The sequence below is a fragment of the Balaenoptera musculus genome, chromosome 6 (assembly GCF_009873245.2).
Source record: "Balaenoptera musculus isolate JJ_BM4_2016_0621 chromosome 6, mBalMus1.pri.v3, whole genome shotgun sequence".
NCBI classification, from domain to species: domain Eukaryota; kingdom Metazoa; phylum Chordata; class Mammalia; order Artiodactyla; family Balaenopteridae; genus Balaenoptera; species Balaenoptera musculus.
In genome coordinates, this window is record NC_045790.1 from 35533149 (window position 1) to 35677327 (window position 144179).

Here is a 144179-nt window from a genome sequence, read left to right on the forward strand (position 1 = left end):
GGGACAAGAATGATCCTCCAGGCCCAGGCCAAGCCCCTCCAGGGCTTTGCCGATGAAGGTTGGGTCCTCAGCTCAGTGGTCCTGGCCTTGGGAAGAGCCCCTAACTCCCTGTCCAGCCTGCTGCTCTCCCACTCAGGGCCTCCGAGGGACAGACACACACAGGCAGCACCTCGGTCTGGCTGGTCTCATTGTCCCTCCCTCAGATGAGGTCTTGCAGCCCAGGAAGAGGTGGGAGAAGCCATCTCGGGCTGGACCTTGGTGTTGGCACCCTCAGAGGGAGAAGGCTGTGGCCACTTAGAGCCATGCAGCCTGAGCTTGGCTCTGCATCCACCCCTGTGCTTAACCCAGAGTGGGAATAGGTGTGACGCCACCCTCCCATGTGCTGCAGGGCTCATAACCGTGGCACCTAAGAGCACAGACAATGAGGCCAGCCCGCCGGGATCCAAATACCCGCTCTGCCACTCACTAGCTGTATGACCTTAGGCAGGACAGAAGAATAATAGCTCCCACCTCCCAGGGCTGCTGGGATGATGAAATGAGTTATGCCTGGCACATGGGGAGGGTGCGTACTGTTATCACTCTACACCGTCTCGTGGTCCTCATGTCACCACGCCCACCTGACACCCAAGGAATCTGGGAGCTGGGGAGGCTGGCTCAGTAAGGGGTACAGAGTAGGGATTCCAGTCCTTTGTTGATACGATCTCTGCCGGGTTTTGTTTGGTCTTTAGATTGTGAAATATATTCTGTAAACGTATGTATAAAACATACAGGTACAGTTAAAATAACAGGAAAACATTAAAAAACAAAAACAAAATCTCTAAATAAACAAAAGAGCCCAAACACTCAAGTGCCCCCTACCGAGCTCTGGCAGGTTATTGAACCTCTCTGGGCCTCAGTTTCCTCATCTGCAAAATGGGGGTCACGTGGCCCAGAGGAATGAGGTGCTTCAGGTTTCAGTTTTGCCATCAGCATTCCACTATGATGGAACAAGTTTACCAGAGTTCGTGGTCTCCCCTTGGGTCTGTGTTCAGGAGCCAAGGTGGTGGGGGGAGGTGCTGGAGGGTGTGTGCAGGGGATGCTCTGGGCTCAGTTGGGGGCCCGAGTGAGTGATGGAGCTCAGAGGCTGAGAGATGAGACACACGGTTCAGAGCCAGGTACGCCCAGGAACACAGATGAGGTCATAAATCTAGGGCTGAGCCTTTGAGTCCTCCAGGGACCCAACAGAACCCTTGTTGGCTGATAAAGAGGATTCCTCAGATGAGGGTTCCAACAGGCCCCTGGAACAGCCCTGCCAGGCCAGCAAGAGTGTGTTCCTGTCCTCACTGCCCCGCCACATTCTTCCACCTTTGCCCTGGCCTCTGGCCCCAGGTCAGGGGACGTTAGACTGAAGATAAATTCCTAACGGAGGTCCAGTGCCAGGGCAGGGGAGACTGGATGGGGGAGACTGGTTGGAGACACCGGAGACAGTCTAGAGGTTGGATGTGCTGAATTAGAGGGACTTGTGGGACATCGTGGGAGAGGCATGGGCCTGGGCTAGAGAAAGAGCTTTGAAGCCCAGGGTGGCAGCTGAAGGCTTGCAGTTGGATGAGGTGCCCAGGGAGAAACGATGGAGCCCTGGGGAGCACCCATGTTTTAGAGACGGCTAAAGAGGAGGAAGCAGCCAAGGCCCATGATCTCCCCGGGCCCTGGGAGCCCAAACACTCTGGGGCCTTAACTGACCTGTACCTTGGGGCCGGTTCCTTCCCTCAGGTGGTTCAGACGGTCAGGACAAGTGAGGGAAGCTCATGCCCTCCTGGGCAACGTGGAAAAAAGCCCTAGAGACCCTCACTCCACAGCACTTCCCCGTATCACTGAGTCCTGCAGTTCAGGCCCCAGCTCTGGCTCTGGCAATTTCTGATTCCTGCCCTGTCCTCAGCTCCCTGCCCTCTGGATGACAGAGTGCCCAGGGCAAAATCCTTGGACCTCTTCTCTTTCACCCTCCCTCCCAAAATGATTTCACCAGCCTTTAAATACCATTATATGCCAACAGCTCCCCAAATGAGATCTCCAGCTCAATCCTGTCTCCAGGCTTCAGACTCCCACAGACAACGCCTACTGGACAGATTTTCGTCCTGCAAGCCTGCTCCTCCCACTCTTTCCTTATCCCAGTAAATGGCAAATTCAATCTTCCCGTTGCTCAGGCCCAAAACTTTGAAGTTGTTTCTGCTCCTCTCACACGCCACATCCCAGCCGTCAGCAAATCCTATAGGTGTATCTGCAAATCGCACCTAGAATCCAACCACCTCTCAGGATTACAGCAGTGGTCTTCTGGACTGCTCTCCCAGCCTCTCCGCTTGCTCTGACTCAGCCCTACAGTCTAGTCTCAGTACAGCAGCTGGGATGATCCTTTCCAAAAATGAGCCAGATCTGAGCATTCACTCCTCTGCCCGAAGCCCTCCAATGACCTCAAGGCCTCTGCTGCTCTCTCCTTTATTCACCCCCTTCTGGCCTGGTGGCTTTGCTGTTCCTTGAAGGTGCACGGCATGTTTCTACCACTGAGCCTTCACCACTGCTGCTCCCTCTGCCTGGGATGTTTTCCTCCTGTTCCTATACTGTGTCTATCAATAAGCAGAGAAAAAACAGTATTAAAAAAAGAGATGAAAAGGTGAGAAACTTAAAAGATACTGGTTATAAACTCATCTAAAAAGTTTTGAAGAGTGTTTTCCTGAGGCAAAGTGTAAGTACTTCCCTCGCCCCATGCCCAGGCTCCTGGTTTGGGGATACACACTGCCCCCACGAGGGGGCAGTCTCATCTTCTGGGGGTCTTCTCTACACTGGGACATGGTATAGGCTTCCCTCCCACTTGTCCTGACCTGCTGGGCCACGCAGTCTTAGTGACTCCAGGATGAGCTGCGTGAGCTGCCACTGCTCTGCCCAGGGAGTGGGGAGGACACAGGTCTTGGGGTCAGACCTGGTTACAATTTCAGATCCCCAACTCACTGAGTGGTCTTGGGCAAGTGATCTAACTTCTCCAACCTTCGGTTTCCTCATCGGGAAAATAAGGGTACATACTTTATGGGGCTTTGAGGAGTAAAAGAGATGAGCACAGTGCTTGGTGTATCAAAAGTGCTCAAAAGCTATTAGAAGCTATTCTTCTATTAGAAATTCTTGGGAAAGTGTGGGTAGGTGAAGACCCCTCCTCCCTCACCATGTGGCAGGCTTGGGGTAGGCGGGGGGTCGGGTGGGGGTAAGGGTGGAGGTGACTGAATGCCCCAGCCCTTGCCAGAGCAGCTTCACGACTGCTCTGTTCCTTCCCTCCCTACGCCCTGAGAGACAGTCCTGGGACAGGCTCCGGAGGCTTGACCATGCTGAGATGCCACATGACACTGGAGACCCTCCCTACCCACTATCCTCCCAAGGCTCGCGGCAGGAGGCAGGAAATATCACCCAGCTGGACAGGTGGGAAAATCAATGCCCGGACACCGGAAGCAAACTGCTCAGGCACAGGGCAAGTTGAGGCAACCAATCGGGGGTCCGGCAGTTCAGCCGGGTTCTCTGCAGCAGGGTCTCCCAAGAGGCTGTGTGCATGAACCTGGGGCTGAGGGCAGCCTAAGGCACTGGGAAAGGACTCCAAGGGAACTGTTGTGGGGAAGACAGCTCCCCCTTCCTCACTGAGGACGCACCGCCACCTCCTGGCCTAGGTTGGGAAACCCAAGGGCCTGGATTCTAAGTTTCTGGCCTGACACACAGCCCTTAGAGCCCTGTCCCTTCTGCGAGGCCCTTTCTAGGACTGGGGTTGGTCTGCTTAGAGACTGCCCTGTGGATCTGTGAGCTCTCAAAGGCCACTGGAGACGGTATGGGGACACCTGTGCTGAGGGCCACGTGGGGAGTTTGGGTGGTAGAACTTTCCCGATGGCTGTGGCAGGTGTGTGAGTGCGGGGACTGATGAAGAAGGCAGGTCTGTGAAGGGGAAGGAGCTCTGGCTTGGCCTGGCCTGGCCATCCCTCCCCAGTTCTGGAAGAGGAGGCACACCGGCAGGTTTTCCTTAGAGAACAAGATCTCCAGGCTCTTAGGCGTGAAGCAAGGCCGGCACCACATGGCAAGGACTCCCCCAGACCTAAACCACAGGACCCACTGTTTGAGACTCTGCACCTCCCCCACAAGACTGACATTCCTTCTTCCCCTCCCCTGGCCTCTTCCCCGGCCTGGCCAGGCCCTGTCCAGGACAGGATCCAGAGCGGCTTCACACAGACCCTGAAATTAGGAGGGCTGCACACAACCTCCCACCACACGCCAGACTGTACCACTGTTGAGAGGAGCCAGCCCTGCTAGACAAGCCAGAGGGAATTCCAGAGTTAAGAACTTGGCCTCTGGAAAGCTCTGGCCCCATGAAGAAACTCCTGTTGGAGGAGACTGTGGGGCTGGAGGGGTAGGAAGATACCACCAGATTCTTAGGGAGCAAAAGTGGGGTCCTGATGCCCACTGGCTCCCTCCACGGAAGGGGTGGAGGTGTCTTTTCCTTTAGCCCACACTAAATGTAATTTACTTTGATGTGTAAAATTTTGTCTAAGGCCACTGCTTAGTGAAGAATCCACCAAACACATGAGAAACAGCTTCCCTTTGCTGAGGGGTCTGAGGTCCCTTTGGTGATTCAAGGGGGGCTAGCTCCCTGCTGAACCCTGGCAGCCTATCCTACCTCCTGGATCTCCTGAACCTCTTCCCTCTTTGCAGCACCAACTCCCACCACCCTCTTCCTCTCACTTGGATCACTCTGGCAGCTCTTGGCTGGGTCTCTTGCCTCAAAGTTAGCCCTCCAATCGTTTTACACACTCTGCCTGAGTAACAGCTCTAGGAACAGGGTGGGCAAACTAAGGTCACGGCCAAATCTAGCCTGTTTTTGAACAACCCACAAGCTAAGAATGTTTTTTTTTTTTAATTTCTAAAAGGTTGGAAAAAAATAAAATTATTTTGGGACATGTAAAAGTTCAATGAAATTCTGATTTGGTGTCTATAAAGGGTTATCACAACAGTCATGCTCATCCCCTCAGGTACTGTCTGGGGCTGTGTGCACACGACAGTGGCAGAGTTGGGTGGCCACAACACAAAGTCTAAAGTATCTGGCCCTTTACAGAAAACCTTTGCCAACTCCTGTCCTAGGTCATCAATCCAGCCATGCTGCTCTCTGCTTAGGATCCTTCAGTGGCTCCCTGTGGCTCTCTACAAACTGACCCCTGTCCACCTCTCCAGCTTAACAACCGTCTCTCCAGTTGTCTGCCCACTCTGGACAACTAATCCTTCCTCAAACCTCCCACAAACCACAGCCCCGGGCTTCATGCCTTTTACCTTTACTCAGCATGCCTCTCTCCTCCAAATGGCAGTCTACCATCTCAAGACTCAGCTCAAATGCTTCCTTCTGTTTTTGTTCCCCTCAGCTCAAATGCTTCCTTCTGCTTTTGTTCCCCATCCAGGGGTCCTTCCCCTAAGCATGAGGGCTAATCCGTTCCTAGCATGCCACAAAAAACTCCTGGTACAGCCCTTCAGCTTTTAATAAACAGACTAATGACCTATTTGTGCCAGTCCAAACCATTTCATTTTATTTGTTCAGGTATGTGTCCCCCACTGGATTACTAACTGTAAAAGAACAGGCCATGTCTGTTTCCCACAGCCCTAGCACATGCTGGCACGGGTAGGGACGCAACCATTCACCAGAAGTGCCCTGCTTAGCATTCTGATTTTTCACTTGGCTGGTATTATGGAGAAAGAAGATGCCTATATATTTTCCAGCTACTATAAACTTTCAGCACCTATAACAGACCAGGCACCTCCATGTACGTTATCTCATTTAATCCTCACAACCCTGGTGAGTTAGGTGATATCGCCACTCCACCAAGCAGCCGCAAGCTGTTACGTGGCAGAGCTGAAATGTGAGATCAGGTCTCCTGCTTCCTGCTGATTTTGAGATGCTCTCAATGTACAGTTCACCCACTGAACTCACTGCTTGAAAGAAGTAACAGATGCTCATGAGCTTCCTGTTGGGTGTGGTGCCACTGACCCTCTGCTAAACGGGCTCAGTTAGAGGTGGTTTTGTAGCTCTCCATCTCTTCCCTCCAGTCACCTGTTCCCATTGCTGTACATCATGCCCTTCAAGGCAGATCATCTGGGTCAGGACCAAAGGGCAGCCCTGCTCTTCCTAGTAAAATTAAGTGCCAGGTTTGTGATGTCACTTCTCAATTCTCCTTCTGTTGCTCTGGGGCTTGTGGCTTGTTCTGGAGCAGAAGGAAGTTGTTGGAAGTCTGGCCTCCATGCTGGAGAGGTGCCAATGCAAAGAGAGCCAAACGAATGTAACTGCTGATGTACCTGCCTTAAAAGGAGCCTGAAGAATGCCTCCAGTGGGCTGCTGGCATAAGCCCTGGACTGTCCACATGGTGTTTTGAATATTCAAACAGAGGTCCAGAGCTCAGAGACAGGGAAAGCCAATACGGCTGCTGCAGGCCTGGGAGAAAGCAACAGAGGAAAGGTAAGTGTCCCAGAGACTCTTTCTCAACCAGAGAGGAGGAGTTCGGGCTGCACTGGTCAGTACGCAGAGGCTGCAGTGTGAACCCGCTGGAAGGAGGAGCTCGCTCTATGTCCTCCACCACCATGGACAGGCTAACCTGTCTGTCACCACACAGGCTCAGCGATGTGCTATGAGAGGCCCTCCCCCGGACTCCAGAAGACGGAATTCTGTAAAGTCTCCCGACCCCTCTCCTAGGTCTGGAACTGATGGTACTGAGGACCACTAAAACAAGTTCAGCTCGGTAGACCTACGAGAATTTTGGACAAAAGACGCAGCTAAGACAGCTGGGTTTCACCACATGTGTGATTCCAGCTGTGGTGTACCAATTCAATGTTTGGTATTTTGGATTGAGAAGTTAGCCTATGTCTTTCCAAAGATAGTGATCACTTTGGATTAAAAAAACGAGGTGCACCTGATGCTGCAGGCATTTTCAGGAGGAGGATGGATAACCGGGACAACTGAGACCATGACTAAGGGACATTTTCAGGCTAAAATTCTGGTTTGACTGAATCAAGCCCAATGTTCCCCCAACCATCAGAGCGATCACGGTGGTGGTGTGAGGAGCCTCTGCAAATACGACTGAATCACTAGTGACCGTCTAGTTAGAGACATACTGAAACACTTTATACAGACAGAAGAGAGGACAAGGGGATTTCTGACACACTCATGCTTTGGATGTATCAGTTCAAGACAGTATGTGAGCTCTGAGTCCACCAGGCAGTTGGGAACAAGCATGATTTATCTGCTGGCAAAAGAGTCTCCACCCCACCTAATCATTCTTTTTTCTAAGTGCATCTTGATCGCCTCAGTCCTGGACATCAAAGTAGTCAATTACTGGCTCCTTGGCTATCTTCTGTAAATTACTGCTCCCAGGATTCCTGAAAAGCAAACACAGAATGATCAATCTTTTCTTGCTTGGGGGAAACAGATTCAGGTCTTGGAAAGTTCAGGATCAGCTGATTTACCATGTGTGAAGCTTTGATAAGACAGTGGGGTCCACATGAGCTGGTAACTGTTGAAATTTGGTGATGGGCACACAGGGGTTTACATTAATATATTATATTAATACCATTCTCTCTACTCTAAAAATTTTCCACAATTAAGTCTTGTAAAAAAAAATACAGCAAGCAAAGGAAAAAAAAAGATAGCATGTGATAAGCAGGCCAGTAACTTTACGTCCTCCAGGTGGTACTGGACACAGCTGTGGAGTAACGTGAGGAAACGCAGCCTGTGCTGCTGGGAGTCCAGGCCGCCTGCTTCCAGGGCTAGAGCGGGGCTGGTGCTGGGGAGCTACACGGCCCCAGGTGCTCCTGGCTGAGGCTGTGCCCAGTGGGCAACACCTAGTTGTCCCGTCCAGTTCCAGGGGAACACAGATGGCTAGGACGCTCATGGTGACCTTGCAAACTTCCCTACCCAGAGGTTCTGTGTAGGAGGTACTGCTAGGAGAGACCCCACTGTGTTTCCCAGCAACTTCCAGCAGTGTGGCCTTGTCACAGCAGGGCAGCCGGCCCCCTCCTGGGAAGGGAGAGGAAAGGAAGGAAGGATGAAGACCCCTCTCTGCTCCTGTCTGAGAAAACACCTGCCAGATTTGCTGCTTGCCAATGTGGTTTTCTTTTCTCTTTAAATCACGAACATATGTTTTTGTTGTAAAAATGCTTCAAACCATATATAAGCAGACAGAGCAAAACATGAAAGTTCCCCCCTTCACTGTCAACCGCCCCCTAGAATCCCACTTCCATCCCCAGAGTAACTGCTGTGGACCACATGAGGTTCCTAAATCGTCTGGTGCGACAGACTGAATCCATTTCCCAGTGTCACCACCTACACCGTGGAAATTACGGCCAGTGACTGTGCCCCCTGGAGGGGAAGTGGGCGTTACAGACATCAAACTTGGGACCCCTCTGGAATGAACGTTATGTGTCCGACATCTCAGTCAAACCTTATATATCTGAACACAGCACCCCAAAGCCAGGCCCAAGGAGGCCGCCCATGGCTGGTGCAGCCCAGGGCAGTTCAGCCCCTGCTGGCTTCTCTGCACAGACAGGGCTCTTTGGAAAGCAGCTGAAGAATCCTTACTTGTCTGTCTGATGTCTGTGATGAGGAATCGGTGGTGGAGGCCGTGACTGTATCTCCTTTTCAAGTACACCTGTCAGCGTGGTAGGAGGACAAATAGACTTCCCTCTGATAAAAGTAAGAACACAATGTATTGAAAAGTTAGAACTGTCTGCGGAGAGAGGCGGACAGCTGGAAATGCAGTCCGAGACTTTCACTGTGACGCTGCGTAGCACTCTCTGATATGACCCGTCTCCTCTCAGGCATGGTCAACTTTGTTTAACCCTTGTCCCTTTCACCCACCTCTGCTGGGCCTGCTACCTGCTTCCTCTCATCTCACACTTGAGTTTTCTTTGTTGGGAGGTTCTTCCGACTCCCCCTGGTTCTGACAGTGACCTTAGGTCCTACTGTCCCCTCCTGGCCCACACTACTGCCTTGGTTTCCTCTAATGGCAAACACTGTTTACAGAGGATGCCTTGAGTCACAGGTCAGCATTCTTTCTGTTTCCATCACGCCAGGAGGATACAAGGGAAAAAGGGACAGATGTGATGGGCAGGTACCCACTCCAGGCCCTCAGGGTCTGACGTGGATTGTATCCTTTAGGTGTGTCTGGCCTGAGGACTGAGGCATGGGCTTTACTTTCTGGTTTGGACCTTTAGATCAGTCAGAATGGCTGGCCCAGAGGCAGACCTTCCACTTCATCTTCCAAGGAAGGAAGTAAGGAAAGCAAATATTGACCAGCCCTGTTTCCCAGGTCCAGCTTGCTCCACCGAGCAGTTCCTTCTGTAATGGCAAGATTCACCCACCTGACCGCAGTGACCACGACGTTGCGCTTCGGTTCACTGTCATAGCTCACGCTCTCCAGGCCGTACACTTGGGCCAGGTCGTGGATGATCCGGCGGTGGTCTCTGTTCATGGGAGGGAAGCAGTGGCTCTTCTTACTATTCTTCCCCTGTATTGAGGGAAAAGATGACTGATTGATAAAAATCATCTTGAAAACGGGATATGTCCACAGAGGTCCTTCCCACCATCCCAGAACAGCCTGGGTCAATACAGAGACAGCTGAGTTTTGAAGGCCCACAGCACACAGCATTTCACTGACTGCTAAGCAAGCCGAGGGTGTGGGAGGATGAGGGCTGATGCATTTCCTTCATCTCCTCTGTGGGCCACGTGGTAGCAGTTGGCCGGGGTTAGAGGAACAGAAGGCAAGTAAACTGAGACTTACACGGACAGAGCAATGGTTCCTCCTGCGGGGCCCGTAACTGGGGAGTGAGTGATGTTCCCAAGAAATGACTAAATAAATTGAAGACTTATAAACAAGAAAATCTCACTTCCTATGAAAAGTACATTCACGCTAAAAATCATGAGTGTACAGATACAGACACGCAAGCACAGAAATACATTTGCTCAGGCTTCCTAATCAGGAGGGGAACAATGATTCCATTTTCTCCTTTGTGTTAGTATCCCGCTGGGAAGTGGGAACAGAAGGGAGGGGGATGAGGAGATGGCGGGCAGGAAACCCATCTTCACAAGATGCGGAGCTGCAGTAGCCACCTCACCCTCACCCACAGGCCCCTGAATGAAGAGGGAGCCACCAAGGGGCTGGCTGCCTGCAGGACAGCTTCCCTCTCTTGAAGGGGTCTGTGCCACTGCCCATTCAACGTTTTATCCTCGCCCAACGGTCTCTCTCCTGCCTCTGGGGTACTAAGAACCAGTGTGTCCCATTATACAACAGCCCTTCAGAGATCTGAGGACCGAGCATGTCTTCCTAAGTATCCCTACTGAATCCCCATCATCCAGAGTTTCTTCACCCATTCTTAGGCACGGAGCTAGGATTTTTATTTACATGTAATATTATTGCAGTATCTTTTCTGAACCAGGACAGGGTTTCCATGGATGTTATAATGTATGGACTTTTGGGAGAGATAAGGATCCTCAAGGCAGCTGTGACTTTTTCCTGTAACTACTTTATACCGACAGTGTTTCCGGGACTTGACTTTTTTATCAAGCTGGCCTTAGAGACATGTACAACTGGATGTTTTGACTTCAACCTTATTCACGGCCTCCACAAGGGCTTCCATTTCCTTCTCAATGTCGCTGACAAACTTTAAGTCCTTCCTGAAATGAGAAATAACCACAGTTAATTTCATTTGTTTCTGATCTTCTGAGAATCCCTTCTACCCACCCTCTGCCTGTAAAGTGCAGGCAGTGGACAATGTGGGCAGAAAACCTGCAGAGGTCAGGAACTGTCAGATAACAGAAGGTTGAATGTGATGGAACAAAGGAAGAGCAAGTAAGAAAACAAATATGAGAAAAGGGAAGATGGAAGGAGAACTAGCCACCAGAGGGCCAGGAGACTGGAGGAAAATAAGACTTTTTACCACCCAAGTGAGGACCACCCATGTGATTAAGACCTGGGCAGACAGAGGTGGAATGCAGCCAGAGCTCCTTCAATTCAGGCTAGTCCAGCCCTTGGGGGGGTCCCGACTCCTACCACAGGGCCCAAACACACACACACACACACTCTTTCTCCCCAAGTTCAATTCTTCAATGGGACAGTTTTGAGACACCAAGAGAAGGATTTTTATTAAACATCGTATAATCCCTTATAGATACATAAACTGGCTCAATCACAGAGGACTGCATATTAGTTACTACATCTTAAAAGATCAAACACTCTGGTAAGTCACAATTAAGAAAGTAGGTAACAACTTACATACCTAGCATCTTCTTTCAAACTGTCACTGAATTTTGACCCTGAAGAACGTACGTTGAAAGGATCAGAATCATCACTGATATGAAATGCCTCTGCTAATCGCCTGAAAGTGAGAGAGAAGTAAGTAAATGAAAGGAAAGGAGGGGGAGGAAAACTATCTCATAGTAACAGAGTGCCCACCAGGTCCTAAATTCTTTATACGTTAATGATCTCATTTCAATAAACCTAATTATTAAGGAGAATAAGAACAACTTGGGACAAGATATTGAATTGTCTTCAAAGAACAAAAAAAATAAGACAGATCTAGATGGTTCTGAGCAAGCTGTAGGCTGATACTGGGGACTTAGATTGTTAGGTGAAGAGAAGGCTGAGGGAGGGAAAGCACTGGGGATGGTCAGTGCGGAATGACTTCCTCTGAGGTTTCACCTAAACATCAGATACATAGACAGATAATATTAAAATTAATATCACTTTAGAAAATAAAGAATTGCATTTACAACACAAGCTCTGCATTATTTTTAATGTATTTCCTTTCAGATTTTTCCTCTGTAATTTTAAGTAGTTGCAATCAGTGTATATAAAACTTTGAATCTTTTTTCACCTTATTATTATGTGATTAGCATTTCTCATATTACTATTTGATTTTCACACTCCCTGTATTAATAGCTGCATAATCTTCTAATTATATACATCCCACATTTTACTTAAACAGTCCCCATTTAGGTTTCTTTTATTTGTTTTTTCTTGTTTTGTTCTTTTTCTTTTTTCGTTTTTTAAAATTTATTAAAAAAATTTTTTTATATCCCATTTAGGTTTCTTCAACAGTTCTCCAGTTTCTCAATATTATAAGTAACACAATATCTCTGAACAAAAAGCTTTTGAGATTATTTTTCTGGAAAATGTTTCCAAGGCGTGGGATAACTAGGTTAAATGGTATGGACATCAGACCCTTGATCATCATGGTCTAAGGGCTCCACAGTGCTGCTTCTGTTTTGACCAGCAGTATGTGAGCTTCGTGTCACCTCACCAACATCCAGGTATGTATGTCATTTTTTTGTTTGTTTGTTTGTTTTTAAAGATAGATAAAATTCAGCTTAGCACTTAGTACAATTTTCTTTTACACAGAGATAGGGTTCTCTTACATGCTTCATGCCCATAAGAATTTGGTTTACTGTTGCTAGATTTTCTAATTTTTTAATAGAGGTTTAATTCAAATTTTTAAGAGAATTCCTAGGGGGGAGATATTTCGATGTTTTGATTAGTTGGACACTAATTCAGACACAAACACCAATAAAACATCAGTCTGTGGGATGAATATGGCCAGCCAGTTTTTCATTTTTGCAATGGAGCATATATTTGCAACTTTATTTTTTATTTATCTATTTTTTATTTTGGCTGTGCTGGGTCTTCGTTGCTGGATTCTCTCTGGTTGCAGTGCGCAGGCTCCAAAGCACACGGGCTCAGTAGTTGCAGTGCGTGGGCTTCTCTCTAGCTGCGGCATGCGGGTTTAGTTGCCCCACGGCGTGTGCGAATCTTAGTTCCCCGACCAGGGATTGAACCCATGTTCCCTGGATTGGAAGGCGGATTCTTAACCACAGGACTACCAGGGAGGTCCCTATTTGCAAGTTTAGATGGCATTTTCCCTTTCAAATTCACATTTCTTTCTTTTTTTCTTAGGTCTGTGAGTATTTAAGAAAGAATCCTTACATAAAGGGTCATTATGTGATCATTCAAAGATCGAGGAGAAATTCAAAAGGCTTTCAGAAATAGCTAGTTCTAATCAATAACTGACATTTGCCGAGCATCTACTATGGTTTAGGCTTGTGCCAAGAGTTTTATGTATATCTTCTTCAATTTTAATGTATAATCCTCATAACAACTCAGGGAGGTAGGTACTATTATTGTCACCATTTCCCCAAATATTTAAGAAAATTAAGGCTTGGAGAGATAATGTGATTTGCCCATGGTCACATTGCTAATTGATTTGTGAAGCTAGGATTCAAATCTGGGCAATCTAAGCTAGAGCTCTGGCTGGCTCTAACTACCATGCAATAGTGTCTCAACTACACAAAGGTGCATTTCCATGTTTTTGAGACCTTCTGTGTATTCATCACAGCATTTCTGAATATTCAGGACTCTTAGTTCACATTTTGGAGTGGAGAACAACGTTACAGTTCTTAAGGGACAAGAGTTTTGAATAGCAGTTATTACAAAGTTACCATAAGGGTCAAACCAAGGGAAATTTGGGCAGTGCTATTAATCATCATTTTACCTTCTATACATTTAGCCACCTAAAGAGGTATTGTTAACAACTGTTGAAAGTCAAACTTCTAGGTAAAACAAAACTGCACTTTGACTGCATCTGTCTGTTTCTGCTTCACTTTTTATCTTGAAAAATTTTCAAAGAAAGATAAGTTACAAGAATATTACAATGAACTCCTACATGCTCTTCAGCTAAATTCTCCAAATGTTAACATTTTCACAGAGCTATACCTTTAATCTTTGTTGGAACCAGAAAGTTTGCCAGTCATTGAATAAATGCCCCTTAATCTGATAAGGAGTATACTCAAATAACTTACAGCAAACATCATACATAGTGGTGAAATACTTAAAACTTTCCCTATGAGACTGGAGATAAGTTAGAAATACCTATTATCACCACCCTTCATTCAACACTGTACTGGAGGACTGCCATGGTGGCACAGTGGTTAAGAATCCGCCTGCCAATGCAGGGAACACGGGTTCGAGCCCTGGTCCGGGAAGATCCCACATGCCACGGAGCAACTAAGCCCGTACGCCGCAACTACTGAGCCTGCGCTCTAGAGCCCCTGAGCCACAAGTACTGAGCCCCCATGCCACAAGTACTGAAGCCCACACGCCTAGAGCCTGTGCTCCACAAGAGAAGCCACCACAATGAGAAGCCCGTGTACCGCAATGAAGGGTAGCCCCCGCTCGCTGCAACTAGAGAAAGCCTGCGCGCAGCAATGAAGACCCAATGCAGCCAAAAAAAATAAAAATAAAATTAATTAACAAACAAACAAACAAAAAAAACACTGTACTGGAGGCCTAGCCAGTGTAATAAGGCAAGAAAAAGATAAAAGTTAAGAATTAGAAAGAAATTAGAAGAGGACATGATTGTGTACATGCAAAATCTAAAAGAAGCTAAAGATAAGCTATTAGAAATAAGTAATTTAGCAAGGTTGTGAATACAGGTCAACAAATATCCACTGTATTCCTATATGCCAGCAACAAGCAATTAGAGAATTAAATTTTAAAAGTGATACAAGAAAAAATACCAGTTATAAGAGCATCAAAATACATCAAATAGCAAGGAACAAAATCTACTGAAAGATGTACAAAATCTATATAAAGAAAACTATAAAATATCATTGAGAGAAAACATGACTAAATAGAAGGATATGCTTTGCTCATGGACTAGAGGCCTCAATATTATAAAGATGTCAAATCTCTCCAAACTGATCTATAAATTAAATACCAGCTCAATCAAAATCCCAGTAGTTTTTTTTTTTTTTTTGCAAATATTGATAAGCTATTTCTAAAATTTAAATGGACATGCAAATGGCCAAGAACAGCCAAGACAATCTTGGAGAAAGACCATGTTTGAAGAGATATGCTACCAGTTATAAAGGTACAGTAATTAAGATAATGTGATACTAGCGCAACGGAATAGAATGAGTTCAGAAATAACCCATACACAATATGAATACTTGATTTAAGACAAAGGTGGCACTGCAGAGCACTGGGAAAAGGATTTCTTGATAAATGATGTTCGTCAAATGAATATTTGTATGGAAAAAAATGGAATCATCAACCCTCCTTATACCGTGCTTAGAAAAAAAAACAAAAAAATTGGTCCAGGTCAACTGTAGATCTAAACGTGCAAGGTAAAATAAGGCTCCTAGATAATAACACAGAATATCATCATGACCTCAGGATAGGCAAATATTTCTTAAACGACATAAAAAGTACTATTCACTAAGGAAAAGACTGATAAACCGGACTACATTAAAATTAGAAACTTCCGTTTATCAAGACACCAGTTAGAGAGTGAAAAGTGAAGGCACGGAGTGTGAGGAAAACAATATATAAAACAAAGGACTCATATCCAAAATATATACAGAATTCCTAGTAATCAATATGAAAAAGACAGATGATACAATTCAAAAAATAAGCAAAGACTTGAATAGGTACTTCACAAAAGAGGATATCCAAATGGCCAACAAACATATGAGGAGGTGCTCAACCTCACCAGTCATCAGGCAAATATAAATTAGAAGCTCAATGACATCCAGTTATACATCTACAAAAATGGATTAAAATGAAAAAGACTGACAATTCCAAGGGCTGACACAAACAGAGAGCAACAGAGAGCAACGGAAAATATGACCCTGCTCGTGGGAGCGTAACTGGTACAACCATTTTGAACACTGGTCGGCAGAATCAATTAAAGCTGAAAATATGCATACCCTATTAATCAGCAATTCTACTCCTGAGCTTATATCCAACAGAGATGAGTACATATATACAGCCAGGCAAGTATAAGGATATTCTTAAAAGAGCATTATTTGTAATAGCCCAACACTGATAACAACACATATATCTATAAGCTATAGAATAAATGATGATAAATTAATATAATAAAATATCATGCAGAAATGAAAATTAACAAAATGCTGCTACATGTAGCAACAGGAATGAACGTCACAAATGTAATGAAAGAAACCAGACAAAAGTAATACAACAATATGATTTCATCATTTACATAAAGTCCAAAAGCAGACAAAAATAATCTAAACTGTTAGAAGTCAGGATAGAGGCTGTATCTCGGTGGAGTGTAAGAGTGGGTTCTCGTAGTTTTCTATCTCTTGACCTTGGTGCTGATTACACCACTGTATTCCCTTTGTGATGACTATACATCAGTATAGAACTATACATCAGTATAGTTCTGATCTATATGAAGTATATTATACTTCAACATAAAAGTTCATTAAAAGAATTTTAAGCCTCTTGTCTCCATTGGAATCAGGAAGTCCGCCAGTCCCTGAATTAGTACGCTTTGGAGCATGTGATGTTTACACTTGCCTGAAACCACACAAGCTCATGTTTCAGAAATATGCTGAAATCACCTAACTGGTTTATCCTCAGACACTTCGATTCTTGATGATTGAATTTCTCCTGCTCCCCAATAGCAGCAAAAGACTCAGAGCAGGTGCTGAATGAATGCTTGAAGGGTTGCTCCCTCCCACTAATTTCACAGAGCTCAAGGACAATTAGATAAACAGCAGTTGAAACTACTTACTTTCTCCTTTCCAAGGCTGAACACTCCTCATCACACTCCAGCCTTGAGAAGCAAATGAAAAAAAAATTAAGTCAGGGTACAAGTTTCACAGCTCCTACTCAGCAATAAGTTCTTAGATGGTCAACCTGGAGACAGAACAGACTGGCCAAAACAATGGCTGAATGAGGTCCTTCTCAAGGACAGGTGCACAGGCCTCTGAGTTACGGGAGACTAGGAGTCCTCAGAAGGGCTTCAGAGTGTCCCCTGGCTGCTCAGCCCCCAAAATGTTCCTGGCGCCCCCGCGACAGCCCACCTCCTCTCTCGACACAGCAAACCACTCTGTTCTCTGTTCTCCTGTGGGCTGGAATGGACACGTCAAGGTCTCTGCTTCCTCTGGCTACTGTCTGCAGTGAGGCCCAGAAAAGCCTCCTCTGGTCTTAGCTGTATCCCGAGTAGGACTCACTGCATTGGAGTGGGTGGGGTCTCTTAATATCAGATGTCTGTTGAACACCTACTGTGTGTGTAAGGCTTTCCTGTTGCAGACTGACACAAATGAATGGCTCCTGCCCTTTGGAAATTAAGTCTAATGGGAGAAAGAAGGCACAGCTACACATTTAAAAAATTACCTGGCTTGGTGAATTTCCTTCTTAGTAATTAACTTGCTGATCTCCACTGAATCTCCAAGCTGCATGTCTGTTATTTTGGAGGCCATGGAAATAGCAGCTATTCTGAAGTATAAAAAAGAAAGGGAAGAAAGGCGCTGCAGTTTCACAAGAACCTCCCCATACCAGGCACACAGAACACTTCTTTCAAGGCAAATCTACCACTCGACAATCTGTGAAGCCCATCTATTATGAACTATCCACACGTTTATGTGGTATCTCCTCGATTAGACGCTAAGCAGCTCCATAGGAAATGAGGTAATCCATTCCTCAGTACCCCCTTGAGCATCCGGGCCAATGCCAGGCACTCAGTGTGCATTCAAACACAGTCAATCTGATGTCTGCATACTCCTAGAGTCCCATCTCCATGGTGCATCTCTGCATCTATTCATCCATCCATCCCTAAACACCTCCACTTCTGTACGGTGTGACCACACAGGTCCCAAGATTTCAGGAGGCTGCAAAGACAACTCACAGAACAGTCAGAACCCCCCAGACCACAGCCGGAGCGCAGGACCTGGTCCTGGCTGTGCCCCAAGCGGTGGGACGCTGAAGCAATGCACGCAACTTCAGGACATCTTCCCTTCTGATCTCATGGTGTCACAAGACCAAAAGGGAGAGAGAGAGAGGAAGGAGGAGGAGAGAAACAAAAAGGTTATTTTACAAATTAAAGTTAGGGAAGGTAAGGTACATAAAGCAGTACTTTTTCTTTTAACCAGAAAAACTAGACTCAAGAAAATTTATTTAAAAAACCTTCCTTAAAAGTTGCAAAGATCCTACAATAAACTCCTGTATACCCTTTACCTAGACCCATCAATTGTTAACATTTAAGTAGCACTAACCTTTGATAAGTACTGGATGCTTCAGAGCAAATCATGATTTCTTTTCTTCGTCCACATTCACACTGCAGCTCTATCTGAAATAAGATTAACATGTAGCAACTTTCAGCCCATGGTAAATATGTGAATGGGCAGGTTTCACTTTTAAAGCCTCTCTCAAACCAAACCACGGCAGAGAATAGACAGTGAGTGGCTACCTTCCAAGACGGAGGAGCTAACCACACATGCAAAGTGACAACGTGGTGGCTGACATGCTAGGAGAGAAGTGTCCAGTCGACAGCGCCCCTTATCGGGAATGACTTCTGTCCTTAATCCTGCCTGAAGGGGCAGGCCTAGAATGAAGTTTTTACCACTGAACCAGAGGTAGACACTTGACCCAGGACCAGCCAAGGTCTAATCGACTCCACTTCATCCCTCTGCTTTCACCTCCTCGGGGGGGAGACCTTGCTTAATCCCTCAGACCAGCTAAGTCCCTCACTCACATGTTCTTGTGGCACCCCCTACAAGGGGGTAACTACTCCTTCACAACATTACCAAAGTCACAATTAATTATCTGAGTAATTAATTAGTATCTGTCCCTCTAATTAAGGGAACCACGTGTCCTCTGTTCACTGGTGGAGCCCCAGCACCTACCACAGCTTTAAATCTTATACAAAATAGACACTTATGTATTTGTTGAATAAATGGAGTGGACAATCAGAGGCTCTCTTGAGAATTTGATCGAAGGGAGACAGAAACTGGTCAGGCGGCAGTGGGTACTTTCTGAATTAAAAGACCATCTCAAGCTTGGCAGATAGAAGTCTGTACAATTTACTCCACCTTTCTCTTGTTAACTTAACTTGCAGTTCCTTGCAACCAAAGACCCCTGGTAAGGATGTGTGCCCAGGTGCCACTGTAGGCAGTTCTGGACTCATCAGCAGCCCCAGAACCACAGTCAGTGCCCCACCAGGAGCCAGGATTACTCACCTTGGCTTTGCAAGCAGTCACAGGGCAGGGTGAGCTGAGGTGGCAAGGTGCCATACATGGGTGGCCACAGTCAGCTCTGGAGATGGTGCAGGGCTGCTTGCAGACTTCATCCACAAGACACTCTCCTTTGTGACAGAGTCTCTGACACCTGTGCATCCCACACGGTAGCGTGGCACCGCAGGGTAATCCGCAAGAGATATCAACCAGGTGACAGGGGATGTTGCTTCGTAACTAGGAGAGACAGAAGTCGCCAGATTCTCATCTCCATGCAGGATTTGGGGTGGATTTTAACTTCCTACTTAAACATTTCTGAACTTTCAAAAAGAGCATGTTTTAAAAAAAGTTATTATTATTATTTTTTTTTATATTTTTATCTGAAACAAAAATCAGGCTGTTTTTCAAAGTCTAAAAGGTTAGTTTGAAAAGAAAACAAACCTGAACCTTATTTAATAATGCTTGTTATGGGACTTCCCTGGTGGCACACTGGTTAAGAATCTGCCTGCCAATGCAGGGAATATGGGTTTGATCCCTGGTCCGGGAAGATCCCACATGCCGTGGAGCAACTAAGCCCGTGCGCCACAACTACTGAGCCTGCGCTCTAGAGCCCCTGAGCCACAACTACTGAACCCACGTGCCACAACTACTGAAGCCCGCGCACCTAGAGCCCGTGCTCCGCAACAAGAGAAGCCACCGCAGTGAGAAGCCCGCGCACCACAACGAAGAGTAGCCCCTGCTCGACACAACTAGAGAAAGCCTGCGAGCAGCAACAAAGACCCAATGCAGCCAAACATAAAAAAAATTTTAAAAAAATGCTTGTTATGATCTAAAAGGATTTGTTTTAGCAACCGAGTGTGACTTGCAACATAAACTTCCCAAGATGGGTAACAAGCATGTGAAACCAGATAACTAGGGAGTTTCTGAAAATTTTATGACTAACTGGGAGGATCAGGTGATCTTTTCCCTCTGCAAACAGCTAGGGCACTGAGTTCACAGAAACCCTGGGGGTGGGGGCACCCTTGGCTCATGGTTTCAAGACTGCTTGCAGGGCTGTTTTATGTAATTAATTACTCAACTCTCCTCACGTCTCCCAACCCATGATCTCCATAGTTTTAGACAGCTCTGTCATTAAAAAAAATTAAGAGGCAACAGACCGTGGACCAACCAAATCATTTTTTTTTTCTTGAGAAATTGCCTCCATTCAGGATTCTTCACTCCAGGAAAAAGATGCTGGAATTTTATTCCTGTGGAACCAAAGGTTACTTTTAACGTATTCACTCAAATTCTTTTAAGAACCCTCAAAATGAGGAATATACTTCGACTCTGGTGACACATAACTTGTACTCTTGAAGAGGCCCCCAAAGTCTAGGACGTACATGCTTTGGAATCAGTATTTTGGTAGAATGTAGTTCCCAGTCGTTAAACACTCACCTACTCCACCACTGGGATAATTTGTGCACATGCTATGCCCTCTGTTGTCCCCTCCCTACATTACTTGCCTATCTTCTCACTGTCCTTTAGGATGTTACTTATGCTACTTCCTCCAGAAACACCTTCCCTGGGTAAGGGCCCCTTCTATCCCCTTCAGTACTCTGTACTTCCCACATTACTGTACTTTTTTTTTTTTTAGTATTTATTTATTTATTTGGCTGTGCCAGGTCTTAGTTGCGGCATGCAGGATCTTTTAGTTGTAGCATGCAGGATCTAGCTCCCCGACCAGGGATTGAACCCGAGCCCCCTGCATTGGGAGCACAAAGTCTTAACCACTGGACCACCAGGGAAGTCCCACACACTACTGTACTTACAATCGACTGTTTACACGTCTGCTTCCTGCCCCAGAGTGAAGGCTCCACAAGGGCAGGGGCGGCACCTGTCTTGTTCATTTCTGAATCACCCAAACCTAGCCTGTTACCTAGTACATAGCAGGTATGCAGTAAGTATTTGTTGACTGAAGTCCATCAACACAAAGATGACACATGGATGTCTTAGAATGGTTACTCTCAGAGGAAGTGAGATTTTTAGACGAAGAATAAATACCAAGGATTATGACTTGAGAACCACTGACAGGAAATAAGTGGAGGAAAATGTGTCCATCAAGATAAGAATACTGAAAGCATATTGTCATAGTTTGTCAAGAGTTTCAAGAAATGCTGGCCAACATGTTACAAGTAAAAAAAGCAGGTTACAAAACAGTATAAATCTTCATAGAGTAGGGGAAAGAGTGTATCATCATGCCTGGAAGTCTATAACACCAGGATGTTAAAGTATTTTCTTTCTGCATAGCAAACTGTACTATCTTAACTGTCTACAATGAATATGCATTTTTAAGATAAACAAATCTTTTTAAAGTGTTTCAAAGTGTCTATAGTCAGCGGTGCAAATATAGCTTAGACACTAAGAATAAGGATGAAAGTCCTTCATGGTAATGGCCATGCGCAAGGAGGGGTAAGGTTGCCTGGAGCAAGTGTACGGCCGATCACTCAGGATGGAAAGCTGCGTAGGAGGAGAGAGAAGGAACGGTGGCAACTGGTGAGAGAGCCCACTCTCACTCTTGGGATGTTCTCACTGTAACAACCTTTCCCCAGACTAGCAACCCCTCCCCATGCTGGCTAACCTAGAAGTTGTCTCTGAACACGGCTCATGCTCTTCAAGGCCAACTGCTGAGTTTCATTTGATTGTAACCAGATTAAAATGAGAGCAGGGACTTCCTGGTGGCACAGTGGTTAAGAATCCGCCTGCCATGCAGGGGACACCGCGGGTTTAAGCCCGGTCCAGGAAGATCCCACATGCTGCAGAGCAACTAAGCCTATGTGCCACAACCTACTGAGCCTGCACTCTACAGCCCATGAGCCACAACCACTGAGCCGTGCGCCACAACTACTGAGCCCGCGTGCCTAGAGCCCGTGCTCCCGCAACAAGAAAGATGCCACCCAATGAGAAGCCCGCGCACCGCAATGAATAGTAGCCCCCGCTCGCTGCAACTAGAGAAAGCCCCGCGTGCAGCAACGAAGCAGCCAAATAAATAAATAAATTTATTAAAAAATAAACAAATAAAATAAAAATGAGAGCAGAATAGACTCAGAATGCTACCTACTGTATGATTCCATTTATGTGATAATTCTGAAAAGGCAAAACTACAGGGGCAGACAACAGATCATTGGTTGCCAGGGCCTGGGGGAAAGGGGAGAGTAAACTATGAAGTGGCCCAAAGGAATGTCCTGGGGGTGAATGAATGTTCCACATCTTGACTGTGGTGGTGGTTACATGACTGTACGAATGCTTTTGTCAAAACTCATAGACTTGTACACTCAAAAGGGTACTTACTTACTCTCAGAGGAAGTATAAACTATACCTTAATGAAAGGTATAAGGTATAGTACAAACTATACCTTAATGAAAAGAAAAAGAAAAGAAAAAAAGTGGCAACAGCAAATCTCTGCTCCTTGCAGTATATTTATTTTGAGAAACAATGAGGCTAACCCTCTTAATGAAATCCAATCATAAATCTCTGGTTGGAACAATGAACACTTGAGAGAGAAAACTTACCTCATGTTTGCCCCATGCACCCATTCTGAGTTAGAAAAGTAACAAGGGGGACACTTGTCCTCACTATGACAAGAATGATACACTGTAGAAAGAGAAAGATAAAAATTAGGAGTAATGTTTAAAATTAGGAATAATGTTTAAACATAGACTATTACCACATATTATATGGGCATATGACATGGAACTTTAAATTTCAGAGCTGAGTACTTTTTTAAAAATGGTCACTGGAAAGTAAAAGTAGTTGGCTTTATATTAAAGTGTTGAAAGATGAGCATGAGTGAGAAAAAGAAACCCAACATGAGGGCGAGAGACACAGAAGCAGAGAAGGAGGCAGTTTTTCTACTCCGTCTCCTGTGGCACTGCCACAGTGGTCTGTCCACATTACTCAGCCATTCTTTTGGGTCCTACCTTACACAGCAACTGCTCCCTTTTGTTGAGACATCTTTGTTATCTCATCTAACATGCTTCCTCTGACTCCTTTCAATTTCCTTACTGCCTGGAAGAGGCAGTTCATTCAACTCACCTCCTACAACAAAGCCTTCCTTGGCTGACCACACCCTGCCTGAGCGCTCTTGCTCTCCCTGACGTCTTAGTTCTTACACCGATGGCTTGCTGCCATGCTATCTGGCCCCTTCTTCATGTATTGCTGGTTGTGTCAAATGTATTCAACTACCGTCTTCTTCCTCTCAGAAACAACAGAAACAACTCAAGGTCATGAGGTTATTTTGACCTTCCTTCCTCTGACCCTCCCTCTATGTCTGACACCATGCTGGATATACAAGAAACACTCAAGAAAAGTTAAGTGAATGCTGAACGAAAGCAGGCTAAAACAAAACAACTCACAAATAGTTAAGTTCTCACTATGACATCAATCAGCAGGATTTGGACTTCCTTTGTAAACATCTGCAAGTGACTACAAAGGAAGTGAGTACAAGTGAGTGGGTGAGTATCTGCTTGGACATTAACTTCATGCTTGTGTGAACACCACAGCAAGGCTTGCAAACTAAGCTGGGAGGGCCTCTTAAGGTCTCCAGGAAAGGAGGGACTTTTCCACTTCATGATGTAATTTACTTAATTCTTTTTCACTCTATTAACTTAAAAAATTGAGAAATGCTTATCTATTTGTCAGACTAATCATACGGCCAGATTTATTGTAAGTATCAAATCCAGTGACTTAAATTATATCAGGTTTGCCTCTGGGACTTGGTAAAATGAAATGATAGGGCCAATATGGTCCTAGAGAAGGAAGCCAGTGACTAGACTGGACAGAAAATGGGTGAGTCAAGTAGCTATTTAATCTGTGTCTACAGCAGCCTATCACAGAAAACTGGAAACAAATGTCCAGCAACATGAAACTGACTGAATCAGTTATGGCCCATCCATGTAACAGGACGCTCCACTACCATCTAGAAAATATTCACTGATAAGGAGATAGATTAAAATTACAATAATAAAAGGGAAAAAATCCAGTTAAATAAATTCATTAGGATCCCACTTTATTTTAGGAAAAAGAATGCAAATATGTATTTTTGCCCATGGAAAAAAGGCCCTGAAAAATACACACTAGGGCGTATAATTCCTAAAAGGTAACATAAGAGATGATTTAATTTCAATCTTTTGACTTTATCTCTATTTTCTTTCTTTCTCTCTTCCTTTTTATGTAATAAACATATATTGCGTCTACAACAACAACAAAACCGAATTACTTTTAACTTTACAAAAAGATGCTTAACTTTGAAATATGCACCAGAAGTGGAGGCCACAAAGAAAGAAGACAAGACCAGCTGGGGATTCTCCCAACCCTTTGGGTGTGTTTGACATCCACAGAGTAAAGCAATGGAAGGCACTGTGATTCCCAGCTGTGGCCCAGATCTCAGACCCATCTTTACAGAAGCAGCCCCTGAGCACAGGGAACAAGGAGGGGCTAACCACAGTGTTCATCTCAAAGCAGTGAAGACCATCATGCAACATCCTACATGACACAGTGTGAGCAGGCTGCGAGGTGTGGAGGCAAGGAGACAGGACCCACCTGGATGGTCACATTCATGGACTCTGGCACAGGTCTGGGTACACTCAGGGGGCCTGGTACCACAGGGAACTGGAGGGTAGATCACTGACGCGCCACAGTGGCAGGTTAATTCATCAAAACCTGGTGAAACAACAGGTAAACAAAACACCCTTCATGAATTTGAGATGCGCACAAGATAATTACACACACACACTTTTTTTTTTTGGCTTGTATTTTTAGAGGAGAATTTTTTGGGGGGCTGCTCTTTTAAAAAAGGTTTTTATTCATTAAGTTGAGCTGCCGGCGGCAAAGTGTTTCAATTTTACTTGCAACAAACTTTAAGTCCATAAGTATTCCAAGACATTTTTACATGTATTTTATAAACAGAAGATCTACAGACCATCTCTTTTGACAGAACAGGAGACTTCCACTAAAGAAACAGATTCTTTTTTTTTTTAACTTTTTAGTTAGGAAAATGGATAGAGACTATAAAAGTCACAGGTAGTTAACAAACACAGAAAAATATGCTTTTGAATATAAACCTCAGAGAGCCACTGAAGCCATTAAAAAAAAAATTCTTATAAGTATAACCGACATCTATCATGATAAAAATATGAAGTTGAGATGAAGCCAAGAGCTACATCTGAGTTCACTAGGCACAGTTCACAAGCCCAATCAAAATGAGAACTCACATGGGGCCTCCAACAAGCGGTCCACTTTGTCAAGAGCTCTCCTAACCCTCAGACCCAAAGGGGAGCTAGTTCTTCAATCCTGGTCCTCGGTAGAGGCTGGGTCTTTGGCCGTGGTTCTCAACTAGGGACCAAGAGTCAGAAAGCCCAGGCCCTCCAGGATTCCTCTACCCACTGCTCTTCTCCAGTCAGCACTCTCCAGAAAACTCTTCAGAGGCTACACAACGTGGTGGAAAGAGCCCTGTAAATATAGTAGGAGACTTAGGCTTCTAGTCCTGGACCTACTTCCCACTTGTGCGGTGACTGTGGGCAGGTAACTTAACGACTCTGAGATTGCTTCCTTTTGGCCAAATGGGGATACCAAACTTTGACCTGTCCACTCAAAAGTTTACTGTGGGGGTGGGCTAATATATGTGAAACAGCTGGGTAAAGAGTAAGAGGCTACATAACTTGTTTCTACGGAACTCCATGTGTGTGATTATACAAAGCACTTACTACTCCGTTTTGAAATATGGTAGGCCTAGTATTCCACAGAAGGTATGTTGGGAAACCCTGATCTAGGCTAATCTTTTAATGTAGCAGTTCTCAAAGAGTGCTCAGTTGACCCCTAGGACTCCCTGATCCTTTCAGGGAGTCCACAAGGTCAAAATTATTTTCATAATAATATTTAGACACTATTTGCTTTTTTCACTATGTTGACATTTGCACTGATGGTGAAAAAGCAACAGCTGGTAATACTGCCAGGGCATTAGCGCAAATAAGGCAGTAGTGCCAAACTGTAACTGTTGTATTTTTCACTGCCACGTACTTAGAGTAGATAAAAAACGACAATTTAACTTAAGAAAGTCCTTGATGAAGAAGTAAAAAAAAAAAATCTTGACCCTTAAATACATGTCTTTCTAATATTCTGTGGAACAAAATAGGGTATCTGCTTCAAGCACTTTTGTTGCACACAAAAATACAGTTGTCCCTCAGTATCCTGGCGGGAAGGGATTGGTTCCGGGACCCCCATGGGTACCAAAATCCAAGAATGCTCAAGTCCCTTATATAATATGCTGTAGTATTTGCATACAACCTATGCACATCCTCCTGTATACTTTACATCATCTCCAGGTTACTTATAATACCCAATGCAATGTAAATGCTATATAAATAGTTGCCAGCACAAAACAAATTCAAGTTTTGCTTTTGGAACTTTCTAGAATTTTTCCCCTTGAACGTTTTCAACCCACGGTTGGTCGAATCTATGGATGTGGAATCCATGGATGTGGAACCCTCAGATATGGACGGCTGTCTGACCTCTGGTCATTTTAAAGAACTGCATTTTTCTGAGTCGTCAGCTGAATTGCTGAATTAACTTCTTTTTTCATAACACACCATTTTCCTTGAAAAAGTGACCGACAAACTATGATTATTCAGACTTGGGTATTTTGGCAGACATTGTATCAAAAATTAGCAGTGAGCCCATCACTTTAAGAAAACTGAATTTGCTGCCAATGATAACATTCAAGCTTTCAAGTGAAAAGAGAATTTTGGAAAATACGCGTTTATCACTATGAGCTAGACAACTTCCTAATACTTTTCCCCAGAGTTTTCTGATGGGATTGGTAGTGTTATAATGAATGTGAGTTTTTAATATTATAACACAAGCAGACCCCATCTTAGGATCACTGCTTACATCCCAAGTTTCATACATTCAGGGACAACAGAGGAATAACTTCTTTAAAAGTCTCAATAGCTTTTCTGCTGTGAACGCTGCCGAGTAAGCATCATTGAAGTCTCCCCCCTCTACTGCTGTCGTGTCTAAGTCAGTCTCCCAAAGAGCCCGGAGAGCTGCGGAAGCTCTTCATCAGATGTTTGAGCTTTGAAACAACTGATGAGTCTGAGGAGCCAGTCTGAGCAATGGGGAACGCTCACAGACTGTACGGTAACGAGGGACCCAAACACCAGACGCTCCAGAGGTTTCGGGTTTGTCACGTATGCCGCTGCGGAGGAGGTGGATGCGGCCACGGATGCAGGGCCACACGAGGCGGATGGAAGAGTCGGGGAACCAAAGAGGCCGTCTCACGAGAAGATTCTCAAAGACCTGGCGCCCACTTAACCGTGAAAAAGATTTTTGTTGCTGGCATTAAAGAAGACACTGAAGAACATCACCTAAGAGATTATTTTGAACAGTGTGGGAAAACTGAAGTGATTGAAATCATGACTGAGGCAGTGGCAAAAACAGAGGCTTTGCTTTCATAACCTTTGATGACCATGACTCCGCAGACAAGACTGTCATTCAGAAATACCACACTGTGAATGGCCACAACTGTGAAGTAAGGAAAGCCCTACCTAAGCAACAGATGGCTAGTGCTTCATCCAGCCGAAGAGGAGGAAGTGGTTCTGGAAACTTTGGTGGTGGTCGTGGAGGTGGTTTTGGTGGGAATGACAACTCTGGTGGTGGAAGAAACTTCAGTGGTCGAGATGCCTTTGGTGGCAGCCGTGGTGGTGGGGGATATGGTGGCAGTGGGGATGGCAATAATGGATTTGGTAATGACGAAAGCCATTCTGGAGGTGGCGGAAGCTACAATGATTTCGGCAATTACAACAATCAATCTTCAAATTTTGGACCCATGAAAGGAGGAAACTTCGGAGGCAGAAGTTCTGGCTCCTATGGTGGTGGAGGCCAATACTTTGCCAAACCACGAAACCACGGTGGCTACGGTTCCAGCAGCAGCAGTAGCTATGGCGGTGGCAGAAGGTTTTAATTACTGCCAGGAAACAAAGCTTAGCAGGAAAGGAGAGCCAGAGAAGTGACAGGGAAGCTACAGGTTACAACAAACTTGTGAACTCGGCCAAGCACAGCGCTGGCAGGGCCTAGCTGCTACAAAGAAGACATGTTTTTGACAATACTCATGTGTATGGGCAAAAAAACTCGAGGACTGTATTTGTGACTAATTGTGTAACAAGTTATTTTAGTTTCTGTTCTGTAGAAAGTGTAAAGCATTCCAACAAAGGGTTTTAATGTAGATTTTTTTTTTGCACCCATGCCGTTGATTGCTAAATGTAACAGTCCACTCATGAAGCTGAATAAATGTGTCTTTTTAAAATTGTGCTGTGTAAAGTTAGTCTACTCTGAAGTCATTTTGGTAAACTTCACCCCAACAATGTGAAGTTAGAATTCCTTCAGGGTGATGCCAGGGCCCATTCGAAATTTATTTACAACCCGCTTGGGTGGAGAAGCCATTGTCTTCAGCTGAACTGACAGTTACTGTGTTGTGACCTGGAGTTCACCGTTAAAAGGGTCACCCAAGCAAAGTTATGGAGTTTTCTGGTTATTAATATGATTGTTGGCACATCCTATGCAATATATCTAAACTGAATTATGGTACCAGATAAAGTTATAGATGGGAATGAGGCTTGTGTATCATCCATTATTACGTGTAATCAATAAATGATTTAATACCCTCTTTTTAAAAAAGTCTCAATATATCTGAAATACTAAGGCTTATTAATTCAGTAATCCATACCAACCTAAGAAAATCAATCACTCAGAATATATCATTCCTGACTTTCTAGAAAACTCTATATAATAAAGTATACAGTGAAGACACTCACTAGCTTGCCAGCATGTCTGGCAGTTCCCACGATGACAAGGTTCTTCACATCTATGAAGGCCACAGCGGAGTTTCCTCCCACAAATCAAAGGACACTTGTGCTCCTTATCCTAGGAGGAGAGATATTGATTGATTGATTGATTGCATGCAGGATCTTAGTTCCCCGACCAGGCATCGAACCTGTGCCTCCGGCAGTGGAAGCACAGAATCCTAACCACTGGACTGCCAGGGAATTCCTGAGAGATTTATATATGTTTACAAAATTATCTCCATTTTATATTTTCCACAAACAAGATTAATAAAGAAGCTCTCCACAATTACAGATCGCATGATATCTGGAATTAGCTTCAAAATAATCAAAGGAGGGGGAGTAGGTGGGGATGTGAATGAAACAGGATTAGTTATGACCTGATCACTACTGAAGCTACATGTTGGGCATATGGGACTCATACTTGTATCTCTGCTTTTACATATGTTTGAAATATTCAGTAATAAGAGGAAGTCTTTAAACTTTCAAACACAGGTTTATAAATAAGTCTTGATACACAGAACAATTTCATCACTCTTCACACTGTCAACATAAATGCTAAAAATAACAATTGTGTATTATATATGTGTGTGTATATATGTACTACTTTACTATTGGTACTGTGTTACCTTGTTTACACACACACACACACGATAACACAGTACCCACTGCCAGGTAGTGCTTCCTTTACTTAGTTCCACAGAAGTGAATACTTCAGATAACTGAAACTTGTTCTTTAAAAAATGCCACACTCGGGACTTCCCTGGTGGTCCAGTGGTAAAGAATCCTCCTTCCAATGCAGGGGACGCGGGTTCGATCCCTGGTCGGGGAAATAAGATCCCACATGCCGCGGGGCAACTAAGCCCATGTGCCACAACTACTGAGCTCGTGCACCTCAACTAGAGAGGCCGTGTGCTGCAAACTACAGAGCCCACAAGCTCTGGAACCTGTGCGCCACAACTAGAGAGAGAAAACCTGCATGCCACGACTAGAGAGAAGCCCGCGCGCCGCAACAAAAAGATCCCGCATGCCTCAACAAAGAACCCATGTGCCACAACTAAAACCCGACGCAGCCAAAAAAAAAGAAAAGCATATCCAAGAATGGAGGCCCCTCTTCTGGAAAAAAAAAAAGCCACACTCATTTTGCCTACTGATCTGACCCATGGAATATATGAAACTTGAAGCCTGAGTTGCTAAGGCCAAGCCAGTCTGTGTGCTGGGACAGCATACAGTCTCCTGCAGATGACTACATGCTCATCCAGTGGTCTTGAGCTCTGGGGCCTGAGGCCTTCTGTCTTTCTTCTTTCCCTTCCTCCATGTTGCCATCAGCTGACTTCTTGACCTGGCTGAGGCCTAAAAAGGCCCAGTCTGTCTCTCTGGGTAGCATTCTGACTGCTGCTCAGGGGCCTCTCCCAGTGATTTCCAAATCTGGGCTGCGTTCTAGATGGCTGAGGCTTCCAGAAGCCCAGCCCCTAGATGAATGCAATCTGATAGTGCTTAATGATAGGTCCACTTACCACACAGCATATCTCGTTACATTTATGCCGTCCACATAACCGTTTCTTGTTACACCTCTTGTCACACATAAATGTAGCATCTGCTATGAACAATTAAGAAGGAAAACAAGTCAGAGGATATGAACATTCATTCAACAAATATTTGTGTGACTACAGGCTGAAGAAATACAAACGTAATAATGTAAATAAATTAGTTATGGTGAAAATGCATACTACTTAAATATCACTTTTCACTTGCCAGTCAAAAAATAGAAAATAGGAAGACTACCCAAGTGCCCACTGATAGATGAATGGATAAAGAAGATGTGGAATATATACAATGGAATATTACTCAGCCATTAAAAAAAGGAAAGAAATCTTGCCATTTGTGACAACATGGATGGGCCTAGAGGATATTACGCTAAGAGAAATAAGACAGACAGAGAATGACAAATACAGTATGATTTCACTTATATGTGGAATCTAAGAAACAAAACAAATGAACAAACATAACAAAACAGAAACAGTGTAGATACAGAGAACAAACAGGTGGTTGCCAGAGGAGAGGGGGGTGGGGGAAAAAAGAAACAGGTGAGAGGTACAAACTTCCAGTTGCAAAACCAATGATTCATGGGTATGAAATGCACAGTGTGGGGAATATAGTCAATAACTAAATAATATCTTTGTATGGCGACATAATGTAACTAGACTTATTGTGGTGATCATTTTGAAATGTATAGAAAAAAACACTATGCTGTGTAATAGGAACTAACATAGTGTTGTAGGTCAACTATACTTCAAAAACAAACAAACTCATAAAAAAGACATCATATTTGTGGTTATCAGAGGCGGGGGGTGGGGAGAGGGGGAACTGGAGGAGGGCAGTCAAAGGCACAAACTTCCAGTTACAAGATAAATAAGTATTAGGGATGTAATGTACAACATGATAAATATAATTAACATTGCTGTGTGTTATATATGAAAGTTGTTAAGAGAGTGAAGTAAGAGTTCTCATCACAGACAAAAATTTTTTTTCTATTTCTTTCATTTTCCATGTATATGAGATGATGAATGTTCACTAAACTTACTGTAATAATCATTTCATGATGTATGTAAGTCAAATTATTATGCTGGGACAGGAATAAAGACGCAGACATAGAGAATGGACTTGAGGACACGGGGAGGGGGAAGGGTAAGCTGGGACGAAGTGAGAGAGAGGCATGGACATATATACACTACCAAATGTAAAACAGATAGCTAGTGGGAAGCAGCTGCATAGCACAGGGAGATCAGCTCAGTGTTTTGTGACCACCTAGAGGGGTGGGATAGGGAGGATGGAAGGGAGACACAAGAAGGAGGAGATATGGGGATATATGTATATGTATAGCTGATTCACTTTATTATAAACCAGAAACTAACAAACCATGGTAAAGCAATTATACCCCAATAAAGATGTTAAAAACAAACAAAAAATTATTATGCTGTACACTTTAAGCTTATATAGTGCTATATGTCAATTATATCTCAATAAAACTGGAAGAAGAGGGGGTTTCCCTGGTGGCGCAGGGGTTAAGAACCCGCATGCCAATGCAGGGGACACGGTTTCGAGCCCTGGTCCGGGAAGATCCCACATGCTGTGAAGCGACTAACCCCGTGCACCACAACTACTGAGCCTGTGTGCCACAACTACTGAAGCCCACGCGCCTAGAACCCGTGCTCCGCAACAAGAGAAGCCACCGCAATGAGAAGACCGCGCACTGCAACGAAGAGTAGCCCCCGCTCACCTCAACTAGAGAAGGCCCGCGCATAGCAACAAAGACCCAACGCAGCCAAAAAAAAAAAAAAAAAAAAAAAAACCACTGGAAGAAGAAAAGGAAATAGGAAGACTGATTAATGTATGGAACAGGTTAAGGTGTGGAGAAAAAGGCACACACACTTAGTGAACGGGAGAATAAACTTTTGGAGTACATATGTATCTATCAAAAATTTAAGTGGTAATTCCATTTTAAGTAATGCTTCCTACAGATACACTTTCAAAAGTAGCTAGGACACCAAAAGCACAAGCAACAAAAGAAAAATAAATTAAATTTGATCAAAATTAAAAGCTTTTGTGCATCAAAGGACACCATCAAGAAAAGGCAACAACATAATGGGAGAAAATATTTGCAGATCAGTTATCTCATAAGTGTCTAGGATCCAAAATTTATAAAGAACTCTTTCAACTCAGTAACAAAACGACAACCCAATTAAAAAATGGTAAAGGAATAGACTTTTCCAAAGAAGATATACAAATGCCCAAGTACATGAAAAAATGCCCAACATCATTAGTTATTAGGGAATGCAAATCAAAACCACAATGATTTATCATTTCATACCCACTGAGGATGGCAATAACAGTAATAATAATAATAGTAGTGATAAAAAACAGAAAATAACAAGTGTTGGAGAGGATGTGGAGAAAATGAAACCCTCATACATTACTGGTGGGACTGTAAAATAGTGTAGCTACTGTATAAAACAATGTGGCAGTTCTTTTAAAAAACTTCTACCTAGGGCTTCCCTGGTGGTGCAGTGGTTGAGAATCTGCCTGCCAATGCAGGGGACACGAGTTCGAGCCCTGGTCTGGGAAGATCCCACATGCCGCAGAGCAGCTGGGCCCGTGAGCCACAATTACTGAGCCTGTGCGTCTGGAGCCTGTGCTCCGCAACAAGAGAGGCTGCGATAGTGAGAGGCCCGCGCACCACGATGAAGAGTGGCCTCCACTTGCCGCAACTTAGAGAAAGCCCTCGCACAGAAACGAAGACCCAACACAGCCATAAATAAATAATTAATTAATAAAAATTAAAAAAAAAAAATTCTACCTATAACCAACATATAATCCAGCAATTCCATTTCTAGGTACATAACCAAAAGAATTTACAACAGGTTCTCAGATAAAAGATTGTGTACAAATGTTCATAGCAGCACTGGTTGCAACAGTCAAAAGAAGGAGACAAACCAAATGTCCATCAACAGATGAATGGATAAACAAACTGTGGTATATATATACAACAGAATATTATTCAGTCATAAAGAGGAATGAAGTACTGATGCGTGCTACAAGGTGGATGAACCTTAAAAACATGCTAAATGAAAGAAGCCAGAGACAAAAGGTTACATATTATATGATTTCATTTATATGAAATACTCAGAATAATTAAATCTACAGAGACAGGAAGCAGATTAGTGGTTGCCAGGGCTGGTGGGGAAGGGCGAGTGGGGAGTGAAAACTTAGTAAACAAAGGGTTTCCTTTTGGGATGATGAACCCATTTTACAATTGATAGAGGTGATGGTTTTACAACACTGTGAAGGTACTAAATGCCACTGAATTGTACACTTTAAAATGTTTCACTGGGGACTTCCCTGATGGTGCAGTGGTTGGGAATCCACCGGCCAATGCAGGGGACACGGGTTCGAGCTCTGGTCTGGGAAGATTCCACATGCCACCGAGCAACTAAGCCTGTGCGCCAGAACTACTGAGCCTGTGCTCTGGAGCCCGCGAGCCACAACTACTGAGCCTGCATGCCACAACTACTGCAGCCTGTGTGCCTAGAGCCTGTGCTCTGCAACAAAGAGAGGCCACCACAATGAGAAGCCCGCACACCGCAACAAAGAGTAGCCCCCGCTCGCCGCAACTAGAGAAAGCCCGTGCACAGCAACAAAGACACAACGCAGCCAAAAAGTAAATAAATTTATTAAAAAAAAGAAAAAACAAAACAAAACAAAAAAATGTTTCATTGTATGTTCTGTGAATATTATCTCAATAAAGGTGCTGAAGGCGCTGAAGTGTTTACCGGTGAAATAACGTTTGGGATTTGTTTTCAAAGTACTTCAGTGAAAATTAAAAATAGGAAAAAGAGGGATGGATGAAGAAAGAAGATGGGCAAAATGCTGATAACTGTTGATGACTGGTGATAGGTACACAGAGATTCACTATACTAGTCTCTCTACTTTCACATATGATTGAAAATTTTCATCGTAAGCTAAAAAATTAACAAGATGGTTACAGCGTTATCTGTAATGGGGAAAAATTGGAGACAACCTAAACGACCAACAAAAGAGCAATGGTGAACTATACTATGGCATATCCACATAAAGAATGTTCTCAAGAGGGAGAGCTATACACACTGACATGGAAAAATGTCTTTGATATATTACTGAGGGGAAAAAAACAAGTTCCAGAAAGTATGTTTAGTAAGAACCTAAGTTTAGCGGAAAAACAAAACCATACTAGCACATGTATACACCTGTATGAATATAGAAAAAGATCTGGACCCATACCCAACAAACTAATGATGTGGTTTTATCAGGGGAATGGAACTAGGAGGGGAAAATGGGGTGAGGGTGTATTTCTACTTTTTACGTTATATTATTTTATCAATTTTTTAATTATTAAAAATTATGTACTAATATAGTAAGTTTTCCAAATTATATTTTTTAATTACCAAAATTTTGACTGTGGTTTCGAGGAAGATATTTCTGGTTATGTCAAATATTCAGATATTTGAGGCAGATACTCAGCCATTCTCCACCTTCCTCAGGCTAACAGAGCCTTAATTTTGTTCAGAATCTGGGCACCCACGTGTTCCTCCATTACCGGAGTGAATGCTGAATAGTGTAGCCTGTCATGGTAATTCCATTCCCCTTGTTAGTGAAGGGTTTGGGCAGGAACATGTGATAAAAAGCATACTGAGGGTCTTTCAGAACTGTCTTCCTTGTTCTCAAGAAGGAGGAGAAGAATCGCTCCTTCTTTTCTTTAGATGTTGCTGGGAGATGACTCAATGCATGAAATTGCTGTAGCTAACTAATACCCAGGAGGGGAAAACCAAGAAAATCACAGGAAGCTGGACTGGAGTCCTAGAATCACTGGGTTTGTAATTAACCAACCCTGGACTTGTTCTGCCTCCAGATTTCCTGTTACGAGAGACAGTAAACCTCCTTAGAGCTAAAGTCATTTTTCCTTGGGTTTTTTGATACCTGTAGCCAGAAGCACCTTAACCAATACAGCTTTCTTTCTGACCAGAATAAGAGCTTTTATTTTGTTTAAGTTTATCTTCTATCACTTTTCCAAAACAGTTTTAAGGTGGTTTAAACAAAGACTATGTGACGGTTGGTAAAACAAGGACAGAACCATAATAAAGTGGAGTATCAGGATCAAGGACAAAGGAAGAAACAATATTCTAGGCCTAAACGTTAAGAAGGCTGCTGGCTGAGTCCCCCTGTTCTAGGTATCCAACAGTCCTATCAAGCCATAAGGGGATCAAGCATCAGAGTCAGTTTTTACAAAGTTTGCTTCATTAGATATTATTTTCCTTCCCTTCCCATACCAACATTTTATTATGAAAAATTTCAAACATATAAAAAAGTTGAAACAAGTTTATAGTGAACACCTATATATGCCCACTACCTAGACTCTACCAGTAGTTGCTTTTACTCATAACTCTCTATTCTTCCATCCAACTATCAGTTTATCTTAATTTTGGATGCTTTTCAAAGTAAGCTGCATACATGAATACACTTCCCCTGTATTTTACAGCATTTCATTAACTAGAATTCAATTTATGGTTCTTTTTTTTTCTTTTGAGGTAAAAGTTACATACAGTTAAATGCACAAAGTACCTTCACTGAATTCTGACATATAACCCATCCCCCTGTCAAGATGTAAAAAATTACCTTCACCCCAGAAAGTTACCTCATGCCCCTTCCCAGTCATACCTTCGCTTTTGAGACTGGTACATGGAAGCTCCTATGGAGAAAGAAAAGGGAATAGTAACTACTTTAGGAATAAATGAAACAACACAACTGCAGCATAATGCTAAATGTAACATGCATATCCCAAATACCCAGTACTTCTCTGGCAGTCGCTTATTCACCAACTTCACCTATCGGGGGCTACGTTTGCCCAGTCCCTGTAAGCTTTACTCCCAACAGGGCCCCAGGTCTAATGACTTTTCATGCAAATATAACATTCTTTGTGGTCTGACCTCTAAACTCACAGCAGATTACGTATTATAAAACCTGAATGAAAGAAGGACTGACTGCTAAAGGTATGCAAAGCAAAGAGAAATAACTGTCTGGCAAGGGTACAGACAGAAAAAGCCATAAAAAGCAGATATAAGAATTGAAAATATGTAACAATCAGTACCATCTGATGCAGGGACAAACAGCTCTACATACTCAAGAGTATCCCTGGCAATGCAGCTGAACTGTAGCAGAGTGGAATACAGAAGTCCTTTGCCATTCAAAGTTTTGCTACCCTGGTTTCAATCATGTGTGAATGGCCTCAAAGGTCTATCACATGTAATTCTGCTGATACATGTTCCTGAGTAACATGCGTGGGGAGGCTGCTGTGTGAAGGGCCAGTCACTTGGGAGAGAGTGAGCCTGGATGGCTGCCCAGCATCTACATCTGAATTTGGCTTTGATGTCATGGACATGCTATGTACTCAGAAATAAGCAAAATGATAAAAACATTTCTTCTCAGTGAAAATGACCCTGAAAAAGGGGGGCAGCTGCTGGAGTTGATAACAGACGTGAAGATGTCTAAGAAATTGAAGCTTCTTGGCTAGAAAAATGTTTTCGGTAAATCAATGAATTGGCTCGGTTCTATGACATGAAAAAATTCCCCATATGCTCTCTAGAGATACAAAGCAAAAGTGACTCATGAAATTGCTTGAGTGAGTGCTCCAGTTAATACAAACACTGGATTGTACACAGGAAATGCTGGGAGTTTGGGGGTTTTGAGCACAAGCCACCATTCTCCTTGCTTGGCCCTACGATAAACCTTTCTCTGCTCCAAACCCTGAAGTTTTATTCGTTTGGCCTCACTGTGCGTCAGGCGCATGAACTTGTGTTCGGTAACAATTTTGGCGAAGCCAGCCCAGGGGTCTGTGCTCGTGCCGGGTCGACCCTGGCCAGAGGCAGCCCCTTCCCTGAGTGCCCAGCAGCTAGCTGCCGGAGAGCATTCATTCCAGGGAACTGGAAGGGACTCTCCCTGACAGGCGCCAGCCACCCCACAACATGAGGCTGTTTGGAGTTGAGAAAAAAAAAAGAAGAAGAAAAAGAAAAAGAAATGACATGCTGGAGTGGTATGTACACCTGCAGGGAAAGACGGAACTCCCATAAATCCCTATACTAAATATGAATTACCAATAAAAACTTAAATACAGGGTTCTTTGTTAATAGGTAGTAAGATACAGCAAACATTTCTCAGACTCCTACCAAAGTGATTAAAAGAGAAGAACTTCTGAAGCTTTAAGAAATAAGTTTCTATTTATCTAGAAAACTCACTTCCATGGAAAAGCCCATTCCATTACAAAAGATATTTCAGGAAAAATCTGGCTGAAAAATGAGGTAGTTATCAGTGTTTCAAAGAGATCTTTCACTTTGTCAAATTGTTTAACAGAATTCATATTGATAGTGAGCTCCTCCAGCAATTTTAGAATAAGATTTTATTTGCAAAAAAAATTCAATTTACAAATAGCTTTTCAAGAATACACTCACTGCCATGGGATCCACTATTAGGGGGAGTGAGGACAGAGAGTGAATGAGACGCAAAAAAGCACAGAGACAGAGAAAGGGATTGTTGGGGAGAAAGAAGCAAACTGACAGTTGTGTATCCCAACCCTGTTTGTAATTCTTGGGCACAAAGAGCACCTCCAGGCATTACTAAATTTATGATTACTAAATCAGAGTATCTCACAGTCTTCAAGCTGGTATTTACAAAGCATAAAATGGTCCTGTACCTGACATTCAAAATACCTTTACTGTCCTATGTATTCTGTGATTTCATTCAGAAAAAATCCCCACACATCCTCATACAACTTTTGTCACATGTAAATTGCACTACTTTGACAATTTTTTCTTTAATTCTGAAGCTTACTTATTAAGCTAGCTCCCAATTTATGGACAATATCCTCAGAATCATTTGCAAGTCAGCTGCTACCCAGACCTTGGGCTGTACTTAACAAATAGAATCAACTACTCAGAATTCTGTCTCTACCCAGGCCTGTGTTCTGCTGGGACAGGTGCCGATATGCACTGAAATGACCAGAAGTACATCAGAGAGCAGGACAGATCAACATTCAGTATGTTCCCCAAGTTGGATTACCTACAGACTTCAGAGGAAAGCTTCTTGCCTCTTCTGGTTACAGACATAGAAATGGGCACTAATTCCAAAATGGTAAGATGACTTTTTATAATATATAGTCCAATGAAGTTTGTCCCAGGCAGAAAGCAGAGGTTGACAAAACAGTTGTATAGTGAAAAATTAACACTATCTGAAGAGAGGTCTGGCTTTTGCCATTGGCTTCTGGGAGATAATCTTGGAATATCATGCCTAATGGGAGTGTCATTGTTTCCCTGGAGCCTTGGGTCACCAGAGAGTCTAACATGATTTAGGGTGCAGGCTGGCCACACCGAAAGACCAATGATGTGATTTAGGGCATGGGCTTTGGGTCACACAGTGTTAGTAGACTTCGGAGGGACTGGAGGCTGAGATCAGCTACATGGGCAGTCAACCACGCCTACATGATGCAGCCCCAATAAAAACTGACCACCCACTCTCCGGTGGGTGAGCTTCCTTGGTTGGCAATACTCCACGCATACAATCACACACTGGTGCTAAGAAAGTAACGCTGTTCCAACTCCATGGGGAGAGGACAACTGGAAGCTTCGTATTTGGTACTTTCTTGCATTCTGCCCTACATGCTTCTTCCTTTGGTTGATTTTAACCTGTATCCTTTCCCTGTAGTAAATTGTAATCAAGAGTATAACAGTTTTCAATGAGTTCTGTGAGTTCTTCTGGCGAATAATCAAATCTTGAGGGTAGCCTTGGGGACCACTGGATTGCAGTTGGTATCAGAGGTGAGGGCGGTCATGTGGACTGTTCTAATTCAGCAATTGTCTGAACTCCTGCAGTGGGTGTCAGAAGTGAGGGCGACCTTGTGGACTGTGTTCCCTCTAACTTAGTGAGCTAACTGCTTGCAACGGTGCTATTGTTCTTCTCTTCTGGCATCTAGCATTATCACACTTGTATTTGGTCAAGCTACTTGTATATGTGCCCTAAGCCTATTATTGGCCTCTGAGCCTTGTGTGCCATACCCCTTCATACCTATCCTACAACTGGTCCATAGTAGATATCGGTATACATTGGCTGGATTGGATGAATCATACACAGTATTAACAGAAATAAGCCTGAGGTTATTTTGATTCCTTCCCTCCCACAATCACCAATTTAAAAGGCATTGGGTGCTTCCCCAGTGGCGCAGTGGTTAAGAATCCACCTGCCAATACAGGGGACACAGGTTCGAGCCCTGGTCAGGGAAGATCCTGCATGCCGTGGAGCAACTAAGCCCATGTGCCGCAACTACTGAGCCTGAGCTCTAGAGCCCGCTGGCCACAACTACTGAGCCTGCTCGCCACAACTACTGAAGCCTACATGCCTAGAGCCCATGCTCTGCAACAAGAGAAGCCACTGCAACGAGAAGCCCGTGCACCGCAGTGAAGAGTAGCCCCCGCTCGCCGCAACTAGAGAAAGCCCACACACAGCAAAGAAGACCCAATGCAGCCATAAGTAAACAAACAAACAAACAAACAAATAAGTAAAAGGCATTGGTGGCAACAACTCTAGCATTCTGTAGGATTTACCTTTGTTCTGAAAGAGCATCTGCAGGAAATAACTGATGTGCGAGAGCATGGTCCACAGTCTCCTTCATGGCAGCGCTTTTCACAAGTATGAATGAAATCTTTAATAAAAATGAAAAGAGCTGGGAATGAAAATTGCAACTACTCATTTTCAGACTCCCAAATTAACTAGCCACAACGGTCTTCCACCTCTGTTCCCTGCAACTCCATCACCAGAGTTGAGGGAAGAAGGATGCTATCAATGCCTCTTCCCCTATCTTCCCTTCACCTGGCAGGCTGAGCCTTTTCCAGCAAGGACAGGCCCCAGCATTAGTCACAGCAAGATGCTCTGGAGCACAAGATGCTCTGCCTAAGTCAAGGAACAGATCTTCTGACTCTTTATTTAGACCTCAAGTCTCCAGGTTAGACTCGGATCTCCTTAAAATTGTAGCCATGGGTGACTTGCTGAAGTACTCTTGACTCCGAAAATCACCTGGGGATCATAAGTAATCAGAAACCATCATCCATAATCTCACTAAGCTCTATGAACGTTTGGTGATAGGTGGCCTGCTAGTCATTCTGCTAAGCCAGATTTTAGGACAAGTCCTGTTTCAAGGACCCCATCAGGGATCATCCATAGTCTTTCTCAATGGCTGCTGTTTACATGATGTATTTTTTCCATCCTTTTACTTTCAGCCTAACTGTACCTTTGACTCTAAAGTCTGTTTCCCAAAGATGGCATATAGTTGGATCTTTTTAAAAAATTCATTTTGACAATCTCTGGTTTTTGTTTAATTCACTGACGGTAATGTTAGTATTGATATAGTTGGATTTATGTCTGCCATTTTACTTTTAGTTTTCTTTACATCTTATGTCTTTTTTGTTAACTTAATTCTCCTTCATTGCTTTCTTTTGCGTTAAGTGAATATTTTCCAGTGTAACATTTTTTCCTGGTAATGGCATGTTCCATTATGTTTTGAGTTATCTTCCTAATGGCTGCTCTAGGGCTTATCATATGCATCTTATTAGAATCTACTTCAGATTTGTACCAACCTAATTCCAGTGAGATACAGAAGCCTTACACCCATATAGCTCTATTTTCTCTTCTCTTTTGTGCTTTTATTGTTATACATATTACATTTATATGTGTTATAAATTCAACAGTACAATGTTAAAATTATTGCTTTATGTTATGCCTATTAAAAAAGTTGACAAAAGAAAGGAGAGCAAGTATGCATTTATAACTTGTTATGTTTATCTTATTTACCATTACTGGTTTTCTTCATTTGTTGCTACAGATCTGAGTTACCATCTGGTATCATTTCCTTACTCCAGTACAACTTTGATCCCACCCACTTCCTTTGTGCTGTTACTGTCAGATACATTTCTGTATACTGTAGGCCTAACAATACAATTATATGCATATTTTATACAATCACTTTTTAAATCAGTTGGAAGAAGAAGAAATATGCACTTATACTTTCTTTTATAATTATGTAATTACCTTTACTCTTTGCTTTTTCTTGTGGATTTAAATTTACGTGTGGGTTTACTTGGTATCAGCCTGAAGACCTCCCTTTGGTATTTACTGTAAAGTACATCTGCTAGCAGAGAACTCTGTTTTTCTCTTTTTCAAAAGACTTTTCCTGGATATAAGATTCTTGGTTGGTAATTTTTTTCTTTCAGCACTTTGAATAGGTCATCCCACTGCCTTCCTGTTGCGATGCAGTGTTCTCCACTGTTTCTGATGAGGAGTCAGCTGTGAATCTTACAGTGGTTCCCTAGTATGTAATGTATCATTTTTCTCTTGCTGCTTTCAAGATTTTCTCCTTGTCTTTGGCTTTCAGCATTTTTACTATGTGCCTAGGCGTGGATCTCTTTGAATTTATCCTACTGGAATTTGCTGAGTTTCTTGGATGTGTAGATTAATGTCTTTCAATAAATCTGAAGTTTCCCACCATTATTTCTTTGAATATTTGTCTGCTCCTTTCTCCTCTCCTGGTGTTCCCATTACACGTTTGTGTGCTTAAAGGTGTCCCACATTTCTCTTGAGGTGCTGTTCACTTTTATTCACTTCATTTTCACTATGTTCTTTGAATTATATAATCTCTATAGATCTATCTTCACATTTATTGATCCTTTCTTCTGCCAGCTCAAACTTACTGTTGAGTCCCTTTAATGAATTTAAAATTTTAATTACTGGAAAACTCCAGATTTTCCATTTGGTTCTTTTTTAAAATTTCTCTCTCTTTACTGATATTCTCTATTTGATGAAACACTGCCTTTACACCTTCCTTCCTTTACCTCTTCAGGCATGGTTTCCTTTAGTTCTTTGAATATATTCATAACGGCTACCTTGAAGTCTCTGTTAAATTTGACATTGGTCACTCTCACAGAAAACTGAAACAGAAAGTTTCTGTTACCTGTGGGGTTTTTTTTTTGTTTGCATACTTTGTAGTTTTTTGTTGGAAACTGAACATTTTTGGTAATACGTTGTTTGCAGCAACTCTGGATACTGCTTCCTCTTTCCACAGCTTGTTTTTTGTTGTTGTTGTCTACTTGTTTATTTGTTTTGTGACTTGGCTAAGCTATTTTAGTGAAGTCTATTTCTATTACAGTATGAAGCCACTGGTGTTGTTCTTTAGATGGCACAGCCTTGGGCATGCGCATGGTCGCCCTGGGATGACAGTGGTTTTAGCAGGGCTCTCTCTGACTGTCTCTTTCCCTGACCTCTCTGTTAAGCTGTCTGCCTCATTTGGTATTACACTCAGTCCTGAGGCTCCACTAATTGCTGGCTGATTGCTCTATTATTTTCAACAATGTCCTGGGGCATAAACTGCTCAGCAGTCTGATCCAATAAAATCTGGGCAGAGGTAGTCTTTGAGGCAAATCTGTGAGGTTTGTTCTGACCCCAGGATGGTTCCTCTTAGTTATCTCCTTCCCTGGGTCTCTCTGGTGAACCAGTTGGCCTATAGTTTAGCTGTTGCTCTTAATTAAGAGGAGCTATTGCTTTCTAAAGGGCCCTTAGGCCTGAACTTCCCCACACTCTCTTTCAAATTAAAGTCAGTTCCTTTGGGGAATATTTTGGAACTCTTTCCTTATGGACTGCTTCTCCCCCCACCCCGTCACTCAGTCACTACTGTGGGTGCTGGGTGAGATAGCAGCCTCTAGTTTTCTTAGCTTTCTTCTCTCACTGTGAAACCTCTCTCCTACAAGTGAGCTGGGGTGAGGGTGACTGATGCCCCAGTACTCCTGCCTGCTGTGACTAGACTAGAGCCTCCAATCTATGGGTGGGCTGTGCGGAGGAAGGGAGTCCCCAGCCTGTCAGCTCTGCTTACCAGAAATTTAGCCTTTTCAACTTGGAGTTGGCGGGGTTGGGGGGAGGGGGGGTGAGAAAAGCTGGTGGTCCACTCCTCCTAGCAAGTAACCCTTGACTGGGAGCTGAGGGTAGATGAAGCCCCAATTTCTTGGGCACACCAATCCTGAGTGGAGCTTCTGTTGAGCTGAGCTGGGAAGGGGTGGGGAAGTAGAAAGTAGGTTGTGATTCAAATGACACACACTCTTGCTGTTCTTACTCAGTTTTAGTAGATTTTCTTCAATAAAAATTTCTTCATTTGATGTATGCCCACAGGACAATTTCCAGAGACTTTAAATGGTTGCTTTTTTATAGTTTTCCCCAGCTTTGCTTGTTTTGCTCCTCATGCCACCATCCTGAAAGCAGAACTCCACCTAGTCTTTTGTACTAAAGCTATGTGTCTAGGACAGAAATTTCCTACTGGGTGAGATACTAAGACCTAACAAGCTTTCTATAGATAAGCCAGGTCTGAATAAACATGAGAGCCACTGTTACCACTAGCCATAGGCTTTTCTTTGAGATTCTCAATCCAACTCACCTTAGTTCCTTAAAAGTGTTCCATGATTAAAACTCTGCTGAGGTATAGCAGTTACTCTTGAGTCCCTTGAGCTGGTCTTGTCCCACCCCCAGGTCTGTTCATACTGACAGTTACTGTCCTTCTCTTGCTCAAGTCCCTTTGTATTAACTATTCCACATTTCCTCTTTCTGTCAATGCCAACAAGCTATCTTAGCCTCTGCGTAGGATTTCTGGTCATTATATATGAAATTCTTACAAAACTGACGCATGTGCTTTCTGAAAAGGGAAGACCTTTACCACCCTTCTTGATTTGGAAGTCATCTGATCTCTATTTCACAGGGCTTATCTGAAGATACATTTTCACAGTGGACACAGAGAAGCAACAGACAACTGATTTTCCTGATGAGGTTGAAATGTATTAAAATATGAGAAGAGGGCATTTCTTCTCTACACATAATTTTAAAGTCAGATTGAGAAAAGGAATTAGGTAGGGTGCTCCTACTGGTACTTGGAAGAAATGTGAAATCTCTCTTTTTGGAAAAATGCAAACCAAACCTAAAGATTTTATCTTTATCACAGTTAGTTATAGGAACACATCTCTTATTCAGACTCACTTACCCAATTTCATTTTTCTAAACACACAGCCTTTGAACACTCACTCAGGAGAGAAGTTGCCAAGTCACTACAAAACTGTACACATCCATATCCCAAGGACTGCCTCAAAAAGTCTCTGCCAGAAGTTCAGACTATTACTTTATAGCTAATCCCAACAAACGTCTTCTGGTTTCTATATCCAAGTAATCAGAAGCCACAACTCAGAAGAAAGGGAGAGTCACTAAAGGCAGGCACATAGGCATACTGAAAGCATTCATAAGAAAATAAACAACCAAAAGCTTTAACAAATAAATAAAACAATTCAAACTGTACACTGCTATGGGGAAATCGCCTGAGAAACCTCAGCAAGCCCAGAGGGAATCAGTGTATTCAGCATAATACAATAACGGAGGTTCAGGGAAATGATGACTCTGGGTCAAATAAGGGGAAAGAAATTATCTTCAGTATCCTCTGTTTAAAGAAAGAAGGGAATGTGAATTTTAGAAAAATGTCCCTCCAAAATGATGCTCAGGAGGTGTTATCCTCAGCTATATGGGAAACCCAGCTGTAGAGAAAGACATTTCTTGAGTGGTTCAAATGAATGAAGTTTAAGTGTACTTAAAATTTCAGTTCTTAAACACCTCACCCAGTTATTTTAAGATGTTTCTATTATATGAAAATGCTTCTAAACACTTGTTGAACCCTAAATTAGTAAAACGATACCTGGCATTCATACTAGTGTAGGCTGCTAAGAGAAATCATAAACACCCCAATGCCCACTCCCCCACAAAATAGTATCTAACCACAACTGTCCTGAGTCGGCAATAAAATACCCGAATTAGAAAGAGAGATCGTTTGGGCAAATGTGAGTTTTCAGAAGTATAATCTGAGGAGGAAAGAAAAAGTACCCACACAAACTTGATCATAATATTTAGAAAAACCTCTGATATTGTAACTGGAATTATGTACTATTTTGTTTAAGTAGCCATTGCTGCCAAATATTTACATTCATATTTTTAAAGACAACTTTATGCCTACTAATTACCTAAGGAACCACAAGGCAGAGGCTTGCCGCACACTTTTCCACATGAAGGGACAGGATCCATGCATGTTTTCCGACCGCTACTTCCAAGTTCTAGCAATTGGCTGAGAGGGGTTTGCCCACAAGGGCAACAGCGCACCAGCTGGGGGAGACGTGGGCATGGCTGGCAGGGCTGAGGGTGGCACACCTGTGAACACGTGTGGTTCCCACATTTCAAGTCCCTGTTAAGAAAAACAACAGACTATTACATAATTGTTGCATAAAATACAGCTTTATTCTAACTGAGAAAAACATCAAACCTTACTTGCCACATATCTTTAAGCAGCCAAAGTCCCCAAATCCATCAGACTTTCCTATGTCTGTTCCACATAACACGTCTCGGGAGGTGCTGCCACAGTAGCATACTTGAGGACATAATTTCAGAAACAAAAGATTAGTAATCTGTACAGGTGCTTAAAATATTCTAAACAATCTATAAGAAAACACAAAATGCTATTCACTAGTGTTGATTAGACCTGATGCAGAAATAAATGTGGCTTATACAGCAGCTCTAAGCCCCACTTAAGAGCTTCACCACAGGAAAAGAATTAAAAAAGGCCTTAATTAGACTCTGTCCATATCTCATGGTGCCCCTGCAGCACACCTCAACATGAGCATTAAAGTGAAGCAATCCTTTAAAGTAAAAGACTACTCTCTGGTCCATAAGGCCATGGTTGAAAACCATGGATTGTGAGGCTTTCTGGGGTCCTGCGGAGATGTTGCAGGAGATGGAAGTTAAACTGGTGGTAGTTACGGAGGAGTTGATAACTGGATTCCATCCTCACTTCAACCAAGCAGCATAGATTTAATACTTCATATCCTGGGGTTCACATAAAATGCTTGCAAAAAGTCTCTGATGCTAAAAAGAAATTTAAAAATAGGCACAATATAAAATCCTTATTAATTTGTATTCTACTATTGTTAAATTTGAAGTAATCATGTTTGAGTACTGACAATGAGTAAAAAAAGTGTTTCAAATAACTTGAGACTTTTATTTACTGCATAGAGAACCCAGTCTAATATCTATAGATTTTTCTATGGGTTGAAGAAATAATGGGTTACTTTATTTCTTGAGATCAGCAATAAGTATGTGTTATGTTTAAGGAGTTAGTTTCTAAAGCAAACTAAAAAAAAAAAAAAGTTTCTGACTAGTATGTAACAAAGTCTGGTAAGGACTAATTTTCATCAACTTAGATAATTGGTGGAATCAACAAATTGGTAAACAAACCCTAGCAACTGAGAGCTTCTGCAAGCAGGCTTTTCTTTGCTAAGTTTCTGCTCAAATAGAACAGAGGCTTTTTTTCAGAGACATAAGAGAGCTGTGAACCAAAGAATCAAGGGTCAGAAAACTGTGACAATAACATTCTTTTCAAGTACACATGGAACATTCTCTAGGATTGACCACATACTAAGGCACAAAACAAACCTCAACAAATTTAAGAGTACAGAAACTATTTCAAGCATCTTCTCTGACCACAATGGCATGAAACTAGAAATCAACCAAGGGAAAACAAATGAGAAAAAAAATGACTACATGAAGACTAAACAACATGCTACTAAAAAACCAATGGGTCAACGAGGAAATCAAAAAGCAAACTAAAAAACAGCAAACTAAAAAATACCTCGAGGCAAAAAGTCTGCAAGTAACAAATGCTGGAGAGGGTGTGGAGAAAAGGGAGCTCTCTTATACTGTTGGTGGGAATGTAAATTGGTACAGCCACTATGGAAAACAGTATGGAGGTTCCTCAGAAACCTAAAAATAGAATTACCATATGATCCAGCAATCCCATTCCTGGGCAAATATCTGGACAAAACTATAATTCAAGAAGATACACGCCCCCCTATGTTCACAGTAGCACTATTCAAAATAGCTAAGACATGGAAACAAACTAAATGTCCATCCACAAATGAATGGATAAAGATGTGGCACATATATACAATGGAATACTACTCAGCCATAAAAAAGAACAAAATAATGTCATTTGCAGCAACGTGGATGCAGCTAGAGATTATCATACTAAGTGAAATCAGAAACAGAAAGACAAATACCATATGATATCACTTATATGTGGAATCTAAAATGTGACACAGGGCTTCTCTGGTGGCGCAGTGGTTAAGAATCCACCTGCCAATGCAGGAGAAACGGGTTCAAGCCCTTGTCCGGGAAGATCCCATATGCCACGGAGCAACTAAGCCTGTGTGCCACAACTACTGAGCCTGCACTCTAGAGCCTGCGAGCCACAACTACTGTAGCCCCCGTGCCTAGAGCCCGAGCGCCGCAACGAAGAGTAGCCCCCGCTCGCCGCAACTAGAGAAAGCCCGCACGTAGCAATGAAGACCCAACGCCGCCAAAAATAAAATAAAATAAAATTAAATTAAATTAAAATAAATAAAATATGACACAAATGAACTTATCTATAAAACAGAAACAGACTCACAGACATAGAGAACAGACTTGTGGTTGCCAAGAAAGGGGGGGTGGGGGAGGGATGGACTGGGAGTTTGGGGTTAGTAGATGCTAACTATTACATATAGAATGGATGGACAAAAGGTCCTACTATATAGCACAGGGAACTATATTCAATGTCCTGGGATAAACCATAATGGAAAATATGAAAAAGAATGTATATATTATGTAAAACTGAGTTACTTTGCTGTACAGCAGAAATTAACACAACATTGTAAATCAACTATACTTTAATTAAAAAAATTTAAGCATGTAGATCTCAAAAAAAAAAGAAAGAAAAGAAAAGAAAATTGTGACAATAAAAACAAAAGTAGAGCCCCTGATCAATCAGGAAATAATCTGAGTACAACACTAAAAACTCTACTATGCTTAGGCACAAGAGACAGAAATATGAGCTGATGACAGAAGAGTTGGGTGGAGTCACTGCTGGTTAAAGAGTATTAAGGAACAAAAGACAGTCTGCAGAAAGGTCTCTGTTGCCAGCCTGAACCTGTTCAGCATTTTTACCAACACGTGAATGAAGACCCGGAAGGAATGCTTATTAAATCTCCAGAAAAGGCTGAAAGTGATCTTCGGAGAATTACAATTCAAGAAGATAAATAAACTACACTGATGGCCAAAATGCTTTGCTAGATATTTAATATGGATAAACAAAAAGTCTTCAACTGGGTCTGAAAAATCAGCTACGTACACAAAAACAGAAAGGAAGAGACTGGGATCCATACAAATCTGACAAAAAAGTGTGATTCAGCCCAATATGTATCAAGAGCTAAAAATGGTCCAAATCAAAGGGACTCTCCCACACTACAATCTACACTGCTAAAACCAAACTGCCAATATATACTTAACTCCTGCCTTATCTCAAAATGGATTTGAGGCAGCATATAAGGATACATGAGATATATCTAGAGAACGTGAATTAAAAGATGTGAAAAGAAAAAGAAAAACAATGGTAAGGATAGAGAATGAATCACAGCTAAAAAGTACACACTATAAAGACGAACATTAGGTCAGTTATACCAGCTTCCTAAGATATAGTCTTTGAGGAAAAACAACTTCTTGGAACTAAGACCAGACAAGACTTTCTTCCAAGAGGATCCATAAACAGAATACTGAATAGTATATGGCACAATTCCCTACATAAAATCCTTATAGTGCACAGCACAAAACATTTCATAGGGTTATTTCTTATTGTAAGTGCAAGCACAGATCAATAGCATCACACCAAAGTAAAATCTAATAAAATAAAACTATATAACCAATACACAGCAGCTCAGGATCCCTGAAGACTAGAGGCAGTCATAAAAACAGAGGAACTACACAATATGTGGTCCTTTGAGACTCACTTCTTTCACTTAGTATAATGTTTTGGAGGTTCATTCACTTCATAGCATGTATCAATCCTTCATTCCTTTTCATGGCTGTATAATATTCCTTTTTATGGCCATATCACATTTATTCCATTCATCATTTGATAGAAATCTGTATTGCTCACACATTTTGACTATTACGAAAAATGCTGCTATGAACATATATTCACAAGTTCTGTATGGACATATATTTTCATTTTTCTTGGGTATATGCCAAGGAGTTGAATTGCTGGGTCACATGGTAATTCTATGTTTAACCTTTAAAGGAACTACTGGACAGTTTTCTTTTTCTTTTTTGGCCACACCACACGGCTTGTGGGATCTCAATTCTCCGACCAGGGATTTAACCTGAGCCATGGCAGTGAAAGCCCAGAATCCTAACCATGAGGCCACCAGGGAACTCCCCTGGACTGTTTTCTAAAGTGGTTATACTATTCTGCCCTTATTGTGGTTTTAATTTACATTTTCCTAGTGTTTAAAGGTGTTAAGCACCTTTCATGTGTTTATTGACCATTAACATATTTTCTTTTGTGAAGTAGCTGTTCAAAGTCTTTTGCTCACTGTGTGAGTTGTTTGTCTTTTTTTGGTTGATTTGTAGGAGTACTTTATCTTTTTCTTTTTTCTTTGGTAGGAGTACTTTAAATATTCTGAATACAATCTGTGATTTATCAATTCATTTTCTTAATGTGATAAAGTTCAATTTATCAATTATTTTCTTTTATGGTTAGTATTTTTGTTGCTCTATGAAGTCTCCGCCTGATCCCAAAGTCATGAAAATATTCTCTTATAGTTTCGTCTGGAAACTATGTTTCTGGGTTTTACATTTAAGCCCATGACCCATATAGTATTAATTTTTGTGTAAAGAGTGAGACAGGGGTTGAGGGTCACTTTTTTTTCCCATATATACATCCAGCTGTTCTAGGACCATTTGTAAAAAGACTCCTTTTTCTACCGAATTAACTTAATATCTTGGTTGAAAATCAACTGACTGTATATATTGAGGTCTATTTCTGGACTCTATTGTCTTCCATTGATCTACTAGTCTACCTTTACACCAATAACCACAATGTCACAATTACTGTAACTTTGTAAGTCTTAAAATCAGGTCTTTCAACTGTTCCTTTTCAAGATTACTTTGGCCTTTCTGGGTCTTTTTCAAGTAATTACTGCAAAAAAATTTCACAAGCAGTTACTTTTAAACAGCATTAAAAAAATCTACCGTCCAAATTCTATAGGACAATGACCTATACTGGTATTATGCAACCAAAATAATGAAAACCATCTAGGGAGTTCCCTGGAGGTCCAGTGGTTAAAGACTCTGTGCTTCCACTGCAGGGGGCGTGGATTCGATCCCTGGTAGGGGAACTAAGATCCCACATGATGCAAGGTGTGGCAGAAAAACCGCCCAAAAACAAAAAACCGTCTAATCATTCATGTATCTCCAGTTCTCTCTACCCAAGGTACCAAACCTAATAGAATCTTTGTGACTACAGGCTTGAGACAAATCCAAGTCATCAAGACAACCATAAATAAGGTTCCAGAAAAGTACCCAAGTACTGCTGGCTGGTGTGCTCACCACTTACCTTGGTTTAATATGATCCGACAAGGCTGGCATGGACCCCCATGGCACAGCTCAGCACAGTGGTGCCGACCACAATTCAAAACATTCTCACAAGGGTTAGAACAGTGGACTGAGATGGCCTGACCACAGCGAACTGTGTGCCTGTAAAAATAGATGTAAAGACAGCATTAGTCTAATGTTGGATATTGAGGTTCTATTTGACAGCTAAACTAACCTTCCCCCAAAACCTACTAAACCTTTTCTCTTTGCCCAGTTTCCCCTACTTTTTCTCTTTCCCTCTTCCAATCATTTCCTCAATTCCTCTTCCCTTCTCCACTCTTTCTTCTTTTTCCTCCTTTGCTTTCCTTATTTCCTATTCTGCCTTTTTTCTCTCCCCTATTTTCTGGCCAGTGAGGAACTGAGGGCCTAAGTATTTGTTACAATGTGATTTCTTCTCTGAGTTGAAACAGCACGCAGGAGGGGAAAGAGCCTGGAGCTCCCATAGTATCTTACAGAGGTGGGTAGGGAGGTTGGGAGGTGTAGTTGTAATGAACATTCTTGGAATGAAAGCACAATGGCATTCTCCTGGGACCTGGCACTCTGGCATTTTAGGCAGTTATGATACTTAAGAACATGCTGTATGTGACTTCGATTCAGGATGGGGAGATCATTCTGGCTTTGTTCTAATAAACATCCCGATTTTGCCGACTTGTCCGCTAGAGAAGGATATGAGGCCGCTGCTCTTAGACAATCATCTTCAGGTTTCTTTCCAGGGTAATGGTTTAGACCTTGGAGTCTACTCTCCCACAAGAAGTTTTATTCTATCCCCCTACTCCCACTTCAACTACATATTTTGTTTTAAGAAGTCACTGTTACATACACAGATGATCAGTTTCCAGTGCTCAGCGTCACAGCTAACATCAACCCCTTGAGGAAGACACTATTATTTCTACCATACGATAAGAAAAATGAGGCTCACCAAGAAGAAGCAACTTGCCCAGGTCAACAACTAGTTAGTGGCAGAGCCCAAATCTGACCTGGGCTTTCTGACCCATAGCCCCTTGCATGTGACTCTCTGTAAGGCCACACTGCTACCCTTGTAAGTTCAGTAAACATTTAAAAAATGCTTATCACTGAAAATCTGCACTATCCCATCTCGTCTTGTAGTTCAGAAATCATTTTGCGGTCTTAACTGGGCCTCCGCAGCTATCAGTGATCCTTGCACTGATAAAGCAGGAGAACTTGCATTGTAAAGAAAAGAGAGCGGGCTCTGGGGCTACTTATTCTTTCATTCAACAATATTCACTGAAAACCTAGACACCAGATACTATGCTAGGCACAGATAAGTGGCCCTTGCCTCCTGGACCTTAGCAGGCCTGGGTTCAATTCCTGGTTCTTTCACCCACTAGAGAGGTTAAGAAAAAAGTCCCTGTCACCTTGGCATTGCATCTGAAATGGGTAATCTCACTATTTTATAACTTCTTAATCACCTATAAGATTGCAGGATTAAGGCAGCACAGGAAATTACTATTTACGGAAAAGTACTATTTACACCTACCACTTATTAATGGTAGTAAATAAATACTATTTGCACCTACCTACTAATCTTTTATTTTAGAAATTCATACATAAACCATTAATGTGGAAACTGAAGTCTTCTTCGGAGTACAATTCTAACTTTACCTGGTCCGTCCACATTCACATGGTTTAGTCATAAATGCAGGGCAGGGTGGGCAAGGTCCAGGATGGCAGAGGCTGAAAAAGAAAGGCTGTAATGAATAAATCATACCCATGTATCCAAACTTAAACAAAGCTGCCCCAGCTGGGCCCTACTATGAATATGGCAACAAATAAACTTCCTACAAAATGTTTTAGTGTTTGTCTAAAGTTGATTAAACTATTTAAACAAAGATACCAACAAAGTTTTTATATAGAAAGAATCGATAGCAGTATCATCTTAGAATATTTAACGAGAAAAGTAAAGCCCAAGTCAAATTACTGGTTTTATTTGGGTCTGATAGTCAAAGATAACATTTCTAAATATGGTCTTGGCCCACTTAGTACAGTGAGTAGGGATAAAAAGAGTCTGCCACTCAGGATGGCCAATGGGGTCCTTTAGAGGATCAGAACCTGAACAAAGTAACAGAGCTTAAATCTGCTAGATCCATGAGAAGTACAGACATTTTCTCATCAGCTGGTAAAGTGATAACCAGGTGATAGGCTAACAATGGGAACATTGAAAAGAAGGTTGCTTGGGGTGAGGGGAGGCATGTTGGTAAGTAACAAAGGGGAAAGGGACGCATGGAAAAAAACCGTGCCTAATTTTTGCTATAGGTCAGAATTAGGCCTCTGAATAGTATGCTTTTTATAGGAGCTATGCTATAAAGAGACCAAAGAAAAAATGAACAAAATGGAAATAAATTCCAATTCAAATAAATACTGCCCTCTTCAAAGTAGACACCCCTGGTAAATTACACACCTGTACAGAAATATCACTACTTAAAATATTTTGGGAACTTTGGGGAGGGGCAGGGGGGACACCTATGTGATGGCAAATCACAATCCTTTGGGAATTAAAAGCCAATCAGAGGGGACTTCCCTGGTGGCGCAGCAGTTAAGAACCCGCCTGCAAATGCAGGGGACACGGGTTTGAGCCCTGGTCCAGGAAGATCTCACATGCCGTGGAGCAACTAAGCCCGTGCGCCACAACTACTGAGCCTGCACTCTAGAGCTGGCGAGCCGCAACTACTGAGCCCATGTGCCACAACTACTGAAGCCTGCACGCCTAGAGCCTGTGCTCTGCAACAAAGACAAGCCACAGCAATGAGAAGCCCGCGCACCGCAATGAAGAATAGCAACCGCTCTCCGCAACTAGAGAAAGCCCGCACGCAGCAATGAAGACCCAACGCAGCCAAAACTAATAAAATAAAATAAATTTTAAAAAATAGCCAATCAGAGCCAAGTGTAATTAATCAAGTGGGTAACAGAATTTGCTATAAAAATCAGGTGTGCCTATAAAGTGGTCTGGTTGGATTTTTTATGTGACTACTAAATCAGTTATAATAATTCTTAAATGAGCTTTAACACTGAAAACAATCCAGGAACATGTGCCCAGTCTCCTAAGATGATCCATTTTTTTTTTTTTTTTTTTAAGATGATCCATTTTGACAGACAGAACCCACAGGAGACATAAGATTAAGCATGCTTCTTTAAGGATGAGTATCATTATTCAACAGTTACATTTCACATGATATACCTCAACCCTTTCAGGTGAAATAATTTTCATGGCTAGACATTTAAATAACTTTATTTTTTTAAATAAATTTATTTATTTTATTTATTTATTTTTGGTTGCATTGGGTCTTCGTTGCTGCATGTGGGCTTTCTCTAGTTGCCATGAGCGGGGGCTACTCTTCACTGTGGTGCGTGGGCTTCTCATTGAGGTGGCTTCTCTTGTAGAGCACAGGCTCTAAGTGCACAGGCTTCAGTAGTTGTGGCACACAGGCTCAGTAGTTGTGGCTCACAGGCTCTAGAAGGCAGGCTCAGTAGTTGTGGCACATGGGCTTAGCTGCTCCACGGCATGTGGGATCTTCCCAGACCAGGGCTCGAACCCATGTCCCCTGCATTGGCAGGCAGATTCTTAACCACTGTGCCACCAGGGAAGCCCTTAAATAACTTTAGACTGATAGACAAACTGCTGGTCAAGTGTGGATGATTCCAGGTTATTTCAAATATCCCTGAGGCCTGGACTTAATCCCAGGTTCTCATAACCTTCAAAGCAGTGGTTCAGAACACTGCCTACATATTAGAATCACCTGGAAGAAAACTACAATGCTTAGACCCACCCCAGGAGATTCTGATTCAATTGCTCTGAGGCAGAGACTGGGCACTGGTGTTTTAAAGTGTTCCTTAAATGACTGACCACCTGATCTGTATCACAGTGGTGTTCTCTGACAGTCATGACAGGGCCCCATTTCTGCTGAAGGCTTTCTAAAGATAATTCATGTGGAGGATTAATGTCTTGTTACTGAATTTACTAAAATGGCAACTAAGGGAAGGAATAGATGAGTCCCTGAGTTCTGACCTATGGAAGCAGTCAAAGGAAGAGGAAGGGCTGATTGTCCAGCAGATGGCAGACCATGCTGTTTAGCTCAGTCTGAATAGCTCTCCCCACAACGATATTCCCCAGCACCATCCCTACATCTTGATCACAAGACCTCTGATCCAACCCCTGCTCCATACAATAGAAGCGAGGTACCAGTGGAAGCAAGTATAACACTCTGATGTCTGTTTTCTCTTAGATTTGGGCAATAAAAGCAAGTGTTACCATTTCTTGACCACTTACCATGTGCCAGGCTCTGTACCAAGTCTCTTTAGTGTGTTAATTAATTTAATATTCATAGAACTCTGAAACTATTTTTGATCTATCATTATTATCTTACAGGTCCAGAAACTGAGGCTCAGAGAAGTAATTTGTCCAACATCACATAACTGTTAAGAGACAAACCCAGGAATTAAACCTTTGTCTGAAGCCAAAGCCCATAGAAATTTATTTGTAACTGATCAACTGTTTATTATTGTGCATTTCTCTCCTCATCTGTAAAATGGAGATGATAAATATCTATACATCACTGGGCTGTTGTAAGGATTCAACGAGTCAGCTTTTGCAGAGTACCTGGCACAAAGCAAGTGCTCAGTAAATGATACCACACTGTCCCTCACCCAGTCCTGTTACGTGGTAACCAGATATGTGTACTGAGAGCCGCAAGCAAAGCGTGTTCACCAGGAATCCCCAGGAGTCTAGTGTTCCAACTTACAGGTTACAGGAATGTGGGCAGTCCTGGCCAGGCTGTTTCTTTCTACACACCTCACCACAACTATGTGGAATTTCATTTCTGCTCCATTCAGGATTCTTTACCTTGCCTAAAACATATCAAATAGGAGAGTCAATGGTATAAACTTCAACTGCATCGTAGACTTTGATGAAATAATACAATATAGCCAGACAGCATGAAACATCAGGATGGTGTTCATTAGTTCAATAAACACATTGTCCTAAAATAAGAAGGTGAACGTAATGCTACTCATCAAAAGCTTCACTGAGTATGATAAATTCTGGATTACCTGGAAAAGACAAATAGTCATTTTTACTGATGAAAATGCCACTTAGATTAATGGACATTTAATCTAAGATTTAAACAAAACCTACAAGATAAGCTTTCTGTAAATGGGTCTTTGAATTGATATGGGAATATCTACTGTAAGGATCAGAAAGAGGGAATAAGGGAAGACAGCAATGCGGGGAGGGGAGAGGCAGTAAGAAATGGAAAGGACATAAGTCCCCCAGTAAGGGAGGAACTCACCTATTCTAAAATTAAAATATAGGCATAAAAGGGTTATAATTTTTAACATCTTTATTGGAGTATAACTGCTTTACAATGGTGTGTTAGTTTCTGCTTTATAACAAAGTGAATCAGTTATACATATACATATGTTCCCATATCTCTCCCCTCTTGCATCTCCCTCCCTCCCACCCTCCCTATCCCACCCCTCTAGGTGGTCACAAAGCACCAAGCTGATCTCCCTGTGCTATGCGGCTGCTTCCCACTAGCTATCTATTTTACGTTTGGTAGTGTTTATATGTCCATGCCACTCTCTCACTTTGTCACAGCTTACCCTTCCCCCTCCCCATATCCTCAAGTCCATTCTCTAGTAGGTCTGTGTCTTTATTCCTGCCTTACCACTAGGTTCTTCATGACTTTTTTTTTTTCCTTAGATTCCACATATGTGTTAATATACTGTATTTGTTTTTCTCTTTCTGACTTACTTCACTCTATATGACAGACTCTAACTCCATCCACCTCACTACAATTAACTCAATTTCGTTTCTTTTTCTGGCTGAGTAATATTCCATTGTATCTATGTGCTACATCTTCTTTATCCATTCATCCGATGATGGACACTTAGGTTGCTTCCATGTCCTGGCTATTGTAAATAAAGCTGCAATGAACATTTTGGTACATGACGCTTTTTTTTTTTTATGACGCTTTTTGAATTATGGTTTTCTCAGGGTATATGCCCAGTAGTGGGATTGCTGGGTCATATGGTAGTTCTATTTTTAGTTTTTTAAGGAACCTCCATACTGTTCTCCATAGTGGCTGTATCAATTTACATTCCCACCAACAGTGCAAGAGGATTCCCTTTTCTCCACACCCTCTCCAGCATTTATTGTTTGTAGGTTTTTTGATGATGGCCATTCTGACCTGTGTGAGATGATATCTCATTGTAGTTTTGATTTGCATTTCTCTAATGATTAATGATGTTGAGCATTCTTTCATGTGTTTGTTGGCAATCTGTATAACTTCTTTGGAGAAATGTCTATTTAGGTCTTCTGCTCATTTTTGGATTGGGTTGTTTGTTTTTTTGATATTGAGCTGCTTGTAAATTTTAGAGATTAATCCTTTGTCAGTTGCTTCATTTGCAAATATTTTCTCCCATTCTGAGGGTTGTCTTTTCGTCTTGTTTGTTTTCCTTTGCTGTGCAAAAGCTTTTAAGTTTCATTAGGTCCCATTTGTTTATTTTTGTTTTTATTTCCATTTCTCTAGGAGGTGGGTTAAAAAGGATCTTGCTGTGATTTATGTTATAGAGTGTTCTGCCTATGTTTTCCTCTAAGAGTTTGATAGTGTCTGGCCTTACATCTAGGTCTTTAATCCACTTTGAGTTTATTTTTGTGTATGGTGTTAGGGAGTGTTCTAATTTCATACTTTTACATGTACCTGTCCAGTTTTCCCAGCAGCACTTATCGAAGAGGCTGTCTTTTCTCCACTGTATATTCTTGCCTCCTTTATCAAAGATAAGGTGACCATATGTGCGTGGGTTTATCTCTGGGCTTTCTATCCTGTTCCACTGATCTATATTTCTGTTTTTGTGCCAGTACCATAGTCCTGATTACTGTAGCTTTGTAGTATAGTCTGAAGTCAGGGAGCCTGATTCCTCCAGCTCCATTTTTCTTTCTCAAGATTGCTTTGGCTATTCGGGGTCTTTTGTGTTTCCATACAAATTGTGACATTTTTTGTTCTAGTTCTGTGAAAAATGCCAGTGGTAGTTTGATAGGGATTGCATTGAATCTGTAGATTGCTTTCAGTAGTAGAGTCATTTTCACAATGTTGATTCTTCCAATCCAAAAACATGGTATATCTCTCCATCTATTTGTATCATCTTTAATGTCTTTCATCAGTGTCTTATAATTTTCTGCATACAGGTCTTTTGTCTCCTTAGGTATGTTTATTCCTAGATATTTTATTCTTTTTGTTGCAATGGTAAATGGGAGTGTTTTCTTAATTTCACTTTCAGATTTTTCATCATTAGTGTATAGGAATGCAAGAGATTTCTGAGCATTAATTTTGTATCCTGCTACTTTACCAAATTCATTGATTAGCTCTAGCAGTTTTCTGGTAGCATCTTTAGGATTCTCTATGTATAGTATCATGTCATCTGCAAACAGTGACAGCTTTACTTCTTCTTTTCTGATTTGGATTCCTTTTATTTCTTTTTCTTCTCTGATTGCTGTAGGTAAAACTTCCAAAACTATGTTGAATAATAGTGGTGAGAGTGGGCAACCTTGTCTTTTTCCTGATCTTAGTGGAAATGGTTTCAGTTTTTCACCACTAAGGATGATGCTAGCTGTGGGTTTGCCATATATGGCCTTTATTATGTTGAGGAAAGTTCCCTCTAGGGTTATAATTTTATAATCAACGTCACTCCACAAATTTTAGTAAGCCTATTCCATGAACTTAGTGCAGGGGCAGGATGAGTAAAACTGAGGCACGGGACTCCTCCTTGCCCTTGAGCTATTCATCCTCACTTGGGCAATTTACACCCTAAATGAAGCCTGTTCCCAGCCCTTGGCCTCTGCTTTTCTCTCTTGTCTGTCTCTTTCAGAAATCTTATTCATGCTGTGCGGTTCAATACATCTAAAGGCTGATGAGTCCCAAATCTACATCTTCTGCATTGCCCTGAATCCTCAGTTTCAGTCCTACATGTCCAACCATCTGCTGAACATCTGGGCTTGGGGTTTCACAGTCACTTCAAATTGCCTATGTATCTACAGTCAAAGTTAGCATCTTCCCTCTTAGATCCCGCCCTCTCCAGGGTTCCCTATCTGTTAGTGACACCATCACTGTCAGAGTCACACAAACTCAAAAACTAGAGAAATCCTAGTTTCTTTTTCTTTCTATATTCTATTTAGTCACCAAATCTTGTCAATTTTCCTACATAGTGTATCTCACACCTCACCTCCCCCTCTACTCCTGCTGTCCCTCTCTACTGGCCAGAACCTCATCTCTAGACTATTAGAAAAGCTCCTCTGCCTCTGTGCTTTCTTGCTCCAATATGGTGCCCAGGTTTTCTCCTACCATCTCTCAATGGCCCAACCTCTTTTCCCTGACTCTCAATGATGTTTTTTTCCCTTCATCTGCCAGGGTTCTGCATTAGACTCCTTTTCACCCATTACCCTTTCACCTACTAGAATCTCATCTATTGCTCTCACCTGTGACTATCGCCCCTAATTCCTGATCTTTCTTCAAACATTCCTAACTCCCTGGAGAACATCTTCCACTGGACGTCTTACTCCTCCAACTCAACACTTTAACTCCAACTGAACTCATTGTCCCCACCAAACCTGGTTCACTTGCCCTGCCCTTTTCTGTTCTTGGTATCACCATTTCCAAAAGCATGAAACTTTGGAGCCACATTTGGGTTCCTTCCTTTCCCACTGCTGTTAATTCCTGTTTACCTTTGAAATCTTATATCCCTTCCTTTCTGTCCCACTCTAAAACTCATTGCAGACTTTTACTATTCTTCATCTGGGTTACTGTAAGTCCTCAAACTGTCTAGGTCCCAAAATACTCTACTCACTGCCACCAGACTAATCTTCATAAAGAATCAGGGAATTCCCTGGCAGTCCAGTGGTTAGGACTCTGCATTTCCACTGGAAGGGGCCCAGGTTTGATCCCTGGTTGGGGAACTAAGATCCCACATGCCTCGGCACGGCCAAAAAAAAAGAAAAAAAAACACACACACACTGATGCCCTCAGTGTGGCTTCCCACCACCTGACAAATGAAGTCCCAATATCTAGGCCTGGCACGAAGAAGTCAGCCCTACCTTTCCAGTCATCTCGCACTCCTCTATCTTCATAGATCCTGGGCTCCATAACTGGATGACTTCCTCTTCTCCCAGCAGATCCTAAGCCTTCCTGGTGTTAAACCTAGTTTTCAAGCCTGGTTCAATTCTACCTCCTTCAGGAAGGCTCTTAATCCTCTAGCCAGAAGTCAAACTCACCCCAAAGATCTCCCACAGACTTTGTAGTAGAACAGCAAGTTAATTGTGTCTTAAATTTTAGATTGTAAGCTCTGGGAAGTCAGTAAATAGTCTCATTCTTCTCTGTTTCTTCATGGTACCTGTTACATTAATAAGTTCTCAATAAAGTATATTAAACCAATGGTCTCCTTTTTTTATTCGGCTGCATTGCATGGCTTGCAGAATGTGGGATCTTAGTTCCCCAACCAGGGATTGAACCCAGGCCCTTGGCAGTGAAAGCACAGAGTTGTAACCACTGGACTGCCAGGGAATTCCCGACCAATGGTCTCCTTGAAGAGCAGAGTGGGGCAAAGTCCTCAGGTAAAATCAGGCCATTATTTGCCTTCCCACACCATTCCACCTCACTCAGATCATCGTGACCTTCATCCCCACATTCTTCTGCCTTCTTAGGGTCTCATATCCAATTTGTCAGTGAAGGCTTCAACAAGATTTTAAATTTCATTATGATGCTTCATGTTTAAAAATCCTTTAAAAATAAGGTAATTAAGCCTGGGTATTGGTCTTATTTGTCCAATTTTCGATTGATCTCTTGCATCCAGTTTCATGCTGCCTTTCCAGTAGTACATTCAAGAATATTCATTCCTTCAGCTAATACTAATTCAGTATCTACTAAGGCTCAGATTTTGGCAACAGAACATACAGGACCAACAGATTCTGGATAAGAGTGGTCAAAGTGGGAGAGGAGATAAGAAAGGGGAAGCTTCCTTTGGAAGTGGACAGTTGGGGTCAGATCTTAAATGACACAGTGGATGAGATTTAAAGAAAAGAAGGGGAAGAACACTGTAGATAGTTGAGTTCACAAAGTGATTGAGTCTAGAAGTGTTGATGGTCAGTGACTGACTCTTGGTGAAAGCTGGCAGTTAAGTAACAGGAAAGGAGAAATATGAGCAAATTAGTTAGAAAAATAAGGAGAGCAGGTAGAAAAGAAACAGAAAGAGCTAGTCATTTCAAGAAGTGAATGGTCAAAAGCATTAAGGGCTGCTGTGTGGACAAAAAGGTTAAGAATTTATAAATCAGCCCTGGATTTGGTCAGGAAAGGGTCATTGATGATTTCTGAATAAGTTTCAGTGAGGTAATGAGGACAGAAGTAAAAATGCAATGGTTCAAGGAGGGAGACAAATGGTTAAGAAATAAAATCTGAAAAATCGACAGCCAGATGGTAAAGGTTACCCATTAAAAGACAGGCAGGAAAGAGGGAAAAAAAAAAAAAAAAGACACGCAGGAAATAGGTTAGCAACAGATATGAGCATGTAGATCATGAAAAGTTTTTTTCCTAACACATGGAAGAACTGAGCTATTCAAAACCAGGAAGAAGTATTCCATAAAGAGGGAGGGCACAAGGATAGTTTGCAATGCTGGTTTACAGAAAATCTCTCTTTATTATAAAGAACAATGACTGATTTCTTGGATTAAAATAAAGTATGCTTCACCAATACTCTTTACTCATGTTGCTCAAATCCAGAATTTCAAAGCTGTTACCGTTAGAGATGAGAAGAAGCCCATGTTTGTACCCACCTCTGCCATCTGGTCAGCTCTGATCTAAACTAAGATCAAGGAGACCTGGTGGGCATGATGAGAAGGCCCATCTCCAGAACAGTCTGCCAAGAACACAAAGGCCTGTGACTCTAGCTGTGTGACAGACCACACGCATGTGATGTCTTACAAACTCCTGTAGCTCTGAAGTCTTATTAGTGACTTCTAAAACATGCCCAGCACACCGCCTCTCCTGGGCTGGGAACTGAGGTACAATAAGCAAAGTGGAAGAGACTCCAGTGTATGCAAAAAAACTCACCACAGAAACAAGTATAGTTATTAGGAACATGTGCAGAAACATTCTGACATGCAGGGCACCTCCAACCACTCTGGCCATCTGTCAAGAAAAATGAGAGGAAATCAAAATAATTTCCTTACAAAAGCACATGTAATTTAAGAATTTTTAAATCTATGGAAAGCCATAATATTGAAGCAGTAGTAGTAATTTCCATGTTAAGGATATCAGACATTTAAGAAACAAATTCACAATACTGAATTCTTTGCTTAAATATTGCATTTAGGCTTATATTTATAAGGACCTCAGATATCGCGAATACAGTGGGTATCCATTTCATTCCATTTTTTAAAATTGACATATAATTAACATATAACATTGTGTAAGTTTAAGGTGCACATGTTGATTTGATACATTTATATATTACAATATGATTATTACCATAGTCTTAGTTAACACCTCCATCACTTCATAAAATTAACATTTCATTTTGTGGGACAGTGTTCTATTATTTTTAGTATCAAAGTAAACATCTGAATCTTGGTTTGAAAAAAAAAGTAGGATAAAATACTTGAGTACATGCAGGAAAACTCAAATGTCTTAAATTAGAAGAGCCAAAGTTCAGAAAGCATATTTTTAATAACATTTGCATTATCCCTAAATACTAGTGTACTTTGGGAAAAGCCCACAAAATACTAGGGAGAAGATCTGTTAAAGGCAAAGCAACTTCAAAATCCTAAGGGTAAATTAAACATCGTTTTCTATAAATTTTCTAAAGCAAACTATACAAGAAATGTTTTCTAATGAATAAGCTACAAGGATGTATAGTACAACAGGAAATATAGCTAATATTTTATAATAACTATAAATGGAATATAACCTTTAAAAATGGTGAATCACTATGTTGTACACCCGAAACTGACATAATATTGTACATCAACTATACCCCAATTAAAAAAAAATCGTTCTTTATAGTTGCTACTTGGATAAAAGCTACCATTTTCAGTAAAAGTGACTGATTTTGTTGTACCCTAAGTATATTTTAATTTGTTATGCTTAGCTGGTTTAAGATTTATAGCTTAATAATGGTCATCCAAAATATGTGATCAGGGCAACATACTCTCCCTGCAGATAAAACACTCAAGAGGAATTAAGTAGTATTTTTAAAGCTAAGTTTAAAACCTGAACATATCAAATGGGTGAGAATAACTACTCAGAAAAGAGAAATGACTGACCTGCTTGAGACGCTGGAGACCTTGCCCATTTCTTTATGCAGTTCAAATGAAACACATGGTAACAGCTCTGACAACTCCACACTGGGGCTGTGACACGAACCAATTCACAGCACACCATGCACTCATATTTTTCTGCGGTTAGCTGTTCAATTAAAGAACCTGTTTAAAAAACAAAACAGATAAACTCAAACACAGAAAAACATTCCTTAGTCAACCAAGGATCAGCAAGGCATTTGAGAGGAGAATTCAAATGTAGAGATTTTAAGGGATGTCTGATTCTGAGCAAGGTGACTGTTCAGAGTCTGAGGCCAGGAAGGGGCAGGAATATGCTGAGGTAGAGCACTTAGGAAGCAGACATTCAGGTAGGGATTCCCACAGTTGAGGAAACATTCCCAAGAAACTGCCCAGGATCCTAGCAGAATAGCCAAACGCCCCTCGTAACACATGGCTTGAGCATTCACAGGAGAAACATGCTATAGCACCTTGCCTTGCCCTCTCAATCTGGAAGGCTCTGCATCTACCACATTCATGGATTCAGGTTAGGGAGGGGCTCATGAAGCCACAGTGGTCAGGTGCAAGAAACCTAAGCCTAGACAGGTTCCAGCAACCCATGGTGGAGAGATGGTTCTAGTAGATGCCCTCAAAGTCTTTAGTTATTCACTCAAGAAAGACAGGCTTGACTCCTACCACAAGCCCCATGGTAGGATTGCTAGACTGAGGGAGACACAGTCTCTGGCTCCAGAAGCTCAGCATCTATGAGAGAGACCAGCGTATAACATCCTAAGAATCCTCCCAGATTTATTCTTCAATACCTTCACCCACTTCCAGACTTTTCCTTCAAATACGATCTCAGCAAAATCTTTCTAAATCCCAAGTGTACCCAGACCTGAGAGTATGTGTGTGTGTATGTTTTTCTTTTTTGAATCCATATTTTTAGCATTTATTTCACAATACTATTTTATTTGTTATCAGGTGCAAGTAAGTTATAAGAATAAGACAACTAACCTTAAATACATCATGCCAAGTGTTGTGCTAAAGCACTTTACACGTATTTAATTCTCTTAACAAGGATATAATAGAGATACCATTTTATAGATGAAGAAACTGAGGCTCAAAGTAGTTAAAGCACTTACCTAAGATCATATAACCAGAAATTTAAAAATCAAAATTCAAACTCATTGCCATCTGACTCAAAAGCTCACATTTTAGTCATTCCATAATATTAGCTCCCTAAGATTACTTTCTGTTTGTACAGTTCAAAGTCAAAAGAAATACACAACATCAAGACTGTAAGCTCTGGGAGGCAGGACCAAGGCCTCGTCTGCCTTGCTCACTGTAGTATATCCAATGCCTGGCATATACCAAACGCTCAGTAATATTTATTGAATGAATGGATGAAAGAATAAATGAGTATCATCTAGTCTGCTCCATAACCTCTCTCCTTTGAAAGTTTTAGGCTTTAGTAAAGTTTCTGGGATAGCTCTTTCCCTCTGGAGAAAGCCTGGAATAAAGATACTGTGAGTGACTGATTAAAGGGAAATCTAGCTGCTTTAGATACAGATGAACACATAATAAAATTGAATTCTATTATAAAAGCCGAGGAATCAGACTTAGATTCTTTCTTAAAAGGTAGGATACCCTACCCTGCATAAGTTAACATTTCTGAATAACAGAGTCAATTATATTTCCTACCAGTTACCATGCTACATGTGGAAGATTCTGGAGTGGTAAGTTAGGTAAGAGAGAGCTCATTAGAGAGTGAGATTAAGTTTGAGCCATCTATGTATGAGGCTGATTGGGGCAGAGGAATAGTCTGTGAGAATTACACTTGTGGTGAATTTTATAGAAAATGCCTATTGACCATTCCAGAATAGGACTGAGTTAGAATTAAAGGACACAGAAAGGTAAGTGAAGAACGGAACACACCTGAGAACACCAGAATTTTTACCCTGAAGACTGTCTTTTTATTTTACTGTTTCTCTTATTCATTAGCTTATTGCTTGTTAACTATTGTGATGTTTCTAAGTCCAGTCACAGTGAAATTTGACCACTAGGATGCACATACATTTAGTTATGTGGTGACAGTTGTCAACTTTGAACAGCCTACAAATTACTGCTTTTACAAAGCTGTCAACTTTGAATAGCCTACAAATTGCAGCCTTTCCGAAGGCTGTCTCTTTCATCCCATGTTCAGTATGTCTGCAAACCCTGCTGGCTCTACCTTCAAAATATATCCAGAATCCAACCTCTGCAGCTAACACTCTGGTCTAAGCCACTATCCACTCACCTGGATTATTACAATGGCCTCCTAACTAGTCTTCCTACTTCAGTCTATTCTCACCACAGCAGCCAGAGGGAGCCCGTCAAAATGCAAATTATTAATAGATGATACACTCCTCTGCTCAGAACTTGCCAATGGTTCCTACATCACATGCCTGTAAAAGCCAAAGTCCTTACAATGGCCTTCATTGCCTCCCGGTCCTCATCTGTGATTCCTCTTTCCCTAGGCCACCACTCTGAGACGACACTGACTCCTTCCCAGCCCTAAACTAGGAGGCAGATTCCTGGGGGAAGGTCTTTACAACTTGCTATTCCCTCTGCCTAGAATACTGTCCCCCAGACATTTGCACAGCTCAGTCCCTCACCCGCTTCAGGTGTTTACTCAAAATGTGGTCTTCTCAATAAGGCAGTCTCTGGCCACACTTTAAAAACTGGAACCCCCCCCCAAAAAAAACAAAAAAAATACTACTTAATTTTTAAAAAAAAAATAACCCACTCCCTCAGCATTCCCTATCTCTTATCTTTCTTCACACCACTTAAGTCTATCTATCATATATTTTACTTATTTTACCTTGTTTATTTCCTAACTCTACACATAGAAGGTACTCAATAATACCTGTTGTATGAATGAATGAAAATAATAAATAAAATAATAGTAAAAGGTTCTAGAAACATACTAGAAAGAGAAACAGTATAATTCTTTCACCAACATTTCAGTTTTATCTAAGCGTGTAACATATGTAAAACACGGTACTATTCTGGAATAGTTCTCTGCTAGTGAATTATCACATTTCAGGTGCAAGACTCTTGTCCATGCTGGATGCAGCCCTATCCTGACCACTGGCTCTTCTTCAATCCTAGGCCCTCTCCCACTAGGGCTTCTCCATCATTCCCCAGTCATGACTGTATCTTCTCTATACTTTTACTTTGATAGTATGTCAGTAAAGAGAGTGACAACCCACTTAAATAACCAGAAGAACAGAGACCTGTCTGGAGAATGGACTACAAACTTTTCAGATACACCAATAAATAACTGTCTCTAAAAAAACAAAACAAAACCTAAAACAATCCTGATTTGAAAAATCCAAGTGTAAAAAGACATTTTTGAGGCAAACAGGGAAATTCAACTGTGGACCAGGTATTAGATGATTTCAAGGAATTATCGCTAATTTTGTTAAGCACAATAATGGCACTGTGATTATATAAGAAAACGGCCATATTTTTTAAATAGATGTAACCTAAAAGTATATGAAGGTGAAATAACCTGATATCTGGAATTTACTTTAAAATATATCAGCAAAAGAAAAGGGAGGAGGTAGAGATTGTTTAAATATTAATGCATATCTATTTATGGCATATTATATATTAATTTAAAATAAGGTTTACAAAGATCTCTTAATGAGTGGAAAAATATTACATTATAATAAGCAAAAAAGAATAAAGATTATTTTTATTATATGATTTCAACTATGTAAAACTGAGCACTGAAAAATTCTTTAAGGAAACAGAATAAAAGGTTAAAGCTGATGGTGGGAATAAAGGTAAATTAACCTATCAACTTTAGTAAGCTACCTTATTTAAGGTAAGGCAGCTGTTTTTAAAAAGCTAATACAACGTAAGCATGATCAACATGTTCAAGATGGTCTTGCTGAGTCTGAAGCATATGTCAGACATCACTTTTATTTATGTGAGTCTAAGGCCTATGGCAGAGCTTAGGGGCTGGAGGTAAAGGTTTAGAAATCAGGACAGCCCAGAGGCAGTGGTTTGAAAGTACAGAACTGGTTGTAATCTCCCAATGAAGCCTTATCAAGTAAGAAGAGAGGGCTGAGATAAAGCCCTAGGAAACACCAACATTTAGGAAAGAGGTGGAGGAAGAGAAGCGTGAAGGACATAAACAAGAACAGTCAAGGAGAACAAGGAGGACCAGAAGTGTGTGGTATCAAAGGAGTCAAGGAAGTTACATTTCAGAAAAGACTCCTTTGTGTCCAACTCAAAGGGAAGTCCAGGATAATAGTAAGGACTGAGTCATTCGTGACCTTACCAGTAGCTCTGAGTCAAGTGGTGATGATGCCAGAGGACTGAGACATGAGTCAGAATAGGGAAAAGGACACAGAGTAGATGACTCTTGATGAGACTGAATGGAAGGAAAGAAACACTCCTGGGAGGTCCCGTATGGGGGAAGTTTTTCTTTTAGAGGGCAGGACAGACTCAGGAAGAGCTTCAGGTTGAGAACTTGTAGTAGTAGATGTGGAAAGGTTGATGAAAGGAAATAAAAGAGATCTCAGAATGAAAGAAAAGGAGTAACAGGCACAGATGTCTCTGAGTTTGCTTAGAGAAAGCAAAAAGTTGAGAAAATTATGCCCTTTCTCAGTGATGACCTCCCCTTTCTCAGTGAAGTAGGAGGCAAGGAGGCCCACTAAGGTTGAGAGATCAATGTTAGGAAGGTTTGAATAAGTGTGGAAAAGGTTTGTAGTAGTCTTAGATGAAAATGGGAGGGACAGCTGCCCAAGGTCATATAAGGGGAAAAGGGCAGTGCTGAAAGCCAGCTGAGTTGGAGACCACTATTCAAAAGTATTTACTGGGAACCGACCATGTACCAGACACTCTTTAGACACTAAGGATATACAGTGAACAAAACAGACAGAAATCTTCTGCCCTTATGAAGTTTACTATCTCGTGGTGGAAGGTAGCCAATAAACAAATAAATAATGAAAATAAGTAGTATCATCAAATAGTGATAAGTGCTATGGAAAAAAATAAGCCAGGAAAAGAGGTTAGTGAGGGTCGGCAGTGGGGGAAGTATTATAGTTTTAAACAGGGTGATCAGGAAGGCTTTCCTCAGAGGGCGAATGAATTTGCAGCAGTGCCAAATCTATACTGTTATACGATTTTCTGAAATGGCATTCTGTTATCCAGATAGGGTAGAAAAGCTAGACTGCAGCATCCATCCAGGGCTGGGATCCTGCCAAATGTCTTGGCAGAAGGATAATACTTCAAATGACCTTCAATAAGGCCTAGCCTGAAGAGGGGATGAAGAAGGATGGAGACTGAACTGATAATGGGTGGAAGAGACTGGGAGAGCCAAAAGGACAGGAGGTTATGGTCAGAAAGCAGAACATAGGACTTCAGGATTTCAGAGACGGGGCATCCCCAGGGTCATTTCCTTGGTAGTGGGTGCGGAGGTGGAATGGATATGAAGGTCACTGCAGGTGACAAGATCAAAGAACCTGAGGATGATATAACCCACATGATCACTGAAGTCACCCAGAACAACAGCAGGATTTATGGTAAATCAGTAGTTCTCAAACTTGAATGTGCATGAGAATCACCTGGAGACTTGTTAAAAGAAGAGACTGCTGGGCCCCACACCCAGAATTTCTGTTGACTAACTCTGATGTGAGGCCCAAGAATGTGCATTTCTAACAAGTTCCCAGTTGTTGCCGACAGCTGCTGATCTGGGACTATACCTTGAGAATCACTGGGGCAGAAAAAAGATACAGGCTAGATGCATTAATAAATGAGGCTGGGGCTGGGAGATTTGGAGGCTAATAGATGACATAGGTAAGGAGACATGGAAGGGGATGGAGAGAAGAGGTCATGCAGCATTAGCTTCAAAGGAGCAGGGATTCTGATACAAAGGTAGAAGAATAATAGTTTAGAAATGACACTGGGGAAGGAGTGTGCTCTCCCCATCTTCCAGAAACTAAGGTAAGTGGGATAAGGGAAAACAGCAGGCTCTGAGAGGCTGTAAAGGAAGTGGTGACCCGAGAGAAGGCCATAGGTCAATTAAGAGCAGGAGCAGAGCCAAAACAAATTAAGGATATAGGGGGTTTTGTTACTGCAGAATGAGGGATCCAGGCAGTCTGGGAGGACTGGGCAGTGTTAGATTCTCTCAGTACAGAGTGAGAGCAAGCAAAGCCCACTCTCAAACAGCCACGGACACTTATATTTGGGGTAAGCCTCTCTTTCTATTCCAATCAAGCTTTCATCTCCACTACTCCACTAAAACTGCTCTTAGCAAGACCAGTAACCTTGAGGAAACTTGCTCAAGCTTCTTAGATAGCCTCACCCACCAGAGGACAGAAAGCAGAAACTAGAAGAACTACAATCCTGCAGCCTGTGGAACAAAAACCACATTCACAGAAAGACAGACAAGATGAAAAGGCAGAGGGCTATGTACCAGATGAAGGAACAAGATAAAACCCCAGAAAAACAACTAAATGAAGTGGAGATAGGCAACCTTCCAGAAAAAGAATTCAGAATAATGATAGTGAAGATGATCCAGGACCTTGGAAAAAGAATGGAGGCAAAGATCAAGAAGATGCAAGAATGTTTAACAAAGACCTAGAAGAATTAAAGAACAAACAAACAGAGATGAACAATACAATAACTGAAATGAAAAATACACTAGAAGGAATCAACAGCGGAATAACTGAGGCAGAAAATGGATAAGTGCCCTGGAAGTCAGAATGGTGGAATTCACTGCTGCTGAACAGAATAAAGAAAAAAGAATGAAAAGAAATGAAGACAGCGTAAGAGACCTCAGGGACAACATTAAATGAAACAACATTCACATTATAGGGGTCCCAGAAGGAGAAGAGAGACAGAAAGGACCCGAAAAAATATTTGAAGAGACAACAGTCGAAAACTTCCCTAACATGGGAAAGGAAAGAGCTACCCAAGTCCAGGAAGCGCAGAGAGCCCCATACAGGATAAACCCAAGGAGAAACACGCCGAGACGCATAGTAATCAAATTGGCAAAAATTAAAGACAAAGAAAAATTATTGAAAGCAGCAAGGGAAAAACGACAAATAACATACAAGGGAACTCCCATAAGGTTAACAGCTGATTTCTCAGCAGAAACTTACAGGTCAGAAGGGAGTGGCATGACATACTTAAAGTGATGAAACGGAAGAACCTACAACCAACATTACTCTACCCAGCAAGGATCTCATTCAGATTTGATGGAGAAATTAAAACCTTTACAGACAAGCAAAAGCTAAGAGAATTCAGCACCACCAAACCACGTTTACAACAAATGCTAAAGGAACTTCTGTAAGTGGGAAACACAAGAGAAGAAAAGCACCTACAAAAACAAACCCCAAACAATTAAGAAAAAGGTCATAGGAACATACATATCTATAATTACCTTAAACGTGAATGGATTAAATGATCCAACCAAAAGACACAGGCTTGCTGAATAGATACAAAAACAAGACCCATATATATGCTGTCCACAAGAGACCCACTTCAGAGCTAGGGACACATACGGACTGAAAGTGAGGAGATGGAAAATGATATTGCATGCAAATGGAAATCAAAAGAAAGCTGGAGTAGCAATACTCATATCAGATAAAGTAGACTTTAAAATAAAGAATGTTACAAGAGACAAGGAAGGACACTACATAATGATCAAGGAATCAATCCAAGAAGAAGGTATCACAATTATAAATATATATGCAGCCAACACAGGAGCACCTCAATACATAAGGCAACTGCAAACAGCTATAAAAGAGGAAGCGGCAGTAACACAATAATAGTGGGGAACTTTAACACCTCACTTACACCAATGGACAAGTCATCCAAACAGAAAACAAATAAGGAAACACAAGCTTTAAATGACACAATAGACCAGATAGATTTAATTGATATTTATAGGACATTCCATCTGAAAACAGCAGATTACACTTTCTTCTCAAGTGACCACGGCACATTCTCCAGGATAGATCACATCTTGGGTCACAAATCAAGCCACAGTAAATTTAAGAAAATTGAAATCATATCAAGCATCTTTTCTGACCACAATGCTATGAGATTAGAAATGAATTACAGGGAAAAAACCGTAAAAAACACAAACAAATGGAGGCTAAACAATACACTACTAAATAACCAAGAGATCACTGAAGAAATCAGAGGAAATCAAAAAGTACCTAGAGACAAATGACAATGAAAACATGATGATCCAAAACCTATGGGATGCAGCAAAAGCAGTTCTAAGAGGGAAGTTTATAGCAATACAATCCTACCTCAAGAAACAAGAAAAATCTCAAATAAGCAATCTAACCTTAAACCTAAAGGAACTAGAGAAAGAAGAACAAACAAAACCCAAAGTTAGCAGAAGGAAAGAAATCATAAAGATCAGAGCAGAAATAAATGAAAGAGAAACAAAGAAAACAATAGTAAAGATCAATAAAACTAAAAGCTGGTTCTTTGAGAAAATAAACAAAATTGATAAACCATTAGCCAGACTCATCAAGAAAAAGAGGGCAAGGACTCAAATCAATAGAATTAGAAATGAAAAAGGAGAAGTTACAACAGACACCGCAGAAATACAAAGCACCCTAAGAGACTACTACAAGCAACTCTATGCCAGTAACATGGACAACCTGGAAGAAATGGACAAATTCTTAGAAAGGTATAACCTTCTAAGACTGAACCAGGAAGAAACAGAAAACGGGAACAGACCAATCACAAGTAATGAAATTGAAACTGTGATTAAAAATCTTCCAACAAACAAAAGTCCAGGACCAGATGGCTTCACAGGTGAATTCTATCAAACATTTAGAGAAGAGCTAACACCCATCCTTCTCAAACTCTTCCAAAAAATTGCAGAGGAAGGAACACTCCCAAACTCATTCTACGAGGTGTCCATCACCCTGATACCAAAACCAGACAAAGATACTACAAAAAAAGAAAATTACAGACCAATATCACTGATGAATATAGATGCAAAAATCCTCAACAAAATACTAGCAAACAGAATCCAACAACACATTAAAAGGATCATACACCATGATCAAGTGGGATTTATCCCAGGGATGCAAGGATTCTTCAATATACGCAAATCAGTCAGTGTGATATACCATATTAACAAACTGAAGAATAAAAACCATATGATCATCTCAATAGATGCAGAAAAAGCTTTTGACAAAATTCAACACGCATTTATGATAAAAACTCTCCAGAAAGTGGGCATAGAGGGAACCTACCTCAACATAATAAAGGCCATATACGACAAACCCACAGCAAACATCATTCTCAATGGTGAAAAACTAAAAGCATTTCCTCTAAGATCAGGAACAAGACAAGGATGTCCACTCTCACCACTATTATTCAACATAGTTTTGGAAGTCCTAGCCACGGTAATCAGAGAAGAAAAAGAAATAAAAGGAATACAAGCTGGAAAAGAATAAGTAAAGCTGTCACTGTTTGCAGATGACATGATGCTATACATAGAGAATCCTAAAGATGCCACCAGAAAACTACTAGAGCTAATCAATGAATTTGGTAAAGTAGCAGGATACAAAATTAATGCACAGAACTCTCTTGCATTCCTATACACTAATGATGAAAAATCTGAAAGAGAAATTAAAGAAACACTCCCATTTACCATTGTAACAAAAAGAATAAAATACCTAGGAATAAACTTACCTAGGGAGACAAAAGACCTGTATGCAGAAAACTATAAGACATTAATGAAAGAAATTAACGATGATACAAACAGATGGAGAGAGATACCATGTTCTTGGATTGGAAGAAACAATATTGTGAAAATGACTATACTACTCAAAGCAATCTACAGATTCAGTGCAATCCCTATCAAATTACCAATGGCATTTTTTACAGAACTAGAACAAAAAATCTTAAAATTTGTATGGAGACACAGAAGACCCCGAATAGCCAAAGCAGTCTTGAGGGAAAAAAACCGAGCTGGAGGAATCAGACTCCCTGACTTCAGACTATACTGCAAAGCTACAGTAATCAAGACAATATGGTACTGGCACAAAAACAGAAATATAGATCAATGGAACAGGATAGAAAGCCCAGAGATAAACCCACACACCTATGGTCAACTAATCTATGACAAAGGAGACAAGGATATACAATGGAGAAAAGACAGTTTCTTCAATAAGTGGTGCTGGGAAAACTGGAGAGCTACATGTAAAAGAATGAAATTAGAACACTCCCTATCACCATACACAAAAATAAACTCAAAATGGATTAGAAACTTAAATGTAAGACCGGATACTATAAAACTCTTAGAGGAAAACATAGGAAGAACACTCTTTGACATAAACCACAGCAAGATCTTTTTTGATCCACTTCCTAGAGTAATGGAAATAAAAACAAAAATAAACAAACGGGACCTAATGAAACTTAAAAGCTTTTGCAAAGCAAAGGAAACTACAAACAGGACAAACAGACAACTCTCAGAATGGGAGAAAATACTTGCAAACGAATCAACAGACAAAGGATTAATCTCCAAAATATATAAACAGCTCATGCAGCTCAATATTAAGAAAACAAACAACCCAATCCAAAATTGGACAGAAGACCTAAACAGACATTTCTCCAAAGAAGACATACAGATGGCCAAGAGGCACATGAAAAGCTGCTCAACACCTCTAATTATTAGAGAAATGCAAGTCAAAACTACAATGAGGTATCACCTCACACCAGCTAGAATGGGCATCATCAGAAAATCTGCAAACAACAAATGCTGGAGAGGGTGTGGAGAAAAGGGAACCCCCTTGCACTGTTGGTGGGAACGTAAATTGAAACAGCCACTATGGGGAACAGCATGAAGGTTCCTTAAAAAACTAAAAATAGAACTACCATATGACCCAGCAATCCCACTACTGGGCATATACCCAGAGAAAACCATAATTCAAAAAGACACATGCAACCCAATGTTCACTGCAGCACTATTTACAATAACCAGGTAATGGAAGCAACCTAAATGCCCATCGACAAACGAATGGATGAAGAAGATGTGGTACATATATACAATGGAATATTACTCAGCCATAAAAAGGAACGAAATTGGGTCATTTGTAGAGACGTGAATGAATCTAGAGACTGTCATACAGAGTGAAATAAGTCAGAAAGAGAAAAACAAATATCGTATATTAACACATATATGTGGAACCTAGAAAAACGGTACAGATGAACCGGTTTGCAGGGCAGAAATTGAGACACAGATGTAGGGAACAAACGTATGGACACCAAGTGGGGAAAGCGGCGAGGTGGGGGGGTGGTGGTGGTGCAATGAATTGGGAGATTGGGATTGACATATATACACTAATACGTATAAAATCGATAACTAATAAGAACCTGCTGTATAAAAAATAAATAAAATAAAATTCAAAAAAAAAAAAAGACCAGTAGCCTTCACATTGCCAAATCCAACAGTCAATGTGCAGTTATCCTTCTGTACTGATCAACAGCATTTAGCACAATTATCAGTCCCTCCTCCTTGAATTTCTTTACTTGGTGTTTAGAACATTTCACATCCTAGTTGTTTAATCTTTCTCCGTTTCCTTTATTGGATGCTCATTTTCCAGCCAAGCCTAGGTAGGCTCCATCCTCACTCTTATTTTGTCTAACTACACTCACAACTTAGGTGACCTCCTCTAGTCCACTAAACACCATCTCTACACTGACAATGCCCCAATTTAAACCTCTAGTCCAGATCTCTTCCGTGAATTTTATATCCAACTCTCTACTTAACATATCCATATGGTAGTCTAGTAGACAACTCAAATCTAATAAATTTAACCAAATTCTTTATCTTTCCTGAAGAAGGAGGAGACAAAGCAAAACATAACACAAAAACACGTTTTCCAACAAGGAAAGGCTAAGGAATTGTCACAGATTGGAGGAGAATAAGGACACATGCTGATTAAATGCAATGTGGTATCCTGGATTGGACCCTGGAGCAGAAAAAGGGTATTAGTGGGAAAACTGGTGAAATCCAACTAAAGTCCGGGGGAATTCCCTGGCGGTCCAGTGGTTAGGACTCTGCGCTTTCACTGCCAAGGGCACGAGTTCAATCCCTGGTCAAAAAACTAAGATCCCACAAGCCTCGCTGGAAGCCTCGCAGCGTGGCCAAAAAAAAAAAAAAAAAAAAAGTCTGAGGTTTAGTCAGTACCATGGTACCAGTGTTAATTTCTTAGTTTTGACAAAGATGTTAACATTACAGGGAGCTGGGTGAAGGGTGTATGGGAATTCTCTGTTCCATCTTTGCAAACTTTCTATAAATCTAAAATTATTCCAAAGTGAAAAGTTTAAAAAACGAACACTGTTTTCCCCTCCCATGCGCTACCACTGCACTGTGCGGCAGTTCTCGCCTTCCGCGTTGCTCAGGGACAACACCCTGGCTGCATCCTGGACTCCTCTCATGCTCCCGCATCCAACATCCAGTCTATCTGCAAATTCTGTCAGCTTTACCTCCCAAATACACCCAGAGTCTAACCAATTCTTACCTCTTCCACCACTGATACCTTCATCCAAGTCTCCATCAAGTACCTGAATTACCACAACAGCCTCCTAACTCATCCCTTGCTTCCTTAGGGCCCATTCCTCACACAGCTGACTGAGTGATCATTTTAGAATGCTTGTAAGATCATGCCATCCCGTCTCCAAAAACCTCCCAGCTGCTTCTCATCTTCTTACTCAGAACCAAATCTAAGAGTCTCACGTGACCCAGCCCCTGTGATTCCTCTGACCTCCCCTACTGCCCACCTCTTCATTGCTTACAACGCCCCCCTCCCACCCCAATCTACACTTGCTTCTCTCTCTGCCTGAAATGCCCTTCTCCAGGGAGCCACGTGGTGCACTTCTGCACTTCCTTCTGGTCTATGTTCAAATGTCTCCTTATCAAAGAGACCAACCTATGTAAACTGGCGCCCCTGTTACCCTGTCCTCTTAAACTGCTTTATGGGACCTCCCTGGTGCCGCAGTGGTTAAGAATCCACCTGCCAATGCAAGGGATACGGATTCGAGCCCTGGTCCGGGAAGATCCCACATGCCGTGGAGCAACTAAGCCCCTGTGCGCCACAACTACTGAGCCTGCACTCTAGAGCTCATGAGCCACAACTACTGAGCCCGTGTGCCACAACTACTGAAGCCCACGCGCCTAGAGCCCGCTCTCCACAAGAGAAGCCACCGCAATGAGAAGCCTGCACACCGCAACAAAGAGTAGTCCCCGCTCGCCACAACTAGAGAAAGTCCACACGCAGCAATGAAGACCCAATGCAGCCAAAAATAAATTTTTTAAAAACCCTGCTTTATATTTTAGCTCTTATCATCACCTGACATATTAAATATTTAAGTGCTTTCTACCTGTCTTCCCTACCAGAACGTAAATCTCATTAGTGCTGTATTCCCAGTACCTAGAACAGTGCTTGGCACATGGCATCTACTCAATAAATATGAATAAAGAGGTCTCAAGAAAATGTTGGGATGTGAAGCCAGAGAGATTTGTTAGGCAGAACTCTAAGATGGCCTCCAAGATTCCCAGCTCCTTGTGCGCATGCCCTGGATAATCTCCCCTCAAGTATGGGTGGACTTGATCTAATCAAGTGAGCCCTTTTAAAAGAGTCTAGTGATCAGAGACAGAAGTCAGAGAGATGTAAAGAATCTGTAGCAGATTCTTTCCTGTAGGCTCTGAAGAAGCAAACTACCATGCTGTGAAGAGGGCCATGTGGTAAGGAATTGCGGGTGGCCCCTGAGAGCTGAGAGTGATCCCCAGCCAGCAAGAAAATGGGGACCTCAATCCTACACCCATTAGGAACTAAATCCTCTGAACAACCAGTGAGCATCAAGAAGGACCCCACACATCAGATGAGACTGCATCCCTGGCCAGATTTCAGTCCTGTGAGACCCTGAGTAGAAAGCTCAGCTAACCTGTACCCAGACACCTGACCCACAGAAACCATGACACAGTAAAGCTGTGTTCTCTTAAGCCACTACATTTGTGGTAATTTGTTATGAATCAATAGGAAACTATTAACCAGCCTTGAGAATTCAAGAACAACTCTGGTATAACATTGCCTTTGTTCACACACAAGTCGAGATCCCAAGAAGGACTGCCTGGTGAAGCAAATGAGAACTAGAACTATAGGCCTGTGTAAAAACAGGCCTGGGCAGGTGGTGGCTCCCTGTGTTAGGCTGTATGTCACATTAAACTGGAGGGAGACCAGAATGGTGAAGGTCCATGACAAAAAGCTGGCGGAATGAAGCTATTTAGCCTGGATAAAATATATACTCAGGGTAAAATGAGAAGTGTCTTCCAATACTGCAAAGAGCTGATGTGCAATGAGTGGGAAGGAAGCTGTGAGGAGAGAGACTAGTTGCTGTGTAGTTCCAGAGGACAGAATTTGAACTAGGAGACAGGAAATATTTACAGGAAAGAAGTTTTCAGTTTAATGTAAGAAAGAACTTTCCAACAGTCAGAGCTGAGTACCTACTGTGTTCTAAGAGCTGTGTTAGGCAATAGAGATACTGAAAGGAAAAATATGGTCTCTGCTTTCAAGGAGCATATAAACTAGTGGAGGGCACTGACACATAAACAAATGATGGTTTCCAGTGGTAAGTGCTATAAAGAAGCATGTGTATGTAAGGGAAGGACATATCACAGAGCTGGAAAAGATTAATGCCATCTGTGGAGGTGACAAAAGGTTTTCTGGACATGTGACTAAACTATAGCTTTTGAAGAATGAGTAAGAATTCACCAGTGAGCTGAGTAGTAGACAGTGTAGACAGAAGGAGCCACATATGCAACAGCACGGAAAGATGACAGTATAGAGTCCAGGGAGTAAAATGTGGTGGAGACTGAGGCAGCAGAAGATGAGGCTGTTGGGTAAGGCAGAAGGCAGAATCTGTAGGTGACGAGAAAAAGTGAACAGAATTAAGCAGGGGATACGTGCTTCAATACGTGTTTTAGAAAGATCACTTTCTGAGGCTGACGTAAGAGGTGAACTCAAAGAGAAAAACTGGAGATGGCAAGATTAGTTAGGAACTGTTGCAGATAAGCAGACAAGAGATGATGCAGGCTGGAACCAGGAGAGGCAGTGGAGATGTTACCACCCCCTACTTGTGCTTTCAGAATTCAAAACAAATCTTGTAACCAAACATCTATACCACCCATACCTGCAATTTTTAAATTTCTTATTTGTTAAGAAAAACGTTCCTTACCTGTATTTGCTTATGATATATAAAAACTAAGTAAGTGGTTACCTATTGGGGAGGGAAGCAGGTGGTGGCAGGACCGAAGGAGATGATGAACAAGGACAGAAAGAGACTTTTACTATGTACCTTTTTATATTTTCTGGTTTCTAAATTGTATGAATATATTACCTATTCAGAAATTTTTTTAAAAAAAGAGAGAGAGAGAAAACATTTCCACCCATTCAGGTAGGTTTACCTGTATGTGTTTCCACATTCTTTAGCATGTGGTTCTGTTTGCCTCGGGGGAAAGATGCTACCTGAGGATCCTGCCTCCTTACAGCACATTTCTCTGGGTCAACCCTTCTCGAAGACTTGCTGGCAACTGCCAAGTTCCCATTGTCACAGGCAGATTTTGCTGGTCTTTCATTGAGATTTTCCTTTGGAACGGAGGCCACGTTGCTTCTGGATCCTGCGTTTGTTTGCCGTTGGCCCTCCTGTTTCGGTGGATTCCTGCCTGGTCGTGGCCTGGCCCCCTCCACTTCCCAGGGAGGCCTCTTCTGTGGGTATCTTCTCTGCTCGCTGCGCCTGGCCCCATACCCATCCGCTACTCCTTTTCTAGAGGATGCATCTGAAGAATCAGGGTGGATAACCCCCACAGGTTTGGTGTTTTCAGGTCCCGCCTCCTCAGGTTTGGGAGTCATTCTGTGACCCCACTCACTTTTGAGTTTCCCCTTGACTTTTGGTCCTCTACCATAGTTGTATACAAATTGGGTTGCCTTTTTGGGTTTTGCTCCCCTGGGATCTGCACCGACAATTTCCTTCTCACTCTCAGAAGGGCTGTGCTCTCTGAGGTCTGTCCCACTCTCTGACTTGGTCACACTTTCTAAGCCAGCTGCATCTGAGGTCTGGTCAGTGAGACCCTGTGCTCTCTTGACTCTGATATGCTGCTTTTCACTCCTCAATTTCTGCCAAGGTTGATTTGGAAGGCCATGGCTCTTGAGTGATTTATTAGTAGCATAGGATTGGAAAGAAGTCTGTTGACTCTTAGGCTTGCTTCCTGAAGGATAACTGCGATGAACAGCAGAGATGTCATCATAAGGGACTTGCCTGGAAAGGTGACAGGGAGGTGGTGAACTATAATTTCTTCTACCAATTTTATTAGAATCTAGTCTCCTTTGACTCCCACAGTTTAGACCAGAATTTTTTCTCTCCTGAGGAATGAACTCAGCAGCGTCCGTATTGAATTTAAAAGTACCTAGGACATAAGAAACAGACATGCAAGTAAAGAAATTAATTGGTCACTCATGAAGCCCGAAGACTGTAAGCCATATCTAAAAGTTACTTTCCTAGGGACTTTGTATAAAACAGTCTCTATACAAGGTCTATGTTTCCTGTGAAGGTGGTAGGTTCAAGGTGCTTGTGGAAGACTGATCATCTCATATCCAGCAGCCTCACCAACAGATACTGCTGAATTGCTAAGTAAAACTGCTCACCTGGGCTATCGGGTATTATTTATAAACGCGTTTATGTTTAGCGACAAATGTAAGGTCAGCAAACAGTTCAGGGGTGAGACATCAATCAGCAGGTTCATTGTGGTCTTTCAAAACTCTAAGGTAGCATTAAGTAAACAGGCTTTGGAGTCAGCCAAAATCAGTTTAAAGTCTGGCCCTCCAACTTATAGTATGAGCTTAGGGATACCACCTGATTGCTTTTAGCCTTAGTTTCCTCATACATGACAAAAGTTGATAATACTATTCCAAAGGGTCATTGTGGAATTTAAGTAAGACTTCACACAGACAGTACTTAGCAGGATGAGTACATCTCATCTCTTCCCCCCAGGAATATATTTTAGGTTTTCCATATATAATCTCTGTAATATGGTTCAGAATTCCAGAGTCTCAAAAATTAAGCATATGTCCCTTCAACCTACTCATTTTTTCCCCTAACATGCTTCTTTATAGTCAACTCAGTCCCTGAAGTCCAAAGATGAAATGATTTGCCTAAGGATACAAAACCAGTTAGTAGCAAAGTCAGAACTATGTGTAGCATACAGAATATTCTATGAATCAACAGGGCCTGGAATTTGCGTTTAAATCCCTGCCCATCACTTGTGTCTTTATGCAAATTACTTAATCTCAATAATGGAATAGTAAGAATCCCTACTTCAGAGAGTTGCTATGAAGATTAAAGCAAGGTTAGTAACATGCATAAAGTGGTTAAAATAGTGCTTTATTATTGTCGTTAGGACTACAAACTACCTGAAACACAGACTTGACCATAGATGGGTGCAGTGCACAGCCTGCCGGTTTCAGGTTTAATAATAAGCCCTAACATTTATTAGGTACTTAACATGGGTCAGGCACTATTCTAAGCACTTTGCATATGTTAACTCATTTAATCCTTACATTCCTGATGAGAAAACTGAGACACTGTAGAGAGTAAGTAACTTGCCCAAGGCCACAGAGGTATTCCAAAGCAGATTCAGGATCCCACCCCAGGCTATGTGACCCTAGAGATCACACTCTTATACTACACTCTAATGTGAGAGGTTAGGCGGCCCCGTATCACAGAAACATATACTTAAGAATTGAGCGAGATCATAAAGGTCACAGGGTAACCTCTCTCTCAATCCAGGATTTGTCCTTAAAGCTTTCAATGGGCAGAATTCTGGGGGTGGGGTGGAGGGCTTTACAAAACGGCAAGAGGATTAGACAAATTCAGAAGGTGGCAGAGAAGGTGTTCCAGAAATATAAGAGATAACTTAAAGGGAGAAATGGGTAGATTAGACCAAGTGGGTATTGTGTAGTTTTCTTCTGCTTGAAGAAGCAAGGCTGTAAGAGGGGCAGAAAAACGTCAGTAAACTTGTCCAGAATAGCCTGGTAAAGGATGGGAAGAGGGTGTTTTCATGTTAAGCAGCAAAGAGTTGATGTAACTTGAGAATCTAGACAGGGCAGCACCTATTCATATAAAGTATGTGTTCCACCAGACATGAGGCAGTGGGCAAAGCCCTCCAAAAGATCCTTGAGAGACATGAGGAAGGGGAAAAGGGCACAGGAAACTGAACGCAAAGATCTGAGACACCTTTATTTTTTCACTATTTTGAGCAGCTGGAAGTTAATAAATAGGCTGTATCCCCAAGGCTTGGTTATAGTACAAGTGGTACCCAAGATAAGATAAGATCAAGATAACATAAGGTAAGATCCAAGATAATACCATGGTAGGTGACCAACAGGTGGGTGGAGCAGAGTAAGGGAAAATCCAACTGTAGATTACAGGGTCCAGAGACAAAGTTGGCACTGGAGAGTCTGCCCATGGGCAGAAAGATACCCCTTGGACTGGGCTGGTGTTCCAGGACAATAGCAGGTAAGAGAATTAAACCTTGACTGGGGATGGAGGTGTGGGTTAGAGATGATGCTGAAATAAAAACATGGAATAGGAACTAAGGCAAAAACAAACTAAGGCACAGGAGACAGACTGGGGAGGTCTTTGGACTAGGAGACTTTGCCTCAGTAGGTGGGGCAGAGGTTGTAACCTGGGGCACAACACCATAGCCCCAAACTATGACTCACAACTAGCCCCACTCAATTCTGCTTCAAACATTGAACGGTGTAGAAATGGGCCAGAAGTGAGCCTAAGGATAGGAAGACCAACGGATCCGATTTAGAGGATCTGGGGAAAAAATGGGTGGGAGAAGAACAAAATACCAGCCTAACAAGGTCCCTACACTCCAAGATGAATTAATACCTAAATCAGGACTAGGGTACACCAATGCAGTGTGTTATCCAACTTTTTTGACCAAGACCCACAGTAGTAAATACATTTTACCTGCCACCAAGTACACAAATACATATATACTCTTCTCGGTGCCCCAACAGCTGGTAGGTAGCAGAACGAAGACTCAAATTCATGACTGTTCACAAACCTCATGCTGCAAACTGCTGCCCTGTTTTTCAGAAAGAGTGGGTCATGAAATCAAATCATGCAGTGGGTTGGGACAAGTATTTTTTAAAACGAAATATGTAGTAGAGTGTATTGCATATAGTAAGGAAAACCACTGCTTCCTTAAATTTTTGGTTCGCTTTTATATTTATGTCTGTGTGCACTGAGGTCACCATGTAAAATATTCCTTTTCGGTCACTGTCCAAAGAGTTGGGAAAACAAAGATCTAAGGTACCCTGAAGGAAGTGTTAATGGATGTTTTATTAACAGCCAAATGAGGCTGTCTCTGCACACAAAGGCAACTCCGGGAGAGGAAGTAAGCTAACAATTGTGTAACAGGTACAGCAGCGGCGGGAACTTTCACAGTAATTGACTTATTTACTCCCAATTCACAGATGAGGAAAACGAGACTTCACACTGCGAGTTCGTGGCAGGCTGACACCGGAAACCACGGGTGCTCGGCTCGCGCACGCGCCGCTGCCCCAGGACGCACGAATACATCTTAAGCGCAGCGAGCAAACCCGCCGCGCGTCGAGAGCCCGAAACCGTCACGGGCGGTGACCCGGCCAACGCCCGCCTGTCGGATATCACTGCCCTAGGAAGGCCGGGATGAGCCCTGGAGAGAGCGGGACACCCACATCGACTCAGCGGGACAAACCCATTTTCCTTAGAAACCAGGTGCCGGGCTTCACCACGCAGTCAAGGATGGTTAAGATCTCCGTTCGCACGACGCGCGTAGCTTGGCCCTTCCGAGCCACTATCTCCAACCCTAGTACGCGCCACTCTCGCGATACGAATGGCCGGTGCCCTAGGACTCGTCACTGACTCAATTTCCGCTCCCCGAGAGGGGCCCAGTCCCGCGCGGGCCACGACAGTACCTGAGACAGGAGGCGCCTCCGCCATCCCGTGCCGCAACACCTAAAGCGAGCCCTGCAGCCCAGCGAGCGCTGTCACCCGGTCACGTGCCTTGGACTTCCGGCGCCGCGAGAATATTCGCTTCTGCGCGCCCGGTAGACGGCCACGGAGTTTGCGCGGCCTGAGTCAACTGTGCGGTGCGTCCGTGACGTCAGACAGGCGCGCCAGGCTCCGGGCTGAAGGAGGTTGCTAGTGGCTGTAGGTGGCTAGGATCCCAGGAGGGTAGGCGGGCCCGGACTTGCGTAATCAATAGTTGTTTTCCTTTTGAGAGTCCCTGTGCTCTCCTGCTACCATGCCCTTTTACCCTCCCACCCAGCCAGCTTCACCTGGTTTTCTGGAGTCACCTCAGACAGCACCTCCTTACTAGAGTAGTTCAGGCTTAGGATGAAAACGAAAACTAAATAGTCAAAAGGCAGTCTGGGAAAAAATACCTGCAAAACAAACGATCAAAGGCTAACATACAAATAGCTCTTATAAATCAGTTTAGAAAACGAAAAACCATTTATTAGAAATGATAAAGGACTTGAACGGGCAGATGGACACAACGTGAGGGGGGAAAAGTTTGGAGGCACTGATAATTTTCAAAGTGCAAAATGTTTTGAGTGAATGTGTGGCGTTCTTTTGTTTGTGTTTTGTTGTTGCATTACTAACTAGAACACAACGTTTAAGTGTGAAGCATCTGCATTTGTAAAGTAATTCACCGGTCCAGGCTTCCCCAAGAACACAAAATAGAGTCATTCATTCACATACATTCTAATGCCTATTTTTGTCTTAGGCATTGCTCTAAGTGCTGGAGGTTAATGGTGAAAAAGACAAACATGGTCTCTACCCTCAATGAAGTGCATTGTCTAGTAGGGGAGGTTAAAACTAAGTAATTTATATTTACAAACTAATAATTTGCGTTATGAAAGAAATAAGTAGGGTAGCAGTGATAGAGACTTACTAGGATCTCCTCCAGAAAAGGTGGCCAGCTTTCTTTGAGTAGAAGGACAGATGAGAAGGGTAAGCTATGTGAAGATTCAGAGGGAATAGCATGTGCAAAAGCTATGGAGGAAGGAAAGCGCTTGAAGTGTTCAAGTTATTGAAATATTTGCTGGAGAGCAGTAAGCAAGGAGAGTGGCACAGTATGAAACTGGAGAGGTAGGTAAGGAGATCACATGGATCACCTGCAGGCCATGATAATGGATTTTATTCGAAGAGCAACAGGAAGTTAAAAGGTTCTAAGCAAAGACGTGGTATTGTTACCTAACTGAACACGGGTCTGCTCACTCCATGCGAAGCAAAGCCAATCTACTGACACCAGGTTTTGGTGAAGAAAAGTACAGTGCTTATTGCAGGGCACCAAGCGAAAGAGTGAGAGACAAGCCTCAGATCCACTCCAACTTGGTTTTTGAGTTAGGGTTTTTTTCGTTTTGTTTTGTTTTTTAAAGGGGAAGATAAAAGAGGCTGGGATTGATCATCATCTGGTGACATTTCTTAATCATAGTTTCAGGAGTCAGGATGTCTCTGGTTTACAAGTCTCTGGGCTGGTGGTCCATGGCTTGGGAGCTCATCTTGTCCTGAGTTTGTACATTAATGATCTCTATAATAGTGAGTGATTTTAGTACATTAACGATGTTACTGACAACAGCAATTTTCGTCATCTGATTCTGGTTGATTAATGTTCAGTTAGCACAGGATGGAGGTCAGAGGGAACACAAGAAAGGGAATAAAGTCTTGGATAGAGAGATTAATCATAAACTCAGTAAGGGAACTCGGTTTTAGGGGCACTCAGTTTCAGCGTCTGAATTACCCTTAAAGATTTCTCATGCTCCCAGGCGAAGAGTGAATTGTGGGGGAGCAAGAATATAAGTGGGCAGAAAAGTTGCATTTTTGTATTATGTTAATACAGAAGATGGTGGCCTTGGACTAGAGTGACAGCAAATGTGATGGAGAGGAGAGGGCAGATCTAAGGTATATTTGAGATATAACCATTATCCAGCTCCCAAATGTTTTTTAAACCAAAAGGTGTGATGCGATAATCTCATTGTTCTGTTAATTTGAGTTTCTCTGATTACTGAGTCTGAACATTTCTTAGTGACCTTTTGAGTTTCTCTTTTTAGATTGCTTATTCACATCCTTTGCCCATTTTTCTGTTGGGGTTGCTCAGTTTTTCTTGCTGATGGTTTCTTGTATATTGTAGATATACAAGACTTGTATATCTTGTCAGTGTTAGACATTTCAGCTGTCTTCTATTATGTCCATTAGTTTTATCCTTCATTGCTAAAAGGATTAAACAGAAATTCTTAATTTTGACAGATAAGTTCATCAAACAAAAAACCTTACCGTCCCCTTTAGAAATTACCAGTTGTATCAGTCTGAGTCCAGTCAGGAGAGAGGAACCACATAGTAATTTAAACAGGGAAGGTTTTATTTATTTAAAGACTTATTAACTACAACAAGGGATGAGAGTAATAAGGGACTGACTAGTAAAGAAGTAAAAGAGAACTCTAAAAGAATACAGGATTAGCAATGTAAGGAAGAGCCACTTCCTCTAGAGCTGAGATGAAGTGTCCAGTGAAGATCACCCCAGAGCTGAGGTGCAGACTTTTGTTAGAGGGGATGCGCCTATGGCTCACTAGATAGGGAAGCTGCTGTGGTGCTGCACTGGTGGAAGTTGCCAGAAATCTACCTTATATGGTGCTGGGGAAAGCCATTCTTGGGGACGTGTCTCACAAGAGGCCGTCTACCACAAACCACTTTGGAGGGGAAGGTGCCAGGAGAAATTTCTGGCTGCTGGCCATCATACACTGAAGAAACCAGGTGCTGAAGCACAGGAACCAGACGCTGGAGAAGCTGCCTACAGCACAGAAGCCTGCCCAACCCAAACACTAGAAACAGGAAAGGAAACCCTTTCCTCCTGCAGTATCTCTCTGTTGCCCTCTACTGACAAAGCTTAATACCTGCCAGCTGGTAAAGGATAAGTATTTAAAGGGCCCAAATCCATTTCACAGAGCAGGCAAAAAGGATAAATTTGGAACTGAAAGTCAATAATTCATAACTGGCATACTAGGGAACCCACTCATTATTTCCAAAACTTGTCATTAAATGGAAGTAAGCAAGCATTTATCCTGCCTTTCCTATACAAACAGTGCTTCACCCCACATACCAAAAGTTATGACAAGCAACGAAAGCAGTGCTCAGGTGGGAATTTATAGCTATATATACTTACATTAAAAAAGAAATCCAAACAATGGAATATTATTCAGACCTAAATAGAAATGAGCTATCAAGCCATGAAAAACACATGGAGGAAACTTAAATGCAAATACTAAGTGAAAGAAGCCAATGTGAAAAAGCTACATACTGTATGTTTCCAACTATTGTATATGACATTCTGGAAAAGGCAAAACTATGGAGACAGTAAAAAAATAAATCGTGGTTTCCAGGGATTAGAGGGAAGGAAGGGATGAACAGGCAGAGCACAGAGGATGTTTAGGGAAGTGAAACAACTCTGTATGATACAATACTATAATAGTGGGTTCACTGTCAAAACCAATAGAATGTACAACACCAAAAGTAAACTCTAATGTAAACCATGGACTTGGGTGATGACGAGTCAATGCAGGTTCATGAATGGTAACGAATGTCCCACTCTGGAGCAGGACGTCTCTAGTGGGGGAGGTTGTACATGTGTAGGGACAGGGCGTGTATGGGAACTCTCTGTACGTCCTGCTCAATGCTGTTGTGAACCTGAACTGCCCTAAAAATATTTGTTTTGTTTTTAATTTTTCGGCTGCACCGCTCAGCCTGCGGGATCTTAGTTCCCCGACCAGGGATTGAACCCACACCCCCTGCAGTGGAAGTGTGGAGTCTTAACCACTGGACTGCCAGGGAAGTCCCCTTAAAAAGATTTATTAATATAAAGAAGATAGATCTCAAATCAGTAGCCTAACCTTCTACCTTAAGGAACTAGAAAAAGAAGAGCAAACTAAACCAAAACAAGTAGAAGGAAAGAAATAATAAAAGTCAGAGCAAGAATTAATGAAATAAAAAATAGAAAAACAATAGAAAAGAATCAACAAAAACAAAGTTGATCCATTCCCCAAAAACATCAAAATTGATCAGCTTTTAGCTAGATTGACCAAGAAAAACAAAAAAAGAGAAAAATTCAAATCACTAAAATTAGAAATGAAAGAGGGGACATTACTCCCAACCTTATAAAAATAAAAAGGATCATAGGTAATACTATGAACAAGTGTATGCTAGCAAATCAGATCACCTAGATGAAATGGAAAAATTCCTAGAAATACACAGACTATCAAAACGGACTCGGAATTCCCTGGCCGTCCAGTGGTTAGGACTCCATGCTTCCACTGCAGGAGGCCCAGGTTCGATCCCTGTCTGGGGAACTAAGATCCCACAAACCGTGTGGCGTGGCCAAAATAAATAAATAAATAAATAAAACGGACTCAAGAAGAAATAGAAAATCTGAATAGACCTATAACAAGTAGAGATTGAATTAGTAATAAAAAAAAACAAAAAAAGCTTCCCACAAAGCCAGGCCCAGATGGCTTCACTGGTGAATTCTACCAAACAGTCAAAAAATTGGCACCAATCCTTCGAAAACTCTTCCAAAAAACAGAGGAGAAAGTAATACTTCCCAACTCATTCTCTGGATGAAAACTCTGCCTTAGGGCAATCATTGCCTATCTCTTCATTGCAGAAATTTATGGCAAGAGTCAGACTGCTTGTCCATGAAAACAGGTTCGTCCTGATCAGGCACCCTCGGGCAGTGGTTCTTAACGTTAGCTACACATAAGAACTACCTGGGGAGCTTTTAAAAAATCCAAGTGCCCACACTGCCTCTAGATATACTACATAAGAATCTATGGGGGTACGACTCAGGCAGCAATACAACAAACCAACTCCCTATGTGATGTAAAAATGTATAAGGGGAAAGCTAAGGGATATGGATAATAGATGTAGAAGAGCCAAACTTCTCTCTACTGGATCATGCTAGTCTCCTCCACCCTTGTTAATCTCCCGGGGCTGCTAGATTACAACCTAAGGAGACCGCCTGCACTCAATTCTGCTTCTAATGCTTAACCGACCAGTGATGCTAACTGGTGGTAGCTATAGCAGTGATCACCAGAGGGCCCCTACCGCAGGATTTATCCTCTCCACTTGCCTTAAATTCGCTGGGATTGACGAAGACCAGGGCCTGGCTTTTGGTCTTTTCCCAGTATAGCAAGAATTAGCAGAATGACAAAGGTGTTAAGGAAGCTCTGAAACCGAGTACCCCTAAAACCAAGTTCCCGTACCGAGTTTATCCCCTACCTTTCTATCCAAAATTTTATTCCCTTTCTTGTCCCCTCTGACCTCAATCCTGTGCTAACTGAACGCTAATCAACCAGAGTCAGATGACTAAAATTGCTATTGTCAGTAACATCATTAAGGTAGGGACTCAGGTTGTTCCTCCAGGGCAAAATGAGCTAACAGACCCACCCAACCCTGGTCACGGACCACCAGACCAGACTCGTAAACCATAGGTGTCCTGACTCCCAAAACTACAATTAAGAAATGTCACAAAATGATGATTAACCCCAGCTTCTTTGTTCTTCTCCTTAAAAAACCCCTAACTCAAAGACCAAGCTGGAGTGGATCTGAGACTTGTCTCTCACTCCCTTGCTTGGCACCCTGCAATAAACCCTGACTTTGCTGCAAACACCCACTGTCAGTTTGGCCTTCTGTGCCGTGGGCACACGAGCCCATTGATCGGTTACAGCTCCAGGGAGGGTAAACTGTATGAGCAGAGGCAGGGAATCATGACTGTATGGCAGATGCATGAGAACTAGAACAGGACTCTTACTAGCAGGTGACAGGAACCCAATTCCAACTAGTTTAAGCAGAAAAGGGGGTTTGTTGGCAGAATCCTCAGTTCACAGAACTAAAGGAGGAGTTGCAGAGACTTGGAGCACTCTGAGAATCTCAAAGATCAGAAGTCAGGGCTCAGTGCCATGAGGATTCTTTCGTTCTGCCTCTTGGCTGCTCTCTCGACTCAATATCTCAAACTTCTCAGACTGATAAAGGGTAAAAAAAAAAAAAAAAAAAGGAAAGCATTTCCCCTTAGAAAATTTGAGGGATGAACTTCAATAGGTACAAACCTGGTTACAAGCCCACTCCCATAGTGGAAAAGTAAAGGTAGGGCTACTCTAATTGGTATTTTTCCAATAATCACACATTTGGAATTGGGGAGGCAGTTCTCTAAATGAAAGAGAATGCTGTTCTGAAAAGACTAAGCAATAAACCATTACCGAGAGGCAGGGGCCAATAGGCAGCTTTTTAAGCCCTGCTGGAGGTGTCAGCGAACCAGGACTTTATGCAAGAAGGGAAAGCAGGTCATTTATTCGCAAAGGCTATGTGAGGGATGTCCAAGCCAAAGAGAGTTGAAAAAAGAAAAGGAGGGGCTGGATTTGAGAAACACGTAGGGGTTAAAAGCAAGGTTTAATGATTAATTGAATGTGTAGGATAAGGCAAAATGTAGGCATCAAGGACAACTCAAGAGCTTTCTGTTTTGAATGATGGAGGATAATGGTTCCATTAGCTGAGGCAGGGAAAACAGGAGGTTAGGTCTGGGGGAAAGATAATGGTTGTCTTGGCCATTTGAATGTGAAGTGTTTGTGGGCTTCTGGAACATCCAGATTACTCTTAGGCAACGAGGGGATATAAACAGGATTCTGAAACTCAGTGGCAAGACCAGGGATACAAGTATAGACTTAGAAGTCAGCAGTTAAAGCCATGAGAATAGCTGAGATTATTAAATATAAGTGAGCAGAGAAAGAAGTACTGTGGATAAAGGCTGGACTCCTGAGGAACACCAACATAGGGTTGGAGAGATAAGAATTTCAGAAAGGAATCTTGGAGGGAATAGTCAGAAGAATAGAAGAACCACAGAGTACCATCACAAAAGCCAAGGGAAGAGAGACTGGTAGAATGATTGTTCACTGGTATCCAATGTACTAAAGAGGTCTAGCTGGAGCACTAAATATCACCCACTAAAACTGGCAATATATGGGTCACTGATTTAACACTGGCAAGATAAGAAATAAAGCAGGAACGTTGGTTGAGTGTGAAGCTCAGGGTAATGAGCTTAATTTGGATGTTAGATTTTAGGTAGTGGTGGGGCGTTTAATTTGGAATACCCAGAACTGAAAATAAGAATAAGGAAAGAGGTCTGGGCTAGTAACAGTTATTTTGAGGCATTAGTTCATAGTTAATAGTTAAAATCATGGGTGTGAGTTATCTCAAGGAAAGTATGAAGGGTAAGAAGTCATCCCAGATTGGAACTATAATGGAAGAAATATTAAAAGGGCTGAGTGAGAACTTGTAAGGAAGCCAAGGAAGGTTTCAAGAAGGTAATGATGAATAGTGTAATGTTTGCTCCACTGGAAGGCTTCTTCAAGGGTGAGGTTAGTGGGGGTGGGAGAAGGTTACATCCGTGTCTCATCCTCACCTATAACTAGACAGTGAAGTTTTGAAGAGAGGAGTTGTGATTGTTCTTGGTATCCCCTGGGTTGGTATAGAGACTCTACAGGGCTGGCGTTCAATAAATGTTTACTGGATTGATCTGCTGACACATGAAAGGCTGGTGCATGTGACACTGTGAGGCAGCCAGTCAGGGGGGCAGAAGGGAGGATGGATCATTAAAGACTCTGAAATCTAGCAGGAATTTGGACTTGCTGTAGCACTCCAGGCACCTCCCAAGAAGGGAATAAAGTCCACTTTTTTTTTTTTTGCCGAGCTGCGCAGCTTGCAGGACGTTAGTTCCCCAACCCGGGACTGAACCCGAGGCCATGGCAGTGAAAGTGCCGAGTGCTAACCACTGGACTGCCAGAGAACTCCCAACCCCAGATTTTTAATTGTTAATAATCCCTCATATGAGACGTGGCAGTTAACAAAGTACTCAAGACAATCAATTATTCCTCACAAAAGCTTGTGAGGGAAGCATGATTTTACTAGTAAGGAAATAAAAATTTAGAGGTGTGAGTGGGCTACTTAGTAGTTATTAGATGCAGACCCAGGGCCCAAGCCTGGATTGCTCCTTGCTCTTTCCACTATACCACAATGCTGCCAGTTAAATTCGATTTCTGTAGTGGAGTTTTTAGGCTGAGTTGACATTAAAATTACATTAACTTTGGTTTCTGTAGTGGAAGTTTCAGGCTGAGGTAATACTATTAAAATTATATCCTTTTGAAAAATATTTATTGAGTATAAATAAATGTCCTATACATTAAATATCAAGAAATATTCATTATTGATTACAAGTCCACTGTAATACTGAATGAACCACAGAATCAAAATAGCCACCCATGATACAGTAGTGATAATTCCATTCCAATATTGGACACAGTAAAGATTTACTCACAAGACACAACAAAACTCACCAAAAAAGGCCATTGCTTTAACCAACCTATAATACCACAAGAGAAAATGGTTTTGAATCATAATATGGACAGTCCCACTAATCTCGTCTTTGTCATCAATTTATCAGGTCAATTTGAGATTGTGGAGATATGCTGTCATAAAACTTAAAGATTCCCATTTCCTTGGTTTTATCTCAAAATTATTATTAAGGAATGAAGTTATACACACCCAATGATAATTTTAAGTTAGTTAGTCTTTCATAAGAGAAAAGGAATAAAAATTTAGTATGAAGAAAGCTTCCTTCAAGCAATGAGTCTCTTAACGGAAAAAAAATGAAAGCAATGTAATTAACTTTTCCTCCAAAGAAAGGAAAGAAACCTAAATCTGTTACGGCAAACTTGGAAAGATAAATATTTCCTAGTCCCAGAATATGTGTTTATTTTACATGATGTACTTGAATGATGCAAGTCTATGAAGCAGGGATCTGTGGCAATCCGAATTCATCCACCAAGACTCCATCCTGTGAAAAGGAAGAAATGTTTAGTGCCACTATTTTCCAACTGATAAAAAAAGAAAAAGATTACAAATATTTAGTAGTCAAAACTCATTTCCAAGTGTTTAATCAGTGAAAACAAAAATCCCACTGATAAGATGAGAACAAGCTGTTTTATGAAAGGTAAAAGGGGAGGTGATAAACCAGGAAAAGAAGTGGAAGGGATCAAAAGGGATGACTCTTTGCAGAGTAAGGGAAGAGTACAGAGAGAAAGAGAAACCTAAGAGTAAACCTAGAAAGGGGAAAAGGGGGCTGGGAATGTACAGGAGTGAAGGCAGAGGAGTGAGTGCTTGCCTCCAGATTCCCACTTGCACTCTGACCGCAAAGTGAACCAATACCTTTTGTAGCCTCATCAATCCTTTTATTTATTTAATTATTTTTTAAAAATTATTTATTTATTTAGTTTTGGCTCTGCTGGGTCTTTGTTGCTGCACGCAGGCTTTTCTCTAGTTGCAGAGAGCGGGGGCTACTCTTCGTTGCGGTGCGTGGGCTTCTCACTGCAGTGGCTTTTCTTGTTGTGGAGCATGGGCTCTAGGCGCACGGGCTTCAGTAGTTGTGGCTCGTGGGCTCCAGAGCACAGGCTCAGTAGTTGTGGCGCACGGGCTTAGTTGCTCCGCGGCATGTGGGATCTTCCCGCACCAGGGCTCGAACCTGTGTCCCCTGCATTGGCAGGCGGATTCTTAACCACTGCTCCACCAGGGAAGCCCGCCTCATCAATCCTTGAAGGAGCAGTGCCCTGGGACAGGCAGTCACTTCCATATCACACTTTACTACAAACTTATAGGCAGTGACACCACTATCAATTCAGAAACCATACCTCAACAGCACATTTAAGTCAGGAATCTGTGACCTTCTAAAAGTGGAAATAACACACATCCTTCAGAGACCTGTTACCAAGGATTTGAAAAGATGGGCTATGGTAGTGTTAATAAAAATGATTTTAGGTATGCTGAGAAAAAGCAACCTATGCACCTGGTGCCTTGAAGTGGTGAGGGTGGCCTGGGTAGTAGAGAAAGGTAAGACGACCCCAGGCTCAAGTAAGCAGGGGGGAGGGGTAAGGTAGGGGAACACACACATTCGTCAAAACCAGTTATAAGGGGGACTTCCCTGGTGGCGTGGTGGTTAGGACTCCTCACTCCCAATGTAGGGGGCTCGGGTTTGATCCCTGGTCTGGGAACTAGATCCCACACGCATGCTGCAACTAAGAGTTCGCATGCCACAACTAAGGAGCTGGCGAGCCGCAACTAAGGAGCCCACTTGCCGCAACTAAGACCCAACGCAACCAAATAAATAAATATTAAAAAAAAAATTCAGTTATAAGGGACCTGAGAAATTATCTACTTTCCCACCTGTTTGTTCCCCACATTGCACAGGTAGGAAAAACATGAGGTTCGGAGAGAAGATATGAACTTCTAATTTGCTCAAAGTCACACAGTGAATAAAGGCAGAGCTGAGACTGGCTCCCACTCTAGGATTCTGTCAACTATACTGTGCACCTCAATGTGCATGTTGGGAGTAGGTAAACACCAGGACTGCAAATGGCCAGTGGCAATAGAAAAAAATGACATGTGATACCAGAAACTCAGATGGGGTAAACAGGATTTTATAAGCAGCAAATTTTATCTATTTATAACGACAAGCAGGTAGATTTGAACAGGGCTTTAAGTTCGCAAAGTCCTTTTACATACAAGATCTAATTTGATCTACACAACAATTATGTGAGATAATTACAGTTATCTACATTTTATAGATGCAAGGAACAGAAAAGTTCAAAACAGCTAAGTGATTTGCCAAGGTCTCACAGTTAGTGGTTTCAATCTCAGGCTTACACCCAGGTGTCCCGATTCTTTTTCCTTGTTGAAGTAGAATCTTTCTACATTAAGTTTTACACTTAAATTATGAATCCCTAGTTCAAAAAAAAAATCCACCCTATTATTGGTCATCATGTCTGGAGTGGACCTTTATTTTATGCTGCCACCCCGCATGGTTCATGCATATGTTGCTGCTGCTTTCCCAGGAAATGTCTAAAACCCAATAGCACCCAGGCCAAGCTCACAAAAGTGATTATGTATACTATACAAATTGTCATTGAATAAAACCATCCCTGGGCCTCAGTGACGCTATTTATGTAGCCTATCCACTGTCCAATGTGGGAAAACTGGGCTTTCAAGGGTTCCCAAAATAATGACAGTCTTTCCTTGCTCTTACTTAAGAATACCTTTTAGATTCCCAGACCATTTTGCATAGAAAATAAAACAGAAAAAGATTTCACCTTATTCTTACTTAAGAATACCTTTTAGATTCCCAGACCATTTTGCATAGAAAATAAGACAGAAAAAGCTTTCACCTTATTCTTTGCGTCAGTGGGAACACCTTCTGGAATTGCAGGTGCAGCTGCTGCTTCATCCAAATAAGAACTGTCTTCATCAGCCAGAAGCTCATCGCCCAGTGCATCCAACTCTGAGATTGAAATAGTCAATATTTCAAAAAGATGTACGCAAGAAAATTGGCAGCTAATGTTAATAAAGTTGGCCAAATTATTTGCAATAAGATGAAAACTTAGAAACAAAGAGAAGGGATTATTAATTTCTATTTTCAAAATAAAAGATGCCAATTGTAAGAAATTTTCAAGGGAACTGGTGTGGTAAAAATCCATGAAAAACAAAAATTAAAATTAAACAAACAAACAAACAAAACCATTCCCCACAGGTTTATAAGGCCCAGTCTTCATGAGAAGACTCTAAAGTTATCGGTTGGCCAATTCAAATTAGAAAATCCTGATGATAACAAATGTAAAAAATCCTCTCCCATTTATTGATGAACTTGAAAGCCGGCAGTGAAAGGAGGCATGAGATTGTTGTGTAGTGAGTGACCATTATATGAGATCAGGCTTTAAAAATAAGTCTATGGCAAAGTGAGTTGGTAGTGACCAGGGGAAATGGCAACAGCAGGTAGAGACTCATCAGAGGAAACTTAAGATGAGAAATAAGAAAATAAAGAAATAAATGGGTGAAAAAAGGTTCTAGGCAAAACAGAACATGGAGAGAAAGAAGAAGTAGTAATGGGACAGGGGAATCATGCAACAGAAAACCCAGTGTGGGGTGGTCCTGCCATCTACCCAGTTGCTCATGCTAGAAATTGACAAACACCTCTGACACCTCCCTCTCTCTCCACACCCAATCAATCATTAGGTCTTGTCCATTCAACCTCCTAAAATTTCTTCAATATGTCCACTTATCTCTGTTTTTGCTACCACCACCATAGTCTCAGCCACCAAAATTTCTTAAATGGACTACAGGAACAGTTTCTAAACAACTCTCTGTGAGGCCACTTAACAACCCCTTCCATTTTGTCTTGCTACCCTCTGCTCATCCTTCAGGTGCAATGCCTGTCACTGGCTCCCAAATAGGTTAGATTCACTGGCTATGTGCTCCTATGGTACCCCATACTTCTCCTTCCCAACAGTTTGTGCTCTTATAATTAATGAATTACTTGAAACAAGCAGTTTCTTACCCCTGCTAGAGGAGAAGCTTCATAAATGCAGAGATTGTGTTTGTTTTCTTCAAGGCTGAATCCCTAGCACCTAATACAGTGCCTGGCATATAGTAGCTGCACACTAAGTATTTGCCAACTACTGTTTCTTGATCTGCTTGACTGTTCTGAGGGAGAGGACTCCAGCAGGAGAATAAAGAGAAAAAAAATCAAAAGGAAAATGGCAGGGAATGGCAGTGTTTGGATACCAAGCACCAGGTCAGCAGAGGCCTTTGCCTAGACATTTCTTCAGAGCTTGTCCATCCCAGAGTTGGTGGGGTATGCACGTATGGCTGCCTCTCAAGCTCTTTGCCCAGAGACTATACCATAAAGTCTCAGGGAACTGCTGCAGAAATTTTCTCTAACATTTGGGAGAAAAGGTCCCAGGCACTCGCTCCTCTCAGATGCTAAAGCTACATATACATTGCTTTTCCTATAACTTACCTGCTTCTAGGTCATCTTCATCTATTTCTGGGGTGCCGTAACTACGACTCAGTGCTTCTTGGATTTCATTTGCATCTTCCATCATATCTTCTAGCTGGTCTTGTAGATCCTACAAAAATATATGACAGGATTTTTATTCATTTCTTACCATTTTTCTCTAACTACCCCCTGTCCCTATTCTCTCCCCTGAATCTCAGAAACGAGCAATGGCCCACATAATCTTCCTATTTTTGGTGGTAAAATGTAAACTTAAAAATAAAGAATAGAATTGGTAATCTTGCATTTGAATTTAAGGTGCTTCACGGAAATCCAAACTTCTATTGCAAGAACAGATGCCCAATCAGCTCTCTCATTACAGAAAGTTTGCTTGAAACATGAAATCAAGCAATATTTACACTATCAAAATTTTTCTAGTTAATAGAGAAAAAGAGGTAATTGAGACAAGCAAAGTACTCTTCTTGAGTCAGCCAAAAACTGACTACGCTGTACAGGGAAAGGAAGCAGTAGCAGAAACAACTGGGTAGTACAAAAAAGTTGTACTGAGCCCACCCTGGATGGGGAAACAGAAATGTAATCAGGATAGGCTTGATACCTGAGACCAGGCTGGTGAAAAAAACTGATTGAGGGCATAAATCTTCTGGGAATTATCTATTTGTACTTAACTGGGAGACTATTACAAGGCCAGAAAGAATGTAAAACCAATCTGAGAAGTGCTATAGCATAATAAAGGGCAGTTGGTATAATGGTTAGAAGAGCAGACTCTGGAGTCAAACAAATCCAAGCTAAAATTTGGCCATTACTCAATGAAAAGTAATGTCTCTTAGCCTTAATTTCCTCCTCTGTAAAATGGTATTATTAATAGTCATTCTTCATAGGGTTATTATAAGGATTTATTACAATAATATATGTCATAATACGTGTCAAACACTAAGCACTTAATACTATATATCTTCTACTGTGTTAAGGATGTGCAAAACAATATGTTTTTCATATACTGAAAATTCCGCATAGAGGGGAATGGACTAGTGTTGATAACACAGAGGGTCCAAATCAGCACCACTTATCCTTCAGAATTTCTAGAGCAATGCAAAACATTTAAAACCTCCTTCCTGGCCCCCAGATTAGGTTTGTTTTTCCATATAAAGGGTATAAAATAAAGTGGAGAAAAACATTTTTTTTAAAAAGAAAATGCTTTGCTTTTCTGCATTTCCAAGTGCCAAACTACTGTACATATGTAACAGTCTGCTATACAGAGAAGCACTGGCTGAAACAATAATTAAAATAGAGTGAAAATAACATAAACTAATCAAGTTGAACTTATATTATGCTTTTACATGTCAAGACAAGTCTGCCAAAATCATCTATGGATAGGATTCCTAGCAATAGACTCTAGGATAGACACAGAAAAGAAAAAAATCATCACAAAGAATTAGCAGGTTCAGTTCTGGAAAAACAAACAAAATCAATACAAAACAAATATAAGCACTACACTTGATGTGCAGAAACTGGGAAACAAAAAAGACAGAAAAAGGGGAACATAGATACATAGAGGCAAATTTTCTGAATGAGCACTATAAAACAGTGAAAATGTTTTACAGGTAAAGTATTTTAGGAAAACAAATGAAATTCAAAATATCTAGACCAGCCAAAGACACGTACCCATACACATCAAAAAGTTACAACGAAAGGGGCTTTCCACCTGTCATGCAGGCAAATCTATGAGGTGACAGGAGAAGGATAATTAGATGGGGAGAGAGCCAGACATCCATAGGTGAAAGAGGAAGAAACATACAAAAAACCAGAAAGATCAAATTTCTATTTTGTTCATTAAATAGCACTAATTAAAACATAAGGAACCCGAAAAGCAGAAAATAAAATTCAGTTTCATTGTATTTTATTATCAAATAATAATATACAAATAAGACAAGCATACTCAGAACATTTTTCTCAGTGAATCTCCTGGAAGATATCACTAAGCCTAAATTCTTGTAAGCAGAGACTGGCGTGGAGGATTAGAAAGAGGGTCCCGGGAAGTATAAGGAGGGGTGCTGGAAAAGAGCAAGATGGGAGGAATGCCTTCACTTACTAAAGACCAGAACTACCCTACCAGAGAATATGTCTGCAGAAGCAGTAAAATGCTGGGGACATAGTAAATATTCCACCAACAAATAATGCTTCAACTGGGCAGAACTGCTTTATCTCCATGAATGGCCTCTAGTTCATTTGTTCATCAATCATTAAATACTTTCTGAGCACCAACTATGGACAGGCATTGTTTGGGGCACTGGGGATACAATAGTGAACAAAACTGAGTCCATGCCCTCTTAGAAAGAGACATTCTACTCAGCGGGTAGAGGGAAAGAGAACTATCACATACGCAGAAAGGAAGCCTTTTCCTCAGGCCAGTCACTACTCCTTCCGCTAACCCTGTTTGCCATCTGCGCTGTTCAACTGACAGAGGCGAGAGGAGCCAAACTCTTAGGGCTCAATGCCCCAGCCAAAACATGATCTCAAAAAGAAATGCTAATTTTAAGGACCTAATGACATTATTATTAAAAATCTAGGGACTTCCATGGTGGGCCAGTGGGTAAGACTCTGTGCTCCCAGTGCAGGGGGCCAGGGTTCGATCCCTGGTCAGGGAACTAGATCCCATCTGCCACAACTAAGAATCCGCATGCCACAACTAAGAGTTCACAGGCACAACTAAGAAGCCTGTATGCAGCAACTAAGAAGCCCGCATGCTGCAGTGAAAATATCCCGTGTGCTGCAAGTAAGACCCAGTGCAGCCAAAAAAAAAAAAAAAAAACCACTAAAGAAATGGGGGTAGGGGATCAAGAGGTACAAACTACTATGTATAAAATAAAATACATAAGCTACAAGGATATATTGTACAACACAAGGAATACAGTCAATATTTTATAATAACTATAAATGGAATATAACCTTTAAAAAAAAAGATGACTCAAGTTCTGGGGATCTAAAGTACAGCATGGTGGCTATATTTAACAATACTTGCAAGTTGCTAGGAAAGTAAACCTTAAATATTCTCACCACAAAAAAATAGTAATTATGTGAGGTTATGAAGGTGTTAACTAACTTTATTGTGATAACCATTTCACTATATATATATATGTATCAAATCATCATGTTGTATACCTTCAACTTACACAATGTTATATGTTAAGTATATCTCAATAAAACTGGGGGAAAAAAATATAAAGAGAATTACTAGAAGAGGGAACCAACTCTACACCAGGAACCGTGCTAAGCACTTTATGTGTATGTCCTCATTTTATACTCGGGACAATCCTGGGAGATGAGCAGCAACATCACTACTTTACAACTGAGGCAACTGACTAAAAATCATTAAGTGAGTTAGAAGTAAAAGGAAACTGGGTGCTTATTCACTGGGTGCTTATTATGTGCCAGGCATTGTGCGTTTAGATACACCAGCTCATTTATTTCATCCTAATTATAACTGTATGTGGTATTAGGATCCTTAGCTTAACAATGAGGAAAGTGAGACCTCTGGTACCCTTTCCCAAAGTTACTCTATTAGTAAATGGCAGAACCCAAGATAAAATCCCTCTCCTGTGCTCTTCCCATCACATACACAATCATTTTGATTCTTTCAGAAACAAGTGTATATTCTCGGGGAAACCAGTGCACATCTCACCTCAATCTGGTCGATTTTCACTTGCTTGTATGCTTTCTTCATTTCCTTTACACCCAGTTTCATAGCATCAACCTAAAAAAAGGAAAGAGAAAACACCATGTCTTAAGAAGCCGTGTTGGTTAAACTGTCTTTTAAAAACCATGGGAAAAGAGCACAGAGTACAAAAATAAAATAAAACCATGGCAAAGGTGTTTTGGGAGTACCGTGGTCTTGGTGTCCTTCAATGACTGGATGGTGTAATTGGCTTGTTCCATGTTAAATGACTGTTGGGCAAGATTGTCCCGCTGCTGCTCATACCTTTTTAGAGTCAATTGAGAAGGATAAATGTGAGCCAGATAGAAATCCTCAGGAAGAAAGTATCTCTAACACAAAATAAGAGAATATTCTTAAAAACAAAAACAACAAACATTAAAAAATTAAATATACAGAAAAATTGGGAAAAACAATTTAATCAATCTAACACAAACATGATTTGATGTCCCTCCAGTCTTTTTCCTCTGTATATATTTTAGTTACAACACTATTTTCCACTTAACATTATTATTATTACTGCTGCTTTCTACATTGCTAAGAAGTCTTAATACAGGTCTTTATAATGTTTTAGATTATTTCCTATGCTAAATTCCCAGAAATGGAATTCTTGGGGGAAAGGGCAAGACTGTTTTTAAGGCTCTTCATACATATAGTGAAACTGTTTTTCCAGTAGACTGAACTCCTTGAGGACAGGTATGATATTTTATTAATCTCGTATCCACAAATAGGTAATCTATCCAACCTAATATAATGCCTGGCACTCCATGTTTTTTTAAAATAAAGCTTTATATCAACTTATAATACTGCCTCAAAGACTTATATCACTATTCGAAACCATCTAACCATCCAACCAGAAGAAAAATGGTCAATGATGCAGGCAAATGGTGGTGGAACATTATTACCCCGTTAAAAAGTATACTGTTTGGAAAGAATATTTAGAAGGACAAAAATACTCATGATATAACATTAAGTGGAAAAGCATAACCTATATACACGCCACTTGTTATCTTCTAAAAAATTATATGCACACATACCATGTATGCACAAGCAGAGAAAGAAACTGTAAGAAATTAGCATTTTAAAGGTGGTTATTTCTGCTAGTAGGAATCTAGGTAGATTTCCTTTTCTTCTACTCATGTTTATGTACTTGCCAAGTTTCTACAATGAATAATATCCTTTTATTAAAAAAAAAGTTACCTAAAAATTGCAATGCTACCAATTAGAGAGGTAACAGTTTTATCACACTCTCTCACCACTCTAGGCAGTATAATTTCTTTTTCCAATTCTGTCTAATCTAAAAGGAGTAAGATGGTGTCTGATGTCTTATAAAAAGTTAGTTTATAAATAGGAATAGAGATATCAACAATTTTTCTGGTTCTTTATTAGCTGATTACATCTGACCTCTATAACCCTGCAGAGGGTCTCATCAGCTCACAAGGGTAAGTACCAAAGATACTCTTGGGCTTCTGCTCAAACACTGGGACACAGTCACCTAAAACAAATTAAGGACCGTTAAATCTTCTGATGGGAGGGAACAAATATTCAAGATTCCCAATTTTACAGACAAACAAATAAAAATTAAAAAGGCACACTCTTAATTAAATAAATGGGAGAATCAAACTCTATAGATCTGGGCAGTCCAATACAGAAGCCACTAGCCACACATGGCTACTTAAATTGTTAAAATTAAATAAAATTAAAACTTGAGTTCCTTAGTCACACTAGCTACATTTCAAGTGCTCAATAGCCACGCATGGCTAATAGCTACTGTACTGAAGAGCAGAGATACAAAACACCTCCCATCAAAGCAAAAAGTTCTATTTAAATGGACAGTGCTGCAACAGATGTTGCTGAACATGCAGGGGGAGAAAAACCCAGCTAACTGTATGTGTAAATGAAATTTGCAATTAACTCAAGAATGCTTATAAAGTGGTATGAAAATCTAGAGGAATGGAAGACCATTTCCCTTTTGGTTAAACCTGCTAGAGGAAAGGAGGTTATGCTTATAACTTACATCCGCTTTTGCTTTAGAACCCGCAAGGCTTTCTGCTTGACCATATTCTAGGGAGAAAAGCAGATTTTAATGAAAGGAAGTAGAAAATATACATACGGTAAAAAAAAAATCTCCCATATCCTCACATACCTACTTCCTCTCATCTTCAAAGCAGACACAGTGGCTCCTGGATTGTTCACTTCCCAAGCAGGCTTTAAGCCCCAGCTTGTCTCAGTCCTGGCATCCCACATCTCAGTGTACTGAAGTACATTTCCTTTTCCTAGTGCATATCATCTCTACTCCCAGCCCCAAGAGGGCCGATTTTGTATATCTTGGTGCCTTAGGGAGATTCCCAATTTGCACAGTCTGCTATCCACTCAAACTCAGCATGCCCAAACTCCTCAGCCTGCTCTCACCTTGGAAATGACTAATAATGGCCCCACCAGTCTCTCACTTCTCTAGGTTGAGAACTGTTACACCAACCTTACCTTTCCTCTCTCTGTTGTGTCTTCATGCACTGCCATCTTAGATTTTCAGAACTCACTTTTAAATTGATTCCTCTCATGTCATTCTTATGACTACCACCATGGCTTAGGCTTTCATCTCCTCAAGTCTAGGTGGGCTTTCCTGCCTCTGGTCGCTCTTCATTCCATGCCATCTAACTAAGATGGCAGAGAAAATCCTCCTGTCACTTCCATTTCTACACTGTTTTATAAATCATTTTATTTGTCTCCTCCAATGAAGAAGGAAAAGCAGGTATTATTACTTCCCAGATGATAATAATACCTAACATTTACTGAATGTGTCTGTGTACTAGACACAGTGTTATGTAGGTCACATGAATTACCTCATTTAATCTCACACTTTAAAGTAGATATCATCCCCATTTTACAGATGGGAAAACTGAGGTTCAGTGATGCTAAGTAACTTGCTCTAGCTTGAATGTCTAATAAGTTACAAAGATGGGAAAAAAGAAGACAGTTCTACATTCACAGTCCATGCACTTAAATATACAACTCTACGTTTCTACCCAACAGAAGAGGAAAATAAAAAATTAACGGACTTTATAAAGGTCACAGCTAGTAGGTAGTGATGGTATTATTAATAGAACACTGGTACTTTTTTCCCAACATGCCACTCCTTAACCAGTCTATTATACTTACCTAACTTGACTAGCCTGGCAACTCATTATTCCTGAGCAGGCCCAGCTCTCCAGGTAGAATATAGCACCTTCTCAGTAGAATATGCTAGTTCCCACGTACATGCTTCTGGACATGTGACCAGCATCTTCTTGCCACCAGGTCAAATCCCAGCCTTCCTCTCATATATGGCTGCTAACTCTCCTCCCTGAAGGATACACTCTCACGTATGTTTTCTTATTAGACTGTGAGCATCTCTTCTGCATCTCTCACCAGCCCTTACCACCAGGCCCTACTTCCACAGGTGCTCAAGTTAGGCTGTCACAGTACCTTCTTCAGGTGCTGCCTACCTTACCTTTGCAGGACCCTCTCTCATCTTCTTGATCTGATCCTTATACTTCACTAGTTCAGCATCCAGCCGAGAAATCTTCTTGTCAATAGATTCTGCCCTGCTGTCCACCTTGAGGGGAAAAACATCAAAGGCAGTAGTAGTTATTGCAATACATTTACATGAAAAGTGGCAGGAGAGGAATGAATATAGAGGAAGGAAGGAAAAATAAAGAAGAGGGACTTCCCTGGTGGTGCAGTGGTTAAGATTCTGCCTGCCAATGCAGGGATCACGGGTTCGATCCCTGGTCTGGGAAGATCCCACATGCTGCGGAGCAACTAAGCCCGTGCGCCACAACTACTGAGCCTGCGCTCTGGAGCCCGTGTGCCACAACTACTGAGCCCGCATGCCACAACTGCTGAAGCCTGTGCACCTAGAGCCTGTGCTCTGCAACAAGAGAAGCCACCGAAATGAGAAGCCTGCACATGCAAATGAAGAGTGGCCCCCGCTCACTGCAACTAGAGAAAGCCCACGTGCAGCAACGAAGACCCAATGCAGCCAAAAATAAATAAATAAAATAAATTAATTAAAAAAAAAAAAAAGAAGAGCATATGGTGAAAGGTGGAAAACAGTGATTCCTAACTGTTGGTGGTGGGGAGATTCTCAGCCAGAAACACTGGAGAGCTTTTATAAACTATACTCCACCCCCTAAATTCTAATATTCCAGGGTCGCTCTCAAGTGTGCTTGAGCAGAAAAAGAATTTGAGAATCACTGGGCTTAGTGGAGATTTCCCTAGAATCAGAGGCTCGTCAGGCTGAGGGCTCAAGCAGGAGGTGTGTGAAATGGGTTAGTGCCCAGTGGACCCCGGCTAGGGCTTAGATCTAATGCTATTCGCTTGGATAGAAGGTGGTGCCTTAATGTCAGGGGTCAGAGTTCTGAATTTTGTGTTACTGAGATCCAGGATTGGGGTACAAATATGTTGAGCTAGGATATCAAGCCGAGGGCCCTGACGTGGGAGAGGGATGAGGGATGGAAGAGGAATTACGGGTCAGGCTGGACGAGGTGGGAAGGCTGTGTGGGCCTATGGCTGGTAGGGGTGAGGAGGTAAGGAAACAGCGAGTGGACGCGGCACTGGGCACCAGAAGGGGTGGGGCGCAAGAAGGGCGAGACAGTGATGGGTTAGGGGTCCCTGGTTTGTGGAGTCAGCAATGACTTGGGTAACAGGAAAGAAAGTGGGGTGGAGAGAGCTGAGATGCAATGGGTCCGGGACCCAGGAGTAGGCGCCGAAGCCGGGGGTGGGTGGGGTTGGGGGGTGTCAGGGTCCCTGAGCCTAGTTATGCGTGTCTAAGTGCCCACCGTGCCAATGCAGTCAGTCAAGCTGGGCGGCGGAGCCTTGGGTTTCGCTTTCCCGAAGAATCGGTTCATCTTGGGCGGCCGCGAAGACAACCCAAACACTGGAGCAAAACCAGAAACGGAAGCAGAATCACCTCCGCCTCCGACTTGATTTCCGGCCCTCCATGCGCAAGCGCAATGTGCCTATTGGCGTTTACCGATCCTTTTTCCGGATTTTCAGCTCGGTCTTCCGGGGAAGAACTGCAGGAGGTTGGAGGTGAGGGGCGAAGAGTCAGCAGGGGGCGTGGCCTCGGTGGCGGGCGTGGGCGTGGCCTCAGATAAGCCAGGCGGGGCCTCGGCTGAGTGGGTGGGGCCCGGGGGCGGCGGTAGCGGAATAGAGCCTGGCGGGAGCGGGGCTGCTCCGAGGGGCGGGGCCGGCAGGCCCGGGCGGAGCGGGGAAGTAGCCGGGAGGGGTCGCGGGGCGCCGCGCTTAGCCTCCACCGCTGGGTGGGCAACAAGCGCGGGTCTGGCGGAGCGCGGCGGCTCTCGGAGATCGCGAGGCGACAGGGAGCGGCTGGGCCCCCGGCGGCGCGCCCCTCGGCTGGGCCGGGAGCCGCGCCAGTCGGTGCCCCCAGTCGAGCGCGGTCCGCCTCCCTCCCAGCGATCAGCCGTCCGGAGTGTGACCAGAGGGCATGCCGGATCCACCAGGGGCGCCGCCGCCTGCGCTCGCAGGCCGCGGGTGAAGAAGAAAGCACGGCCTCGCTCGGCCCGGAGCGAAGAGGTGACCCGGAACGAAGAGGTGACCCGGAACGAAGAGGGGTCCCGGAGCGAAGAGGCCGTCGGAAGCGAAGAGGTGGCCCTGAGTGAAGAGGTGGCCCGGAGCGAGGAAATGGCGGCAGCCGGGCTCAGCGTGACCGTCACCCACAGTGAGCGCGGGCTGCGAAAGTCCGGCGGGGTCTCTGGGTTTGGCCACGTGCCCTCCCGAAGCGTGTGTCCTTGTGTTCGTCTGGCGTCCGGAAGCGTGGGATCTGGTTTGTGTCCGTGGGGCTGGCTTTTGTACGGATCTTTTGTTCAGCACACCTTTCCATGTGGCTGGTGTTTTGTCTCAGTCCATTTGTTAGATCCTCGATGTCCGTGCTTCACATCGTGGTCCTGGTTGTATGTGTTAGTGTGTGCCTGCATAGTTATTGTGGGTCTTTGTGCCTGGCTCTTTTTAGCCACGTTGTGTATGACTGCTGTGTGTCTGGACACCTACGTGTGTGCGAGAGTCTGAACTCTTGTCTGCTTTTTGAGTGAGCCATGGGTTCAAGCGTACACTCTGGGCACCCTTTGGGTCTGCCTACTTTTGGAGTTGACACAGAACTAGACAAAGTTCTGTGTCGAGTTCTCCAGAGAGCTGAGTCCATGAGGTTTCCTCAGGACCAACTAGGGGAGACCCCAGGGCCTCGGAATCTGGTGACCAGGATTCTAGATAATTCAGGTTTAAGTGACCTTGGGATGTCTCCTTTCTAGGCAGCTGGTTTCTACTTCACATAGAAGCAGAGTTGGTAACACCTGTCCCACTCACTACATGTGGCTGTTGAGTAGGCTTAAGACTTGGCATGATGCACCGGCACAGGCTACCTCCTTATTGTCCACATACCCAGAAAAGAATTAGCACCTCTGCTCCAAAAAGGAATTTCTGCTGTTTGAGTTTATTCATTCATTTGTCTATTTACTGGGCACCAACCATGTATGTGCCCAGGTGTCCCCAGTGGGAGAGACCTGGAGGAAAAACATTTCCTTGCCCATTACAGCAAAGGAGACAAAAATAGTTCCTTGCCCAGTACAACACAGAGTAGAGGACAGTCAGGCCACAGGATGCAGATGGCTTGTGAAGAAAAGCACGGACTTTGAAATCAGATAGATCTGAGGTCAAGTTCTAATTCTAGAGTTGGGTCTCATTAGGCAGGGCTTAATTGGACTGAACTCATAGTTTGCTTATCTGTGAAATGGGGAATAATAGGTAGTACCTACTTCATGGGATTGTTCTGAGAAATAAGATCACACATGAAATGAGCCTAGTCAGCCCCTAACGCGTGTTAGGTGCTTAAAATGTTAGCTGATATCACTGATATTGTTAGTTACTATAATAAAGGAAACAAAAATCCTTGAGCAGGCCTTGAAGGCTGGGTAAATAAAGTGTCAGCCTATATTGGTTTGTGTGAAAGAGTGTTCTTCAACACTTTTCTCTCTCACCAGGCAATGAGAAGCACGATCTTCAAGTTATCCCGCAAGAGGGCTGTAGTGAACCAATTGTCCAAGACCTGGCCCAGGTTGTTGAAGAGGCCACAGGGGTCCCGCTGCCTTTTCAGAAACTCATATTTAAGGGTAGGTATTTCTCTTCCAGCTTTGAGCCCTCATTGCTAAAAGGCCTATTTAAAACTGCTTAACTTTAACTAATAGTAACTCTCAGTTTTCAAACTAGGACAATTCTTATTTGCTTGCTAATTCATTCATCACTTCAACAAATATGTATTGAGGACCTACTATGCACTGGACACTTGTAAACATTTGAACAGGTATTAGAGTTGAAGTCACATGAGGGTGGCAGAAATATTACCATTTTTGATGAAGCACATGGGCAGTCTTCCCTGGCCAAGTTAGATCCTCTTCCCATTGTGTGTTCAGATGGCACTCCCTACCACTTTTGCGTAACTTGTATTGAAATTCCTATTAAATAATTGTCTTCATAGTCACCGAACATCTGATTTCTCTAATACAATAACAAACTCCACGAGGGCAGAGATATTGCTATGTGTCCAATGCTCGGCATAGTGCTGGCACAGAGAAGGTATTGAACAAACTTACCAGGGCCTGGATGTGGCAGGCCCAGTGGATGATGCTGATTTCTGCCAGGACACACCCACTCCCATCCCCATTCTCTGGTCTTCCCATTCCCATGGGAACCCATTATTTTGGTATCTGATGAGGCTAAATTTATCCCGTTTGGTGCCAGTCGTAAAAAATTTAGTGATGGGAAGCATTCATATTTGTACTTCATAGTACAGCTCCTTGTCTTTTCTTTTTAAAAACATTTCATTTTAGAATTATAAAGGCAATAGAAATCCATGTTTCAAATAGAGGAAAGCACAAAAAAGAAAATGTCCTCCTGGATAAAACCCCTCATAACAATTCAGTATATTTCTGTCCAGCCTCTTTTTGTTTGTTTGTCCTGGTATCCCAAAGTGTGGGTTCTCATTTGTGGCTTTTTTTTTTAGTTGACAAAACTAGGGTCATTTCTAGTGATCTTCTTATAACGCTGGGTCATCAACATGTATTATGGCATTGAAGTTTCCTGAAAAAATGAGCTTTGATGCCTACAAAGTCTTCTGTTGTACTGATGTATAGTTAATGCGTCCCCTATTACTGAATTTTTGGCTCTTTCCAGTTTCTCACTATTATGAATAATAGTTATTGTATAACAGTTTTTGTGCACGCACATGTCCAGTTATGTGTTAGGGTAAATATCTAAAGTGAAGTTACTGGGTCAAGAAACCTTCTAAAAAGCGTATACCAATTCATCCTCTTCTCATTAGTGAGCACACTACTTCCTATACCCTTGCTGAAATCTATTTTCACTGTTGTGCAATTGTTGCAACTTGACATCACTTTCTTCTTTGTTCAGGAAAATCTCTGAAGGAAATGGAGACGCCATTGTCAGCACTTGGAATACAAAATGGTTGCCGGGTCATGTTAATTGGGAAAAAGGTAAATTGCTTTTTCCACCAGAATACCTCAGAATCAAATGACGAAGGTCTTTTATGCATGTTTCTGTTTAGAAGGCCAAATTAGGGACCCAGGGTTGGCACTGGTGAAGTAGCGCTCTCTAAACAAATGTAGTCTCTTTTTGTTCCATGGAGTTACCAGTTCTCATACCCTCCAGCTCCTGTTGGTTAGGGCTTTCACTCTGGGAATTAGGAGTGGTTTCACTCTGGGAATTAGGAGTGGTTATGCTGCCTCAGTAATGTGGCTTTTGTGTTGGTGGTGGAATCAGTCTGGTTAAAATAGTGCCTGAGGCAGTCCCTACTCACTTGGAGGGGAATTTGCAAGAGAGTGTTTTGTTAAAATAAACCTGTAGATTTTAAAAATAAGTACTCTGCAAACTTCAGGAGCCTCTCTTCCTTTAACCATTGTTTTTACTAAAATCTCACACAAGGATAAACCCTCTTTGGCTGGAAAGAAAGGTTCAGACTAAAGAGGTGACGGAGAAAAAGAGCCAGTTGGTGAGAAAAGTAGGCCCTGGGGTGATGAGAGAGGGCCATGGCCAGCCCTGCATTGTGACACAGTGGAATTGTTGGTCCTGTGAAGTTCCCTTACTTCGAGGGAGGTGGCTGATTCAGAGTGGAGAGAGGGCAGAGATTAGCAAAGTGGAGGCAAGGAAAGTCTAGTCCAGACGTGGAACTGCCAGGAGACTGGCACTCAGGATTTGGCCACAAAGAAGAATGTGAACAATTTGGGGTAGTGTAAAAGCAGGAAGCTGCTGGCTACCAATTAAGGTGAGAGAAGGGGAAATAATCTAGATTTCTTGCTCAAGGGTCAGGGAGAATGGTGATGGGCAATGAGCAGAACCCAAGGGTTGAGTTCGAAGAAGCTTTAGGACCCTCAGTTGGAGCTGTCCTGGAGTATGTGGAGCCAAGTCCAATTCAAGTCTCTTCTACCTATTTTGGGCTGTGTAACCTTAAGTTACTTTACAGTAACCTCAATTTCATCATCTGAAACAGTACCTCCTTCATTGGATTGTGGTAAGGCTTAAACAATAATACAGGTAAAGTGCTTAGGATGGTACCTGGCATAGAGGGGATGCTCAGTAAAGGTATTCATCATCATCATCATATTGAATGAGAGAGCTCAGGAATTCCATTTAAAGAAAGGGTAGAATTCCACCTGTCTCACCGTTCTGGACTCCTCACAGGCATTCACTGTAATTTGTTAGCACTCCAGGCTTCAGTCCAGAATCTGTTGGTAATCAGCTCGAGGCTGAGGTTGAATCTGGCACAAGGATCGGCTTTGTTCTCTGAACCCAAGCCGTCAGGGCTCTATTGCCAGAATGTGTACCTGATACCTTCTCTCTATCTAGTCTAGAGTCTTTGTAGATAGAAAACCTTCATGTATAACCCTCCAGCTTGCCTTCTAAGAAGCAACAGAGTTAAGACGATGTTTTCTAGGTCAGTGGTTTAACCCACTTGTGGTCAGATTTTTTTTTTTCCTGACAGAAAAAAAAGTTATTGACTTCATTTTATTCTTAAATATTTTAGAAGAGTCCAGAGGAAGAAGCTGAACTAAAGAAGTTGAAAGATTTGGAGAAGTCTGTGGAGAAGATAGCTGACCAACTGGAAGAGTTGAGAAAAGAGCTTACTGGAATCCAGCAGGTAACTCTCTCCGTGGACTTTGTCTTTCTGCCTTCTATGAGAACTCTCTGGAGATACGAATGTGTGGTTACGAGGGCGGACTTTGTTTTCAGACTCCCTGGGTTCAGACCCTGGCTCTACCCTTCCTGTTACTGTGGGCAAGTTTGCCTTTGTCTCAGGTTCCTCATCTGTAAAAAGGGAGTAATGATGCTACCTCCCTCTTAGGGCTGTTGAGGGGATTAAATTGCATAATTTGAGCCTGACATATACTAAGTGCTTGGTAAGTGTTGTCACCACTGTTATTTCCAAACCCCAGCCAGCATCCATTTGTGCTCCTAGGAGAACACCTGCTGTGCTAGGATCATGTATTGTCTAAAATAGAATAAGTAGCTTCTCTCAGTCTAGTCAGTTATAATGTATTTGGCAAGGCAAAGAACATCGCGTTGATTCGTAGAAGGTCCAAGCTGAGCATGATCTTGGGGTGGGCGTGGGGGTCATCCTATTCAATTCCTTATAGTATTAGAGGTGGAGTACTGAAACCAAATAAGGATGAGGAACAGCCGCAAACCACATACTTATTTTTGATCCCTTCATTTTATAACATTTATGGATGTATGTTTGTGTTTTAATTATAAAAGTAATACATGCTGATTGTACGTAGCTTTTAAGAAAACATATGGGCACTAATATGAAAAATAATAATTACCTGTAAGACCCCCAACTCAAAGATAATCATTACTAAAAACTGGAATCTATTTTTTCATCTTAAAAAAAATTGGTATAATGTTAGGTACACTTTGTAAATTGTTCCTTCATTGGTTTAAAAAATTGAACATTTTCCCATGTCATTAAAAATGATCATACGTAACCAAATCACTTTGCTGTATACCTGAAACTAACACAGTACTGTAAATCAACTATACTTAAATAAAGAAAAAAAGTTTTGACTGAAAAAAAATGGTCGTACTTTTCAAAACTTGCATAGTATTTCATCATATGAATGGATCATGGTTCACCTAACCAATTCTCTATTATTCATCACCTAATGTTATTTTACCATTATGCATAATGCTTCCTTTTTTTTTTTTAACATCTTTATTGGAGTATAATTGCTTTACAGTGGTGTGTTGGTTTCTGCTTTATAACAAAGTGAATCAGCTATACATACACATATATCCCCATATCTCCTCCCTCCTCCGTCTCCCTCCCACCCTCCCTACCCCACTCCTCTAGGTGGTCACAAAGCACTGAGCTGATCTCCCTGTGCTTTGCGGCTGCTTCCCAATAGCTATCTGTTTTACATTTGGTAGTATACATAAGTCCATGCCACTCTCCCACTTCGTCCCAACTTACCCTTCCCCCTCCCTATGTCCTCAAGTCCATTCTCTACATCTGCATCTTTATTCCTGTCCTGCCCCTAGGTTCTTCACAACCATCTTTTTTTTTTTTTTTAGATTCCATATATATATATGTGTTAGCATATGGTATTTGTTTTTTTCTTTCTGACTTATTTCACTCTGTATGACAGACTCTAGGTCCATCCACCTCACTACAAATAACTCAATTTCGTTACTTTTTATGCCTGAGTAATATTCCATTGTATATATGTGCCATATCTTCTTTATCCATTCATCTGTCGATGGACACATAGGTTGCTTCCATGTCCTGGCTATTGTAAATAGAGCTGCAGTAAACATTGTGGTACATGACTCTTTTTGAATTATGGTTTTCTCAGGGTATATGCTCAGTAGTGGGATTGCTGGCTCGTATGGTAGTTCTATTTTTAGTTTTTTAAGGAACCTCCATACTATTCTCCATAGTGGCTGTATCAATTTACATTCCCACCAACAGTGCAAGAGGGTTCCCTTTTCTCCACACGCTCTCCAGCATTTATTGTTTGTAGATTTTTTGATGATGGCCATTCTGACTGGTGTGAGGTGATACCTCATTGTAGTTTTGATTTGCATTTCTCTAATGATTAGTGATGTTGAGCATCCTTTCATGTGTTTGCTGGCAATCTGTATATCTTTGGAGAAATGTCTATTTAGGTCTTCTGCCCATTTTTGGATTGCGTTGTTTGTTTTTTTGATATTGAGCTGCATGAGCTGCTTGTAAATTTTGGAGATTAATCCTTTGTCAGTTGCTTCATTTGCAAATATTTTCTCCCATTCTGAGCGTTGTCTTTTCGTCTTGTTTATGGTTTCCTTTGCTGTGCAAAAGCTTTTAAGTTTCATTAGGTCCCATTGTTTATTTTTGTTTTTATTTCCATTTCTCTAGGAGGTGGGTCAAAAAGGATCTTGCTGTGATTTATGTCATAGAGTGTTCTGCCTATGTTTTCCTCTAAGAGTTTGATAGTGTCTGGCCTTACATTTAGGTCTTTAATCCATTTTGAGTTTATTTTTGTGTATGGTGTTAGGGAGTGTTCTAATTTCATTCTTTTACATGTAGCTGTTCAGTTTTCCCAGCACCACTTATTGAAGAGACTGTCTTTTCTCCATTGTATATTCTTGCCTCCTTTATCAAAGATAAGGTAGCCATATGTGCGTGGGTTTATCTCTGGGCTTTCTATCCTGTTCCATTGACCTGTATTTCTGTTTTTGTGCCAGTACCATACTGTCTTGATTACTGTAGTTTTGTAGTATAGTCTGAAGTCCGGGAGCCTGATTCCTCCAGCTCCGTTTTTCTTTCTCAAGATTGCTTTGGCTATTCGGGGTCTTTTGTGTTTCCATGCAAATCGTGAAATTTTTTGTTGTAGTTCTGTGAAAAATGCCATTGGTAGTTTGATAGGGATTGCACTGAATCTGTAGATTGCTTTGGGTAGTAGAGTCATTTTCACAATGTTGATTATTCCAATTCAAGAACATGGTATATCTCTCCATATGTTTGTATCATCTCTAATTTATTTCATCAGTGCCTTATAGTTTTCTGCATACAGGTCTTTTGTCTCCTTGTTTATTCTTAGGTATTTTATTCTTTTTGTTGCAATGTTTCCTTAATTTCTCTTTCAGATTTTTCATCATTAGTGTATAGGAATGCAAGAGATTTCTGTGCATTAATTTTGTATCCTGCTACTTTACCAAATTCGTTGATTAGCTCTAGTAGTTTTCTGGTAGCATCTTTACGATTCTCTATGTATGGTATCATGTCATCTGCAAACAGTGACAGCTTTACTTCTTCTTTTCTGATTTGGATTCCTTTTATTTCTTTTTCTTCTCTGATTGCTGTGGCTAAAACTTCCAAAACTATGTTGAATAATAGTGATGAGAGTGGACACCTTGTCTTGTTCCTGATCTTAGAGGAAATGGTTTCAATTTTTCACCATTGAGAATGATGTTGGCTGTGGATTTGTCATATATGGCCTTTATTATGTTGAGGTAGGTTCCCTCTGTGCCCACTTTCTGGAGAGTTTTTATCGTAAATCGGTGTTGAATTTTGTCAAAAGCTTTTTCTGCATCTATTGAGATAATCATATGGTTTTTATCCTTCAACTTGTTAATATGGTGCATCACATTGATTGATTTCCATATATTGAACATCCCTGGGATAAACCCCACTTGATCATGGTGTATGATCCTTTAAATGTGCTGTTGGATACTGTTTGCTAGTATTTTGTTGAGGATTTTTGCATCCATGTTCATCAGTGATATTGGCCTGTAGTTTTCTTTTTTTGTGTGACATCTTTGTCTGGTTTTGGTATCACGGTGATGATGACCTTATAGAATGGGTTTGAGAGTGTTCCTCCCTCTGCTATATTTTGGAAGAATTTGAGAAGGATAGGTGTTAGCTCTTCTGTAAATGTTTGATAGAATTCGCCTGTGAAGCCATCTGGTCCTGGGCTTTTGTTTGTTGGAAGATTTTTAATCAGTCTCAATTTCAGTGCTTGTGAATGGTCAGTTATATTTTCTATTTCTTCCTGGTTCAGTCTCGGAAGGCTGTGCTTTTCTAAGAATTTGTCCATTTCTTCCAGGTTGTCCATTTTATTGGCATAGAGTTGCTTGTAGTAATCTCTGATGATCCTCTGTATTTCTGCAGTGTCAGTTGTTACTTCTCCGTTTTCATTTCTAATTCTATTGATTTGAGTCTTCTCCCTTTTGTTCTTGTTGAGTCCGGCTAATGGTTTATCAATTTTGTTTATCTTCTCAAAGAACCAGCTTTTAGTTTTATTGATCTTTGCTATTGTTTCCTTCATTTCTTTTTCATTTATTTCTGATCTGATCTTTATGATTTCTTTCCTTCTGCTAACTTTGGGAGTTTTTTTGTTCTTCTTTCTCTAATTGCTTTAGGTATAAGGTTAGGTTGTTTATTTGAGATGTTTCTTGTTTCTTGAGATAGGATTGTATTCCTGTAAACTTCCCTCTTAGAACTGCTTTTGCTGCATTCCATAGGTTTTGGGTCATCGTGTTTTCATTGTCATTTGTTTTTAGGTATTTTTTGATTTCCTCTTTGATTTCTTCAGTGATCTCTTGGTTGTTAAGTAGTGTATTGTTTAGCCTCCATGTGTTTGTATTTTTTACAGATTTTTTTTCCTGTAATTGATATCTAGTCTCATAGCGTTGTGGTTGGAAAAGACACTTGATACGATTTCAATTTTCTTAAATGTACCAAGGCTTGATTTGTGACCCAAGGTGTGATCTATCCTGGAGAATGTTCTATGAGCACTTGAGAAGAAAGTGTATTCTGTTGTTTTTGGATGGAATGTCCTATAAATATCAATTAAGTCCATCTTGTTTAATGTATCATTTAAAGCTTGTGTTTCCTTATTGGTTTTCTGTTTGGATGATCTGTCCATTTGTGTAAGTGTGGTGTTAAAGTCCCCTACTATGATTGTGTTACTGTCAATTTCCCCTTTTATGGCTGTTAGCATTTGCCTTATGTATTGAGGTGCTCCTATGTTGGGTGCATAAATATTTACAATTGTTATATCTTCTTCTTGGATTGATCCCTTGATCATTATGTAGTGTCCTTCTTTGTCTCTTGTAATAGTCTTTATTTTAAAGTCTGTTTTATCTGATATGAGAATTACTACTCCAGCTTTCTTTTGATTTTCATTTGCATGGAATATCTTTTTCCATCCCCTCACTTTCAGTCTGTATGTGTCCCTAGGTCTGAAGTGGTCTCTTGTAGACAGCATATATACAGGTATTGTTTTTGTATCCATTCAGCCAGCCTGTGTCTTTTGGTGGGAGCATTTAATCCATTTACATTTAAGGTAATTATCGATATGTATGTTCCTATGACCATTTTCTTAATTGTTTTCGGTTTGTTATTGTAGGTCTTTTCCTTCTCTTGTGTTTTCTGCCTAGAGAAGTTCCTTTAGCATTTGTTGTAAACCTGGTTTGGTGGTGCTGAATTCTCTTAGCTTTTGCTTGTCTGTAAAGGTTTTAATTTCTCCATCAAATCTGAATGAGATCCTTGCTGGGTAGAGTAATCTTGGTTGTAGGTTTTTCCCTTTCATCACTTTAAATATGTCCTGCCACTCCCTTCTGACTGAGAATGTCCATTTGTGTAAGTGTGGTGTAAAGTCTTTCTGCTGAAAGATCAGCTGTTAACCTTATGGGGATTCCCTTGTATGTTATTTGTTGTTTTTCCATGCTTTTACTATTTTTTCTTTGTGTTTAATTTTTGATAGTTTGATTAATGTGTGTCTTGGCATGTTTCTCCTTGGCTTTATCCTGTATGGGACTCTCTGCGCTTCCTGGACTTGACTATTTCCTTTCCCATATTAGGGAAGTTTTCAACTATAATCTCTTAAAATATTTTTTCAATCCCTTTCTTTTTCTCTTATTCATCTGGGACCCCTATAATTCGAATGTTGGTGCATTTAATATTGTCCCAGAGGTCTCTAAGACTGTCCTCAATTCTTTCGTTCTTTTTTCTTTATTCTGCTCTGAGGTAGTTATTTCCACTATTTTATCTTCCAGGTCACTTATCCGTTCTTCTGCCTCAGTTATTCTGCTATTGATTCCTTCTAGAAAATTTTAAATTTCATTTATTGTATTGTTCATCATTGTTTGTTTGCTGTTTAGTTCTTCTAGGTCCTTGTTAAACGTTTCTTGTATTTCCTCCATTCTATTTCCAAGATTTTGGATTGTCTTTACTATCATTTCTCTGAATTCTTTTTCAGGTAGACTGCCTATTTCCTCTTCATTTGTTTGGTCTGATGGGTTTTTACCTTGCTCCTTCATCTGCTGTGTGTTTTTTTGTATTCTTATTTTGCTTAACTTACTGTGTTTGGTGTCTCCTTTTTGCAGGCTGCAGGTTCATAGTTCCTGCTGTTTTTGGTGTCTGCCCCCAGTGGCTAAGGTTGGTTCAGTGGGTTGTGTAGGCTTCCTGGTGGAGGGGACTAGTGCCTGTGTTCTGGTGGGCGAGGCTGGATCTTGTCTTTCTGGTGGGCAAGACCGTGTCCAGTGGTCTGTTTTGGGGTGTCTGTGACCTTATTATGATTTTAGGCAGCCTCTCTGCTAATGGGTGGGTTTGTGTTCCTGTCTTGCTAGTTGTTTGGCATAGGGTGTTCAGCACTGTAGCTTGCTGGTCGTTGAGTGGAGTTGGGTCTTAGCGTTGAGATGGAGATCTCTGGGAGAGCTTTTGCCATTTGATATTACATGGAGCCGGGAGGTCTCTGGTGCACCAATGTCCTGAACTTGGCTCTCCCACCTCAGAGGTACAGGCCTGACACCTGGCCGGAGTACCAAGACCCTGTCAGTCACACGGCTCAGAAGAAGAGGGAGAAAAAAAGAAAGAAAGAAAGAGAGAAAGAAAATAAAATAAAGTTATTAAAATAAAACGTAATTATTAAAAGTAAAAAATTAAAAAGTAGTAAAAAAAAAAAAGAGAGAAGAAAGAAGGAAGGAAAGAAATAATGAAAGAAGGAAAGAAGGAAAGAAAGAAGAGAGCAACCAAACCAAAAAACAAATCCACCAGTGATAACAAGCGCTAAAAACTATACTAAAAAAAAAAAAAAAAAAACAGACAGACAGACCCCTAGGACAAATGGTAAAAGCAGAGCTATACAGACAAAATCACACAAAGAAGCACACACATACAAACTCACAAAAAGAGAAAAAGGGAAAATATATATGTATCTATATATTAAAAAAAAAAAAAGGAGGAAGAGAGCAACCAAATCAATAAACAAATCTACCAATGATAATAAACTCTAAATACTAAACTAAGATAAACATAAAACCAGGAACAAATTAGATGCAGAAAGCAAACCCCAAGTCTACAGTTGCTCCCAAAGTGCACCACCTCAGTTTTGGGATGATTTGTTGTCTCTTCAGGTATTCCACAGATGCAGGGTACATCAAGTTGATTGTGGAGATTGTGGAGAAATTTCCCTTTCTCTTCTTTGTTCGCTCAGCCCCCCGGGTTCAGCTTTGGATTTGGCCCCGCCTCTGCTTGTAGGTCGCCTGAGGGCATCTGTTCTTTGCTCAGACAGGACGGGGTTAAAGGAGCAGCTGCTTCTACTTCTGGGGCTCTGGCTCACTCAGGCCGGGGGGAGGGAGGGGTACAGAGTGTGGGGCGAGCCTGCGGGCGGCAGAGGCCTGCGTGACGTTGCACCAGCCTGAGGCGTGCTGTGCGTTCTCCTGGGGAAGTTGTCCCTGGATCACGGGACCCTGGCAGTGGCGGGCTGCACAGGCTCCCAGGAGGGGAGGTGTGGATAGTGACCTGTGCTCGCACACAGGCTTCTTGGTGGCGGCAGTAGCAGCCTTAGCGTCTCATGCCCATCTCTGGTGTCCACTCTGAGAGCCGCAGCTCACGCCCATCTCTGGAGCTTGTTTAGGTGGTGCTCTGAATCGCCTCTCCTCGCACCCCCTGAAACAATGGTCTCTTGCCTCTTAGGCATGTCCAGACTTTTTCCCGGACTCCCTCCCGGCAGCTGTGGCGCACTAGCCCCCTTCAGGCTGTGTTCACGCCGCCAACCCCAGTCCTCTCTCTGGGATCTGACCTCCGAAGCCCGAGCCTCAGCTCCCAGCCCCCACCCGTCCCGGCGGGTGAGCAGACAAGCCTCTCGGGCTGGTGAGTGCTGGGCTGGTGAGTGCTGGTCGGCACCGATCCTCTGTGTGGGAATCTCTCCGCTTTGCCCTCCGCACCCCTGTGGCTGCGCTCTCCTCCGTGGCTCCAAAGCTTCCCCTCCCCACCATCCCCCGTCTCCGCCAGTGAAGGGCTTCCTAGTGTGTGGAAACCTTTCCTCCTTCACAGCTCCCTCCCACTGGTGCAGGTCCCGTCCCTATTCTTTTGTCTCTGTTTTTTCTTTTTTCTTTTGCCCTACCCAGGTACGTGGGGAGTTTCTTGCCTTTTGGGAAGTGTGAGGTCTTCTGCCAGCGTTCAGTAGGTGTTCTGTAGGAGTTGTTCCACATGTAGATGTATTTCTGATGTATTTGTGATCTCCACGTCTTACTCCTCCGCCATCTTGAAGCCATTATGCTTCTTTGAATGTCCTCGGACATAAATCTTTTTTGACCGTTTCCGATTTTTTTGGTAGAATAAATTCTTTGAGTTGGAATTGCTGGGTAATATATACTACATGAGATCCCTGCTCTCCACCTGTTGTCACCAGCTAACTGGTCATTAGGCCAAGCATTGTGAATAAACAGAGAGACAATTTAATAAAAATAATGTAAGTGCTGCCATTTGTTAGCATACAAACATCTGTGTCAGGAATTTCTCTTTATCCTCATGGTAACCCTCTGGGGTGTGGGTATCATGATCTCCATTTTAAAAATGAGAACACCGAGGCACAGATAGGTTAAGGAACTTGCTCAAGGTCACAAGCCAGTACAGTGCAGTCAGAATTGAAGCCCAGGCCTATCAGACTCTAAACTCTGTGCTCTTAATGTCTGCTTCTCGTGTGCGGGTAGTCACTGGTGACTGGGGGCTTCGCCAGAGCCAGGCCTCCGCAGGCATTTGTGGCCCCAGTGGACCATGTAAGATAGACCGTGTAATGGCCTGCAGCCTACTACAGCGCTTGGGGTGGCCCATGGCCGGCTTCTCTGTTTTTCCCAAGAGGTGAAGTTGCGGGCCTGAGGTCTGGCCCAGCCTGTCGGGGAATGTGGACTCAGGGTGTGGCTGCTTCATCAGTGCCTTGGCTTGGAGTTTTCCATCAGCCTCAAGGAACCCTTGCAATAATGCATCATTCCTCCACAGGGTTTTCTGGCCAAGGATTTGCAAGCTGAAGCTCTCTGCAAGCTCAACAGGAGAGTAAAAGCCATAATCGAGCAGTTTATGAAGATCTTGGAAGAGATTGACACACTAGTAAGTAAATATTCAGCTGAGAAGAACTAGTTTCCTTTGATTATTTTTCAGTCAGTTTCACTCTTTCAGTATCGCACTCACTGCCTGAGGGTATTGAGCACCTATCGTGTACCAGACACTGCTAGGTCTTTGGTGAATACACGGAAAGGTAAGATGGTTCCTGATTTCTCCTGTCCCACCAACATAGGGCTTTTGTCATATTATTTATGTATGTATGTATGTATGTATGTATGTATTTATTTTGGCCACGGCATGCGGGATCTTAGTTTCCCGATCAGGGATTGAACCCATGCCCCCTGCATTGGGAGTGCAGAGTCTTAACCACTAGACTGCCAGGGAAGTCCCTGTCATTTTTATTTATGTATGCCAGTAGCATCTAATCCTTAGGAAGCTGGGACCCAAGTGGTCCATGATCTCATGATTAGAGAAACACAGGGCTTAACTTTCCTAACACACATGTGTCTGACATTTCACTGAGCTCATTACCTGTACAGAATTCAGTCAGACCCAGCTCCTGTGAGGCTGTTGGGAATCATCGATGCCACGCTTCCTCTTAGAGATGACACAGTAATGATATCTCTAGCCTAAACTACTCTGCTTGGGATTCTTAGGGGGAGGTGGTAAAGAAGAAGCAGAAAAGCACTGTGCTTCTCCTGCCACACTGAGCTCATGGTCCAGCCAGGACACAGTATCCATGCACAGGAAACAGTGAACGGACAAAGTCCATGTTATAGATCTATGGCCCCGACACCAAGAACAAAGGGAGCTTCTATAGGGGTGAGAGTCATGGGGAGGGCCATGTAGGGTACAGATCCAGGGAAGTGATTCCTGAAAATGCATGTCATTCACATTAGTGACCTGTGGCCTGTTCGGTATACTGTAGGTATTTCTGACGTGTTCTTATGTCATTTTCACTGAGGATTATTTATACGTCAACTTATTCTTCCGTAGGTTCTGCCAGAAAATTTCAAAGACAGTCGAATGAAAAGGAAGGGTTTGGTGAAAAAGATTCAGGTGAGTTGTGTGGTAGGGCATCACAAAGTGTAATGCGTTGGCGCATGTATCTGTTCAAAGTAGGGTAGAGTACAAGTGTGGTGTGGCCTCTCTTTGGTTCTTATATCTCAGCATGAGCCCAGAACCTAAGAGAAGAGCTCCTTTCATGTCCCTGTAATTAAATTTGGATTTAAACTAATTGGGAAGGAAGATGGCCGGAGAGCAGATAGGACTGACATGTTATACTGATCCGATGGACAGGACCCCCTGAAATCGTGCACTTGCAGTGGCCTGGCTTCCTGTCCTCAGCACCCTTTGGGGGTTGTTGGCATAGAGCACTGTCAGAAGCCCTGGTCCTGTGCTTCCTCTACCTCCCCCTCCTTCCTCTGGAGCCCAGGCCATCTCCATCGCTGCACACCTGTTTCAGCCTGAGTCAGTCGCCCGGGGGTTCCCCAGAGTGGCTGGGCGGGTGGGGCTGGCAGGGGTGCCTGGCGCCGAGTGGGCCCTTACTGCTCTGCATTTACCTTGTAGGCGTTCCTAGCTGCCTGTGATACAGTGGAGCAGAGCATCTGCCAGGAGACAGAGCGACTGCAGTCCACAAACTTGGCCCTGGCTGACTGAGGTGAGGCAGAGAAGGCTGTGCTGCCTTGAAGAACAGCTCCACCAGCTCTGCATTCTTCGGAACAGAAGTTACGTGCTTTTTCCGGGGCTGCTGGGGACAGCTGGCTGATTGCCAGTTTTCCTTCTCGTATACCTGCTCTCAGTGAACGAGTATTGTCTGTGCAATCTTGGCGCTCCTGTCGGTTTCTCGTTCCGTCTGTGTATGTCTGTGCTGTCCAGCAGCCCCCCTTGTCTGGAGAGGGCCTCCTCTGCCCAAGTCTTCCCAGCTTTTTTGACCTTTGGATGCTTTCTTTGGGCTGGTGAGAGCTCTCATTTGTCCTGGGGTAGTTCTGGGTTTGTCAGCTATCCTGTCTTCAGATACATGAGGCCTTTTTGCCCTTATGATCCCGTCGTCCCATCTGTGTAAACCAGAATCACCAGGAAGCTACATCTGGTCAGGAATGTTGGGAATGGCTCAGAACAGGTGTTTGGCACACAGGTAGTCCAAGTATCTCTCATTGTGACCTAATTCTGGAACAGCTGGCTGGGTTGTGGGTTCATAGACCCTGTCTTCACCCCCCAGTGACCCTGACCAGTCACAGGCCGTGAGGTCTCAGGGGGCCTTTCCTGGAGTGGGGCCTGTGGTTGATCCTTGGACTTCCTTGTCCCCAGGCAAATCTCTAGGCGGTTACAACCCAGAGCTGACTAAGTCTCTGCTCGAAACCGGGTCACAACCATGGCTTGGGAGGGGCAGAGAGGAGAGGCAGAGTGAATAGTAAAGCAGGGAGGTAGTGAGGGCCACCATAAACTTCTCAGGAGTTCCTTCAAAGGCATTTCTGTTAACCGTACCCTTCTGAGATCTACGTGTCCTCTGAGTTCCTTCGAGGCTGTTTTTGTCTGTTTTGTGGCCTTTTTCCCCTTCATTGTTATTTAAAAAATAAAACAGTTTATATATACGTCAGCAAGCAGAAGAGTGTTTAGACTTTTTTTTCCTTTTGGTAGATGAAGGATGGGAAGCAAAAGCCTTCTGAGGTTCTAGTCTAGTTATGTTATAAAGTTGAGAGTGGCCCTGGGTGCTGGAACGATTAAACTGGTCAGCTGCCGTCACCCCATTTTTTTCACACAGTGCCCAGGAGACAGGCTTCCAACAGGCCACTCTGAGGCCAACCTTCTTTGGCAGAGAGGGAGTCTGTGAAGTCCCAGGCATTTAGGGCTGCGTGGGTGGGACTAGGACAAGGTGGTGGTTAGGGGTGGACAAGTGGACGAGGCTCGGGGCCCGGCCCGCCCACCCCCAGCTTTCATCAGAGCAGTCCAGGATTTATCTGTTTCTAGGTAGTAGCTGTGTGGCCTTGGGCCACAGCGCGTTCCTGTGTGCCAGATACCACTCTAAGTTCTTGAGGTGTACTTGTCATTTAATCCTCACACAATCTAGGACGTAGACAGATACTATCCCTATTTTATAGATGAGCTCAGGTAATTTGCTCAAGATCATAGAGTAAGTAACAAAGTCAGGACACAAACTGGGCAGCTTGATTCCGAGCCCATGGTCTTAATCTCTACCGGTTTGCCTCCCAACTGACATGGGGTTGCTCACACCCTCTCATTTTCTCTTTTCCTTCTATTTATCTCCCATGTTGGCCTCTGCACTTCCCCTCTGGCCCTCTCCAGTTCATTCTCCACAGAGCAGCTGAGTGATCATGAAGTACACATCTTACCATGTCAGTCCCCTGCTTAAAAACCTCAGTGGCCCCCATTTCTCTTGGGATAAAGGCCAAGGTCCTACCCTGCTCCCTTCTCATCTCGGGCCACTGTCCTGTTTGTTCTCTGCTGTCAGCCACTCTGGTCTAGTTCAGGCCCTCAGGTGCTCTGTGCCCTCTCCCGACCTTGGGTCTTTGCACACGCTATTCCTCTGCTTGGACAGTTCCATGCCATCCTTCCCCTACCCCTACCCCTGTCCTAGGTGACTGCTGTTCATCCTTCAGAACGTAAATGTCTCTTCATGGAGAAACCTCACCTACTACCGTCTGAGAACATCAAGCCCCCAGGTGATATCCTCTCACAGTTTGTCATGACTTTTTATGATAAACAGTATTTATCATGGTCTATGATGATTTATGTGTGGGATTATTTGATTAATATTTGCCTTTATGCTAGACTGTGAGTTCCTTGGGTTAAGGAGCTTCTTTGTCTTGTTAACAGTGTATTTCAAGCACATTGTCTGGTTTATATTAGATGCTCAATAAATATTTGGAGAATGAATGAATGTTGACCGCACACATTAATAGTGAAATTTCCACTGCTGCACTCACCCACTGAAGCTCCGTCAGCACTGGGATTTACAGCATCCGCTAGCCATTGTCTTATTTAAGGGTGGGCTGCCCAGCAGATGTTCAGGGTAGTAACACGGCCCACTCACATAGATCTGCGCATCTACAGGGCATCTCTGCCTATGAACAGGGAAGGAGTACGCCTCAGTTGCCCACTTCCCCATAACATGATCAGTCCTGCTGCAGGGGAACAAATGGGGCTCTGTGATCCCACAAACATCCTTCAGCCTCACAGAGTGGGAAGAATTCTCCCACACATTTTCTGTTCAGTCAATTATTTCTGCTTATCCTTCAAGGCACAGCTTAAAGTTTATCCCCTCTCAGAAGCCCTTCTTCATCTGGTAGTCAGGACTCTTAGTTGAAAGCACCACAAACCTATTCCAGAGAGATTGTTGAAACAGAAAATTTGTTGGTAGGATGTTATCTCATGTAACTTTGGGAAGTTCAAGGGCAGTTGGGCTTCAGGAACACAAATGCTGCCTGAAATTTCTCTCTGTATCTCATTGCATGTCACTACCAGAGAGGAACTGCCTCTGTTTCCTTCTTTCTTTCTTTCTTTTTTTTTTTTTTTTAACATCTTTATTGGAGTATAATTGCTTTACAATGGTGTGTGTTTCCTTATTTCTGATTTGAAAAATCTGGAGAATAATCTTCTGGCCAATCAGCAGTGGCCATGGCAGCAGGGTCACATGCCACAGACAGGCCTTTGGGGCCCACACTTACATTTCAGGGTGGTTCCCAGAGACAGGGCCACGGTTTCCACATCTGTAAAGTGGGGAATTGGGTCTTTCTTTCTGTGTGGTGTTCTGGCACATTGCTCAGGCTTAACCTTTGTGATTCCTCATCGTGTGAGTGGAAGCCTGGGAGGGGAGGGTCACTGAGGAGAAGCTTGGCTGAGCTCTGCCACTTGGGTCTAAGAGGGGCTTCCCACTTAGGGCAGAGACTTAGATGTCACCAATATCCACTCTTCCTACACTAAGTGAACTACTAATTTGCAGCTTAGCACGTGGCCAACCAGATAAAATAATATTTCCCAGTCTTTTTGCACTAGCATGGCCAAGAGACTACATTTTAGCCAATGGGTTGTGTGTGCATCTTAGGGAAGCATCATCAGATGCAGTAGAGTGCCCTTTCCCCCTCTCTGTGGGCTGAGTATAGACATGATGGTTGCAATTGGAGCGGCTATTTGGACATTGGGGTGGAAACTGATGAGGATAGCAGAGTATAATATAAAAGGAGCATGAAGTTAGCATACTACATAGGTTTGTGTGTGAGAGAAATTAACTTCTATCTGTTTAAGCCACTGTTATTTTGGCTTTTTGGTCTCTCACAGCCAGACTTGATCTTATACCAACCCTATGCAGGTGGGAAACAAGTTTCTATTGTCAATAGCCATAGAAGGGCCTTACAGGTGACCTCTCAGTCCCTGCTACCTGCAGACTTGTCAGCAACAATTCCTGCCCAGGTTCCCATTTCAGTGGTCCAGGGAATGCTGGTTCCTGTCCTCCCTGCCCCCACTTTCCTCCCAGTGTGTGTCTTCCCGCCGAGCATTTCCTGCTCCAGCTGCCTGCCCTGGAGCAGGAATCTGAGTCTGTGTGACCCTGCTGCCGCCTGCCAGGCCCCTCTCCACTCTCTTCTGCCCACCACCTCCGCCACTACCAAAAGGCTCCTCCTGTAAGCCTTGGCCAAGAGCGGGTATCTGACATATACCACAGGCTGGGATCTCTGTCTATGGTGGGATTTCCCAATGCTACGTGTCCCTGTGGGCCACTGTGTGAGTGCCTGTGAGCTGTGTGTGTCCAGTGTCAACATATTGAACAACCAGTCCGAATGGATGTTGACCAAAAGAGCAGAGCAGGGTCTGGACATGATCCTGCTATGGTGGCCAGGGTGCAGGGGGACACTCAAGGGCTTGGGGCAGCACCTGTTGTCAACAATTACAGACCTAGTTCAGTATTGTAATGAGCAGTCAGATGTATGATGAATACCACCTGAATATCAGCCATGATAGTGTCGATGTGTGGGGGGTTCTGTGTGTGTGTGTGAGTGAGATTTGGGGTGCTGGTACAGCCCAGGGAGAAAACTGTGAGGGGTGTGGGACCCTCCCAAAGGCTGAGGCTGGGCCTTGCAGTGGCAGAAGGTACAGATTTCACTTAGGTTCTTGACCTCAGTGACAGGCCAGGCTGGGGCACACAGGAGCACTGGATAGAGCCCTGGGGACAGGGACTGACTCTCAGAGTTCTGACCGCCTCGTGAAGGGAGAAGATGCCTGGGACCTCTAGGGGAACATGTGACAGGGTTGAGGAGCGCCAGAGTGATGGAGAGGACATCAGATTCAGAGTAGGGAGGACGGCAAAATTCCCCCCCATGCCAACCGCCTCCCCAGGATCCCCAAAGACACTGACCCGCTTGGCCGGGTTGTGCTGAATCTTTTATTTCATGTCACATCCTCTCCATGCCCACCACGGTTCTCCCTGAAGCTTCATGGCTCAAGGGGCTCCTGTGGGGTTAGCATCTGCCATCGTTCACGATCTGGATGTCCTGTCTTTTTTCTAGGATCACAGCAGACAAGGATGAGGCCACCTCCTCAGGAACCGTAATGTACCCTTCAGGAACCCTGGCCCAGTCCAGACCCCCTGCTGAGCTCTGCCCACCCACCCAGTGTACAGTGCGGGGGAGGTCCCAGGGCTCCCTGGGCATATCCTTCTACAGCTTTTCCCTCTGTACACCCTCCCCCGGGCGGTTTCAGCTTCCTGGGCTTTCAACCACCTCTGCATGCTCTTGGCCGCAAATCTGTCTCTGGCCTGGACCTCTGTCTTAGACTCCAGGCCTGTTCACGTGATTGTCCATTGTACATCGCCGCTGGGATGTCCCAGAGGTTCCACTGTCCAGGAACATCATCGCCCCACAAACCTGCCACACACACCCTGCCCCCCGCCACATGGCACCACCAGCCACCCAAGCCTACAAGTTAGAAACCAGCTTGTTGCTCTTGCTTCCTTCCTGCCTGTCAACCCCTCGCATCCGATCTCACAGCTTGTCGATTCTACGCCCAATGTAACCCTAAGTCTTTAATTATCATGATCGTTTTCCAAGTTAGGACAGTGTCCATCTGTCTAGAGTATTGCAGCTTCCAAAGACTTTCTTCTCTTCTGTGTTCTCACTTAGCTCTGGCCGGCTCAAGGTCTTGTGAATGAAGAAATGAGACCAAATAGGAGATCCGATGTACCAAGGTCATGTTCTGGCCCTGCTCGCTCTAGACTCATTTCTTGCCTCTTCCCCATTCTCCTTTAAATGAGAATGTACTCCAGCATACCCACCTTCTTATATTTCCTCAAATATAAACTTCCTTTCCTTTCTAGATCTTTCCAAACTCATTTCTCTACTTGGAATTACCTTCCCTTGTTTCTTCTTTTTCCTACCTAATTTCTACTTATCCCTCAGGGCTGAGCTGAGGTGTCACCTCCCCTGGGAAGTCTTCCCTGCCTTGTCCTTGCCTGGTACCCACAGTACCCTGTGCGCCCCCATCTGGGCCTTTAGCATTCTGTGCTGCCGTTGGCTGACCTTCAGCTTGGCTTCCCCGTTAGACTGACTGTTTGCCCCAGGAGCCGGTAATGCTGTCTAGCTTATTATGCCCTGTTGTATCCCCAGTGCCCAGCCCACAGTAGGTGTTCAATAAATAATTGTTGGCTGGAGGAATAAATGAACAAATAAGGTCACCTAGTCAGTCGGGGGCAGAACAAGGAAAAGAGCCCAGAGTTTCTACCCTCACCCCAAACCCCCCACCAGTGGGCTTTCTGCTTGGAACCATGTGCCTTCTTTTGATTTATACTTGCACTCACTCTGTTATGGGCAAATGTTGGAGGACTCTTCCCAGGCCAAGTGTGAGTGAAGGAAGAAGCAGGTCAAGTCCTGCTCCTTTCAGACTCATATGCACCACAGATGGGGCCCACCCAAGCCAACCCAGGGGAAGGTGGCGGGGAGGGGGGTGGACTTACATCCGAGCCAAGCAGAGCTTGCATTCACTGTCATACGTGACCCCGTCAGTGCCACAGACCGGGTCATATATCTAGGGGCAGACTGGAGATTCTGCCATGTGCTCACAGATGGGCTGTGGAAGAGAGGAAGGGGGAGGCGCTCAGGGATTTGGAGGCAGAGAGGAGGGACCTGGGGGCTCTGCTTGCAGCCAGGCGGGGATCTCCACGGAGGAGCCAGATTCAAGAAGGCCCCAGTGTGGGTCCAAAGAGCATGAAACCAACCACTCAGGGCCCTTTGGCACGTTTGCTTATGTGTGTGTACATGACCGTGGACCGTGGGTGTGTACGTAAGTGTGTACTATATCTGCTGAGCCCAAGTAGGTGGGCATCCAAGCCTGTCTTTATGGGCTCACACACTCCTCACGGGGTCTAATAGAACCCTGCTGCTGGTCCTATTGAGGACCCCGAGAGACGGAACCACCCATCATTCCTAGGAGGCCCCGCCTCCCTGGGGGCTCCTGAACTCACCCTGGCCCGCATGACCTATCAGGCCCCTAGTATGAGAAGGCTGGAGAAATGGAACTTAATTGAAGCTCAGTCTGAAAGGGTTTAAAGCCAGCCCTGAGGTCAGGGTCAGAATTGGGTCAGGACTAGGATTAGGGTCTGGGGTACGGATAGGGTGAGGGGGGCAGTGCCCTGCAGCAGTGAAGGCCCCAGGCCCGAGAGACCTGAACTCTGCACTGATTAGCCATGAATCTTTGGCGAAGTGGGTGGGCCTGCTCAGCCTGGAAGGGCTAACCTGGGGAGCATGCAGGCTCAGGAGGCCACCCTGGCCACTGCGGAGCCACTGAAGGTGTATGAGCCGGAGTGTAAAGAAGAGCCCTGGTTTCCCAGCATGGATGAGAGGGCTCCCCTCTGCAGAAGGAAGGCCGGATCCACAGCCCTGAGGCCAGAACTGCAAGCAGCTGCCTTACCATTCTTGAGAAAATGACCTTTGCTGCTGACACTGGCACTTCTGAAAGGCAAAGAAGCAAGAATTAGGTGATATTGGCTCTAAGCCCCAGGTCCAGGGGCCTGAAGACAGCTTCTTTGGGCCATCTGTCCCAGCCACCACCCAATCTGGAATTCCTCAAGGAAAGGTAGTGAGTCACCAGAGAGGGGCTCCCAGAAAGCTCATGTGACCTTGTATTATAAGAACTGAGACAGAAAGTCTAGAATTAGGGAGATGAAAGTCCAGCCTGTTCGTTATTAGATCCCACTGGGATTGTTATGTTCCATACAATAGCAATGAAAATAATTCAGTTACTGTGTAGCAGGCCTTGACAACACGTGATCTTGACTGCTATTCACAGCTTTCTCAAGCCTGTGTAACAGGCAGGAGAGGAAGCTGTGGTCTGCGACCCCCAGAGGCATTCATTTCCTCAGCTGCCAGGAGTATTGGCTGCTCCCGGCAGAGTCCTTTCCTGGGAATTGCCCTCAGAGAATGGAGTTGCCTTGCCCAAGGTTGCATTCCCTACCCAGGAACAGCTCGCATCCAATGTCAGGGTGATGTGGGTACAACGGTCTGAACTCCTCATCTCTGCTCAGAATGATGCTAATGGGCCATCCCAGCTCCACTGCATCACAGTCAACATCCCTCATCCCTCATAGGTGTTACCCCCTGAGCACTCCCCAGAGTCTGCTTCCCAGGGAACTTGACCAGCTTATGAAAAGAGGCTCGCAGGTAAAGCAACACAGTTTGTTAAGGGCAGAGCTTGGATTTGCACATGGATCTGTCACTCCACACACGCAGTCATGCCCCATGGCCCCTCGAGGTCTGGACGAACTTCTTACAGGACACGAGCAAATTGCTATGTGACTGGCAAGCGTGACAGGTGGATGAGGGAATGGGAGCTGTATCTAAGGCCACAGGTGTAAGGAAAGGTAACCATGTAAATTGAAGAAGGGCAGGCTGCTTCCTGAAGTCTCTGAAGGGCTGTCATGGGGCCATGGGAGAGATGAGCTCTTCTCAACCTCACAGGGCAGAGCTCATCTGCGTGAGGAGGCTGTAAAGAAGCAGGTGTGGGTTCCAGAATTTTCTCTCAGTGGGAGCTATGCCTTAATGAAGGAGGCTGTCTCCAGAAGTGGAGAGCTCTCTATCCCTAGAGGTGGGCAAGGTTCTGTGGTTTTAGCTTTTCCTGGAGATGCTATTACAAGAGATTGCCAAGGCAGAGAGGAAGAAGGGAACCAAAACTGACCTCTGATGCACTGTTGAAGCATCAACATGCAAATCTAGCCTTGTCACCACACTGCTCAAAACCCTTCCATGTCATAATTACCCAAACTGGAAATTATCCAAATGTCCATCAACAGGCGAATGGATAAACTGTGATACACACGTACAGTGCAATACAACTCAACAGTAAAAACAAGCCAATAACTGATAACATGCAACACCATGGCTGAATCTCAAAAACACGCCTAAGAAGCCAGACACAAAAGACTCCACACTGTATGGTTTCATCTGTGTGACATTCTAGAGCAGGCAAACTAATGTATGGTGGAAAAAAGTCAGAGCTGTGGTTGCCTCTGGGGTGGGGGTGGGGTAGGGGCAGGGATTGACTGACATGAGGGAAATTTCTGGAGAGATGGAAATGTTCTGTATCTTGGTAAGGGTCTGGGTTACACAGGTATATGCCTCATCAAAACTCACTGAATAGGATTCACTGAGTGATAAGACTTGTGCCTTTCATGGTGCATAATTGTTAGCGGGGGAAAAGCATTAAAAAAAATATAAAGCCCTTCCAAGGCTCCCTATCGTGACCACTAAGCCTCTTCATCTTACGTTTAGGGCACCGCATGAGCTGATCCCAAACTTCCCCTGGGCTCACTTCCTCGTACACCGCCCCATGCCCCTATGCCCCTGCCATTCCTCTCTGCTCACTCTTCTGGAACAAGCTCTGTGTTGGCTTATGCTGGTCCCTCTGCCTGAAATGTCCTTATTCTCCTCCTCCTATTGACTCAGACCCTCCTTTCAAGATGCAGACCACCTCCCAGTGACGTATTCGCTGATATCCCCCAGGGTTTCCTGAGCAGGCCTGGACTTAGGCTTCTGTTTTAGTCTGTTTGGGCTGCTATAACAAAAATAACATAAACTGGGTGGCTTATAGACAACAAACGTGTACTACTCATAGTTTTGGAGGCTGGAAGTCTAAGGTCATGGTGCTGGCAAACTTGGTGTCTGGCAAGAACCCTCTTCCTGGTTAGTAGTCGGTGCCTTCTCACTGTGTCCTCACATGGTGAAGGGGCGAAGGAGCTCTCTGGGGCCTCGTTTATAAGGGCACTAATCCCATTCATGTGGACTCTGGCTTCATGACCTAATCACCCCCCAAAGGTCCCACCACCCAATACTATCACCTTGGGAGTTAGAATCTCAACATATGAATTTGTGGGGCCGCAAACAGCTAGACCCTAGTAGCTTCTTTCACACCACCGTGTGCTCACCCACTCACCGGGTCACTCCTGCCTTCCGATGGACCTGAGCACCTTGGGGTTCCTTTGTCTCTGCCTCCAAGTGGCAATGCCCTCCACACAGTGAGTGTCCAGGATTTGACCACTAATGTGCATTGTGGGGGAGAAGTTCAGAACCCTGTGGTGTCAGAGTTTCTTCCTGGATGATGTGGCAAGTTGCATTTACCCCCAGACTGCCCTTGACCTTGGCCCAGTGTGCCCCTTCCTCACACAGCCCAGGCAGGAATCTGCAATGGGCAAAAGAACTCTCTTTAGGACAGCCTCTTCAGTGTTCCCAGCAAGAGAGCTGCTGAGGGAATGGATGCCAGGCTGGGAGTAAGCAGGCTGTGCCAGGCCAGAGTCTGCAGACCCATTCTCTATTGCGTCAGCCCCTAGTCTATGTGCCCAGCTGGGGAAATGGGTTTGAGACTGGCCATGAGGCCAGTGTCCCTGGGGTCCTGCTGGGCCTTGCTCTGTAACATCATGACTTTGTCCAGGTGTGTCCTAAGTAGTCTCCCTGCTTCCCCTTTTAGTCTGTTCTCAACTTAGCAACCAGAGCAAACCTTTTAACACATAACTCTGCTCATTACCCTTCAGTGTCTCCCATTTCACTCAAAGGAAAAGACATGTCCTCACATTGACCTTCAAGGCCTTACCCAATATAGTTCCCAGTTGCCATATCATCTCTTCTCCTCTCTCTCTGCACCCTGCCCCTCACTCTCTTCTAGCCCCGCTGGCCTCCTTGCCGTATGTCAAACGCTCCAGACATACTCCTACCTCAGGGCCTTTGCACTGCCTGTTCCCTCTGCCTGGAACCCACTTCTCTTAGATACACCCATGGCTCACTCCTCTGCCTCCCTCAAGCTTTGCTCAAACATCAGCCTCTCAGAGAGAACTCCTCCGATTTAACATTGCAACCCCCTCTCAATCCGCATCACCCTGCCCAGTATTTTTTTCCTTAGCCTTTATCACCTTCTAACATACTGTTTAACATACATTGCACATATCTTGTTTATTGTCGGTTCCCCTCCCTCAGACCCCACTGGTTTTAAAGACCTATCAGGACAGTTCTTTTTCTGGTGTGCTCACTGATAAGTTCTAAGGGCTCAGAACAATGCCTGATACCCAGCAGGTGCGAGACTGCAGAGGCGCTCTAGGCCCTGAGCAGGCCCCGCTCCTGCGGGCATGTGTGTAGCCCAGGGCGAGGGCTCCCTTGTGCTCACAAGGCTGCTCTCAGCCCCACAACCATTGATGGTTGCTCATCAACCATCAATGGGACCCATCTGATGGGAGCTCAGAGGACCAGGCCAGGCTTTCTTCAGCACCCACCACCCTACAGCCACCAGACTTGCCTATCTCCCCAGAGATAAGACTTCTCCCTTCTGCCTCCCCGATCTCTAGCCCAGTAGTTGCTCAGTGCAGCTTTGAACTAGAACAACCTCCTACTTTATAGCTGGAGAAACAGAGGCCCCAAGAGGGGAGGGGACTTTTGCAATTCTGGGACAGAGTTAGGATTTGAACCCAGCTTTCTTTTCTCCAGGATGCAGAAAGAAGGTATATGCAGAAAACCAAGGCCTTAGAGGGTGCTCCAGGCCCTGCCTCTGCCCCACGCCAGCTCACCTACCGACACCAAGCCACGGAGAATCCAGGATCTGCCTACTCACCCCTGTCCACAAGGAAGAGGGCAGCCAAGGCCAGGGTGAGCACCCACAGGCGGACAGTTGTGCTGATCCTGGGCTGACGTGGCCTGAGTGAGCTGGGGCCTAGGCCAGGGACGATGCGGGCCTGTTTATAGGGCTGATCCCCACCCTTATCTTACCTGAGGCCAGATGGAGAGGCCGGAGGTGTCACCTATCTGCACCTTGGCATCTAGGAAGGGTTTGTTCTCTGCAGAGACGCTGAGCTTGTGGTGGCCTGGGGAGGGGGCTTGGGCTATGGCCGGCAGATTTTGGAAGTGAGAAAAAGTTTGGACAACTTGCAAAGCTGACTCCAGCCCGAGGGCTGAAGCAAGAGGCAGAGGGAAACTGAAGTAGAAGGAGGAAGACAGGGGCTTCCCTGGTGGCGCAGTGGTTAAGAATCAGCCTGCCAATGCGGGGGACACGGGTTTGAGCCCTGGTCCTGGAAGGTTTGATCCCACATGCCACGGAGCAACTAAGCCCATGCGCCACAACTACTGAGCCTGCACTCTAGAGCCCACGAGCCACAACGACTGAAGCCCGCACGCCTAGAGCCCGTGCTCCGCAACCAGAGAAGCCACTGCAATGAGAAGCCCGCGCACCACAATGAAGAGTAGCCCCCCCTCACCTCAACTAGAGAGAAAGCCTGCGCACAGCAACGAAGACCCAACACAGGCAAAAATAAATAAATAAAATAAATAAATTTATTAAAAAAAAAGAAAGAGGAAAACAAAGAGAGACTAATTCAGAGAGACTGAGACAGAGATATCAAAAAGAAAACAAAAAAGCAGCAATTGGAAGGAGGTCGGAGGCAGAGAAAAGGGGCTGGAGTCATGGGTTCCTTTGCCAGTGCCGACACTAACCAACTTCGTGAACTCAGAAAAGCCGCTTTTGTTAAACTGGACCTCAGTTTACCCACCATAAAATGGGGAAGATAATTCTCGCTCTGTCTCCCTCCTAGGGCTGCTGTGAAGACGAGAGTGGTGATAGCAGATGGGAAAACACTTTGCAGAGTATGAAATGAGGTATAAATAGAAATAGAAATTATGCTTTTCATTTATTTTTATTTCTTTTTTTGCACCATGAAGAGGGTACAACTGACAGAGGAAAAAAAGGTAAAATAAAACATATTGTAAGGAAAATGCCCTCATGCTTTGCATGTAGTCTATGGCCTTTTACATTTAAATGGGTTAAATACAGATAAGACTCTGTTCAGGAAAAATCAATATCTAGGGGACTTCCTTGATGGCGCAGTGTTTTAGAATCCGCCTGCCAATGTAGGGGACACGGGTTCGAGCCCTGGTGAAGGAAGATCCCACATGCCGCGCAGAGCAACAAAGCCCGTGTGCCACAATTACTGAGCCTGCGCTCTAGAGCCCGTGCTCTGCAACAAGAGAAGCCACCGCAACGAAGAGTAGCCCCCGCTCGCCACAACTAGAGAAAGCCTGCGCATAACAACGAAGACCCAAAGCACCCAAAAATAATTAATTAATTAATTTTAAAAAAAGAATTTAAAAAAGAAAAATCAGTATCTAAAACTTCCCCTTACTTATACAGGTATATGACTAAGATATTTGGTTAACTGTTTTCAAAGAATTTCTTTCTTTTTTTTTTTTTAATTAATTGATTTATTTTTGGCTGCGTTTGCTGCACACAGGCCCTCTCCAGTTGCGGCGGGCGGGAGCCACTCTTTGCTGCCGTGTGCGGGCCTCTCACTGCGGCGGCCTCTCCCGTCGCGGAGCACAGGCTCCAGGCGCACAGGCCTCAGGAGTCGTGGCCCGCGGGTCCAGGAGCTGTGGCTCGTGGGCTCCAGAGCGCAAGCCCAGCAGTTGTAGCGCATGGGCCCAGCCGCTCTGCAGCACGTGGGATCCTCCCGGACGAGGGCCAGAACCCCCGTGTCCTGCATTGGCAGGCTGATTCCCAACCACTGCACCACCAGGGAAGCCCCAAAGAATTTCTGATTTATAAAGAGAATAACAAAATTTTATTTACATATGCATTTCTCTATCGTTTAGATCCGTGATTTTCAGCTCCATCTGCAGATAAATTTCCCTGGGGAGAACTTTAAACTACAGATGCTGAGCCCTACTCTGAAATATTTGAATCAGTGTTTTGTTTTTTTAAAAAAAAACTTTTTACTTTGAATGATTTCAAGCCTACAAATAGGTCGTAAAAATAGTTAAATGAATCAATGGGAAGGATTCTTGTTCAAGAAGAGCCCCTATGGGGGCCACAGGCAGCCAGACAATCACCCTCACAGGCTGGTAGAAGCCTGGGATCTACAGCCAAGCCCAACCTGAGGTCCGTAACTCAGCTTTGAGATCCTCCTGCCCCTTCTCAGGAATGCCTCTGAGGTGGAAGGACAGGTGGCAGATGTCCTTCCACTGCCTAGCTGGGCAGAGCAAATATTTAACCATGATTTCCTGTCCTAAGGTACAAACGCCATCTCATAAAGGAAGGGGAATTTTAAAGGTCATCTAGGTTCTCTCTCCTCTTCCACTCAGACCTTCCTACAGCAGCCCCACCAAGAAGTCATTCATCCTCCAGTGATGGGGAGAAGTTTCATTGTTGGTTGGGTTTTTCTTAAGGTTTGATTTTTAAAAATATTTTTAGTGAGGTATAGATGATGTAGAATGTTATATAATTTCAGGTGTACAACATAGTGATTCACAATTTTTAAAGTCTATACTCCACTTATAATTATTATAAAATGTTGGCTATATTCTCTGTGCTGTACAATATATCCTTGTAGCTTATTTATTTTATCCACAGTAGTTTGTACCTCTTAATCCCCTACCCGTATCATGCCACGCCCTTCCCTCTCCCCACTGGTAACCACTAGTTTGTTCTCTATGTCTGTGTCAGTTTCTGTTTTGTTAAGTTCATTAGTTTGTTTTATTTTTTAGATTCCACATATAAGTGATATCACACAGTATTTGTCTTCATTGTTGGATGGTTTTGAACAGAGCCCTTCCTCACACAGGAGGTCTGCTTCCCTGTCTAGCCTCCTGTACCTGCATGAACCCCAGATGAGCACCTCCAGGCTGAGTAGGTCCAGCCCCTTGCCTGCCCCCACCCTTGCTTTTGTTTTTTTTGGCTGCGTGGCATGCGGGATCCTAGTTCCCCAACCAGGATCCAACGAGTGCCCCCTGCAGTGGAAGCGTGGAGTCTCAACCACTGGACCACGAGAGAAGTCCCCCAACCCTTGCACATGATGAAGCTCCTGGGTCTCTCAGCATTTCTCACCTGGTCCCCAGGTCTGTCTGCCAGTGTCCCAGGTTAGAGTGAGAAGGGGACAGAATGGAGCAAAGGAGCTTGTCACCTCCCTTGTTTTGGACCTTAGACCTCTATGATTGTGGCAGGAATGGCTGCTAATGGTTTTAGCTGTCCAAGGGAACAGAAAGCTTGAATTCTGCATCCTCCAAAGTCCAGAGTAAAATCAAGGGCAGCCTGTGGGCTGCCAAGCCCACCTACCATTCCGCGCTGCCCGAGGTCTCTTTCCTCAGACAAACACCTCCTAGATTCACTCACAGTAACAAACTTCCTAATTTGTCCTCCCACCAAAGTGTGAGCCTGACTCTTATATCCAACTGCTATTGGGCAACATCCCTGTGGATGTTAATGTATCCAAATAAACCTCATTCATTAATTCAAAATTCACCCATTCATTCAACAAGAGTTTAATGAGCAACTAGGTGCCCAGCTCCATGCTGAGTGTTTGGATACAGCAGGGAATAAGTCAGACACAGTTCCTGCCCTCAAGGAGCTTGTGGTTAAGTGAGTGATTGGTACTAAATGAGCAGCGGAACTGTATCATCACTGTTGGGATAAGTCCCATGAATGAGACACGCTCAGTGCTTTAGGAGGATCCAAGACTGACCTATCCATCTGAGAAATCAGAGAAGGCCACAGGGTGAGTGGGCGGGGCAGGCTGTAGCAGAGTGGAACACTGTTGCAGGCAGAGGGAACAGAATGTATAAAAGCCCTGAGGCAGGAAGAAGCTTGGCACATCCAGGGAGCAGAGAGGCCAGTGTAGCCAAGGTGACGTCAGTGAATAGAGAGGGGCATGAGACAAGCCTGGAACGGTCAGGGGTGCCAAATCACTGGCCCTCACCTTCCAGCTGTGGAATCTGGGAGCCAAGCCTGCGGCCTTCTTTGCTTTTCCACTGAGTGTATAGGTTCTGCTTCCTCAGTAGCTCTTGATGCCGTCCCTCTCCACCCAATGCCATACCCTGGGCCTGGCCACCCTCATCTCTGACCTAGACTATCTTTGGCTACCTCAATAGTCTCCTAGCTCATATCCCTGCCTCCTCACCTGCCACTCCAAACCACTGCACACAGCGGCCAGGACGAGCTTCCTAACATGCAAATTGGACCAAGTCACCCCTGCCCAAAGTGCTGTAATGGTGCCCCCTGCCAGCAGGACAAAGCCCAGGCTCCTCAGCTTGTTATTCAAGGCCCTTCAGCCTCTGATTCCAACCTACATTTTCAGCCTCATCTTTGCTCAGCCCCACTCTGGACCTACACTTCTTCAGTTCTACTGAACCCTTTGCATGATTTATTCTCTCTGCCGGCAACGCCGGGTCTCCCATCTCTATCCCCCTCAGCCCCATCTTATAAAAACCAGCTCAAATATCCCCCTCTTTTGAAACCTTTCCTATTGCCCTCCACCATCCTGGGCAAGGTCACTGCTGTCCTCCTGAATGCCCCCCTCCCACTGCCCCTCCTTCCTCCATCAGTCTTTGCCCCATGCTCTCGTGGCATTTGCTTGTCCACCTTGCTCATAAAGCTCTCTGGGTGCCCAGTCCTGGGCCTGGCACACAGTAGTGCCCAGTAAATACTGAGTAACAGTTCCAAGAGGGGGCAGAAGACAGTGGGTCCAAGGACAGAGATGGTCCCAGCTTTGGAAAAGAGGGAGCAGTGGAGTGAAGGCAATTGCTATCCCCACTGGTCCCTCCATGCTCCCGGGAGGTCGTGAGAACCCTAGAGAGCCCGCTGACACATGCCAGACCTCAGATGGCACAGCCTGGGTCAGAGTCTCTGGCAAAGGGGCTGTCTCCCTCCAGCCTGAGCCAACCCCTCCCTCACTACCTGCCTGCTCTAGCTTCTCTGGGATGCAGAGAGGTACAAGGAGAGAGTTCTGGACCTTGAACTCTCTCCTTGTACCTCTCTGCATCCCAGAGATCTGAGTTTGTTCATTCCTTCAACAAATATGTATTAAGTGTCTACTATATTTCATGCACTATTCTAGTCACCAGGAATTCAGCTGTGAATAAGGTGGAGAAAGTCTTTGCCTTCCATGTGCTTATATTTTAGTGGAGTGACAGACAACAAAGAAATACAAAATGAGCACATGATATGTTATACAGAAGAGAAATTATGGCGTAAGGGGAGAATGTGACAGAAAGGGAGGAGGCTGCTTTTAGATAATGACGTGCGAGCAAGAAGGAAATGGTCCTGCAGAGATCTGGGGAAAGAGCCTGCCAAGCGAAGGAATGGCAAGTGCAAAGGCCCTGGGACAGGAGCGAGCTTGGCATGCTCAGGAAGTAAGCATCAAGGAGTCCATTGTGGCTGGAGTGGAGTGACCAAAGAAGTGAGTGCCAGGAGGGGAGGGCCAGCTCATACTTAGGTCTCAGCGCAGCCACCAACCTGTTGGGTGAACTTGGGTGCCTCCCTTCCTCTCTTCGGGCCTGTGCATGTGTTCCCATCTGAGAAATGGGCCCGCTGATATGTACCACCACCAGCCTGACTCCCAGGGCAGCTGTGAGGGCCCTGAGGAGGAGAGTATGAGGGGAGATGTGCGCAGCCACTGTGATGCCAAGGAAGTGCCTTGAGTGGGGATTCCTGGGAGCAGAGCCGAGGCCAAGCCCTAAAAGCCCTGGGCACCTACACAAGTGCTGGGATCAACACGGTGAGGACAGAACGGGGCTCAGGCAAGGGAGCCGGTGATTCCTCCATCTCCTGCTCCAGGTCAGAGTGAAGGCCTGGGACATGCACACTGGCTGAGCTGACACACCCCAGCCTCACCCAGCAGACTTCACCCCGACTACTGAGACTTGGACTGGCGCCCAGCTTTTCTAGGAATACAGCCCCTCCTTGATGACAGCAACCCAGGATCCATTAGGTCTGAGTCATGAGCCCTGCTGATGGGTGGTGGGGACAGAGGCCTTGTTTGTTTTAAGGTGAATAAACCGAACTCAGTCAGGTCTTGGGCCTGCCAGACACAGCCAGCTTGTCCCTGGACCATCTTACCTGGCCCCTCAGCCCACATCCTGCTCCACCCTTCCGCCAGCCTCAAGTGCCCCTACCAGCCCATCTACCTGTTGTGAGCAGCAGGAATGGGTGTGGGCACCCATTCCAGAGAGGCCTGGTCTGGACACAGCCAGCTCCACAACCTGTCTTTTTTTTTTTTTTTTTAATTTTATTTATTTTATTTTTGGCTGTGTTGGGTCTTCGTTTCTGTGCGAGGGCTTTCTCTAGTTGCGGCAAGCGGGGGCCACTCTTCATCGCGGTGCGCGGGCCTCTCACTATCGCGGCCTCTCTTGTTGCGGAGCACAGGCTCCAGACGCGCAGGCTCAGTAGTTGTGGCTCACGGGCCTAGTTGCTCCGCGGCATGTGGGATCTTCCCAGACCAGGGCTTGAACCCTTGTCCCCTGCATTGGCAGGCAGATTCTCAACCACTGCGCCACCAGGGAAGCCCCACAACCTGTCTTATCCTGGGCTCCTCAGCCACCCAACATGTCCCAGGTCTGGCCACTTCCCATTCCACCTGGTCCAAAGCTGCAGGACCCCACACGATGGCAGTGGGAGGAAAGGACACCCCTCTACTCCTTTAAGAGCAGATTTCATCTACTAGTTTGGGATCTGACTCCAAGGAGGACTCAGTGATGGGAATGGGCTGAAGTCATCTCTCCATGGGGACACCCAGCCTGCCATTCAATGGACACTAATTGAGCACCTACTGTTGGGTACCTGTCATTGTGCTGGGTCCTGGAACCACAGAGATGAGTGAGACTTGGATCTCTATGCTCAAAGGGCTTGCAGTTCACAAGTGGTGGGGAGGTGGAATGGACACATGGACAATTGAGCCATATTTATAAAATGCTGTGGTTGGGGCAGTGATAGAAATAGTGAGAGAGAGATTTCACGGACCCCTCACTCAATCTGTCCAAAAGTCCACTTACCGTCTCCTCTCTACCCAGAGATGTCCTACCTCCCAGTTCCTCCATCTGGGTAAAGAGCACCATCATCTAAACCCATGCACCTACGGTCAACTAATCTATGACAAAGGAGGCAAGGGTATACAACGGAGAAAAGACAGTCTCTTCAATACGTGGTGCTGGGAAAACTGGACAGCTACATGTAAAAGAATGAAATTAGAACACTCCTTAGCACCATACACAAAAATAAACTCAAAATGGATTAGAGACCTAAATGTAAGACTGGACACTATAAAACTCTTAGAGGAAAACATAGGAAGAACACTCTTTGACATAAATCACAGCAAGATCTTTTTTGATCCACCTCCTAGAGTAATGGAAATAAAAACAAAAATAAACAAATGGGACCTAAGGAAACTTAAAAGCTTTTGCAAAGCAAAGGAAACTACAAACAAGATGAAAAGACAACCCTCAGAATGGGAAAAAATATTTGCAAACGAATCAACGGACAAAGGATTAATCTCCAATATATATAAACAGCTCATGCAGCTCAATATTAAAAAAATAAACAACCCAATCCAAAAATGGCAGAAGACCTAAATAGACATTTCTCCAAAGAAGACATACAGATGGCCAAGAAGCGCATGAAAAGCTGCTCAACATCACTAGTTATTAGAGAAATGCAAATCAAAACTACAATGAGGTATCACCTCACACCAGTTAGAATGGGCATCATCAGAAAATCTACAAACAACAAATGCTGGAGAGGGTTTGGAGAAAAGAGAACCCTCTTGCACTGTTGGTGGGAATGTAAATTGATACAGCCACTATGGGGAACAGCATGAAGGTTCCTTAAAAAACTAAAAATAGAATTACCATATGACCCAGCAATCCCACTACTGGCCATATACCCAGAGAAAACCGTAATTCAAAAAGACACATGCACCCGAATGTTCATTGCAGCACTATTTACAATAGCCAGGTCATGGAAGCAACCTAAATGCCCATCAACAGACGAATGGATAAAGAAGTTGTGGTACATATATACAATGGAATATTGCTCAGCCATAAAAAGGAACGAAATTGGGTCATTTGTAGAGACGTGGATGAATCTAGAGACTGTCATACAGAGTGAAGTAAGTCAGAAAGAGAAAAACAAATATCGTATATTAATGCATACATGTGGAACCTAGAAAAATGGTGCAGATGAACCGGTTTGCAGGACAGAAATACAGACACAGATGTAGAGAACAAACGTATGGACACCAAGGGGGAAAAGTGGCACGGGGGGAGTGGTGGTGGGATGAATTGGGAGATTAGGATTGACATATATACACTAATATGTATAAAATAGATAACTGCTAAGAACCTGCTATATAAAAAAAATAAAATAAAATTAAAAAAAAAAAAAAAAGGGCACCATCATCATCCAAGTGAACCTGGGCATCCTGCTGAACTTCTCCCTTCCCTCTGCATTCAGGGAATCAGGTCTTACCAACTTCATCTCCTCCCCATCGCTCAGAAGTCGATTTCACCTCCTCCAACTCGTCCTCTATCTGCTTCCTGAGCAATTTCTTTCTGAAATGCGAAAATGAACATGTGATCCCTCTCTTGAAATTATTCAATTATTATTATCAATTCAATTAAAATTATTCAATCTCATTGACTTGAGGATGAAAACCAAACCCTTTGGTATAGCATACATGTTCTTCCATGACTGGGCCTTTGCTGGCCTCTCTAACTTCCTCTCTGGCCATTTAACCCTTCACTGCATCAGACAAAACCACCCACCAGGCTTTTATGCCTCCAAACCTTTGCTCATGCTGCACCCTCTGCCCAGATGCCCCTCTATCACCTCCTTGGTACTCTCTTCCCAAGCTCTCAGTCCTCCTCAGTTTGGGTCCCTCATCTGTACAGATATACATCCCAGTAGCACCTGTAAGGTTCCCTGGCCCTTTCTTGCTTATGTGACTGTCTCCAATATTTCCTAAGAAAGAGGAGTGGAGGACATCTGATTCGCCTCATATCCCCAGTGCCCTGCACAGGGCCTGGCATGTGTGTTGATTATATGAATACATCTGGGACTGAATGCAACTTCAGGACAGCAAGGAGCCCAACTTCAGATGCTCAGTCAGCTGGGCTTGAGGGCTTCAGAGAGCTCTGAAAACCAGGCTGAACTCCAGTTGGCCCAGTGGGTCCAGCCACTGAACACACTGTGCTATGTCCATATGGGAACACAAGTGGCACTCTATTCCAAGGGCCACATTTTTTCTAGTTCTTGGCCCACCTGGCTGGGCTCCCAAGAACCCCAAATCTCCTCCAAACCCTAGATGTGGTACTTCATTCCAAAAGCCATCCTAAGCCCATCTTTAGGGCTCACAGACAGCAGCTTCAGTACCTGCCTTCTCTCCTGGTACATGGAATCCTGGCTCGATCGCTGTCAACTAGAATAAATTTTTAGGCCAGTCCTCACCCTAGGAGTGACCTGGGGTCACAAGAGATCTGGTGTTCTGGGACCATGTGTCATCCAAGCAATTCCATTCACAGGCATAGCTCAGAGCTCAAGTCCTCTGAGCTAACACATAAAAGAGCTTAGAACAAAGGCTCATGAAATTCTCCTTCTCCCCTTCCAGAGCTCTGATGGTCTTCAGAAAGAAGACCATAGGTTATTATGGCCAGGTGAAATGTGACACCACTCTAGATGACTATTAATCTGATAGGGTCCAGGGGTTGCAAGCAACAGAAACAGACTGCAAAATGGGGATTTTCCAGAAGAGTGTGTGGTGGTCTTAGGTTGGACTCACTCGGGAATATATCACCCTGAGATTTTAGATTCCAAGCTGTTTCCTGGGAGGTGATCCCAGGAAGCACTGGTAGGGGAATGAGGCTATGCAAGGTGGGAAAGGGAAGGGAACCAGTAGTGTGCATTACTGAGGTTCCATTGTGGGAAACCGGGCCTCAGTACAGCAGTCCTGCCCCAGGCTGGAACAGTGTGTGGAACACATCTCAGTTATTTTCACTGAAGGGGGAGGGACCTGGGATATATATTCACCAGCTATCATGAATCACCGAAGGCTGCTGGAGGGAGGTCCTTAACTCTCCAGCCCTACTGGCCTGCCTCTCTTGTGTCTCCGAGCATCCAGAGAAAGCCTTCTGTCAAAGGATCTCAGTGGCTGTGAATGAAGCACAGATACGCACAGGTATGGTGAGTGTCGAGGAGATGTGGGTGAGGCACTGACAACGCCTGCTACCGGAGCTGCATGAAAAATTAGAGAAAAATCGGAAGAATTGGGCCCTTAAAACCTGCCAGAGTTCACTTCCTAACCAGGGAAGGTGAGATATTTTGATGAACGGTCCCACAAAGATTGGATCCAATGGGGGACAGTAGGTCTCCAAAGCAAATTGGAGAAACTGTTACCAGGAGAAGGAAGAATGTTGCTAGTCAGGCAAAAGCCACAGATGTCACTAAATCTTCCCCATAGGCTGATCCCTCACCTGTAGGATCAATTCACTCTCAGGAGCCCAGGACTTCATAAGGCTGGACCCACAGGGAAGTGACGAAGTCTCCTGGATATGGGAGTACTACACAGAGGTTCACTTGGGTCAGCTGGAGTGCTGATTGCTGAGTCCCCTCTGGCCTGTGCAACGCCTTACAGGTGAACCAGGAGGCATTGGTGCCATCAGGGCCTGGGCTCTGGAGTCTGGACACCTTGCCTGTGCAACCTTGGGCAAGTCATTTCGCTTCTGAGCGACTGCATGTGGGTGTGTGGAATGTGGTCATCTCCAGGGGTTGCCATGCATGTCATACTCCATGGATGCTGTAGTGTGAAGTGAATTGGAGTGGTGGCAGATAAGTAGCCAGCATCCTCCGTGGCAACCTCCACAAGCCATGTGACATGTTTTCAGGACCCTGCAGTGTGCTGGGGAGCTCCAGAGCTTTGTTCCCTATCTCCCACTCCCATGTTTCTCTTTGGGGGCTGCAATCACACTCTCCTGAGGTTACATTGTCCCGGATGTATTCATACAGTCTCCTGCTGTAGACAGGCTTACACTCCAAAGTCAGAACGCAGTGTGCTTACATCATCCCAACTTTGTGGCCTAAAAAAACTGAGAGGGCTTCTCTCTCCACAGCCTCCTTCAGTGTATAAAAACCCAAGAGAAGACTCTGACAGGACTGGATAAGTCATGAGCTCATCTCTTGGGCCAATCAATGTGGCCAGGGGATTGGGCTTCTTTGGTTGGCCAGGCTAGGGTCACATGTACCCTGCTCTTACCAAAGGAGTAAGATAAAGCCATTAGCGATACATCTTTTGGCCTGGCGAAAGACAGGAGCTGAGTCCAAAAGACTAAAGTCCTCATTGTGGGTCCTG

The 144179-nt window shown here is 43.3% G+C and overlaps 3 protein-coding genes and 1 pseudogene across 3 annotated transcripts; 2 read left to right on the forward strand and 2 right to left on the reverse strand.

The window, feature by feature from the left end:
• Window positions 1-5527: 5527 nt before the first annotated feature.
• NFX1 (nuclear transcription factor, X-box binding 1) lies at window positions 5528-83620 on the reverse strand. Its single transcript, XM_036854136.1, has 26 exons — window positions 83470-83620; window positions 78909-79907; window positions 63422-63580; window positions 62211-62288; window positions 55857-55962; window positions 52723-52794; window positions 51062-51201; window positions 45907-46006; window positions 45606-45823; window positions 40119-40216; window positions 36187-36217; window positions 30453-30535; window positions 28909-29017; window positions 24641-24760; window positions 22612-22693; window positions 20872-20896; window positions 19070-19300; window positions 18107-18180; window positions 17229-17330; window positions 16624-16665; window positions 11308-11406; window positions 10639-10705; window positions 9394-9539; window positions 8612-8716; window positions 7305-7413; window positions 5528-6472 (listed from the first exon to the last, which is right to left on the reverse strand). Exons 1-25 carry the CDS (start codon window positions 83492-83494, stop codon window positions 7341-7343), a joined length of 3384 nt encoding a protein of 1127 aa, XP_036710031.1. The 5' UTR covers window positions 83495-83620; the 3' UTR covers window positions 5528-6472; window positions 7305-7340.
• LOC118896905 lies at window positions 25820-42948 on the forward strand (annotated as a pseudogene).
• Window positions 83621-91733: 8113 nt separating the features above from the next.
• Window positions 91734-105118, reverse strand: CHMP5 (charged multivesicular body protein 5). Its single transcript, XM_036854820.1, has 8 exons — window positions 104967-105118; window positions 103637-103741; window positions 102164-102210; window positions 100320-100413; window positions 100117-100188; window positions 96441-96549; window positions 94813-94925; window positions 91734-92432 (listed from the first exon to the last, which is right to left on the reverse strand). Exons 1-8 carry the CDS (start codon window positions 105033-105035, stop codon window positions 92382-92384), a joined length of 660 nt encoding a protein of 219 aa, XP_036710715.1. The 5' UTR covers window positions 105036-105118; the 3' UTR covers window positions 91734-92381.
• Window positions 105115-123282, forward strand: BAG1 (BAG cochaperone 1; the record flags this gene model as incomplete). Its single annotated transcript, XM_036854137.1, has 7 exons — window positions 105115-105868; window positions 107184-107312; window positions 108610-108692; window positions 110240-110353; window positions 119480-119587; window positions 120539-120601; window positions 121112-123282. Coding segments are annotated over 7 exons (1341 nt in total), but the record flags the coding sequence as incomplete, so codon positions are not given.
• Window positions 123283-144179: the final 20897 nt, after the last annotated feature.

Coding starts and splice junctions, on each gene's coding strand:
- NFX1 (XM_036854136.1), bottom strand. CDS start 83,494: ATGGCGGAGGCGCCTCCTGTCTCAG. Junction 24,761..28,908: donor CCAGACATGCTGGCAAGCTA/GTGAGTGTCTTC, acceptor TTGTTTCACCAG/GTTTTGATGAATTAACCTGC. Junction 9,540..10,638: donor TTGTGGAGGCCGTGAATAAG/GTTGAAGTCAAA, acceptor CCCTCAATACAG/GGGAAGAATAGTAAGAAGAG.
- CHMP5 (XM_036854820.1), bottom strand. CDS start 105,035: ATGAACCGATTCTTCGGGAAAGCGAAACCCAAGGCTCCGCCGCCCAGC. Junction 103,742..104,966: donor TGACTGACTGCATTGGCACG/GTGGGCACTTAG, acceptor TTTCCCCTCAAG/GTGGACAGCAGGGCAGAATC. Junction 96,550..100,116: donor TGAAAATCGACCAGATTGAG/GTGAGATGTGCA, acceptor ATATTTTTGTAG/GATCTACAAGACCAGCTAGA.